This window comes from Pezoporus flaviventris, unplaced genomic scaffold, assembly GCF_033815535.1.
Source record: "Pezoporus flaviventris isolate CSIRO_AGI_PZ_B2104156 unplaced genomic scaffold, CSIRO_AGI_Pfla_v1 ptg000045l, whole genome shotgun sequence".
Lineage (NCBI taxonomy): Eukaryota > Metazoa > Chordata > Aves > Psittaciformes > Psittacidae > Pezoporus > Pezoporus flaviventris.
The window spans coordinates 176,225-308,880 of NW_026892593.1; the positions used below are offsets into that span (position 1 = coordinate 176,225).

The 132,656-nt window shown below is 40.1% G+C and overlaps 2 protein-coding genes across 5 annotated transcripts; both read right to left on the reverse strand.

The window, feature by feature from the left end:
* Positions 1 to 41,504: 41,504 nt before the first annotated feature.
* On the reverse strand, positions 41,505 to 77,704 carry LOC133276397 (myelin regulatory factor-like protein). Its single transcript, XM_061467110.1, has 25 exons — positions 77,415 to 77,704; positions 72,743 to 72,810; positions 72,390 to 72,648; positions 71,270 to 71,272; positions 70,836 to 70,927; positions 68,722 to 68,869; positions 65,379 to 65,574; positions 64,147 to 64,223; positions 62,789 to 62,899; positions 62,135 to 62,225; positions 59,058 to 59,258; positions 58,548 to 58,656; positions 57,978 to 58,087; positions 56,292 to 56,455; positions 55,640 to 55,703; positions 54,433 to 54,518; positions 53,574 to 53,644; positions 53,413 to 53,460; positions 53,139 to 53,303; positions 48,562 to 48,636; positions 46,199 to 46,286; positions 45,907 to 45,981; positions 43,749 to 43,857; positions 41,852 to 41,926; positions 41,505 to 41,758 (listed from the first exon to the last, which is right to left on the reverse strand). Exons 1-25 carry the CDS (start codon positions 77,600 to 77,602, stop codon positions 41,672 to 41,674), a joined length of 2,760 nt encoding a protein of 919 aa, XP_061323094.1. The 5' UTR covers positions 77,603 to 77,704; the 3' UTR covers positions 41,505 to 41,671.
* A 9,818-nt stretch (positions 77,705 to 87,522) lies between these two features.
* On the reverse strand, positions 87,523 to 121,626 carry LOC133276398 (rab-3A-interacting protein). 4 transcript variants are annotated; one of them, XM_061467111.1, is made up of 12 exons: positions 121,498 to 121,516; positions 115,158 to 115,378; positions 112,278 to 112,552; positions 111,805 to 112,066; positions 104,908 to 105,003; positions 102,294 to 102,371; positions 101,714 to 101,917; positions 96,923 to 97,051; positions 94,553 to 94,665; positions 90,992 to 91,091; positions 90,816 to 90,885; positions 87,523 to 87,888 (listed from the first exon to the last, which is right to left on the reverse strand). In XM_061467111.1, the coding sequence occupies exons 2-12, from the start codon at positions 115,197 to 115,199 to the stop codon at positions 87,806 to 87,808; spliced, it is 1,452 nt and encodes a 483-aa protein (XP_061323095.1). In that variant the 5' UTR covers positions 115,200 to 115,378; positions 121,498 to 121,516; the 3' UTR covers positions 87,523 to 87,805. The 4 variants fall into 4 exon arrangements, with proteins under 4 accessions (XP_061323095.1, XP_061323096.1, XP_061323099.1 ...); XM_061467112.1 differs by lacking the exon at positions 115,158 to 115,378 and having other exon boundaries at positions 121,498 to 121,626; XM_061467115.1 differs by lacking the exon at positions 90,816 to 90,885 and having other exon boundaries at positions 121,498 to 121,587.
* Positions 121,627 to 132,656: the final 11,030 nt, after the last annotated feature.

Below are 132,656 nucleotides of genomic sequence, written 5' to 3' on the forward strand. Positions count from 1 at the left end.
TGAGAGAGGGCATACACCTACTGTCACTGTGTCCTTGCCCAGCACTGGGTTGCTTTGCAAGGCGTTAATTCTATTTCTTTCCTGCAGAATGCATAGAATACAGGTAACATTCAAAGGGTATTTCTCATGTATACAGCACTGATCACTCCAGAGCATGTCACACATACAGTGGCCAGTGTGTCGAATTCAGCATCATTTCCATGACTGCAAATACCTTACCTCCACATGCAAAAGGCAGTGGAGAGCCCAGCTCTGCAAGGTATAAAAGCTGCATGGAAAGTTATGATTTTTGACCACTGTCAGGGACTACTAAGAAAAAGAGGGGTTGTTTTAATGTTACTAGCACTTTCTGGAAAGTGGAAGGCAGAAATGTATTATCTATGCACTAATCTCAGGATTGCTACTGCAACCCAGTGACCAGGATAACACCAATAAGCTTTGTGCACAGAGCAAACCAAATTCAGAGAGACCATCCCATAGGACAGATAACAGACTAGATGGAGTGACAGCCCTGTCACCTCTTGGTACCTTGCATACAGCCTGTGGCCTTTCAGGGGTTAGTTTTCAACTTTGCTCTCCAAAATGCTGGCAGAGAATTCGGGCTTCCTAACAGTGTTCCTGGTTTTGTTCTCAGTTGTCCTCCATGGACCTGTCAGACACCACCTCCAAGCACCACTTGATCACGGTCTGAGAGCTACTGCTCAAAAGCACCAGTGAGAAGATTTCACCAGAAACAAGCACTCAGGTGAGCAGGGAGCAGGAAGGTTGTTCCTCACTAAGACTTTCATTTCCGTCCCCCACCCTCTCAGCAGGATTAACCACATGTTAACAGTTTAATTCCTAGAACCAGATACACAATCACGGATTTTGAATTCTGGGAAAAAAAAAAAATAAAAGAGGGAATCACACAGACAAATTATCAGGAGAAAGGTAATCTATTTTTCTCAGCTGACAGTGGGAATTTGCCTTCTCTCCCTGCTTATAGGCACTGCTGTGGGTCACAAGACAAGCCACTTTACTGAGAGGTGCCTCCGTAGGTGCTGCTGTTAAGTTCCTACTCACAGCTCCCATACACAAGTAAAACTAACATCAATTCCAGCTTCTACAAAGAAGAAAGGCTGTTGGTAAAGGTAATCACATAATTTATTCCTAGAGTTCAGTTTTCAACATCAGTGCATTTGTTATAATCCACCATATGGATTTGCCTTGGATTTAATACTTAGAAAGAAGTTTTTTTAAGTTTGGAAAGATTGCTTAGGAAATCCAGGACTTCAGCAACCAGACACGAGATGAGATGATTTGCAATCTGTGCAGGATATATCTATTGCTTTGAACCTGGCTTTCATTTCAGAAATGGGTATTAACATGGAAAAGGCTCAGTATCACCTCCTTTTCTTTAAAGAGGAAACAGTTCTGTTCCTGCTTTAAATTGTTCCTGGACGTTCTTGGCTTTCACATCAGCTCTGCTGTTGTCATACCGGATTCGGGTGCACAGCTGGAGTGACCCTGCAGGAGCTAGGGGCTTTGCCCCAACTTTCCACCAGTGTTAAGGAAATCAAAAGCTGGGCCTTGGAGTTTTTCTTTGCTCCAAGTAAGGACAGAGGCAACTGAATGAGAGAGGGGAGATGCAATTTCTGAGGCAGAAGTTAATTCTAGTCAGTAATTGTTATTTCCACCTCTCAACAATGCTTTGATCTTTCTGACAGTGCTCAGCATGTAGAAATAAGTCTTGGCACAGCTCCAGGCTCAGCAGGAGCCAGGATATTTTGTCTTGTGTAGCTCCTTGCAGGGCCAAAGTTCCAGCCTCAGGGAAAGCAGCAGGGAGTCATTCCTGCCTCTCGTGAGCTGGGAGGTCCCAGGGCATTGGAACACCCACTGAAGCTGGGGAGGAAGAAGATGAGCTTCTCTCTTTGTGCTCTCCCACTCTAGGGGGGAGCCAGACCCTCCTGTTCCTGCCAGAAGCAAAGTATCAAGGCCATCCTGCCAGGGGAGAGGCAGTAACTCCTAAACCAGTGTGCTCCAAACTGCCTGAGGAAACCAAGCAGGGCACATGTTCTCACTGAATGCATCATCCCAAATGCAACACATGACCCCAGACCTGACAGTGTATTTGTTTTCTTGATTTAAAATAAAGCAGGATTACACTCCACCACATCCAGCCTAACCTGGAGCACTGAATCCCATTCCATTGAATGCTACTCCGTTCATACAGGTGCCAGATTCTTACAGAAGTCAGTTACAGAAGTTGCCTTTTGCAAGGGATGTTGTAATGAGGCAAAACATGACTAAAAGGAACTGATCCCATCTGGTCTGCAAAGTGACCAAAGATGGTTGATTAACGCTTAGGACAGGAAGAAAACTCCATTATCTGGATGACATTTTCTGGAGACAATCTGCCTTTTTAGGACACACTTGTGACGTTTGCTTAGCTTTGGACTTGCTGAGAATTTGCAAGAGGATGCTAAAATACCATGGCCATATGCTGGCTGTTCATGCCACGCAATACAGGACAACAAATGAAAAGCAGCAAAGCAGCAATCAGAAACAAAAGGGTGTCTGGCCCACCATATCCAAGCCTTTGTGCAACCCACTGCTCTTTGTGAACATCCTCAAAATAAGGAGAGAATCCATTCATATATCAGACGTTAGTGTGAAATGGCATTCCAAGAGTTACACAAAAATAACCTCCTTCTATAGAGCTCAAATCAAAATGGGTTGCACTTTTCACCTAGAATTAGTACTTTCATGTTTGCCAGCAAGACCCCAGCAGCACAGGTTCCTAAATATTCCTTTATGTTGAGTTTTTATATTAAAAACTCAATATAAAATCCTAACAAACAGCCCAGTAAAACTGTTATGTTTGCTGGTTTTCATCTCCAGCTTGGACGCATCAGAGGTTGTTGTATCAGTCTGCACTGAGGCAGCATGCTGTTGCAACATGAAAAGCATAAAAACAGCATCAAATGTTTCACTCAAAGGTAATGTCATGGTTTAACCCCAGCCAGCAACTAAGCACCGCACAGCCACTCGCTCACTCTCACCCCAGAGGGATGGACGAGAGAATCAGAAAAGAAAAAGTGAGAAAACTCATGGTTTGAGATAAAGACAGTTTAATAGCACAGAAAAGGAAGATAAAAACAGTAACAGTAATAACAACAATAATAGAATTAGGATTTACAAAACAAGTGATACACAGTGCAATTGCTCATCACTTGCCAAGCAACGGCCAGCCCACTCTCAAACAGCAGCCCGCAGCCAGCTTTCCCCCAGTTTATATACTGAGATGACATCATATGGTATGGAGTATCCCTCTGGCCAGTTGGGATCAGCTGTCTTGGCTGTGTCCTTTCCCAGCTTCTTGTGCACCCACAGCCTGCTCACTCGCAGGACTTGAGAACCTGTAAAGTCTTTGACTTAGTATAAACACTGCTTAGCAACAACTAAAAACATCAGTGTGTTATCAACGTTATTCTCATCCTAAATCCAAAATACAGTGCTGTTCCAGCTACTAAGAAGAAATTTAACTGTATCCCAGCCAAAACCAGGACAGGCAGCCATTTATGCTTTTCTCCTAGAGACAGACAGTTATTTCCTCATTATTTGATAGGACCTAAACCCTGTAAGAGAAGCTGCAAGTTAATGGTCTCCTTATGTCTCTACAAAGAAGGTTTCCCTACTGCTGGCAGTAAACCAACTCTTATTTGACAGATGCGCTATAATTACATCTAGGTCAGAAGACATAAACTGACAAATGTTATATGGAAACAATAATTGGGAAAAGAAGCAATAACCAAGCAGAGCTAATAATTTGGGATCCAGTTTTCCTTCCTGGAAAGGCTTTTCACAGGTTCTTATTGGCATAGGAATGAACATAAAATGCATACCCTGAAAACTATAGAAGAGAAAGCATGCTAAAAGAATTAGGCATACCCTGAAAATTGTGTAATGAGCTCTGCACTCTCAGCTGAACACTCCAGAGTAGGGAAGGGAAGCAGTAGCCCAAGAGCTCCTGTAACAGGGATTTGGACAGTCTGGTTGGAAGACAAAGTTCCCTTTTCCACACCTCTGGGAGACAAGACACCAACTTGGTCATCCATTTTTTTGCTGCGTTCAGTGCTGATTTCTGAACTCTTGCTAATTACATTGACTGAATGATTATACCTTTAAAGTAGTCTATCACAAAGTGCCCAAGCACTGGTTAGGATACCCTAGACCAAAAGACACTTGTGGAAGGCAATTTTTCTTCCATTTTGGAGCTTCTGATAGTTCAAGCAGATTCCTGACTGAATGAGATCATCAGTGACTGAGCTGAGGAGAGAACATGTACAGAAAACAGAGACTGGTTAGCTTCAGATGTGTTTTGAGAAAGTTTCCTTTAGGTGGAGGGGACCTGTAATACCCGCATAAGATCTTCTCCCTGCTGTGTCAGGGAAGTAGACATGACATCAGGAGAACATGAAAGAAGTGGTTGCTGTGTCTCACTTTGCTGTGGATGCAAGACAATGTAGTTGTGACTCTGAGATGCAGAGATGAGTAGCAGCTGCATGCCTGTGCTGGCTCCTAGCCTGGAGAGAGGTCAAGCACAATCACAACAGTGAATCAGCAAGGAGCAGAAGAGACTTTTCTCCCCTATGCTTTCACAAGCCCAAGAATCAGGCTCATCTTGGGTAGATGCTGTCTGGGAAAAGGATAACAGGAGAGAGGGACTAGGGTACAGTGGAGAGGAGGTGAACTTGTCTAAGGATGGAGGAGAAGCCCTATATGTATAAAATGTGTAAGGTCATAGAAAGGAAAGGGAAAAGTAGAAAAAGTCCAGGCAAGGGTGGTTTTGGAGAAGTCAGTCAGGGAGGAGTATTTAAGAGCATGGAATAAGTTTTAATCCTAGCACAGACAATTAAGGTACATTTTCTTTAACGGGTTCTAGGTTAAGAAAGGTACCTAAAGCACATGGAGCACATTGCCTCAATTGAGCAAACTTCTCTGATACTCCATCAAGGGTTTAATGTCTAGCATTTGGCCTTGTTACCTACACCTCCCCATGAGAAGATCCTCAGCCTATTCAGCCTAAAACCTGCCTGAAGAGTGAAAGAAACTTCTGATGGTCACCAGTGTGAGGTCAGGTCCTGGTATGTTGCAGCCTCTTTCACTCTTCCCAGTGTTCTTTCCAAAATACTGATATCACTTTGCTCCTAGAAAATATCAAAAGATCAACACAGAAATGTGGCAACAAACAATGCTTGCTGTTCCCACACAGTTCTTCCCCTCAAGGCTACAGATCAGTTAATGGGAGAATTGGTTATTTCACAATGAACTGTTCATTACGGTATTTTCATTGACAGCTCAGTGAAACTGTCAGCTCTTCTCTCTCTAATTGCTTTTGATCAACAAAAGAAGAACAGGCACCCTCAAAAGAAAATTATTTTGACACAGCCAGAATGGCTTCCTGTTTAAAGAGACTGACGTGTAAAAGAGCAAGCAGCAGACAATGATCAGAAGAGAAAGAAAGGGGAAAAAAGTCTAACACATTTTCCCCCAAAACAATCACTTGTTCTTTCTGTATTTCTGCAGACAAATGCAGTTACTCCAGAGAAAAACTTCCATGTCCTTCAGCAACTTCTGCCAGATGAAGAATTTATTTGGATCAGCTCCTCCCAGAACTCAAGAAAAAGACAATTCTCAAGTACTTCTAGGGGAGCAAGTTGTGGCTTGGGTTGCATGAGTCAGATTTCTCACTGGTGCCATTCAATCAAAGTACAGAGATTAACTTGGCTATACAGTCCAGAAAAACCAGCCATGGAATACCCATAATTGAATTTGGGCTACAACTGTATTCATAACACAAGTAGCAGATGTGTAATCCTAAACTCTAGTGGGAAGTGTGATCTGTCAGCGCTTGGGTTTTAACTGATTTCTGTAAAACACCTTGCATAAAAAACCTGTGGTCCCTCATTGCTTGTCCTTGGTAATTCACTGAGCATTATTTCACACTGAAAACTGACTAATACCATAGTTCTTTAAAAACTAAATAGAAATTTGTGTTCATTTTCATCCCGCTTCTTTTCCACAAAACCTGAAATATGAACAAAAGAAAATATAAATCTCGAATCCCAGTTAGATTTTGGGATCAGAATAAAAGACCTTGCACATTCAGAAAAAGCACAGGAATACTCCCAGACATTGGAAAGCTGTCAGCTCATTCCTTCATGGGACACTGGAGTAGTCAAGGCTCTGTTCCCTCACAGGGTACCCCCTGCATGAGGCAGGATGGGTCTTTGAGGCTGGATCTTGACCCTCCTGCTCAGCTGCAGCATTTGCTGCCTGAATGTTGGCAACCCTTCCCTTCTCCCCTCCTGGTGCTGCAGACCCCATTGTTCAGAGCAGAAATGTGTGGGACCCTGTGTCAGCCACCAACCCCATCCTCCTTCTTGGCTCAAGGCTCCCCTTCTAGGACTGGGAGCATCAGGCTTTGACTCCAGGAAAAGCCCCTGCTGGAGAGCTAGAGGGACCCAAAAGGGTGATGCTGATGAGAGTTACCATTAGGTTCCTAGCCAGAAAAGTTGGATCTGATATATGAGCTTAGGAAAAATAAAGCCTCAAGACCAATCACTGAGAATATTTGGTTGAGGCAACAGTGTGCTCTCTGGGAAGAATGTGGCTGCGCACCAGGCAGGTTACTCATTGTTATGCTCCTTTCTCCTGACAAGGGCCTTGATTACTGAACATTTAAAATAAGAATTTATTTGGTCTGGTTTTAAAAAACCTTTATATATAGTGTACATTACCTGCTAGCCAAAGTGGTCACCCTTGGGATTTCAGCAGAATATGTGAACACTCAGCTCTTACAGGAAATGAGTAGCTCAGATTTATGTACCTGATTATGGATTTAAAATCTTTGCTTCTAATACGTTGGTTTGAAAACCTCCACCTCCTTCCTGGTTATACACAGTAGTTGTGAAAAAATAAAAGTGACAAGTCAATGTCTCTTAGCCTGAAAGAGCTTGTTTTGGCATCTGGAAGTGTGTCCCGGGAGTGCATGGAGGATATCTCTGCTTAAAAAAAGAGAGATGAACTGACCAGATGTGAGACAGGGAGGATGGGAACATACCTTGATTTGTCACATCAAATCCAACCATTGTGTGAAAATCCACTCCCAATTTAATCCACTAGTTCAAATAGCTGTACTCAGGCACAACAAAGACTTTGAAGTTGAACTGCCGACTCCAGAATAGCAAAGGGAAAGCAGGAGCTTTCCTGACACCTCCCTGACAGCCTCTGTCATCTCCATCTACCCATTTTCCCAATACATGTCTTCCTTCTGGAGAAACAGTGCAGTATAGAAAATCACACTGGGCTTCATGCGATCGTATTTTCCACATGGTCTTGAAGAAGACAAAATGAATACCCAGGTGTTACGCCATACCTTTGCAGCACCGCTCTGCCCAGCCTATAAATGATCAAGCCAGGGGACATTTAGATTGGATATTAAGAAAAAATTTCTTCACTTTAAAGGGTTGTCAAGCAGTGGAACAGGCTGCCCAGGGAACTGGTTGGGTCACTGTCCCTGGAGGTATTTAGAAGATGTATAGATGTAATATACAGATGTATAGAAAATGTGTAGATGCACTGGGAACATGGTTTAGTGGTGGACTTGGCAGTGCTAGGCTAGTGGCTGGACTCAGTGATCTTAAAGGTATTTTACAACCTAAATGATTGCATAATTCTGTAAGTGTAAGAGCTGCAGGAACCTGCAGAGCCCACATGCTGTATCTAATCCTGCAGCAATAGCAAACTTCTTCACTTTCTGATGGTTTAATTTTTTTAACTCCTTGCTCTGTAACTCCCCAAGAAGCCTCCCAGTCAGATTTCTCCGAATTTTGCCTTTTTTCTCTATCAGACATTGGTTATTTTTACTTCTGCATTCCTAATGTAGCTTGAAATTAACGCAGCCTTTGTATTTATGTATCAGTCTCCTCAATGGTGTATGCACAGTTTGAGGAGAGAAATAATTACAGGCTGTTGTGGAAGAGCACAACAGGCTGGTGTCATTACATCCCAGGCAAACTCCAGCTTTGTTTGGAATTTGCGGCATATGGGACTTTTATTTTTTTTAAAGAAAGATGTTTGATCTGAATGTTGTTTCCCTAGACAACATTTTAATTTGAATCAGAGCAGGATGCAGGCGGTTTCCCACCGTTCATAAGCAGCTGTCTTGTGCACCATCAGAAATCAGAGAGAAAAAGGGCTAAGAAGACTGGACAGGGCAGTCCCTCATCTGGGGATTTTTGAAAGCAAATAACAAATATGACTGCTTTGACTAATACTTTAAATAAAAGCACTCCAGATAAATGTATCTAAAACCAAGTGGTGAAGATACAAAGTTCAGGTGAAAAACCTAAGTCCCCTTTGCAATGACACTTTGCAAATGCAAAAGTGATCTTAGATCACTCTTGGATCTGTGATGTGTTATTAAGCTATGGACAACACGCTTCTTGCCAGAAAAAAGAATGTAAACCTTGCACTGCTATTTGAGAGAAGAGGTTCGACTGTGACCCACTAGGCCCAGCTGTGGCTGTGGATTCCATATGGTGAGGGCTACAAATGAGAAAAACAAGGGACGTTTCATCTGGAAGCTCTGACCTGAGGCAGCTGCTACGTAAGAATAAAAAGAGAAAAAAGAGAAAAAGATTAATTTTCAAAACATATAAAGCCTACTTTTGACACAAAATAGAGCCCCATCCAGAGATGCTATGTATGTTTGCTTTACAACAGGGATTTTAATATACTTCTTGACGCAACTGAGGTTTAGCCTTTTGATTTACCATTTCTATTCATTTTCCCTTGAAGAATATTTGTTGAATCTTCTTAATTTGTCCATTGTACAAATGGCATATATAATAGAAATAAAGACAGGAAATAAAGAAAATGAGACAGTCAAATTCAATTTAAATACTATGACACTTATTTTTATTTAAATAAGGCAGCACTTTTTGTTTAACACTCTTTTTTTTTTTTCCCCTAAAATAAATTTTACGTTATGGTCCAGGAAGCAAACCAAGACTATTCTGAGCATTCTAAGTGTACAGTCTGGACAGTGGGATATTGCACAACCTTGTGGTCAGAAGACTTTGTGTTTAAGTTGACTTAAGGCACATGTCTTACCTAAGTGTAGGCTAGATTAGTCTTATCTAATCATGTAGATTTCCTCCTCTGGCAAAAAGGAAAAAGAACATCTCCAAATGGCAGTTCATCTCCTTAAGTGTTTAAGATTTGCACGTAAGATAGCCTTCTGTAGGTGCCTCTCGCCTCTCTCCCTGATCTGAACACGGAGGAGGAAGTAGGAGAGTACTTTTGGCAACTACACTTACTATTAGATGAATAAGAATGAAGATGAATTTATTCTTTAATAAACTGATGAAATTAAAGCCAGGAATTTAATTTATTTGCTTTGGCATGAACTGTTGCACTAATTACTAGGAAAAACAGGTGCCATATTTCAGGAAAAAAACAACCAAACAAACATGGAAATAGTAGAACATGCAACACTTCAAAAATGACTGTTCCAGGTACAGAGTTCTATGTAAAATGGTAGATCAGAAACCAATTTAAAAAGACAGGGAAAAAATTTATCTCTGTAGTCTGTACAATTTCACTGTGATAAGAAGCCACCTTAAAGCTGCCTTTGGTTTGTTTCTACTCTATAAAGTACATAAAAGCATCTCAGAAGGAAATCTCATTACACTACAACAAAAACAATCAAAACACTTTTAGGCTGACCAGCAGAACAATTATAGAGAAATGCCTATGAAAGTACTTAGCAGAAAAAAGTGGATGGATTTTTCTTACTTTTACACAAAAACTCACCTAGGGAAACCTAGGTGAGCCTCAGCTCAGCAGACCTCTCCATTTAGCAGGAGGTGGGATCTGTGCTGCACTGTGTGCTCTACCACATATTCATCAGTCATGTAGCAAAACCAAAGAAGATTAGAGATGGGCTTTACTTAATGGCACTGAGAAGCACTGGAATCCACATGATAACTTAGGGGACACATAATAACATGCCTAAGACAAAAAACAAGGGGCAAGGAACCAGTGATTTGACGTGTTCTCCTGACGACGCCACAGTAAACGCTCCTCAAGTCTGGAGCAAGACTTAGTCCCTCCCTATGACTGCAAAGATCAGAATGACTTCTCCTGTGGATATCAAGAAGAAATAGCTACTACTTATCAGCCACAGAAATATAAGTGCTGTATTCCTACCCCAGAGCATTGCCTGGGCAGATCAGAGGTGTGCCCCGCTGCAGCTCACACAAAGCCCCTTTGTTTCTTGAGAGGTGAGTGTTGGATTTCATCTGCATCTCAACCTGAAATCTCTCTGCTATCTTTTATTTCTTTTCACTTACCAGGAAAAAAAAATCTGCATGCTCAGCCCAAGCTAGCTATCAAACAAATGCCCAGTTATATATTTGAAAAGGAGATGGTGAACATTAAGCTTATTCTGACTGTAAAACCACCCTACTCTTGACAGGAACCAGTATACATCACGAGAAAAAAAGCTGTATTTCAATGTAGTATTTTGTAAGAAAGATGGTAATACTATGATGGCCTTGTGATTACTGCAAAGGTTGCATAATTGAATGATTTAGGATACACAGGGCTTTTGAAATACACTGGTTTTGATCCTTTCAGTAAGACTACTAGCACTTTCTTTTAAGTTGCTCATTTTACATTAATGCATTCATTTTACAAAATCCCCTCTTACTCTAGTACTAGAAGGAAGTTCAGTTGGGCCAATTTCCTTTCTCTGTACCACTTATTATTGTACATCCTTCCACCATGTCTCTGCATTCATCTCTTCTCTAGCTGAGAAAAACTATTTTCTTTTTCCCAGAGATCTTTTCCTGCTCTCATTAATTTTTATTGCCCAGTTCAGAGCACTCTCTGCTCTGCTAAACAACAGGCAAATAGAACAGGAGCCACATTTCTGGTTAGGTGGACAGCAAATTCCTTGAAAGAATAATTGTTTGGGGTTTTTTTTCTAGTCTGTCCCTTACACAATCTGGCACTTGGGTTATTATTTTTAAATCACTAAGTATATCAGCTAGAGGTTTTCTGTGATCTGCCAAGAGTCACATCTAGCTTTTTCCCTCCATCCTGCCTGCGAATTAATCCAGCATCCCCAGGGGTAAATCCATAGTTCAGTTCATTCCTGTCAGCAGCTCATGAAGGACTTGGCCGGCTCACCAGCACAAGCATTGATTCCAGACCTTGTCACCTCAGTGGGAACACAGCTGCTTCGTGCCATGCCAAGCTTGGTCCTGTTCCTCAGCAAGGGTCAGGGCACCCCGTGGCACAAAGCCACTGTAAATTTTGTCTCTCAGCAGGAGACATGGTCAGGGCTTGCTCTCATTCGTCATCCAGGATCAACAGAAGTACTTTTTGCCTCCACCGCATGCTCTAACCCTCTCACACACCAAAACACAAGACTGTTAGTTAATTGCTCTTCCCAATCTGCCTGTTCTAAGGGGAAATAGCTACTGCCAAGGAATAATAAATTGTAAATTTGCGTATCTTCTTTTCTCATCCTAACTTACAGATTTGATGTAATTTGCAAACTATGAATCTAATTTTTTTTCTAGCCTTTTTTAGGGTTATTAATACATCGAAGAAATAACTCCATGGCTCACCTACAGAAAGTGGAAGTGCTGGTCTGCTGAACAGTGACAGTTTCAAAATGAATTATTTTTTTTCCTTCTTGATTAAGAGAAAAAGATCACAAAAGGCTGTTTGCTTTGCCTACTGTCTAACTCCTTTATTTGAGCTAAGGTATTTTCACAAGACATTCAAGGCATCAGGGCTACTTTGATGGAGAGCTGGAGAGCCTTCCCTCCAAGCTCATGGAAAGGACACCACCACAGCTCCTGAGAAGCAATTCCTCTTGGGAAAGCTGAGATGGGCCAACCACCAAAGGGTAGAGATCGGATTTGCTTCAAGCCCTGAGGCACTGACTTTGGGCAACACAGCCTCAGCAAGGTGAAGGAACATCCTCATGAGGAAAGCAAATCCTGCCTGGCCAGCTGAGTGCAAAACCTAATGGAAACAATGCCTTGATCAATATATTATTTTAACCTGAACACCACTGAGGTGGAGCTCAATTAAACAACATATAGGCTTGGGCTCACATAGCTGTGGTAGAACAAGAAAAAATAACTTCACTGGTATTTTTAGGTTATAGGAGCTATTTCAGTGCTTTTACAAGATTGCAAGATACTCCCACACCACAAGCGACAACTACTCTTCCTTGCAGGGCTTACAATTTGTTTTCTTCTCCCTTAAAAAGCTTCTTAAAGGATAATATCTAAAAGTAATTAATTTTCTAGTTTATCTGCAGAGAGATTGAGTAGAGATAATTGGTTTATGGTGCTTCAGTAATCCAGAAAGCAGTTCAATGTCATCTTTTCTGCTGAGAGGATCCAAGCTTGCAGATTAAATATCAGTAAACATACTGAAGATGCATAACTCTCGGTAAAAGCTAAAGCTTGTTATGTTGTGTGATTTTGATGATGACTATTTTGCCACTAATTCCAGCCACCTGTCATAGTGTTTGAAGTAAGCAAACTGCTGAATTGACGATGCTGGGAGCTGTACTTCTTCGATCAAAGATGTCTTAACAAGACAAGTGCAGCATCAGCACCTGCAAACTGCTTGTCTCTGACTTTCCATGTCTATCTGGAAAAGCTGTGGCTTTCACAGCATGAAAAAATTCCTCCTTTGCTTGTTCCCATTCTCTCTGCCAAAACAGGAGATAGCAGCATGCTTCTGAAGTACCAGCTTTTGCAAGGAGTTCCCTTGGCTGGTAGTTGAATAACACACAGAATAATGTCCATGACCCCACATCCCATGATTGGAACAGCTATGGGTGAAAACTTCAAGGGGCAGAAACCTTTGCCTCCAACCCATCCATGGGAAGGTCCATTCGCTGTCATCTGACAGAGGGTAGATTTAGATTAGATATAAGGAAAAAGTTCTTCACTATGAGAGTGGTGAGGCACTGGCACAGGTTGCCCAGAGAAGCTGTGGCTGCCCCATCTCTGGCAGGGTCCAAGGCCAGGCTGGACAGGCCTTGGAGCAACCTGGTCTAGCAGAAGGTGTCCCTGCCCATGGCAGAGGAGTTGGAACTGGATGAGCTTTAAGGTCCCTTGCAACCCAAACCATTCTAGGATTCTATGATCTCATGCTCTGCCTCTCCAAAATCTTGCTGCTAGGACATTCCTGTATCACCTGGTACTTTCCTTACTGATATAACTCATTTATCTATTCCTGTTTGTAATGTATCAGACACTGTGTGCCTTCCATACTCTTTTTGTAATAGACCCATGAGAAGAAAACCTAAAAGTTAACCATTAACTTGCCTAAGACATGTCAAAACATATGTACCAGAGCCAGTGTGGCACAGCACCAGCTTCCACTGCTTTTCCATAGGCACAAGTCAGCCCTGAGTTTGCCATGCTCCTCACTGCCAAAGCATGTCCTCATCATGGCGACTGAAGGAATGCAAGGTGCCACAGCAGGGTGGGCACTGGCAGGGTCCCCATCTCATGCTCGCACCCTGAGCATCTGGGGCAGCACTGATGGAGCTGCACATGCCCTCGGCTACCAGCCAGGAGCAGGTTTTACCACACACGCCAGGGAGGTATTCCAGAGTTAGAATCATAGAATAGTTAGGGTTGGAAAGGACCTTAAGATCATCTAGTTCCAGCCCCCCTACCATGGGCAGGGACACCTCACACCATGTCACCCAAGGCTCTATCCAACCCAGCCTTGAACACTGCCAGGGATGGAGCATTCACAACTTCTCTGGGCAACCCATTCCAGTGCCTCACCACCCTAACAGGAAAGAACTTATACACCCTTATATCCAACTTAAACTCCCCCGTTTAAGTTTTAGCCCATTTCCCCTTGTCCTATCACTACAGTCCCTAAAGAAGAGTCCATCCCCAGCATCCTTATAGCCCCCTTTCAGATATTGGAAGGCTGCTATGAGGTCTCCATGCAGTCTTTTCTTCTCCAGGCTGAACAGCCCCAACTTCCTCAGCCTGTCTTCATACAGGAGGTGCTCCGGTCCCCTGATCATCCTCATGGCCCTCCTCTGGACTTGTTCCAACAGTTCCATGTCCTTTTTATGTTGAGGACACCAGAACTGCACACAATACTCCAGGTGAGGTCTCACGAGACCAGAGTAGAGGGGCAGGATCACCTCCTTCGACCTGCTGGTCACGTTCCTTTTGATGCAGCCCAGGATACGGTTGGCTTTCTGGGCTGTGAGCGCACACTGAAGCCGGCTCATGTTCATTTTCTCATCAATCAGCACCCCCAAGTCCTTCTCCACAGGGCTGCTCTGAATCTCTTCTCTGCCCAACCTGTAGCTGTGCCGGGGATTGCTCCGACCCAGGTGTAGGACCTTGCACTTGGCATGGTTAAACCTCATGAGGTTGGCATCAGCCCACCTCACAAGCGTGTCAAGGTCCCTCTGGATGCCATTCCTTCCCTCCAGCGTATCAACCGAACCACACAGCTTGGTGTCATCGGCAAACTTGCTGAGGGCGCACTCAATCCCACTGTCCATGTCAGCAACGAAGATGTTAAACAAGGCCGGTCCCAACACCAATCCCTGAGGGACACCACTCGTTACTGGTCTCCAGCCGGACATTGAGCCATTGACCACAACTCTTTGCGTGCGGCCATCCAGCCAGTTCTTTATCCACCGAGTGGTCCATCCATCAAATTGATGTCTCTCCAATTTAGAGACAAGGATGTCGTGTGGGACAGTGTCGAACACTTTGCACAAGTCCAGGTAGATGACATCAACTGCTCTACCCCTGTCCATCAGTTCTGTAGCCCCATCATAGAAGGCCACCAAATTGGTCAGGCAGGATTTCCCCTTAGTGAAGCCATGCTGGCTGTCACCAAGCACCTTGTTGTTTTTCATGTGCCTTAGCATGCCTTCCAGGAGAATCTGCTCCAAGATTTTGCCAGGCACAGAGGTGAGACTGACTGGTCTGTAATTCCCCGGGTCATCCATTTTCCCCTTCTTGAAAATGGGGGCTATATTTCCCTTTTTCCAGTTGTTGGGAACTTCACCTGACTGCCATGATTTTTCAAATATGATGGGCAGTGGCTTAGCAACTTCAGGACCTGCAGATGGATTTCATCATGTCCCGTGGACTTGTGCAAGTTCAGGTTCTTAAGATGGTCTTGAACCAGATCCTCTCGTACAGTGGGCTCAAATTCTTAATTCTCACAGTCCCTGCATCTGCTTTCCAAGACTTGGGTGGCGTGGTCAGAGCCTTTGCCAGTGAAGACCGAGACAAAGAAATCATTAAGAACCTCAGCCTTCTCCAAATTCAGGGTAGCCAGTCCTCCTGAGAGCTTCTGGAGGTGGCCTATGTTGTCCTTAGTCTGTCTTTTATTCACTATGTACCTATAGATTCCCTTCCTGTTATCCTTAACATCTTTAGGCAAGTTTAATTCTAACTGGGACTTAGCTTTCCTAACCTGGTCCCTAGCTTCCCGGACAACATCCCTGGATTCTTCTCAGGCCGCCTGCCCTCTTTTTTGCTTCAAATTTTCCTCAGGAGCTCCTTATCCATCCAAGGAGGTCTCCTGACCCTCCTGCTGCACTTCCTTCTAGTTGGGATGCAACACTCTGAGCTTGTAGCAGGTGATCCTTGAATATCAACCAACAGTCTTGGGCCCCCCTGCCCTCTAGGGCTATATCCCATGGAACCTTACTAAGCAGGTTCCTGAAGAGGCCAAAGTCTGCTCTCTTGAAGTCCAGGGCACTGAGCTTGCTGCACGCTCTTCTCACTGTCCTGAGGATCTCGAATTTGACCATCTTACAATCGCTGCAACCAAGGCTGCCCTGGAGCATCACATTTCCAACCAGCCCTTCCCTGTTGGTGAGCACGAGGTCAAGCATGGCACCTCTCCTTGTCAGCTCCTCTATTACTTGCAGAAGGAAGTTGTCTTCCACACAATCGAGGAACCTCCTGGATTGCTTGTGCCGGGCCATACCGTCCCTCCAACAGACATCAGGGTGGTTGAAGTTCCCCATGAGAACAAGGGCCTGCGAGCGTGAGGCTTTTCCTATTTGTCTGTAGAGTGCTTCAACCACAGGTTCTCCTTGATCAGGCGGTCTGTAAGAGATGCCCACCGTAATGTCTCCCATCGCTGTCCTCCCTTTAACCCTGACCCACAAACTCTCTGTTGACTGCTCACCTGTCCCCAGAAGGAGTTCCATACTCTCCAGCCTATCCCTAACATAAAGGGCAACTCCCCCTCCCCGCCTGCCAGGCCTGTCCTTCCTAAAGAGCCTGTAACCTTCCATTCCAACACTCCAGTCATAGGAGCCATCCCACCATGTTTCTGTGATGCCTATTATATCATACCTCCGTAGACGTGCACGCATCTCTAATTCCTCTTGTTTGTTCCCCATGATACAGGCGTTTGTATAGAGGCATCTGAGCCAAGCTCCAAATGAATCCGGCTCATTGGCTGGAGCGGCTGGAATATCTACATTGCTCCGAGCATTTATTATAGGTGCTTGCAACTGACTGGGAGTGTTGGGATGGAATGATGTCCCCCTCCCCCAACACATCTAGTTTAAAGCCTCCTTGACCAGTCTGGCAAGCCTCCTACCAAAACTGCTCTTTCCCTTAGACCAGCTCCACCAGCCCCCAGTAGACCTGGCCTACAAACCTGGGTCCTGTGTTCAAGACACCCAAACCCCTGACTATGACACCACCATTCTAACCATTTATTAACCTGTTCAATCCCCCTGGCCTTTTTGGGCACTTCCCCTGTATCCCGGAGAATTGACAAAAAGACTATCTAAGCTCCAGAGCCCCTAATCACCTCTCCCAGGGGTCTGTATTCCTTCTTTATGTTCTCCAGGCTACTGCTATCTGTATCACTGGCACCCACATGGACCACTAGAAGTGGGTAATAGTCAGTGGGACTTACTAGAGCAGGCAGCCTCTCTGCAACTTCCATGATTCGTGCCCCTGGTAGGCAACACACCTCCCTTGAGACAGGGTCAGGCCAACAGATGGGTGCCCCTGTTCCTTTCAAAGTAGAGTCCCCTACCACTATGACCCACCGCTTTTTCCTGGCAGCACCAGTAGCAATCTTCTTTATCAGTGCATCAGCCGGTTATTTCTGGCGCAAGTGTGTTTCTCCATTAGCCCCCTGCAGGACAGCAAAGAGGTTCTGGGTGGGGACAACAGATTTAAGAGGAAGCCCCTTGCTTTTAATTGTCCTCTTCCTCTTTTTTTTTGTTTTGTTTTTTTTTTTGTTTCCATCATTCACGTGACCAACGCTAATTTACTGCTTAATTACATCTCAGTGAGAAATGGTCTTTCTCCTGACAGAAAATATTACTGCCAGCACTGTTAGGGGTGCAGGGCGGGCAGCAGAAACCTGTACTTCGCTTAAGACAATATCAGAGCAGATTGTTTCCCCCTCTTCTATTTTAAGTAATCAATCATTATTTAATTAGAATTCAGCAATCGCAATACGTGTTTAAATACAATGCAACAACTGTAGATTAATTAAAGGCTACTTGATTAAAAACATTTGAAGGTTGATAACTCTGCAACTAATCTTACGTTTCATAATTCCTGTTCTCCAATATTGTTCGCAAAAATCGATTGGCATTTAATTAACCTTATACCTTTGCCCCATTCAATCAAAACTAAAAGAACTTTCAACATAAGATGCCATTTGTTAACACCCTTGTTAAAGAAAATAGCCAAAGCCCCAACAATATTTTCATCATTAAATTTCTGTCCCCAACTTCTTGTAAAATAAGAATGAGTAGGAAGAAGTAATTTTTATCCTGTGGGACCCTTTGCTCACCTAGTCAGAAACTGCCATTGACCCACTAATGGAGAACACTGGGAGTGCTGAGGACCATGTACTAAGCAATAAGTCTAGTAACAGATGTATGTGGACATCAGCTATTCAAAGCACTACCGGATGGAAAGTCTTTCTCAATGAAATGTTGTTTGTCAGCCACAGTCAATTAGAATTACAGCTGAAACATCTTTATAAATATGTCATATTTCTATAGCTCACAGAAAATTGGAGACATTAGAGAGCATTAAAGAGTCCTCAGGACACTTTCTCTAAAATGCAGCCTGCAAAAAAGTTCTTATTTTCCTCAACACACTGGAGAAGGTAACAGTTTTATTGCTACTCTGGCATCACAGATAAGGTTAAGGGGAATGCAGTAGCAACATATTATGGAGCTTATGGGCAGTTTTCCCAGTGACTTTGGCTGGTATTGAACATAGGACACTGACCTAGGTGTGGACCAGGGGTTATCCTGGAAGGCAGTTCCTACATCCATAAAACAGTGATGAGAATCCATTACCAAGAAGCCTTCACAGATGTTTGTTAATTATTTTCTGACACAGAACAGGAGAGAACAAAGACTAGGGAAAGCACTTCCCCATCAGTGATTTATGGCCCCATATAACCCCACCTAGGCACTTGCATGCAGAGAGACAGCCACTTCGCACTGATAACAACCACACCTTCAGGCAACCAGGCTTCAGGACAGCTGTAAGCTAAAATGTAGTTCAACTTCTCTAGCTTTCAAAGGTGCTGAAATTTGAGATGTTCTTTCTTGGTTTCACTTTCTGCCTAGGAGAAAAATTACACATTTTTTCAGGGTGGACCTGGCTCCTCATTCACACCACAAAAATCCACTAAAATGAAAAAGATTTGGAACCACTTCAGTCCGTGATACTGCAGGATGGCAGGTGAAGAGGAGTGCTTATAGCATTTTCTAACCTTCTCTGGCTTTGGTTAATTAACAGAAAAAATAATTGTGCTAGTGACACTGAGTACTGCATGGACGTTTTACACTCTTATAGCCAGCAATGTCTGGAGCAATATATGAGGTGTATTTGGAGGTGCCATAGAGAAGTGCTTCAAGCTTGGCATGCCACACTGCATGAGAGTCCCATGACACTTTCAGGCACCAGCAGCTTTTGACAGAGACTCAAGACTTTGAATCTGGGGTGCTCTGGTGGTACTGTCTTCAAGAAGTTAAAGTCAAATGGTGAATTGCTTCCTCTCTTGCCAGAACGATGTCTAAAGCATAGGCAGAAGTCCGTTTGCAGAAGGTGAGTCTATGCCTTGGAGGTGCAAAAGCCTGAAATACAAGCTTGGTTCTGATGGCTGATCTTAAAACACACAGAGAGAAGAGAGAAGAGCACTGCTAGGACCTCTGCTGAAGAGCACTGAATTAAGAGAATTAGTAGGACTAAATATGAAAATGCAAATCACTACTCTGCTCTGCCACTTAACTGGAAGGTAACTCCAAGAGGCCAGTTCATACATAAAGGTACTGAGCCTAGGGCCTTGGACATTAAAGGTCAGCCTGTCCAAAAAGCCATGCTACCAACTTCAAGAGAAAAGACTTTGGAAGGGTTTATTCTTTTTTGTCTGCTTCGTGGGTTTACACAGTGGGATTCGTCTTTAAAGGAAGAATTACAAGCTTTTAATAGATCTTCCTTTTTGTTTACAAATTCAGTTGTGTAGGCTAAGGAAGGGCATTAGAGGCAACTTCTCACTGGCAGATCATGAGAAACTGAAAAGCCCTTAACTTAGGGTAAGTGCTACTTATAAACAATTAACATATTGGTGTGTTACCAGCATTGTTCTCAGACTAATTCAAAAACACAGCACTGTACCAGGTACTTGGAAGAAAATTAACTATATCCCAGGTAAAACCTGGATAACCACGCAGTGACACAGTAGTGGAGCTACTGACACCCAACATAGGGAGGAGTTGGGAGCATCGGGATGAAAAGGGCAGACCCAGACTTTCTGAGGAAGCCCACTCCTACATCTGCTTAAGCACATCAAGGTAGACTCAGGCAATATTGGAGATGTTTATACTGAGACTTTGGATGTAAAGGAGAACCTCTCTACCATTCTCCACACTGAAACAAGCAACCTACCAAATGCGACCTTATTGCTTTTGCTATGAAAACTCAGTGTTGCATGAGCTTTAAACATTAAAGAAATACCAGAAGAAGGTTCACTAAGGACAAGCACCACACAAGTGTGGTTGGCTGAGAGTTAAATGCATTGGCTGCCAGCAACTTTACTGCGTGTCTATGTATACATATTTTCATGCTTTTCTGCATAAAGTATGTGAGGGTACCTGGAGGCAGTAATTTAAGGGGCGGGCACAAAACACACTCAAAAGCCAGACCTGTAAATAGGGTTTAATTGTGTTTCTCAATTTGATTATCCCAGCACCAGAGGTTGAGATTGGGATAGGTTTGAATCAGCTGACTAAACTTTTTTTTCAGTGCAGTTCTGGATTTTAAGGTAGAACCATCATTAGCTAAAGTTTAAGAAGTAGACATGATCTAATACTTTACTGAGCTTAATACACCTTAAATATCACTGATTAAGATGTCCTTTCCAAGCCTTGTTTTCTCTCACCCACAAAATGAGTTAGAAACACATACATGTCTGTCTCATCTCTTGGAGAAGATGCACTTTAGTATTTCTCGCATGATTTTACTTTTTGGACAATGTCTAGGTCACTAGTTATATTATTTTTTTCCCATCTGAATCTTTCTTACTGTTTCAGAGGTATCCTGCTTTGCCTTGGTGCGTGTTTGGTAGTCTCTCTTTTCAAGGGTGTACAGATGATTATAAGTTTATTTCCGCAAAATATATGGAGTGGTTATCTCCTAAGAACCCGAACGGTATTCTATCAGGAGAATTAAGCTTATGAAAGAGATGTTAAGCCAATGTCAAAGATCTTTTAGGAAGACAGAACTTCAATGCAATAACAACATGGTTGGATTAACTTTACAACAAAAGGAAATTAGACTGGATTTCTATAGAGTCAGTTTTGTTATTCTAGCTAACAATATGATTAACATTGAATGAATGGTAAAGGCCTCATTCATGCTTCACTTAGCCCAAATTAATGTAACTGATTACCCAGGCTCTCTGTTCTGGCATAAATTCCCGTGCCTTCTAGGCTCATTTATCCAGGGAGTATCACTTTTAAGGAGGTTGACCCCAGGCAGAAAGAAGCAGTAGCTGAAGCTTTAGAAGCTTTTGCACTTCATTGCCCTTTCCTCTGGACAACCAGCTCCAACTTCATGTTTAAGAGGGTAAAAGTCTACAGCCCCAGCTACTGTGGGAGATGCAGCTGAGCTCCCTAGTGGGCATGCAGGTGTTTGACATATGATTGCAGTAACTTCAGGAATCACTCCTTCCTCAGGGTGGTCCAGTTTATTCTGAAATTATTCCCATGATCCACATTGCCAATAACCAGACCATGCTAGACAGAGGCTAGTGTTAGTTTTGGGATTAGCTGCTCACCCTCCTTGAGGAGCATCCCTGACTCCCCAAGGAGCTGTGAATTAAGCTGCTGATGAATAACCCCTTTCTGCCAAGCACCTGAGGAACCTAAGACCATATGGGCTGTGAAAATGACAATATGCACATCAAGTGCTGTTTGTGTTTGCTGTGAGAAAACAAGTCGGCTCAGGCTGACATCAATGTCAGCATGATGAAGGCTGCAGAAAAATAAATGCAAGCTGTAGATTTATCCTAAAAGGCAAGAAATCAGCCAGGAGCAGGTAACTCCTGTCCCTCCTTTCTCCCTCTGCCCTATCCCATCAGTAATGCCCTCTCACTGGAGCAACCCACTGCCAAAACATAATCTGCATGAAAAGCCTTGACTTTTCCTTCTCTTCACCCTTAGCTAGGTACAATACAGATAAAATTACAGGCAATGGAAACAGTCCACATACACATGCAGAAGGAGGCAGGCAGTTTTCCATGGCATTCACCTCTGGAGTAGGCAGGTGTCTTTCCATACAACCAAGACAACCATCTTTCTACCGCTTACAGCAACTGTTGTGGTGCTACAGAAAAAGGTGACCCTTTACCACTGATGCTCCTCACCAGGAGCTCACATACTCCATATGCTATCCCCCAAAACACTTTCCATGTTCAGTTGGAGGAGCCCACCTTTCATAAGTGCACGGGAGGCACCTGCAAGGCTGAGTGCCTTTGGTGGTTTCAAAATCTGGTAATGCTTGAATCCGACACACAACCCTCACCAAAAACATCTCCAGCTGGATTTCTGGAACTGGAATTTCTGGTAAACTGAGTCTGACTTCATCTGTACACATTCATGGTTGACTCAAAGGGAATCCACTAAGGAAGTAGCTATGCTGCACTGCCAGGATACTCACCAGGGTATTGGCACTGACCAGCAAGGATCTTATTGATCACCCTTCAACTTCTATCTTTCAACCACCAGAAAAATTACCATGCTTTCTTAAATGGCACTTATTTTCCAGCTGGACCAAGTGCAAGTCAGCCCCGGGCTCCACTACTATGAGCACTTTGTGCTTATGTATTTAAATGAATGCCAGTGTGTAAATACTGGGAAGACCAACAGTGCTGTGTTAGGGGCAAAGCAAGGGAGGCAGCTGACCCAAGCACAGCCTGGAAGGCACAGAATAGGAGCAAATGCACTGAGTAGCTTAATAAGCTACCTATAACTTATTTGACTTCTGGTGTTGAAAGGAGGGCAATGGAGATAGATAGCTCTCGGGAGCCAGAGGAAGCCAGGGGGACACAGAAGGAGGAGACCTGAAGAAGGCTCTGTTGGTCTGTGGGTGGGAAAGGAAGAGAGCAAGCCACTCAGATATCCAGAGTGAACATCAAACACAGCTAGGGAAGTCCTAATATTCATAGAGTTATAGAATGGTTTGGGTTGGAAAGGACCTTAAGATCATCTAGATCCAACCCCCCTGCCATGAGCAGGAACGCCTCAGTCTAGAACATGTTATGCTATTACTTCCATTTTTAAAGCACACAATGAAGTTAAACACCCTACACAGTACAGCAAGGTTTATCCAAGCTATAAAAAAGGATCCTAGCTCTGGAAAAGTGAAGGCAGCATGTCCATTTGTTGTGGACTTTGCCCATGAAGAGTGGCTGAAGGAAACAGTTCAGATATTAGTCATTAGGCAAATTACTTCTATTACAATTCTTAATACTACAAGCTAGGCAAATCTTAACTGCTATGTTAATTCAGATGGACAAAATCCAAAACCAATCTTGTAGCAAAGCTTGACATAAAACTAATTACTGCTGACTGTGAAACATATGCATATCTTGGAGGCCTTTGATCTTTCAGAATAGGTGACAGAATTTTCTCCTTGCAGCACACTTTATACTGAAGTGATCTGGCAGTGGTGTCATGACTCTGAATGCTGACACAGCCAATTTGACTCAAAAAACAAAAGCTTTATTCCTTCACACCAGTCACTGGTTTGAGCAGTGGAAACCGCTGTTTCGGTCAGTTTTCACAAACTCCTGTCAGAAGCACAAAAGGAATCAGTGAATGTCTTCTCTAAATTGCATGCAGTCATCAGTACCAGTAACTCCTGAATGTCAGTGTTTGAGTCTCCCAAAGGCTTATTTGGCATCTGCAACGCACATGTCGGTGCCAACCCCATTCCAATAGATTGTATTGTCATAGTTTGTCCTCAGCTGAAAGCAAATCCGTGATTAATTTTAAAGATCTGGCACTGGGACAAATATATGTAGCAGTCCAAGCAAGAAACAGGGAAGGCAATTGGATTTTGTTACATGGTGTGTCGTTTGTTCTTTTCATGGTAGTTAATTAATCTATAAACCTAACTACTTGTACAAAAGGTTTTGTAGAGCTCAAAGGCTATGCTTCTGAAGTCTATCCTTTTGCATAAAAAAAGGCATCCTGAAACTGTCAGTACCGCAGATCATTGTTTCGATGACGGTGATGGCTTTGAAAACCAGTGAGATAGCTATCCACCTTCCTGAAAAAGCACCTTGCTTTTAGGAGCATTTCTAGAAACAAAATAACAATAGAAATACGGCACTGCAGCACCAAAAGGGTGGATATATAAGAACAATAAATTTTCTGACAGAATAACATTAAAGGATTTGGGGAGAACAAATAAATGACTCAGCTCCTGACAAGACAAACATGATCTCAGAATCCAGGACAGGATACATATGGGATTCATTTCACAACAGGACAAACATCTACAGTCATTGATATTTGTGAAATACTATATATACAAGTACACATTAAACATCTGCACACTGCATTATGTACTGTCCTTTTTCTAAATCGTGCAAGTTTCCCTGCTCCATCACACACATAGAGCTTTCCAGGCTGGCTGTTACAAGGACAGAGCCCATTTACCCAAGGTGACTCTGACAGCAAACCCCTCAGGATGGATGAGAAGCTGGAGCTCTCCAGGGCCTCCTGCCCAGAGCTCTTTGATCTCAGCTGCAGGGAGTACGGCACATGACGGCTCTGCGCCAGCCACACTGTTCGTCCGTGGCTCTTGGCAGGGAAAGCGTGTCATTCCTGGGGAGGAAAACCTCCTCTGGATGCCAGGGAACAAAACGAAATGACTCCTGGCAGGACGCAGAGCAGGGGGTTTTCGTGTACAGCGCGTTTAGTATTGGTTTGCAGAGTCAGAGATTGAACAGCTGACAAGGCAAATGCAACTGGGAAGAGGAACAGGGACAGACAGACACTGAGACATCTCCCTCCTTGCGAACAAAATGTGATTAAGATTTAATTACTAGGTAAGAGCAATCTTAGAATCCCCAAGGGAAAATCTTGCATTGTTCATGGCAGGAATAAAACACCAAATAATTTTTTTGTCAGCATATATACAATTCAGACTGACAGAATTCCTGGTAGAGCAAAGCTTTGTCCTCTCCTGACAGGGATCCAATGCCCATGAACACACTCACTTGAGGTATCACAAACCAGTAGGATTTCTGGTAAAATAAACATACGGAATAAGTTTTACAGAGCTCATTTCATAAACCAGACCAGGCAGTAAACTTGGAAAGGCTGCCAGTGAACCCAGCTTTACATCTTCACTCTAAGATGGACAGGAGGACAAGTTGAATTCCAAGTGGGAACATTTGGCTGCCATTCTCTCCCCACAGCCTCAATTTCTCCTCCATAGTATGTTTTCCATGTTTTCACAGAGGACAGAACAACAGAGTAAATCAAGTTTGCCAGCTGAACATCTGCTTGGATAACATCACCCAGCAATCGCTGCATGCTCAATAAGCCCTGGGGTGCAATCACTGAGCTTAGGTCAAGTGCTACCATCAGCTGGTTTCAAGCGCAGCACTGGTTTTAATACCGAGCTGAGTGACTAGTCAGACATCCATTGTAACATCCTGGGTTGATTTCCAAGCAGCACATAGCTAAACACATCAAACACAGTAGACTGAGTGGCAGGAAGACAATCACATCCTCCTTTAAACCTGTTGGCTTTATTCCCAATGTCCACTCTTCTTCTGCAAAACCAGAAAGAAATGCCAGCTTACAGACTGATTATAAGAAATAGGGATGCTTCCACAAAATACTCAAGAACAGCCAAAAAACTAGCGGAAACTTTCCCTGAAGCCCAGTTAAAATACTATTCTGAATATCAGTTGTCAATGTTATCACATTTTCTCAACATATGGGGTGGAGGTCCGGTTTTTAATGCCTTTATTTCCCTTATCAAGAGAAAGTTAAGTCAGTATAATAGTAGTAAGCTCATTACTTTGGTGAAAACCAAAGGATCCAAAGGAACTAGTATCTAGTTAGAGGCTGGGAAATTGATTGCAGCAAATTTCCATTATGCAGTTAGGGAAGAGGGTGTTTAAGAATCCCGGAAACCTAAGAAATTAAAGCTAGTTAAAATAACTCCTCTGAAAAATGTTTTCTTCAGTAATAGCACAATAAGCTTTGTTGGTCTTCATGTTGGCAGCAAATTTCTCATGAAGTCTTAAGACATTTATTAATTATTTTATTCACAAGCAAGCTTCTAGTCCTTCGCTGCAGGCAAGTTTTAAGGGCAAGCCAGCTGGTAGAGAGGATCAAGGGAAATAAAGCATTCACTCGAAGTTTGAGAACTGGGTGTTTCTTGTTGGTCTCAGGAGACATCATGAAGAAAGCTGTAGGCAGCAGCTAGAAGTGTTCAGAGATCTCAGTTCTTCCATTAGTGAAATGGACTCCCAGTCAGGACTCCACATTATGTCCTTGACAAAATAGCAAATAAAATGGTAAGTATTAGAAAGAAGAATATGAAAGGCTTCCTCTACCAAGCTGCTATCCTCAGCTGATGGTAATGGCAGTTGGTTCAATCCAAAAACATCCAATGCTCTTAAAAGGCAGATGGACTCCCAGTTGAATTCCATGTGCCTTCCAAACTCATGCAAATGGGGATAAAAAAAAGACAGTGGCTTGATATTTCAGCAGAACCTTGCCACAGGCTCTGACCATTGTTGGTTGAAAAAACATTTCCTACTGAGTCTGTGATAAAATTCATAAAATTATTAAAACCCCCCACAGACCGTGTTGTGGTTTAAACCAGGTTGCTCAAAGCCCCATCCAACCTGACCCTGAATGTTTCCAGGGATGAGGCATCCACAACTTCTCTGGGTGACCTGTGCCAGTGCCTGACCACCCTGACAACAAGGAATTTCTTTCTAATATCCTAAGTCTACCTTCTTTCAGCTTAAAGCCATTTACGCTTGTTTTATCCCTACATACCCTTGTAAAAAGCCTGTCCCCATCTTTCTTACAAGCCTCTTTTAAGTAGTGAAAGGCTGCAGTAAGGGTTCCCTGAAGCCTTCATTTCTCCAAGCCAAACAAGCCAACCGTTCAGCCTGTTTTCACAGGAGAGGTGCTCCAGGCTCTGATCATCTTCGTGGCTTCCTCCAGACTTGTTCTAACAGGTCTACATCCTTCTCATGCTGGGGCCCTAGAGCTGCACACAGTACTGCAGGTGGGGTCTCACCAAGGCAGAGTAGAGGATCACCTCCCTTGACCTGCTGGTCACGCTCCTTTTGATGTTGCCTGGGACACAATTGTCTTTCTGGGCTGTGAGCACACATTGTTGTCTCATGACCAGCTTTTCATCCACAAGTACCCTCAAGCCCTTCCCCCAGCCTGTATTGGTACTGGGGTAATCATGGCAGTCAAATAAATTGAAGCAGCAAAGTACAGAGACATTTTATAAGATGATGCACACAGACACATGCAGGGTTCCAAGAAACTGGGAAGACCTCATAGTACAAAACTATAAATATTTCATCAGCTGATGCAAGTGAAGCTGCACAATTTTGGGTTGCTTAAGAGCAAAACTGGCTGTTACTGCCTCAGGTCTGAAAAAGCCTTGTGGGTACAAACCCACATTTGTTAGATCTGTTCATACAGCTGGAAAACACAGATGATACCTGTATTAGACTCCAAGCCTCACCTTGCTCTTTTTCACAGTGACCAGGACCAATGCAACTCTGAGAACTGGGGATGCACACCTGCTGGAACTCCCAGGGGTGCCATGAGCCCTGGCAGTCCACTCACCCCACAGCCCTGTGCCACAGATACTCCATTCCAGAGCCAAAAGGGCCATGTCCACCTGAAGGCAGCTCTGGACCAAAGCACTGTAGCTATTTCTGAGGACCAGGCTCGAATGGTGTGCATTGGTGCACCATTCCCCAGGCACGCACCAGGCTGCCCAGCAGCAGCTTGGCTACCTCAAGCCTGCCGTCTACACCCTGTGCACATAAATAAGCCCTCTGCAGTTGTGCAACTCCTCTGGATGTTTCACTGACCTATATTCCCACATGTGCAGCTCGCAGAGCAGCACACACCATTTCTTTTGCTCTCTGCAGCAGTTTTCCACTGTGCTCCCTGATTGCATTGCACACTGTGAAAAGGATCACTTCCAGCACATCCTCAAGCCTCAGATGAAAGCACAGATCTTTGGCTGAGTAGTCTGGTGTCACCCCAGCTCTGATACACTCACCAAGGAGGTGCAGGAGATGGAGCAGTGGATGTACATTGGATCACTAGGTATACAACTGTGTCTGAACAGCAGCAGGAACTCACTAAACAGGCCTATTAGCCAGGGAACTAGAGCACTCTGCCAATTCAATTATTAACCTCCAGGCATATATAAGTGCATTGAACATATTTACCTTTTCCAGTTTTACTCCTTTTGCTACACTCAGTAACATATATGTGTCACAGCACTGCTCATTTCTAAAGAGTAAGGTGCTTTATGCTGCTAGGGAAACATCTTTATATCATTTTGTAAGAAGAAAAGTAGAGGCTAAGTCTGCAAAAGATCATACAGCAAGTCAAGGGAAGAGCCAGAAGGTACAGCTCCTGACTCACTATCCAGATCTCTATCCACCACAACACATTTCAGTGTAGGGACATTACTGCATTAGCCATGTGCTAATAAAGTTGTATGAGTTGAAACAAAGATGCCAAGTGCACAGGCTAAAGCACATGGGATTTTTGCCTAAGTAAGTGAACAGTCTCTTGCAGTTCAACTTCTTACATGGATGAAGTTATATGCACCTTAAAGTCTTTGTAGGCCACATTTTTATAAGTGCAAAGATCTTGCATTTAAAAATCTTTAAGTATAAAAATAAATTTTAAAAAAAGAATTGTTCAATAGAGCAGGGCCATCTGTATTAATTAGTTCAATATAAGAATATCAGAGTGGTTTCCATAAGTTAACATATTTGACAGGGCATTTTGGGAGGCTTGGGGAAGTAGAAAATACTTTCACACAGTCAGAGCAAAAGCAGCAGGCAAAACCAAGTGTTAAAAAGACTCTAGCACTGAAGAGTTTCCCTTATTATAGCTTCTTTTGACCATTGTGTTGTAGTTTCACACAGCTGCTAGGTGAACATCATTTTACTCATATGCTCTAGCACCATCTAGCTTGCGCCTAAGGTAACTAAGTTCCATTACTTTCTCCTGAAGTAAGCAGATCCTTAACCGTGTAATTTCCTGTAAGTATGACTGTCTGTATTTGTCTATAGTTTGGTTTTTTTAGTTACTTTGACATTATAATCCAAATGAAGGTAAATATAGTGAGTGCAAATCAGCCTCATAGGTTAAAGAGGCTCATTCATGGAGCAATTTCTTCTACTGCATCCTTCTCCATCTGTTGATTTCTCTGTTCCCTCTTTTCTGTGTTTGAATTCTGCCAAGGATGCATATGTTTAAATATTTCTGAAGTTTACATTTCAAATTTTGTTTGCTTAAATGAGGTTCCTTAGAGGAACTCATTAAGAAAAACAACAAATAACACAATACCAATTCTTGTTCCAAAGGAAAAAGCATGAAACCATGAAAACCAGATAAGAGCTACTGCTTATCACAGGCATGGCTAATGGTCAGTATTGGGAGCGGGTTTGCTCATGGAGGATTGAGGTGGGACCCAGTGGCCTTCTTGGCCCACAGAAGCCACCTTGCTGCACCCTCTGGCTCTCCATCTCGCAGCCACAACCAGCAGCCAGAGATCAGACATGAGCAAGGCAGGTGAGAAGAAAAGCTTCCAGTGAACAGTTATGTGGGAGCCGATGTTTAATCTGGATCACTCAGCATATTATACATTGTGAATCCATTCAATACTTCAGCTGACATAAACTCCCCTGCCCAGCTTCCAGAGTGAAATTCATAGTCAGGACAAGGAGCTGCAGTTATGCAAACTGTGATAAGGACCACCATTACCCTGTGACAAATGTCAGAAGTCATCGCCTGAGGAGTCAAGAGGTTTGCTCCTCTTTCCCTCATACACATAAAGATGCCAGAAGAGCTTTTGGAAGTTGTGAGGACTCTCTAGTCATGCCTCTGCAGGGCTCATCAGCAATACTTGTGATGACCTCACATTTTGGGGTGGGCTTCTAGCTGGCTTGCCCCCTTCTACCTAAAAAGTGTCATGTAGATGAACCCTCACTCACGTGGCTTACACTGTAGCACTGAGAGCAGAGAAAGCCAAGTTAATAAGTCAAATTCTCCTCTTCTTGGTCACTAACAAAACCAGACAAATGACAGCACCTCGGTCTCAAGTGCCCATTGCAAGAACCGTACCACCTGCTCACAACAACTACAGCTCATTTCTCACACATGGAACAGACACAGGCTTTCTGTTTGAGTGGCTTAGTTAGGTTCACTGAAACAACTAAAGAAGGAATTAAAACAAGGCCTCCAGGATAAAGCGGAGCGCAGAGTTTTTTTTTGCAATGCTATGCACCAGCTTGGTTACACAGTTTCCTGTTCAGACATGCGGCACACTCCCTGCAAATGCAAGCATAGAAAGAGGAGAACGTTTGCTCCAGAGACATACTAAGGTGGATGCCTGACCCCCCAGCTGGACCAGAGCAGCTTAGCATGATGAAGCATGTAGATTCAGTAGAAGCAAATTCACACGTACTTGCCCCAAACTGGTTATTTTCCTGCATTTGTTGTTAAACACAGGCTTATCTATTGAAAAGAAAGGACTAATATTCCAGGATATGTTGAACGAGACGTTTTAAAAACAAAATCCAACAAGGCTATACTGAAGCAGAGCAGTGCACTGACCATGTGTCCTGGGAGCCTGCAGGGCCTGGGGAGGGAGCTCCGTTTGCACTGCTAAAATAGATGTGGAAAATGTGCTTTTCATCACATTTTGAAATGTAAAATCTTCCCAGAGGGGAGGCAGTAATTGAGAAGAGAACTGCACAGGAGCTTCTGGAGGCATTATCAACATCCAGCTGGGCATATACCTGGAGAAGAAAATCCACACAAGTCTGAATAAAACCTGTAGAAGAAGGAGCAAAGACAAGACACACAAGTGTCAGGATCTTATAACTCCACAGTCCACAGAAATGCTGTAAGTCTAAGGCGAATTGTAAGGGAAGTGACCTTGGCTCCCTCTTCCCATTCTGTGCAGAGCTTGTGCTCCCAGGTAGCCCATGCAACAGCGGCCACTTTTCCTTCCTCCCCAGAATAAGAGCCAACAACTCCAAACAGCAAAGGGACAACTTCATTTCTTCTGAGATAAGCATATTTTTGTACTAGCATTTTTGGAGAAACATCAATTTGATCCCACAGTCAGTGAGATTTCACCCACATTGAACTCTCTGTTACACCATCAGCACTATGCCAGCTGTTGGAGAAACATTATCGGACTACAGAACTCCTTGTGAGCCTACGTGAGCTGGCTCCTTGCCATTTACTGAAAGGCAGACACACAGCAAAGTTCAGGAAGAGGGGTTAGGAGACATCTGTGAAAAGGCAAAGCCTTGGAGGCTGTTTTGCAGTTTGGAAGATGCAGTTTCTGCTTCTTGCTCTGCTAGGGCCCTCCTGGATAACCCCAGGTATAGTAACCTCACCTCTGCTGTACCTAGCTCAGCTTGACAATTTATCACCTTGTCCCTATTTCATGCACATCTGAGTTGCCTGTCAGTCTAAGTGGAATTGTTGTACTGACATTTTAAGGTATACCACCACCACTACTGGTTTGCCCTAGACATTATTCTGTTCAGGGGTGAGCCACCTTCATATTCTTGGTATGAAGAATACATACTTCTTCACAACTACAGTGAGTGAAAGCTTGCAATTGCCCCAAAAGCATAAATAACTACAAGTTACAATGTCTTTCTGTTAAGCAAAGATTATACTGCTTTCCCCTTTCCTGTGATGCATAGGTGAAGGTGCACAACCCATTTGTTTCAGATTCGATGTTGAGGCAAGAGCTCGAATACAATACCACAATTTGCGATCTAACACTTAATTTTAAAGCTGCATTTTAAGATTCCACAAATGTCCTTGGCCTTCACAAGGGAATCAAGCCCAGAAAATCACTTCTGGAAATTGCCCATGCTGGGAAAATGTGCAACCTAGGTTACACACAGCTGAAATGAATGAACTCATAAGCAGCAGTAACTGAGCGAATCTCCTGTTTTCTAAGGATGTTGCCAAAACCCTAAACATTATATAGTTTATTGATGGCAACAGTGCTTCTTACAAGTTGCTTGAACTACATTTGTAAACCAGGCCATCACCAAAAAAGCATCAGGTAGCACCAAGGCAATGACACCACCACTTCAGGAGAGCTTTAAAACACCAGAGACAGGACATCAGAGCTTCTTCTCCTCTGCTAGTGCAGTGGGAACAGCCCTCTTCTGTATGCGAGGCAGAGGATGAGGCTTGCAGATCAGCTGTGTGTAATGTCACTGGGGTGTTGTGGTTTAAGCCCAGGCCATAAGTCAGCCACGCAGCCCTCTTTCTTTCGCTCACCCCACTCTTTCTTGGCCCCCTCCCCCCCCGAGGGATGGGGAGGAGAATGGAAAGAATGTAACTCCCAAGGGTTGAGATAAGAACAGTTTAGTAACTAAGGTATAACACAAATCACTGCTGCTACCACCGATAATAATAATGATAAGGGAAATAACAAGGGAAGAGAATACAACACCACCCTTCGATACCCAGCCTGACCGAGCAGTGAACCAGCCCTTCCAGGTAACTCCTGGGTATGACATGCTATGGTATGGAATACCTCTTTGGTCAGTTTGGGTCAGGTGTCCTGCCTCTGCTTCCTCCCGGCTTCCCCTCCTCCCTGTCAGAGCATGAGGCTCACAAAGTCCTTGGTCAGACTAAACATTAGTGAGCAACAACTAAAAACATCGGTGTTATCAGCGCTGTTCCCAAGCTGAAAGTCAAAAACACAGTGCTGCACCAGCTACTAAGAAGGAGAAAAAATGACTGCTACTGCTGAACCCAGAACATGGGGTAAGTCGCATCGAAATGGCATTCATGTTGTCTCCTTCCTGATTGCAAGCACACAGGCCCTAAGGCCACAGTGTCTGCAGCGCTGGCTCTGGCAGCCCTGGGAAACAGCCTCAGCTCAGCTCAGTTCCGCCACCACAAAGGACTTTGGCAAAAGGGAGAAGGTTTTGATGGGGGGGATCATTCCCATTTTTGCTGTGCTGAAGCTTTAGGGAGGAACTCAATTGGTTTGTTTTCTTGTCAACAACTTCAGCACTAAATTAGCTCGCGAGTTATGAAGTGGTGATGCCAAACACACAGCAACATAGGGAGCTTGGTCACAAGCAGGTGTATCTAGAAGCAAGCAAAACTTATCCTTCTGTCTAAGATGCAAGTATGCATCTTTATAGCAAAAGCCCTTAAGGCTGTCAGTAAGGGGCTTTCAAATTTATTTTGCAAACATGGTAAGTCTCCAAGACTCGAGTCTTTTCTATACAAGGTGATGTAAAACACAGGAACCTGGCTGAGCAGGAACAGTGCCTGTCAGAGCCATTCAGAGATCTCAGGCTCAGTGCTATACCCAGGCAAATCACTATTAAGACCTGCATTTTCCTGCCTGCAGGTTACAATATGCTCACAGAGGCACAAAGCTCATTGCAGACCCTCATTGAGAGCTCATCCTTCCTGACTCGATGTCTGCACATGCCCTGGGGGTGGGCATATCCCTCAGAGCACCCCTGGGCAGGGAGCTCACGGGGTGTGCAGCCAGAGCACGTGCACGGTGACAGACAGCTCATATTCCTGCGGTGTTTGGCAACGCGGCATGATTTCACAGAGGACGCTCCATCTGTCACTGTGTTCTGTGGCACAGCCTGACCTTGCTAGCACTAAGGAAGCCCCAGCAGATTAACATTTAATGATGCTTTCAGTTTCAGCCCTTGTAATTTTTCATCTTTCAGAGCACAGACATAGAAGAGGAAGGGAGTCGTGTATTACCTACAGCATAAGGTCGTCATTTTTCAACCATCTCCTTTAATATGCTTGACTTTGACAGGTTCAGATTTTTTTCTGCTTTCTGCATTGAAAAAACTTCTCTACGTATATTTTACTCCAGAAACAGAACATCAGCTGCTTCTTGTATACACAGTTTCTCGTTTGGCTTGTGTAACCATCATACCTGATGCAGTTTAAATAAGTAAACATGGAGGGGGGGCGGGGGGAAACAGCTTTTGCTAGCTGTCTGAACAGAAGCAAGGAAACTAAACCACTCCAACATGGATATAGACTGAGTGAGATTCTTCAGTTCGCTCTTTGCTGTCTGGAAAAATAAATTTAACCACATAATGCAAAAAGAAATTCTTAAGGGACAGTAAGTGAACCAGAAATGCAGAGTTTGCACTCTTTTTGTTAAGCAAGTCTGTTCATTTTTGTATTTTGTGCTTGTGAAGGGCTCAGCTCGTGTCCCATGCTGAGAAGCACATGCGGACAAAGCAAACACAGACCTGTTATCTGTACCCAGAGGACCACCAGTGCTACATGGAGCACCAGCTCAAGTCAGTAAGACTATCCCAAGCACAGAAGACATTGAAGAAACAACGCTACAATATGAAAGCTCCTGAGATACTCATTTAGTGCATGGCTAAATCTGTGACAATTCAGGTTAGAATTTGTAGGAAATAGTGATGTGGAAGAGGGATTTACATTAGAAAGCACAGGGGCAAAAAGGGGAAGAACATAAAACCCAGTAGAGAGATGCTAAATATTTCTGGAAGACAAGGGCACGAAGTTTGAATTGGGATGATATTTACCAAGAGATGAAGCTATAGACAGATCCTTAAAGCAAGTAGATCACGAAGGAAAGTGATACTGCCAAGAGGATAATTTGATCTGCTTCAGCCATGATGCTGCAGGGGAAAGCTAGATGGGAAAGCAGGGGGTTACAGGGGAAGAGCATCAACTGGATGCAACTACTTCTGCATACAGAGCCCAGCTGCTACAGGGCGTATGTTAAAGGAAATGTGTGAGATAGCAAAAGTCCACTGAAATTAAGAGCTGTCCAGTCATGAAGAGGAAAAAGAAGACAATTCATCTGCCCCACCCAATAGCCTTTTGGGTTTGTTTTTTTTAAGTAGTGCCCATGAGCCTTCAGCAGCCAGCCAAGCAATGCTTATCAGCACTCTATAAGCAATGAGGTTACCACAGCAAGCTGCTAGTGCAAGTTTTTAAGTCTGCAGAAATCAGAGCTTCAAAAACCATTATCAGCGCCTGGAAAACTGGCAAAAATAAACTGGGGAGAGGGGAAGTCAGAACTGACATTTTTGCAGCCAAGACCCTCCAAATTAAGAAAAAAGTAATTGCTTTTTGAAGACTCCAAACCAGCCTAGAAACTGAGAAACATGATTTTAGGGAAAGGGCACCTTACAAAGGCTAAAGACACCTGCAAGAAGATAAAGAACAGCTCCATTCACAAAAGACTAATTCCCAAATAATCACAACCTGTGTTCAACAGCTCAGGTCGTAGCAGTGCTGGCTCACAGGAAGCTTCCTTCTTCTTAGTGTCATTCAAGGCCATGGGTTTAACACTGCAAGTACTTCACATCTTCACGGACCAAATCTGCCCTACTCTGCTGTAGGACAGATACCCCTGCAATGGCGAGAGGCACACTGAGCTGAAGCATATAATTCCTCAGAGTGAGAGAAAAGTTTTTAGAAGCTTTTGGGGCCCTGAATCTTCAACCTGCAAACCTTATAGCCCCTTGCTAAAGCCCAAAGTGGATAGCAATGGCATAGAATTTGAAAGGCAAGTTATTTGGAATAGTAAAAATGGGTGTTTGTAGTTAATAGGAACAAAAGAGTAAAGCCTAAGACCAAACCAGACTCCCTGTAGCAAAATTTTGAGGCATTAATATGTGTTATTTATAAGCATCCATCACCACTTTGTGCTCTCTCTGCGCCAAATGTATGCACTCACTGACACAGTCCTCAGCAGCCACTGATACAGTAGGGAAGGGTGCACCTGTAGGCAGATCTGTCTACCTATGTAATGTTTTCATTGAGTAGCATCCTTAAATGTAGGATCTTGGCCTAAGTATAGGTGACATAACCACTTTAACCATGCCTAGATGCAAAGATATCCAGACCCCTCAGTAAGAATATCCACAGTCTTAATTAACCTTGTGAGAAGTCAGGAAAAGATAGATTATGCTTTTAGTTACTGCCTCATTTTGTTAACGAGAGATAATTGAAAAAACACACGCTAAAGCAATTGCCTAATCATCGCATCAAATCAGTTTTAAAAAACATCAATTCATCAGGATCAAATAGCTGTTTACAAAAAAGCAACAACACACAGAGAGCATTACTTGTTTGGGGTGAATCGCATCCACTCCGGACAAATGGTCTTTGTGCAAGGAGCTTTGCAGAGCAAAGATCAAGGCTGTGCCCCAGTAGCCTTTGCGCTGATTTTGGGAATCAGAGCCGCCTTTCCAGTGTTCCATCACTTCCCATTTGAAGAACATTTCCTAACCTTCTGCTGTGCATCCAGAGGAACCTCTGATCAGTGCTCCCCCTTGCAGCAATAACCCAACCGCATGCGTTTTCCCTTTAGCGTCAAGGTAAAGGCAATGAGGGGCCACATGAAGAGCTCACACAACTCTACATTGACAAAAGGCAGGACTAGGCCTATTGACGAAAAATCTTTCTGCCACTCCTACCCCCTAATGACATTCTCTTAATCTAGGTTTTCAGTGAGGAAATGCGTCAGCCAAACACATAATGAATTATTTGTAAGTAATTTAACCTGAAGAGTTTTGTTCCAAACTCATACAAAGCTCTGCAGATGTAACAAAGCCTTCAAGATACAACTTATTTTGGGAATCAGCAATATGCTTGAGGCAGAAATCTTGATTTGTAAATATTGCATTCTGGCCCAGCAGATTTCCTTCCTGATAGACCATGACCAGTTCATAATTCTAGGGCAAAACCATGAAGATTAATAAAAAACAGAAAGAGGATTTTAATCAACACAGCCAGCTGGTCTGTGGTTTAGATTATGTTGTGGAAGGGAAAGTGTAACATTAAGACTGAATGAAAAATGCAAAGCACTGATTACCCCACAGGATATCTTTACCAGCTAAATTAACACTAAACTTGAATTTGCAAATCCTGTGCTTATACTACTGCATGTAGGCAATTGTGATATATTTAACATCGACTAGAAATTAAAACATCTGCCCTTAAAATAATGAGTTTTGTTTTAAATCCTGTTCATAGATGTCACTTTTCTTTCTATGTGTAACTAAGATGACCTGTTTTAAATCTCATCCTTTAAAAGTATTGTAATGAGTTCCTTTTTTGGAGGGAGTAAAGCAGGACACAGGACGGCTGGAAAACAACTAGTGAGGGAAGAGGAAAGGGATCCTACTCCAACCCAGGAGCAGGAAGATGAAGGCTTTTCCAGTACAGGAGCATGCAGTCAAAGGATGGGAACTACGGTCTGCACAAGAATAGCTTTGTGCGCCAGGCAGAAGGTGGCTCCTCCAGGAGATTGACCTAGAGAGGCAGCAGAGGCTGCAGCCTGGCTCCTGTTCCTGGCCAGCAGATACGGGCTGCTGCCGGCTGCTGCAGGGTGGAGCAGGAAGGGGGGAAACAAGCTGGCTGGACCCAGGCCAAGGAGCAACAAAAGGCTTGTGTGCCATGGCCACATCGCCCTGCCTAGCCAAGTGCCCAGCCTGCAGAGCACCATAGCAACCAGGGTTAAAACTGGGTCATGAAACCTGAAAATGCTCATTCATGTGCCGTTTTGACAGAAAGCACGCTATTTGGGAAGCTGGAGGGAGGAGAGGAGGCTATATTTATGAGGATATCAGGGCCCAAAGTGCTGTACATGCATGAATTTTTTTCCTTTTTCCAACCTACTCTGGAACTGGGCAAGGCACACTAGGACCGGCTAAAGTGCTTTAACACGTCTTGAACCTCACTGCTGCTCTGGTTGTGTTCAGTAAGTCTCCACATCCCGACTCTCTCTGGATAACACAGGGCCAGGCAGGTATCTGAGCCCATCCCCTCCAGGCAGCACCCACAGTCCTGACCATCACTCAGCACTCCCCAAAGCTTAACAGGAGGGGAAGCAAGTCAAGGGACAAAACACATGGAACCAAGGACTGGAACATGCTTATGCCTTGGCCTTTCCTTAGAAAGCACTGTTCTTTCAGCCAAATGATACTGAGAGCACAGGACATAGACAGAAGCTGCCACTCCAGGCATTAATCAAAATTACTCATTCCACAGTGAGCAAATGCATCCATATATTAGAAAAAATTAACAAATACTATGCATGCTTAAGAGCAAGGGAGAGGTGTGGAAATGTGACAGTGAAACCGGTTCTTCCAATTGTCCAGAAAAAAAAAATGTGCTTGCTTTTTCTGGAGAAATATTTCGATAACCTAACTTTGAGTTAACATGCCAAGATCAAAGCATTCAAACTGAAAAGCTAAAGTTAAAGCTATATGCTCCCCAGTGGGCCTGACTTTTCAAAAGTGCTGAGCACACTGTTTTACTAAAAGAGGTTCTGCTTGATGAGTCCCAAACATACATAATCCTGACACGAGAATCTATGTATTAATACATTTAGCCTTACAACAATGCCCTACTTCCAGTTAGTCTTCCCCTTCAAGAAGGGAAAATACTATAAGCAAAGTTTTATTAGTGAGCAATGAAAGCATGAAGGCTTCATAGTGGCCCCAGGTCTACAGAGGAGTGAGACTGAATCCCAACCTCCTTGTGTCAAAAGACATTATCCAAAGCTCTGGATCAACAATCTAAAACTTCCCCAAAAAGCACCATCTTCCCTAAGAAACCTGAGAACCATCACTGAGGATCATTTTGTCTGGAATTAATCAAATGGTGGCTTTAAAAAGAACATCAGATTTCCAAGCTGATATAATCAACCTCCCTGCTCTGCTTAGTAATAACCTTTAATGTGTTGACCAATTACAATCAAATTCGATAGAGGCTTGGCCATGTCTTGTTTCTACAGGATTCAAGAAAACATGAAGCCAAGAAGAGAAAAAGACCCAAACTGGTGCCCACGCAAAGAAACAGACAGGAACAATTTAGTATTTACAAAGGCAGGTAGGAATTCTTCATGTGACAGAGCAGCCAGCTTTTCCCTCAGCTCAAATCAGAGCCAGTCCTGCCTCTTGCCTCATCCAGCAGGTAGGGAATGTGGGAGGAAGCAAATGTTGTGTGGAAGAGCAATCCATGGAAGCCAGCAGAGCAGCTGGGATTTTCACAGTCACAGACTGCCAGCAATACCCAACACAAATCTGCAGGACATTTTTGCTCTGTAGCACAGTTTAGCTGGGACATTAAAGAGAATTATTCCAAGATGAAGTAAGATCATTAAATGACTCCTATAATGAGTTTCCATCAGTTGTGTTCAATGCTTTTAAGTGTACTATAATGTCATATATAAAAGCCTTGTCTTCATAGAAAGCAACATATCATGCAAAAGTCTTAAAGCACTACAACTAGATTATAAATTATGAATAATTTTCTGTGTATCTTGAAACTAGTTTCTCTACCTGCTGATGCATTTCAAACATACTATAGCACTCAGATCAACAGAAAGAGTAAAACTGATGTAGATCAGGTTTTCATTTTGCAGCTGGACTGACTCAGGTTCTATGCAATGGACTCATGATTTAAGAAGTCAGTGACTCCTGAGTGAGCAACTACTCACACTCTGAGCAGAATTTAACCCACTAACAATTCTTAATGCAAGTATTTTTCTGATCCTAGAAAGCAAGCTATGATCCATCTGATCCCCAGTGAAGATGGTCAGAACACTACTGTTAATATGTCATCCCATTTTAAAAAGTCTTTCAGCTCACTGTCATTCACAGATTTCAGGAGCCTGAAAACTGTTCAGCACAGCTTTTCAATGCCAAGTATTTAATTTCTCCTGGTTCCTTCCCAGCTTTTGCCAAGGTTGATTTTTGTCACCTCGGACATGTTAGAACACAGTTTTTGTACAGCAACTTGGCATCTTAAAAATCTGAATAAAATCTTCAAGAATGAAAAATATAGCACGAGTACAGAACTAGCTGAAAATTCTTGAATAGGCAAAGTAATGTGTTATAAAATTACAACAAACTTTTTCACAAAGAAAATAGTGGCCATAGTGCATCCCACATGCATCTACACCAGACTCAGATCACAGAAAGTTTTTTGATAACAGGAGACACTGGGAGATTATATTCTCCTACTGCAGTGCTCTGTGCCACTGGGAAGAGTATTTCAACCCAGAACAGTGTGATGAAAACCAGGTGGATCTAGAAAAGTGCAATTTTTGTTTAAAAAGTGCATTATTACCCATGACCAGGTGACACTTCTTGGGTATTACCCTGAAGAACAGACCATTAAAAAACCTAAAGGCACAAACTTCTGATGCTTTTGGATGCAGAGTTCCAAGTCCATTTAGTCCCTGCCATATTACAGGACGTGTGGTCTGCACCATAAATATTTCCCAAGGGGCAAAAGAAATTAAAAAGGGACAATACAAACACATGTTTAAGGTCAAAGTAGTGAGTCATTTAAGGCAAAACAAAACTCCAAACCCACAGACATTGCAGTTAATCCCAACTGAAGCACATACTTCTAAAAAAAACCCAGTGAGAAGGTAAATCCTTAAAGGAAATCCCAAAACAGTAGCAAAAGAAATGCCAAATGAAGGCATAGAAACAAATTAAACTCTCCCATTGCATCAGCAGGCAATAAATATAGAATTAAGACACACTGGTGTTTAAAAACACCCTGGTCAGCTCTTTTTTAGAGATTAATTTTTCTTCCCAATGTTTCTCTTTCATTGCTAAATAAAGAATTTCATTCAGAGTAAGGTTGTTCAAATGTAACTTTTACATTATAAATCTTTAAAAGCCTACAGCCTCTTCATTAAATTAGCTTTCTTTTCTCTACAGAAAATGAATGATTGTTCCAAACATATACAACAACACTATTTATATTGTGTTTGGTTATTACATCTGTTTTCCTTCCGTCTGAGCAAATAATGTGAACTTCCATTCAAATAGCTTTACCTTAAAAAAGCATTTCCTAAATGTAAACAGAAAGATTTCTCCCATGCAAGAGTGTATCCATATGGATCTTAGAAAGCTGTGCAGGCAAGACAATCTTCTTCCTAAACATTTCTATCCTTTTGTCACACAGCACAAATCACAAACTCCAAGAGAAAATAAATAACCTGCATTTAGGAGTAAATCGTTCATTCTTGCTGTAGAGTTTACGAAAACAAAAGAGAGAGCTGAAAGATACCTCATGCAAACAGCAGCAGCATCCTTAAATCACACAACTGTAACTGTAATGATGATACAGCTTCTGAAATGTATATACACAAACTGTGGAATTGCCCTGTTGTACTCTAACTTATAGCACTTACTTTAGAGGGTATTTGCACAGTACTATGTTTCCCTCCCAAAGTTTGGGCTGGTTTGGGGTTTGTTAGCAGAAAAAAAAAAAAGTAATAAAAGAAAATAAATAGATTTATACGTAAATAAAGGGCAGAAGATATTAACAGAAGGTATATGCTTGTAGGACAGAAGCATGTCCTGACTGCAAGTATCATTTTATCATCTTACCATTTTCTCAGGATTGGAGTGTATCCCAACTCAGCAGAATTCAAACCCATTTGTTTTTGTTTGCTGTAAGTACAATATTATATAACTCCGCTATGATTAATGGAATTATTTTATTTACACATCAGATACTCCGTTGCTTCACATCCTTTTAGAAACAGTTCCTGGAAATGCAGAGCTATGGTTGTTGTCAAACACTTTATTTTTCTCCTTTATTGTTTTAAAAGTGAAACAAACAAGAGAATGCCATACAGCTCAGCAAAAGTTTTAGAAAAATATGCAGGTCCATTCACAAGTCTTGTCATTCCTTGTCTTTTCCCCAAAGAACAGAATGATCAACAACATTTTAGCTACACTGCCGATAAAAATAGAAGTAGTAATCAGTAAAAAATATTCCAGCAAAATAAGGATCTGTCAAGCAACTTGCAAAACCCTGCAGAAGAAAAATAAAGGGGATTCATATAGGATCTTCTCTCAGTTCAAATGCTATTTGTCTTTTGCTATGTTGCCATTTGCAAAGGCTTACCGGTACAGCTACACGGAAATAGTACGCGCTGTCATAGAATTTAGCTACAGGGAGAGTCCAAATATGCTGACGTCCCTAGATGATAAATGAGAGAGAGAGATTAGATAACCTTATTTCACATTAAACTGGAAAGAAGGATAGGCTCTGGAAACATTTCATTGACAAATGCAGTGCAAAGTAATTATGATAACACGACTTGATAGCTATAGTCAGAATATTTAAAGACAGAAAGTGCTGATTTAAAACCCTGCAAATGTGGGCTTGCTCTGATCAGCTCTGTGCAGGAGCTGACAGACATCTGGCTCCTACTGACATGCAGCTGGCTCTGAATAACTGAGCTCCCTCTCTAGTTATCCAAGCTAATCCCACAACAAATAGGGATTGTTCCTGATGTGCCAGGTGGCCCAAGAGCTTCAAGGTAATAGCAGCAAATGGCAATTCTGCTGATTTGGTAGTCCTCAGAAGGCAGTGAAAGTTCCTGTATATTTTCTAAAGATATGGGTAACATCTTCACTCAGTATTTCAGAAACAGATGAAGGTAAGATTTCATGCTGGCTTTAACAGTCATGTACAAATAAAATAATACATTCTCTATCTGAAATGTTTATGCTACATTGAATAGCACAAAATTCAGTCCTCACCTCTTTTTAACCTAATGATCCATGGTAACTTTTATTTCATCTTTCACTCCTCTGTTCACTTCCTGACATATTTTCTCTGTTGGAGATATGTTCACATGATACAATAGTTTTTTGATGTGGATTTCAGGTTGATACAGGAAATCTCTTTTACCAGTTTTGGCAGTAAGCTTCAAGAATACTTTTACATTGTGAAACTGTCTGGATCCAACTTAATTTCAATTGTGTTGGAAATACAGCAGACAGGTCAAAATTTGGACAATTTTGGTTTTGAAGGCTTTGCAGCAATTGCAGAGAAGCCTGTAACTTCACAAAGACATCTGAAAAGTTGATCAGAAAGTCAGTTTAAGGCTGGGGGTATCTCAACTGCTCTAATTTGACAAAGTACCAAAAAAAAATAAATTATAATCAATGAAGAACATATAAGGTGTGGTACCATAGACCAGAAATGTAAAGAAGACTGTGAAATTATTTCCAACTTCAGGGAAGTTTTTCCTACAATGTGTTCAGAAATGCTACTATCCTTGCTTCTGCCTTTCCTACAGCTATAGCCAGAATAAGCATTTCCAAGCAACATGGACATATCCAGGCCTTGAAAGTCTTACATTTCCAGAGAATTTGAAGGGAACTTAAGGCCTTCATCTAGTCATTGGAGATATTCAGAAGTTTTGCAAGATCTGGTCTCTAAGTAGTGTTTTTACTGGGAAAAGCTAACGTTTTAAAAGCTTTTATTCCTACTGATGCAATCCAGAGAATGACATGAAAAAACCTCCTGTTTTTACAATTAAGAATATTCCCTAGAGACACTTATTGGTAAACTCCTGTTCACGCAGAAATAAAGGGGAACACTACCGTTGTTTCCAGTGAATTCAAGACTTAAAAACTGGAATTCATTAGCCATAAAACAATTATGGAAACAGTAGAGTAGAGTAGATGAGAGTTTAGAGCCCTGGGTGATAAGTACTCCCATTTCTTAAGTATCCCTGCAGATACAGTGAGTTATAGTGGTGAGTTAGGCTGAAGTAGATTCAAAACTGTCCTTGCAGAGTGTCACTAGATAGATCTTTATAAAAAAACAGGAGAATATTGACTCCTACAAAAAGGCTACATCTCATTACGATCATGTCAAAACTAGCTATGACTGGCAGATTCAAAGTACCATTTGGATTTTTACTACCTTAATCAAGATCAGAATTTGGCAGCCATTCATTATATACAAATGATCCCCACAAGGCAGAGTATTGCTGCAAAAATCTTACCTGTGTGGTTTCTAGGAACTTCTTCTTACTGGTTTTGCTTGAAGAATAATGGGAGCAATAATTTCCAATAGTGACTTCGCAGAGAAATACAATTAATGGCTCTGTGGTGCTTCAAGAAACAGAGAAAAATAATGATCCTTCCCATAATTGTTCTCAAATTAGAAGAATCATACATATAAATACAATATACATATAGGGGAAGAAATCCAAAGAACTGAATTGTAGAGGAATAAAGCAGAGGAGCTTACTTCACCGGTTGATATGAAAGAGATAAACCTAAGCCACCAACCTCTAATCTGGTTCTAATCCCTCCCACAAATGGAGGATGTTTTGCATTTGTAAACCTGGGTGATCTTCACAGTTGTTAAGACAAATCCAGAAATGTACACTAAACTTCCTCAAACTTTAAGCATATCCATACCAGAAGTTATGGTATATGACTTTTTACTAAATGGACATGGCATGCTTGAGTCACATGGCTTACATCATGCACAGGCATAACATACCTGTGCCAGCGGGTACCCGGGTATCTAAACACAACATCAATTTTATGGACAACAGACCCATAAGGGACCTACATAAATAACTCTTATTTGCCACTGTACTCATGCAAATATGACATTAAAAAGAAGTAAATATGTATTAGACATTGTCTGGCAAAGCAGTGGTAAATGGAATTTCATTCAGAATTCTTCAAAAGCAATGACTTCATGGTCAGATCTTCTCCAAGCTATCCCTAGGGGGAGTTTCTAGCACTTCCTAGGTTACCAGATGGCTTTTCTGAGAAGAGTATAGACAGATAAAAATGCCTTGGAGATCTAAAGGAACTCAGATATGGCAATGTCAAGCAGAAAAAATGAAAGCAAATGATGGGGAAAAGTTGACACGAATATTTACAGTTTATACTGTAACAATGAATCACCCCCCAACTAAGTGGGTTTTCACAACATTAACAAGATATTATAAGAAACATCCATTTTAAAGCGTATAATTCATGTATGGCAGATTGTCTGTCCTAGTGGGCTCGTTAGTTGTGTGTATTGTTTTCATTCAATTTTATTCAGCAGGCATAGAGGTTTTTCAAATTTTTAAATTATTTACTTATCTTGCAGTATTTAGACATGGCAGTAACACAAATAAGTTTGGTCTTTGTGAAGTGTTTTGGGTTTTTAAATTTTGTGGCTTTGTTTAGTGAAAGCATATAGAAAAGGTATATACTGAAAATCCCCCTCCCCCAAACACCTCAAACCAATATCCAAAATAAATTCAGTAACTGCTCCAGTAAACTCCAAGCATGACATATTAATCCCTATATGGGAGGGCTGTATTATTAGATTATAATGGCATACACTTAGAAGACAAATTTTCAGTGGCTGTAGAAAACAAGCAGGCACTTCATGGGGTATTTTTATGTTTCCTCTTATCTGGAAAAGGCAGATGTTTACAAAGATAACATCAAAAGACTTGACCTAAAGACAATCCACAACTTCACAGGGCCCTTTCTTTGGAGAGACTGAAGTCATGCAGTGTCATCAAGCAGTGTTTGGCAGCTGTTATAGCTGTCGACGGCCTTTCTCAAAGAAGAGCCCAAAAGAAAGGACTTTTACTTCTGGGAGAATACAGGGGAGCTAGCCTGTTATTTGAGAAGAAAATATCTGCTGACAGGAATAATACTGCTGTTTATTCCTGCTGTAAGTCACAATTTTATGCCTTACCAGAGATTCCTGCTCAAAAGTCCCCTTTACAGGGCTTGGAACAAGTAGTGAAACAGAAAGGCGTTCTCTGGAGTTTATATATGTTTATAATGTTCCTAGTAATATTTCTCTAGGAAAAAAAAAAAATCAAAATAAATCAAATCTTTAGGCCAAAGGCCACAATCCTCCTAATGTATGTGTACCTGTCCACTCAAACGATCATTAGACCTTAACACTACTGGATTTTAATATCTGCATGAATAGGGGAAGTTGTGATTGGGCTGAGAGCAGTATTGGGCCTATGCTACTGCAAAGGACCTACCTTAGGAACTTTGTTGTGCATAGATTTGACCTACTTCTCTTAATATGAGCAAATTCATGCCACAACAGAAGTCGGATAAGAATTACTATCCAAAATATTAATTACTGTCTTATTATGAGGTATTAGCTTTAGTTGTACTTACTTTATTTCCAGTGATATTTCTACATCCATGGGCATGTATTTGCTAACAGGAATAACATAACTGTAATTTCCAGACCTGGAAAAGGTAGCATTAATGCACATAGGCTTTTGAGATAGACAGTATCTTTGCAAAAATGTAGAAATTGAACTTAAAGAGTTAAAAATGTGAAAAGGTATGCTGGAGGAAACAACCATGAGAAGGAGCCAGCAACTCTGAGAAAGAGCCAACCAAGCAACCGTGCCATGTTAATGGTATTTTATTTCACCATAATAAAGCAAAATAATTTACCTACCTGCACTGTAGATTCTTACTACAATAGCTGTTGTCAATGCTTTGCTGAGTTTCCAAAATCTGTATGGAACTGATTGTTGTATCAATCCCTAAACATATTAAGAATAATATTTTATCTTTTATTATTTCAGAAATATTACATAAGAATATAATAAAACTGCAGTCAATACAGGGCCATCTACACTCTTGCTTGCCACTACAGGAGTTGCTGCAGGTCTAAATTAGAGCTTGGTAAAAAGCCTCTGGTTGATTACCTTCATTCTGCCATCAGAATGATGGCATCTTACTTCAGGTAAGATCTTGAGGGAGATCTTACTTCAGGTAAGATCTTGAGGGAGATCTTACCTCAAGGTAAGATCCTTGGTCAGTTTACAAGGACAGGTATGCTGGGCACCTAATATTGTAACATTTTCTTTTGGGCAGGCATTGAAGGCTATTTTGATGTCAGTCCAAGTAGAATACAAATGTGTCAATGTTCATTTTAATGTACTAGAAGCCATGCTCATGCAAGTAACCATTAACTTGAAAAACATTACCTTTGCTCAGAGAAATAATTTGGAATGCAACAAAAGTTGTTCCTAGTCCTATGTGCAGGAGAGCTACCTAACTCTTTATGAATATTATAATTTCTCCATAAAATGTTGCCTTGAACTTTGAAGAACTTAAAGAGTTTTGCAGCATCCTACATATGCAGTGAAGGGTATAGTCACGATGGTGTGGCTCTCCTCTGAGGCAGATTAGCCCTGTGGAGAGTTGAGCAGCAAGAACCAGTGTGCTAACACAGCAGCACAGCTTCTGCTTTCACAGCTGGCCTAGGAATCACTGCACTGAACTGCATCCTGAAAAGCTTATTCCTTCTGGATACATCTACAGCATCCGATCAGTGCAGGTCCATAGTTAAGACCTGCAGCATCTCAGACCCGTAAACCAGCCAAATTCAGTCTGAACTGTGGAGAGCCCTCAAGTGGATGGAGTTGAACAGGTTTAATCCCCTTTCATGGACCTAGGCCCATATTGCCAGTGATTTGGGGAAGGCAACTGGGGAAGGCCCAGATGTGGAGGGAGTGTATGGGGCATCAGCAGAGGGCCAGATTGCAGCTGTTGACTACAGCATCAAGCTGCTGATATTTTAAGTCTTGCAGTTTGGTGCAGAAAGCACAAAGAGGACCTGGTTCAGCAGGCCCAAGCCTGCTCTTCACATCTCACTTTGAACACTGCTTTTGTGTTTCTGTTCCTCTGTTCTACAGCAACAGTTCCCTGCTTTGCAGAGAAACTTGATGATTATAAGCTGACCTGTGCTCTGATTACAAAACATCTGTGTGATAGTATATACTTAACTTTCAGCATGCAAATATCCACAAGTATGCTTAATTGACAGAAAGCAATTGAGCACATTAATCTCAAAGAACTAGCACAGGAGAACATTTCCCTGTGACACAGCATCTCATCACAACACATATCACAGTAAAGCCACAAAGGACCTTTTCTGAGATACGTAGACATGTAAAAATATCAAAAGAGGAATTATTTTTCCCATATTACCTGCTTTTAGTGCATACCAATGTATAGACTCTTTTACCATCCAAATACTGCCTGATCATTAATCAAATACTCCAAAACCCCAAACCTTAAAACAGAGCATCCACATAAACAGAAAAGACAAGGCATACTCCTGCTTATACTGAATAAATGCCAGAGCATGCTGTTCTAACATATGTAATCAGCAGATACTGATCTTCATGGAAATGAATCAATATTTTCAGCCCAGACTGGCTCTGACAGCAGTGCACAGTCACTAAAACAGGAGCCTGACATCAAGCCAGAAGTCTTGTGCCAACAAACTTCATACCAGCTCCACCGAGGTAGGAAGTGTCAGGATCCTAAGGTAAGGATGGCCCCTTTCAAGCAGCTGATGCTTTAATCCATTAGGCCAACTGATACAAACCCCAAACACTGTGTTTATATTCCATCATGTTTTTCCTGCACACAAATACTACACTTATATACTTAAGCATTTTGCTGTATAAGGGTTAGCAGTGTTAAGCACCTTACAAGATTTCAGTCCCTATCAAGCAAAATATCACTTGTCATTTTATTGCATCTGAAGACAAGTCAAGAGTCTCTAGAGAGGGCAGCCAGAATGTCTATAAAAATCTAATAAAGATGTAAGAATAAATTGGAATGACAAGAAAATTACAGTGAATCACAGGTCTTCAATAGATTCCTAAGTGCTAATTCTCTATAATGCTCAGTTATAAATGAAACTTCTCTAATTACAGCAGCAGAATTCCAACCCTAAAGGTAGCTCTTCAGAGTTATACAATTATATATTTCAACAGTTTTTTTATAAAATACGGGACTTACAGTCACTTCCAAGGTCAGGTTTTCCATTATATTTTTTGACTGGCTCTTGCTCAGGCAACACATTACTTCTGTTTCCTGTGAAAGGATGTATGTAGAAACGTGCCAAGTTAGCCTTGCACAGTTGTAACAGCAAAATATAAATACAGGAGATGTTTCGTTACTTATCTCTTAAAGGTATTCATAACCATAAGAGAAACCTTTAAAATAAAAAGCACCTATATTCAGAAGAAGATACATACAGTCAAAAGAATTTGTAGATAACAAGAAACAAGCTTTTAAAATGCTACAGGATATATAAAACATTTTAAAAAAATAGTCTAATAGAATAAATTTCATCTCACACACAGAATATCACCAATTGTTATAACACAGAGACAAAGTGAAAGTCAACATCCAGTAAGGCACTTCAGCACAAATCTGATCATGAAGCCACATCTTTCTTAGTGAGAGTAAGGAAACATCATTATTAATAATAGGCACCTGAAATGCAAACATAGGCCAGGGGAATATATTAGCTTTTTGAGTGCAAGATGCAAGACATCAATACTGACCCAAGTGAGACACAGCACTTCAGAAACAGAAAGATGAATCACCAAATTAAAGGAACTAATACACAGCTCTAACAAACATGATCACCATGTTCAGTGATGTCACCTCTGTAATTTGGAATATTGAACTAGAGTGGGAAACATAAGCTCATTATTTTTATTGTTATTATTCTATTAATTTTCTCAGCACTTCTGTAGAAAAGTGAACTTTAAAAGCTCTTTTGAATAATCATCACATAGTACAACCTGAGGAAGGCAAACGGCCCTTCAAGCCCATGGGAAATGGTTTCAAGCTATTCTTGTGCTTTTACACTGACAGCCAGTAATCTGTCCAGAGACGTACTAGCAATAAACTGGCATCAAGAAATGTTGATCTTGCCTAAACTAACATGATTCATCAAACTCCATTTCATCAAGGGGTGGGGAAGGAAGGAATAATGTATTTGTAGAATATCAAAATGCTCAGTTCCCACATTTTCCAAGGGAAACTTTCTGGTTTCAAAATGGCTGTTTAGAACAGAAGTCACTGTTTCATTATATAAAAATTATCTTACAAAGGAAGAATCAAAATTAATTACTTCACTGAAACAAGATAGCTGGATTGACCTTACTGTTTTCTTAGTCCAGATTTTGGTTTTCATTTCAGCATTGGGAAAGAAGAAAATCCAGATATTTCCATGCTATTAGGTGACTGAGAGCACAGAACAACATTAACAACTGGAATATGAGAGCCCAGAAACAATGTAGCACAAAATTATCTTTGGAATTGCTATAATTTTTGCGCTTTGTTATGAATTTGTGATATTGCTGCTAATTACTCCTTGAATTCATTTTCTATTTACCTGCTTGTCGTACAGTTCTACCAGTTATGCCAACTTAGGTGGTAACTTTTGCATTTAGTAATTATCTGCTGTACCGTTTCTTTGTGCTGTTCCACACACCGAGACAAAAGGCTACTGAACATGTGCAATCAGTTATACATGTACAGTAGGTCTTCAGACAGACCAAAAAGAAAAGCCAATCAGTTCTCTCACTCTTCCTTTTAACTTACAAACTAGTTGTCACATCTTCCTTCATCACTTTCCTCTGTTTTCTCTTAATAGCCTAGGTGCATTAGCAATGCATTTAACGTTCCCTGACATTTTGCATTTTCATTAACAGAGAACTATTCCGCAGGAAAACCTGTGTCCCCTGGTAAAGGTAAAAGATTGCTCACTGAAAGAAAGATGTTCCCCCTGTAGATAAAATACTTCAGCTGCACGTGCTGGCAGGAATATTTATTGAGTATCCTGAATTACTAAACATTTAACACTGTGATTCTTTCACAGATGATGGAGGTAAGTATGAAGTGGAAATGAGAATTTTGTATAAAAACCAGGATGAAGACAGATTTACTTCCGTAAGATCTCAACTGTTTTAATGTAACCAGCATAGAAATTTATTTTTACTTTTTTTTTTACTCATCATAAAATTACCATTTCATTGTCCTTTAAGCTGATGCAGTCCAAACGAAATGTAGAAACCTGGCCCCTGATGCTATTTTTATTTGGAGCTCAAGTTAACAATTGAGAACACCAGGAACCACCAAAAACCACTTTAGCAGTCTTCAATAAATCGTAAACATCCACTCTGTCACATACAGTAACTCTGAGGGCTTTTTCAAGGCCCATGTGGGGTGTGAAGATCCAATTCAATAACAAATATTGAAGTATTACCATGACCAGAATGTAATGAGGAAAACCATTATCTTCAGATTAGATTCAGATAAACTCAGCCAATTTTTTATTTTTTTTTGCTTCAAGCACTTTCTGGTTTTAATTCAAATGAGTTGTTATATGCTATAAGCATTATGGAAAAAAAACCTGCTGGTGATTTCTTGTGGTGGTTGTAGCTTGCTATGAATCCATTAACTGCCATCTAAAAGCAATAAATGCAAATGCTTGAAGTTGACCAAATCCCAGCAGGAGCCCTCACCAAGCTTTTATTGTAAGGGAGAGACACCAGGGAGAAACAACAGTGAAAGAAAGTAAGGACAGCCCCTGGTTACCAGAGACACTTAACATGAAGGGGCAAGCAATAAGCACTAATGGCATGGAAGCAGAGTACAGAAAAGGCCCAGATGCTGAAGGGTATTCACGCTGCTCATCTCCACTGAAATCAATAAGAGTTTGAAAGTCTAAATCCTTTGAGAAACCAGATCTTAATAACAAATAAAGTATGAGGGAGAAAGGCCACATTAAGCTAGATTACATAAAGATGTGCTGAATTTTTGTTAATAAATTCTGTCTTGCGTATGAATGCTTTTGTTTCTACTTGAACACTTCTAATAGCCTTCTACTCAACAAATCTGAGATGCAAGGGATTAGTAGCTACCATGGATGTACTCAGTAATTGCCTACACCCACTGAATTCAGGTATCGCATAGCAGAACATGTCTGTTGAATTTAATTCAACTGTAATTTCAAATAGTTTCATATTTCCATGAATCAGAATAATTGGCTGATTCTAAAATATCCACTGTTTATCTTGATTATTGCCCATATTTCATTCTCAGCTTTTTGTTCTGATGAAATTTTCTTTTTCGTTTATCTTGGCTACAGCAACATTAAGCAGCTTGTTGGTTTTCCTTCTGTTTGGGTTTCATATTGACATTGTTACCTTCCATCTGGGGATGCATTCAGCTTCATTAACCTTGTACAGATCTGAAATCTTTCTGTAGCTTGTGTACTGTGCTGATTTTTCACTCTTGGCTCCACGCTTAATGCTATTTGGAGCATATGACCTTAAGAAGGTAATGCTCTGTGTTTACTCTTTCCACCTAATATCAAAAGCAGCCAGTTGGGGATAGGCGCCTTTCAAATTTCATTTTCATCTGTCTACATTTCTCTAATTTGTAAATTAGATTAATATATTTTTAATTAGTCAACACTCAGACTGTAGAGCAATACAAATCACTTAGGTATAACCTCTTGAAAGCACTGTACCGAGCTGTATCTGCCACAGGGTTTACTGCAGCACTAAGAATCATAAGGACATTTGCATGCAGCTTGTCTGCAGACAACGCTTTGCAGTATAAAGAATGGCCAGTGGGTGAATACCACTGAAACAGTTTATGTGGTTAAGAGTGTCCAGCAATTGGCAATGGCTGCCCTGGCAGACATTTGTACTGCAGAGGCTGAACTGCATCTGTCCCCATTTTCACCTCAACTTGTTAGCCAGTTTCACCTCAACTTGTTAGCTGTAGTTGGTGCAAGAATTGTTCCCAAGGCCAAGAAAGGAAGAGTATAAATGCTAGGTTTAGTAATATTAACACTTGCTTCCAGACATTGACAATGTTAAGGTCTGGGAAAGAGGAATACAGCTTCCAACAACTTGTACATCCCTTTATGCATAAACTCTTTCTTATAAAAATTATAGAAGTTCTAAACAGTACACTTACTCATCTATTACACACATAACATCAGGCAAACAGTATCTGAAAGAGAATTAGTTCCAGTAAAAGTAGTTTATTTCATAGGGCTCTGCCTTCAAATAACTTCTGTCTACTCAAAAATCCTGCCTGAATAAGCAGAGTTTTAGTTCTAAGCTTTCTGTTTTCTGCCAGTTGAATTTCTGTTTCTGCCCACAAAAAAAAAGGTGTATTATTGTCCCACTGTGATACCATTAAGTCTTTAGGGTTGTTTTTTTTTACATCTGTTACCCTCCACCACCTCCAATCAACTCCTGTCCAACTGCAGCCAGAAGTTAATTAAAGGTATTAGTGACTTTCTGGTTCACATGAAATCATTTATGGTGAATGGCCAGGAAGAACAGTGACATCTGACAAAACATCTTAGGACCCAAAATTCTTGATGCTGACCAGGCCAGATTTTTCAAAAAACATATTGACTGCAGTGCTGTTTAGTTGTATCAGGATTTTTTTTAATCCCCTGGACTAAGCTCTTTTGTAGGACCTAACTACCTTCCTCTACACTCTTCATAGAGTCTTTACTCACACAGCAAATAACAGAAATTAATGCTTCAACTTACGTTTCATCCGTGCATTGGTTTCCTCATAAGTTGGAGACTGGACTTTTGGTTGATGAATTGGACAACAGTAAACCTTGTCACAAGGCAAAATGTCACAGAAATTCACCTCAGGGATCCTGCTGACAGGTTGAGTGCTCAGAGAAATTGTGCTTTCCCCATTAAATGCTAAAAGAAAGACACAATTCTCACTAGTGCTGTGTGTCTATTGGCATTTTATAGTAGCACAGAAATTGAAAGTCTATTACGCACATGTGCACCAGCAGAAATACCGTACCTGCTGTAGTAGTAGAGCGAGAGAGTAGAACAGAACTTGAGGTACTGCCAATGACAAAAAACAATTCATTAAGAAATGGGCATCAGAGCTGTGGACCAAAACAGATTGGTCCACAACCTATTACTAATTCTAATTCAGTAACACAAATTTAACTACTTGCCTGTAAACTGGATGGTTTTCGAAACGTCTGTCATGAATGCTAAGTAAATACAGGGTCGAGATTGTCAAAGCACTGTAGAAAGAGAATTACTGTGCAGATTTACATCCATCTCTTATGTAACATAATATGAATAATACTTTGACAGCACCTTGTTGAAATGTAGTAATGTACAAGTCAACTATCTGATCACTTTCCCTGCAGTGGGAAAAATTTCAACTGAATTTAACAGAGTTTAGATCAGATACTTATATAAATGTATGCATATACTTGTATTCAACACAAAATATGGTCAGTTTTTGATTGTAAATAGAATTGCAACACCAGTTCAAAGTACTCAGTTCACAAAGAGATTGTAAGACCCAGAGTTTTGGACTGGAAACAGAAAATGGCAGTCTCAGAAGTCCAGAGCATAATTTCCTTTCCACAAGTCCAATGTCCAAGTTAAGCTTTCATAGTCACAGGACTGCCCACTTGCTGAAACAAGTCCAGCTTCATTTCACAGAATAGAGTCACTGTGTACATCAGAAATTGTACTTCAGAACAGAATGATTTCATAAAACATGTAAAGTCTCGTGAGTTCAGCTTTGCATCTGTCACATGAGCCACCAAGATTCATTCAAGGTGCACCATACATTGTGACATGGACAGAGATTAGGTGTGTGTTCACCACATGAGTATCTTACTTTTCTAAAACAATTTCAACTACACAGTATTACCAGGCATAGTCACTGTTAATTTTAATACATTCCGTTATTTGAGTAGGAAGGGTGAGAAGAGCTAAAAAATCACAGTCTTCTTTCTGATAAGTAGGAAGGGGAAGGGAGAAGAACCAAGTCAACTTTTTGATAATTAATTGTTACCATAGTGCCATAATAGCAATCAAAGCTATTACAGTCACCCGGAAAACCTTCATGGAGCAAGACCCTTTTGTCTTTGACAAGCAAACCTAGAAAAAAAAAAAGATGCTTGGTTAATTTAAGTGACACGTGACTAAGCTGGTACTAGTAGATTAGGGAATACTACACTAGTCTGACTTTAGGTTAACCTTGTTTCTTTCAGAGGAACCATACAAGCCATCCTTATACAAGGGCCACGTCTAAAGAGAAAAGCTTTAGTAATGAAAAGCTCCCTAAAATTGTGAATGCAATGTGCATTGTTGATAGTCTGGGGACACAAGCATTACAAAGGAAGAAAGGATGGGTAAAAATAACAGCTCCTTCTCTTCCTGCCATTTTTCATACTCTTGGAGTATTTAAAAAGGAAATTATGAAATCAGCGGTGGCCAGAACTAAGAGATGAGCAGCTTTCAGTATATGCTCAGACCAAGTTAAACCAGGGCCAGTGTAAATACAGAAGACACTATCCATACAAGTAGGATGATTTAGATGATGAAACGTTTAATCGTCATTATGGAATAAAGGACATTTGACCTGTTATTTTCCTTTGCTCTTTGACACTGGCGAAAGCAAGGTAGACAAAAGAGCATTGATTCATTTAAAAAAACAGGACTTGGCAGCCTAGAGAAGACTGTCTTGGAAAAGGTCAACTCATTCAATCTCTCTGAAAAATGATCTCCTCTTTATATATCAAGATATGGGCAGTCAGCAATAGCAATGACATCCTATCCAAGTCTTAATCACCTGAAGGACAGCATTAGCCAGTATAAATCAGGAGATACTAACTACAAACCACAGTGAAAGGCTCCTCCAAGGAAGAAAGCTGAGGAAGAATGTGCAGACTTCCAAACTGAAATGAGCATTTCTGTGCAAGGCTGCACTACACCATGTGAACACACCTACATGCTCAACAGCTCTGTCCTGTTGGTCTTCTCCTTCACACCATTACACAGTGTGGATCTAGTCTCACACACTACTCTCTATACAATGTATAGGCAAGAAACAGAAGTGTCTCATACATATTTTCCATCTCATTACAGTTATTTTTTAAGTTTCTAGCATGACAGTAATTATTTTATTCTATATTTAGAAACACAAAAGCTTTCACCAGTATTTCAGCACTTACAAAACCTTTTTCATAAGCATATTTCATACATTCAATTTCACTCACCTTGCTGGATTTTAGTGGGACTGATTTTTTTGACGGCAAAAGACTAGTAGCTCGACTATACCTGCTGTAAGAAACAAGACCTTTTTAATATTCAAATGCTTCAGCAACTAATAAATGAAAAAGAGACGTTTTCAATAGGGTGTTAGTCACTTGCTTTTGCAACTTCAACATTTAAGAAGAGAAAGGCAGAAGTGTCGTCAGATTTGTTTTAAAGAACAAAGGCCTCCAGTTAATTCATGCAGGTGAATGTTATTAAATGCTACATTTGGTTTCAAAGAAAATTTGGGGAAATGATTTAGAAATAGGAAGCACTTGTCATTTCCACTGAAGAACTAATGAGGATTTCTCCTTGCAGAAGCAGCTCTGCCGATTTCTCTTTGCAATTTCTACACTCCAGGGCTGTAACTGGACATAATCTACACTTGCTTCACGCAACTGAAGCAATTACAAAACCTACTGCAATTTAACAGCTATTCCAAATATTAATTTTGTCAGTGAGTTAAGAAATATGAGAAATTGGCATTTTTTGCACTGCTTCAATGCTGGAAATGAGCTGAGCTCCACTGTCAAGCAGAATTAGTTTTCATTTCCACCACCGAGAGCACTTTACCAATCTCTGTGACAACCATCAGCAGACATCCCAGATAGGTACCTGACTTTGCTCTCTTCACTGAAAGTTGACTTTAAACTGTTCATTCGTTTCAGCCTGGCCAGTTTCCTATTCCACTGTTCCAATTCTTCTATTCTGACTTCAAGATTGTTGGTTAGTTTACAAAGCTGCTTTACAGCACCAACATTTTCCATAAAGATCTGATCCTGAGAAGAAAACAATGACAGTATATTCATCAGTCATATATAACAAGTAGTAAAAAATATAGAATTCACTTATGTAAGGATACATTGAATATTTAAAATGCAAACACAAGGTACCTCACTGTAAACGGGACATGCTTATGACTATAAAACCTTTTTTGCTAGATTGTAGAAATTGTTTATGTTCTCTTCATGGTAAATTGAAAATGAGGACTTGCAGAAGAGCTTGAAGAAGCTTTGTAAACCGAGAATTAGAACTATATTTTATCTGCATACTGTGTTGAATTTTAAACTTTAACACTGTGACAACAGGCATCTACTATGTGATTCGTAGTGCTGCCTTAGTGTCACAATCTAACACCATTGCTCTTCCGTGACCACCTAGAAATCAGCTACAGTTTGGAATCCTGGTCAAATACAGCAAATTTTACAGAAGTCTCCTTTTCAACAGCATCTCTAGAAAGTGCTCTCCCCACAACTTTAATCAAGGTTTCTAATTCATGCTTCCCTTATATGGAATATAGCATAGCAAATTTAACCTATGAATTTCAATTGCTTGTAGCCTATCAAAAGAAAACAAGCAAAATGCAATATTTTGAATAGATATTTTCTCCAAGTTCAGTGATGTAAACTTGTGTTTCCTATAGAATAATGAAAGAATGCATTATTATAATTAATACAGGATCATGTTCATGACATCATCCATACAAGATGCGGTTACCAATCTGTAAAACCTCCCCTTTCCCATTATCAGCTGTAAGCAGAAAAAGGCTAGGAAGTGGTCTTTTGACCTGCAGTGAACTGCACATAACAGAGAGGTCTCTCTGAGCAATGTTCTGGACAACCACTGTCTGCAGTCATATATAACTGGACTCTGCAACTGACAGTCCCTTGCAGCCCTATTTCTACAGGAAAAGGAGGGGAAGAGAGCACAGGACAACAGACTAAGCTATTGTTTCCAACCTGTGAGCATGGTAATTACTTTGTGCACCATAAACATTTTTCAGTATAAGATCTGGAAGCTACAGTAAGGATTTCAGATGGCTAAAAAAACTACCTTCCCACAGATCACACAGAGCTAGCATTTGTATTTGATATGAAGTGATTACACCAGGGTTAGAGTAAGGAAGTTTTTATTTGACAAATAGAATTCTGTCATTATTTAATTCACTTCTGGAACACTTAATTCATTTCAACACTTAAACACAAAAGAATGTTTTGGAGTCCCACTTGTTGGACCAATGCTATGAAATCACTATTGCAGAGATGTTTTTTTTCCTTTTCTCTTTCATTGTATGTTTATTTATTATTGTAATGAGATTTTAATGTAAATATGCGATTATAAGATTCAGCCATTTACTAACATTTGGTTGCTCATTTTTTTCTCAGGGACTTGTCAAACACAATTTTTATAAATATATGTGGAGGAATACGGCTTTGTATAAATCATAGCGTGTGTTTATAGCTTCATATACAAAAAGAACGGTCTAAATACACACCTCCAAGTGCTCTCTCAAGACCATACCTTGTCAACCATGAGAAAGTTTTCTATTTTTTCTCCATCATTACAAGCAACATCTCCAACTTCTCTAACAGCTTGAGGTAAAAGCTCCTTCACTTCTTGAGCTATTATTCCTGTTCACAAGATAACATAAAGTCAGGAAACACAGCAGCATACTACTGACCATGGTTGCGTGCTTTGAGTTGACCATCCTGTAAGCCACAGGTAGGGCCAAACATGATCTAGAATTTGTCTGTGGTAGGAAAATCCAGGATATCACTTCTTTTTTTCCATTCCACAGAAAACAAAAAGAAACCTTTAGAATTCCTGTTACTCTGCAATAAAAAAAATTGTTTGTGATTAATTAAACTTCTGTGAAAATACACTCCTATCTTTAAAAATTGGTACAGAAGTTCAAAAATTATCCGAATTGCTTATTCTTGGCATTTTTGTATCATTAGAAATACACAGCAAAGTATGCAATTGTAGTATTCTAAGAAATGAGGATGAAATAGAACGGGTGTTAAAAGATACTGTGATACAATGAAAAACAGTGGAAGTTAATGAAAAATGGGAACAGAGCTGACTGAATACCTGTTTCATGGGTGGTTTTTATTCCCATAACAGATGCAAATTCAGGCTTGTAGTCATACTCCACCAACCTCATTTGTGTTATTCTTCTCAGCTGCTCATTTGTGTCAACCTGGTTGGACAAATACCAGGATTCACATGTTGAAACACCAAGAATGTCATGGCATCTAGGACACCACTGAGCTAGAACAAGCCTGACATGGCGACTTGGCCAAGCTTCACATCGAAAAATATGGACAATCTTCCCATTCCCCATTATCAGAGTGCTATTTGTACTGCCAGTAACCCCTCAGTCTGACAACTCCCGCTTACACAGATATCCCAAGTTTCTATAGACAGCCTCTTCCCATGTCCAGAGGCGATGGCTCTGCAGAGCACAGTGGTACATCTGATTTCTTTAGGCCAGCATTTTAGCACACCCCAGATAAAGAACCTGCTTCACATGTCAGAACAATGATCCACATGTGTGCTGTGGTGCAAACATAAATGGCCTAAATACTCCACAGCCCTCACCTCCCGGATATTCTGCTTTGCTCTGCTGTCAGATGGATGCATGACTCTGCCCATAACTTTGGCATTTCCACAGACAACCAGTGCTTCATCTGGTGCATCTGTGTTAATTCCTACTCGACCATGATAGACTATTGTCTCTGGAACATGTCCTCGTTGCCACAGTACATCACTGTCATTCTCAAACTGCCCTGGGTTAGATGCCTGGAAGAAAAAAAAGATGTTTAAAGATATAGTATAGTATAGATGTACTATTGCTTATTCAATTCAGGGAAAATTAAATGCTAAGTCTCTAATATTTAAATTGCATTCAAGAGCTTTTTTAACACACCAACAGAAAAAAAAACAGTGGAGTCACTTCTAAGTGTCTCTGCTCACACAACATTGGCCTTACTGCTTTTTCCCTTGAATTCTGCTTTATTATCACTTTATGCTAATCTGTCAATGTCCAAAGCTTACCAAATTTTAACTTTGACATTATGGCACCTAACCATTCTTTATTTACCAGCAAATTTTAGCTGAGGCTGGAAATCACAAAAGAGCAAACAAGGAAGAGATTAAACACATGTGGTTCACCAAATAATCTGTAATGTTTTAAATTAACTCCAATTTCATGTCAAGGAAACAGAGCTTTTCAAGAACAAAGCAGTGTGTATAATTAGAAAACCCACTTGATTTCAATACTTGATTTTGTTATTAAAAACAAACAAACCTTTGAGTACAGGCTTTAAAATTTTACTCTGGAGAAAAACATGCTCATGATAAAAAGTTCACACTCATTTAAAGAAGCCAGGCTTTCACAAGGCTTTGCCATCTACAAGCCACGGTGCTGTGCACTTACCACTGTTTGTCACAATTAGAGCATGATCTGATATGCCTGATAACCACTACTCAGCTGGTAGTTTCATTATGTTTGAGTGTATAAAGGGCCGGAACATGAGTTGCTTTCTCCCACAGTGTGTTTGCATAGCTTTGCCACTTTAAGTTAAGCAGTGCCTGGCTTACTGTACCCTGCCACTGAAGCCCTGTCAGACATCTGGAAAACTACTTTTGTTTTTTTCCCCTTTCCATCTGTCCTGTTGATTTTTTCACCACTTCAGATCACACCCTCTTTACCCTTCTGCTTTTCTGCCTTCTTTTTAGTTTGTCTGGAATAGTGGCCAGGTTTGCAAAATCTCATTCCTGGACTCCTACTAAGAAACTGTCTCGCTCACACAGAAGTAGCTCTCTTCATTGACATTTCAGAAGAATCTAACATTAAACATGATAGAAAAATCTTGCACAAAAATATATATAAGGTAACAATAATCCCAAGGATGACTCAAATGTAAACTTCTCCCATTTAGTAAAGAGTTGATATTTGTAACACTGTTAGATGTAGAAAGAGAAATTCAGATGAAAGCAGTATTGTGGAAATTATGGACAAAAATGTGGACAAAAAAAAGAACTAAATATGCAGGAATGATACAAACACAATGACCAGTGTCCTGAAATAAAAGAACCCACCGCAAGAGCCAGGATGAAACTTCTCATCAGGGCAGAAAACTCCTGAACTCCAAACACTGCTTTCAAAGCCTTTTCACAGCTCCACCCAGAAAGGAGCTCTCTGCCATACTGCCATCCAAAACCCAACCCTAGCTGCAGGAAGGTTTATGGCATAAGAGAACACAAAGTTATGGGCTAGACAAAAAAGCAGCCACAAGTGAAACCAGCTGGAAGCCCTCATCTCCCATTGGAAACCTCTGTGCAACACCACACATCCTGGGGATTTGCACTTTAACTCTCTCCAAACCTTAATGCTAAACCAGGCTGTAATCGCAAGTCTAGGCAGACAAAAAGGACCCAAGCAATGGCCTGCAAAAAAGATGCTAGGACCAAAGCTTTTGACAGCCCTCGCTTTTCCTTAGAAACCCCTTTCCAGCCCCACTTTTAGTACAGTAGAGCTCCCAGTCTTACTTGAGTCAGGAAGGACAGGCAGCGGATATGAGGAGAGGATGTCACCCTCTATGTTAATGACCAGCTGGAGTGCACAGAGCTCTGCCTGGGAATGAATGAGGAGCCAACTGAGAGCTTAGTTAGAACTAGATGATATTTAAAGTCCCTTCCAACCCAAACCATTCTATGACTCTAAACCAAAATGCTAAGCCTGCTCCTCACCATAAGACAAGGACTAGAAAGACACTGTGCAAATAAGAAGCAGCTTCTTGACTGGCCCACACAAAAAAGTTCACTGGACTGCAGTCTTCCAGAGGCCCTCATCCCTCTCAGCCCCACTACATGGCACCTATGGATTTTTCATCTTTCTATGCCATAAACATAAATAACCATAACCTTATGCTATGCCCAGCTCAAATGTTAACCAGGTATTGGTCACACAAAAAAGGGCCAGTACTGCAAGCTTTTGGCAGCCCTCACCTTCCTCTTGCAACCCCACTCATGTTGGGGCTGACCCTAATCCTCCATAGCTCCTGTTACAACAGAGGTCTGGGTTTTTTCTCTCTTGCAAGTCTAACTGTAACCGTAAACTAAAGTCAAGTACTAAAAGGAAAGCTTTATGTGGATCAGGAGACTGAAAGATAATGGTCATGAGGAAGAGAGACAATGCTTCCTTTTCCTGTTCTGAAACCAAGATTACAACCACCAAATTAAGAGCCAGGACACACTAGCTCTGGGATCACACTAGAAAGGGGCTGCTTGACCACCTTTCTTTGCATTTCTTTTTCATTCTTATCCTCCTTTTAAAATGAATCATCTACCCAATGAAAGCATTTACCAAATTCCTGGCAAGTGCAGGAAATTGTTCCACCTTGAAGAAAAAACAATCTGGAAAAATCAAGGTATTTTGTATTGGAATTCACAACAGGTTTTCTTTCTAAATTCTCTACTTTTATCAGTTTAAAGTCCTGATAATTAAAAGATAACAACACACTCATACAATATGCGGCTGTAATTTTTTCCTCAATCGTTTTGAGTCAGTGGCATGTGCCCAAGAATCACACACATGCACACACCCATAGTGTCCCGTGAATATCAAAATAGTAAATACTTTTCACATGAAAGCAATATAAATTTCTACCTACCCTCACAATGATCTTTTCAGAGACATTCGCAGACAGAAGATAGAATTGGTCCTGAGAGACAGCATACAGTCCAACTACCAGCATGAAGTATCTATTTTGAAATTGATTTAGTCAAGACAATAATTGAAGTAATGTCTTCTCACAGAAAACAGGAAAATGTTTTAAATGCAACCACTATTACCAATACGCAAAAAGATGAAATGTTTTAAAAAATGTATTTATGTTCCAATATGAAAGAAAAAGTATTTTCTTTTCTCTCAAGTAATATGCTCTTTCAATCCCCACTATCACTGCAAATGAACAAAGATTACAATAATTGTGACAAATTTAAGTAAAGAAGACTCAAGAGACAAAGACCCTTCCTTCCTCAGAAGAAAATGCTCATTATTTGGTTTGTTGGCTTCTTGATTTCTTCAGCCATCCTTATGGCAATGATTTCCCAAAATGATCTCTAACCATTAGAATGAGGTATTTTTTATTTTTTCTCAAATCAGTCTATGACTCTGAAGAGAGGCCTTTAAGCAGATGCCAAGTGCCACAGAATTAAAATCACAGATTCAGCAGTGCTGATATTTTTCATAAGCATTAACTCCACTCTAAAGCAGACCCTCTTTGTTTCCACTTCACACACAGGCCAAATAGCTACAGCAATACCTCTGGTCAGGGTTTGGTTTTCCCTTTTTTCTCATGTTATTTGCTGTTGTTTCACTGAAATGCAACCTTCCCAATGTTACTTTAGTTATCTGGTCCCCTGGCAGATCAACTCTAAAATAGAAAAGGAAACAAGATCAGAAATAAGCATTTGGAGATCTACCTGGCTCAAGCCAGATTTCCTCGAACTCCTTAGAACAGTTCTGAGAAAAAAACTGACAGATGAAAAAGAAAGAAGAACCCCAGTAAAAATGCTGCAACCATGGTTTATAAAAATGAAGTAAAAACACAGATTATGTCAAGAAGATAAACAGGATAAAGCACCAGCAGTGAGAAATTGCTCTTAGTAATAGGAACCTTGTGTTCCTTGGTCTGTTTGTTCACAGCCTTGAGCATAACAAAACCATATGTGTTCCATATGATGAGTATTTGTTGCTTGCCACGGTTAACATTGTTTATTATTGGATCTGAATTTCCACACTAAAATAAATAAATTTTACTGTTTGTCCTTTTTTACCCCTGCCTCTAATTTGTATGTCTGGAATCATAACATACACACCTATGTCTCAAACACATAGTGGCACTGTTCCTGGAAGTAATAAATAATATGAATAAAGAGTTTGAGTGGAGAAAACCATCGTCCACTGAAAAGTCGCCCATGAAACAGCTTACATGCACTCAGAATCTATTTGTCAGCATGCAAAAGGAAGAAAAATGCCTTAATAGAGGTAATTTAGTGAACATTGAGCTCTTCTCCCAAGCTCAAAGTTATTTTTTCCAGATTACGTACTGCAGGCTTTATCCTGTCAAATCTGACACTGTCTCATCTTTTTCTGGTTCAAGGCTTATTTAACTATAAAGAACAGAACACCTCCAACAGAAGACACTCAATGCCTGGAGAGCAAACACTGATTCTGATGGTAACTTAAGAAGCAGAAGAATGGCAGAGCATTCCTAGGAGAAGCTGCATGTATGTTTCTAGCAGAAGCACTCCCTCTTAAAAGCACTGCAACTATGTCTCATGCCCATGTAGAACCGGAACATTACTGACATTTGTAAGATGGGAAATGCACCTGACATATAACTCTGAACACCATACAACAGTGTTGCTAGCTGAGTATAAATATTTTGGATAGGCACACTTAACACATTTGTAAAGCTGCTGAAAATATTCCTTAATGAAGGGAGACCAAGTATATATTACTACTGTGACTCTATGTGCACACCCAGAATGGAATTGGGGTAAAGATCAGAAAACTGGCAAAAAGCTACTGTAAGTTTCCAAGAAACAAACAACTATTTCACATGTTAGACCAAGCATGTATTGAAATTAAGTGGAATAATTTTCTCAAAATTCTTACTTAACTGGATGGAAAGTTTTTTTGCTTCGATCTGACTGAGACTGTTCAATAGCAATTGTTTGATTTGGAGCTTCCACCTATAAGGCAAAAATAATTTTCAAAAATAACAAGAATATGAAATTTTCAACTATATAAAATTTTAAAAAGAAATTAATAAGAAAATTGTGTCTGAAACAGTGTAATCTCATTTCTCATGGAACTACACAGAAATTAACATGGGAACTGATCCACTGACACCCAGCAGCAAGTCTGAAGACCCAAATCTTTCTGTGGATGTAATTTGAAAGAAGGAAAAAAAGGGAAAGAAGGGAAAGGAAAAATGGAAAAGGGAAACTGTAAAGAAAAGAAAGGGAAAAGGGAAGAGGGAAAAGGGAAAAGAGAAAAGAGGAAAAGGGAAAAAGGAGACAGAGAGAGGGAGAAGGAGAGAGGGAGAGGAAGAAGAAGAAGAGGGAGAGGGAGAAGGAGAAGAAGGAGAAGGAGGTTTCTGGAATGGTACCAAGAATCATTTTGCTTCAGATGGGAACAGATGCCAGTAATATTCATAAATTTCTTCTGCATTCGGATGCATGAAGCAAAACTGCAGTAACTGCCTTGTAAAACATGGATATTTTTAAATCATTGAATTTTGTAATTTTTAAATCACTAAATTTCACTCACTGAAAAAGTAAGTGAAAAACCTGGAAAAACTTCCAGAAATATTAAAATGTCTGACTACTTCTGTATATGCAGTTTGTGGACCCATATTGGCTGGAAGAATTTGATTCTTAAAATGAAAATTGAAAGCATGACAAGCAGAAATGGGGAAAATTTGTTGGTTTTCTACACATGAACTGTTCAGGAAAAAAAGATTTTATTATTTTTCTTTGCTTTATGAACTGTTTGGGGTTTTTTAACGCATCTTTTTGACCAACAGGTAGACTTGCCACCTGCACACCAGCTGATGCCCCTGAACTGCCCACTGAGGGAATAGAATTTTAACCAAAGAGAGGGAAGTCAGTGAGACCATGGCAAACATGACAACTTTTCATATATATCAGCACAAGCATCCATAAAACCTCACTTTTCTTGCAAAAGAGTCCCACACAGAAGTCACTAGCAACTTGAAAGAGTCCTCTTTTGTCAGTTCTTGGTCAAAAATTACTAAGAAAAGAGTTCATTTTCATTATTGACTTCATCCTATGGATAATCACATGCTAACTTCTTCAATGCAATACTCACGGAGAAATACTTGCCTTTATTCCAAAAGCCTTCAAGCAAAACTTTTCTATTGGTTTCCCCCCCAGCTGAGTTTTGACATATTTTGGATGTCCAGCAATTCTAATATGGACTGTGATTTGGAAATGATTCTTCTTCTGGCACACAAAGGCATCGTCTGTTATTGAAAAATTAAATCCTTTATCTGTGACAATGTGATACCCTACAGCAGGTCTACAAAAACAAGAAGAAAGAAAAGCAACTTTAAGGACAGGCATATTTGAGTGACATCTTGAACGTAATATAAAACATAATGTGGTCTGAAAATCCGTCTAATTTTTACTGACAAAATGGGAGCCAAATTACATCTTTGCAATCACCAGATCTATCAGTATTATTTTCTTAGCCTCTAGAGGTGTAAAAATGAAAATGCATACAAAGTGTTCTCTGATTCTAGTCTGACACATAAAAAGTTTGGAAACCAGAGGTGGAGAAGTTTACATAATCCTCATTTACTAATCTGGTATAAAGGAAGCCTGTGCACCTAAACCCACAAGCAAACCTTTTAGTTTATTCAAGCATTCATTACAACAGTGCTATAAACAACAGAGCTGAGCTAGTGCTGCAGACAACAATGTGCTAATGAGCCAGCAAGACTCCCTGTTTTTTCATTCTTGAATTCCCACACCAAATGCTTCTACAGAAGCTACTGGAGTTCAAACAAGGCTTTACTCAAGCTGAAGGAAAAGCTATCAACACTAACCCTCTGGCAAAATTACTATAAAACTCCCCTTTATCCATCCAGCTCAGGAAACCCTATTCTATTTATTCAAAGGTCTAATTTGTTGCCCAAAAAGAAAGTGTATTCTGTCTTTATGATTCACAACAAACAAGGAAAGTTATCAAAAGGTATCTTTCTAAAAGTGCCAGTGAACTCACCACCCCATCAATGTTTCCACTCCTCAAGTTTAAGTGATGGATAATTCTGAAATAATAGGACTACATGGCAAGGTTCTCTTATATGGGCATTGGCTTTTCTTGCTAATGGAAGTGTGATAATGATGATCTCATCTGATGCCACTGAGAACCTCTCATTAATGCAATTACTGAAGATGGTTTTTCAGAACTCATTTGTTTACACATTATTAGTTGGAAAAAATCAAAGTGTACAGACTTTACAAGAAATGTACTAACTTTATTATCTTTTTATAAATTATGAACAAAAGGCCCTTTTCAAACCACCATTGGTTATTCTGTAACTGCTTCAAAACTATGAAGTCATATGTTAATTCATTTTAAATTATAATTGTCTAATAGTTCTTAAAACCACCATTATTAAAGAAGAAAAACCTCTTCCTTTTTTTTTCTACAACTGGTAATTCTTTTTATTTATATAGGGAATATGTGTATTTCATAGCAAGGAAAGGAGTAATTTTTCAGATTTAGGTATGAAGCAAGTTTGTTACCTGATAGCCTTAAAACAAAGTCAGAATATATGCTTCCACGCAGGCAAGCAGATTGAGAGGCAACAAGTACAAATTTCCATTGCTCCAAGTTGAATTGTTTGAAACAACAGCTCCCAAAGAGGAATTTCATGTTTATCATTTTCTGAGTACACCATTTAAGAGCAAATACATTTTGATCTGATCACACAAAGACTGGTCAGTCTTAACAAGGTGTACAGTAAAATTTGGAACACCGTTCAGGTGCAAGCGATATCGCTGTCACACAAGTGTCTTTACCAGAAAACACTTCAAATTCCTCTTTCTATTCAGAATTTGAGTCTTCAGACAAAGAAACAGACTTCAGAGGGTTTCTGAGACAAAATCTTTGGAACAGAGCCTCACCAGTCACAACAGTAATGGGGCAAGGGGCTAAGAAAGTACCAACCAAACACAATGCAGGGCACAATTAATGGTAGAGTAACCTATTCTAATGAATCTGCCTCAGCTAACAGCATTTTGTTGGGAAAATTAAATAATCAAAAGGTTAAAATACTGGATGAATACAATGGAAAACTTCAGAAATGCCTTTAAAGTGCACACAGCAATTTCCAGGTGCAGGACCAACCCATCTACACTGAGCAGTGATAAACATGTGACTCTTTTGAGGCTAATAGAGCACAGGATCACTACTCAGAAAATCTGTGCACTGTACCATAGTTGCAGTGCATCTTGGAACAAAGACACTGCTATTGACATAGCTTAAAAGTAACCCTGGCTTCCTCTGCAAATAGTATCTCAAACCCCTTTCACAGCAATGGCAGCATTTATTTGGATGCTTTAATGCTCAGCATCATATCCTCTTTGTTGACACAAGCCATCAAGATCTGTGAGTCTGGAATTTCAATTTTAAGCATACAGGAACCAACGTCAGCTCACAGCTCTCATGTACTTATTCACTGAAAACATAGCAGGAGTTGGAATCCACTTCCATTTAGAGTGACGATTCACATCACAAACACAGCTGAAGGTTTCTTGGCCCAACCAGCTCCCAACAAGTAGAAAGGTGCAGGTACTGAACTGTCCACTCTCTTGTCATGTCAGTACCCTGGGAGAAGGGTTGTATGGGACACAGCAAGATGAATGTTGCCCTTATCATGCTGTTCACAAACAGAGAACATCAGTGTTCAGCAATGACACTGATACACTCCAGACTCTAGCAGTTTGAGCTAGAGGAGCACGAAAATTTACTGTGCTATTCAAGTTCCATGGAGACAGTGATGAATTGTTTGTACCAGCCCTGGAGAAATGATCAAACACTGATGAAGGGTTTTGTTAAAAGGGATCATTCACTAAATACTAGAATGGAGAAAACCAGGCATGTAAAGTGAACCTGGAATGACCCTTTCCCAGATCATGTGGCTAAATTCAACATTTATAGTTCTGATTTATACAGGAAAGCTCTACATCTTTGACTACATGTCATCCATATATGTCTATATTTGTAGGATTTAGGTTATACGAGCCTAAAGTAATACAGGTATCTTCGATTTCCATTTTTCTTTAGTATTTTAGGTAACTAGAAGAAAAGCTGCTATTGCTCAGTAATTACTTGCCCCAGTATATATGCTCTGCAAAATAAACAAAAATTAACAGGTATTAAAGTTAAACTCATTTTCCATTTGCCCCCAGATCCCTGAAGGAAAATCAGAAAACCTGACAGGAATTCCAACCAGTGTTTAAAGTTCTGATTATCTGACACATCCACAAGCTCATATTTCATCATGCCTGTTATTCCTCCTTCTCCAGTCTTATTTGCAGTAAAAACAAGGGATACCAAACGTATAATTTGTTCCTACAGAACTACAATACCAGAAACCAAAACAAAGCAAAACCACAGAGGAAGCCACTTTCTCCAAGTGCAGATGTCAGTGCTTACAGTTTTTCATAATTAGAGTTCAGTAAGCTGTTCCACTGAGAAGTTTGATATGGTTGCCATGTTAGAGCTTGACAGCATTTTTCCAGAGCTGCATTCTGTCCATCACTGTCATATTCTTGCACTTCAGCAGCACAGTCCTTAACAGTTGCTGCAGGGAGATAGTGACAATTCAGTTATTACGTTTGTGACTAGCCAAAAATCCTGCATAAACATTTTTACAAATATATTCACATATACATAAATCATAAATATATTGCATATATATTTATATCTGATTGCCCTTTGCAGTTATTCCAAAAGGTTGTGTTATATTCCCATGCCCTAGAAAATAAAATTTACAGCTTTTACTGATTTACAAAATATTACACATGTAGCACTTCCTATTTTTATTCTCCCCAAAAGGAAGGATAGTTTCCTTTAGGAGGGAGGAAAAAAGAAAAAGGAAAGCTAAGCATTTTGCTGTAAATCTGCAACACCACAAGAAACAATAAACAAAACAATTACATATGTTTCCTTTTATCTCTACTACAGGTTTAAATTGAATATACTCCAACTCGCTGCAACTGGTACTTTGTCCCAGAGCAGGAGGCACAGCTTTCCAATAGCAAGCGCATTCACCACTACGTTTGATTGAGTGGTTAATGCTTTCCGAGCATTCTGAGATAGACAAGGTCAACCATAATTCTCTCAGATATTATACATTTTATGAAGACAGAGTAAAATGTGGTAAGAGGGAGAGATAAATGGAGTGCAGTAATGACAGGAGAAAATATATCATTGAGCATATAAACTAAGATCCGTTCACAGCCAGTGGCAGCACAGTAAGACAGAGACTAAAGAACCATTTCAGGCCCGAGCTTCATTTGCAATTCCCTGCTTTGGACATAGAGCAGAGAGAAAATATGTTAAAAGAAAACCAAAAATCCCACAGAGTAAAGAAATTCACATCTCATTTCTAAATTATCCCCATACCATTTTTATCAAGGCCTGTGCTCTTTTTCCAATAGCACGTGTGTCAGTGAGGTTTTATTAATAGTGACTCCCAAGGAAAGCATATTTCAAAGCTGTGTCTATAAGTATTAAAACCACCAAGAGAAATTTTAGACACAGACATATCTGTTTGTCTTCTCTTTCCAGCAAGGGTAGATTTAAGAGGACTAGTCACAATCAAGAAACACTGATCAAATAAAAGATACCAAGGAAATGTAACCTACTAAATCCAGTTGTTACTCATTAAAATTGTTCTAAAAGACTGCTTTAATGCTGCAAAATTCTTACTCTGAAGAAATAATCAGCTCTCAGATTTTCCACTAACAGACAAGCATGGAATTCCTCAAATGAACTGTTCATTCGCAGAGAGCCTCACGCTTCACAGAAGCCGATCCGTTTCTGTACTTGCCTGATAAGCTTTTTTGTATCAATTGGTATAAGCTTAACATTTTCATCTTGATAAAACAATGAACTGAATTAATTTGGGGAAGGGGAAGAACACACAGCTTTTACCAAGTTTGTGCATTGATACACTTAGTAGCAAAAAACTGGAGTTGAGGTGATAAAGGGAAACTGCAATCTGTTTACTCATCCACTGCATTAATTCCCTGTTAAGCTGACCCAAGATGATTTCTTTGCCCAGTCAATTTAGTGCCAAGTAAAGTCAGCAGAGTATGGTATCATCTGCATGTGGTAGGCTCACACATGGAGAAGGGCAGAATATTTTGCCCAGAGAGTCCTCAGGAAACATCAGCCTCTAATGGCTCTCTTTGCCCAATATAGAATCACAGAATCATAGAATAGTTAGGGTTGGAAAGGACCGTAAGATCATCTAGTTCCAACCCCCATGCCATGGGCAGGGACACCTCACGCTAAACCATGTCACCCAAGGTTCTGTCCAGCCCAGCCCTGAACACTGCCAGCTGTTCAAGTTATATAAATAGGTATATAAATAGGTCCTGGTTTTCAAAAATCCTAAAAAGGTAGATTCCTCCAAACCTGGCAGTGGAGTACACACTGTTAATGCCACGCTACATTTTCAGAGCTAGCAGGAGCTGTGCTCTTAAAATATTTACTTATATATGACATGAGCCATTACGTTTCATCTTCACACAGTTGCTTACCTTGTCTGAAGTCCTGAGCCTGGACTGGAGAATCAGTGGCATCTCCCAGTAACTGTGAGAGCTTCCTTTTTCTGCCGGATGCTGCAGAAATACTTTTTTAAAAGCACATGTTGCATTACTCATTTATGAGTTTAAATACAGATATGACAGAATCATAACAGCAGAACAGAACACCCAGGTATCTCATTCTAACTGTACTGTCGTCCAAATTCTCGTTTGTCAGGGGAGGAGATCATTGTTGGCTTTTTAAAACTGAAATATGCAATTTTTTCCTTCCAAAACACAAATTTGGTTTGATTTTTTTTTTAATTGAATATAAATAGAGAAGCTCATCCTTTTTAAAAACTTAGTGCATGAACAGCAGAGGGTTACTGTTTCCTGACATTTGCATTAAAATCACAGCTTTTCTTGAATAATTGTAGTGCACGAGGTACGAACTCACTTTCCTTCTTATACAGAAAATGCTTGTAGCAGTTAAACTAATCCCTTAATAAAAAGATCTCGAGGGGCAACTGCTGGGTAACAGTCCCCCATTTCTCAGGAAGTGAGATTTTATAAAATGCTCCCATATGCAAAGGGAAAAAAAATATTCCACAGTTTTTATATCATAACATTATAGGATATCCTGACAGATGGTCACTCCTTCTGGGTGGGAGAATAAAAAGCCAAACTCCAGGCCTCGGTCATACCCAGCAGGTATTCAAATTCAGGTTTCTCCACAAAGAGAAGAAAAGCCTGCCCACCACATTAATTTTGATTGGTTTTCTGGGCTTGTTCCAAAGGTCCACATTTGGTAAAGAAGAGTTTTGTGCCTGAATAACCAATGCGTTCCCTCAAAAAAGAACAGAATTTTGACTAACTGGCATCTTCTACTAGAAAACAAAGACCACAGAGAGCTCCACTGAGAAACCCACGCCCAGCTTCTTTCCCCACATCACATGTAACATGTAATTGAGCTCTGCACATGACACAGAGCATCTGCAAGCCCAGGACTAACACTGATGAATTCACATTTCTCCCCCCTTAACCAGGGGGAGCCCCCTCTGGCATGCATCAGTTAATTCATTCTTACTAGGTATCATGGTTGGATGCTTGCAGCAGTCGGTGTATTTTAAATAATTAAGCATCCACAACACGCTGGTGTGTGAATATGGCAGATGATATTTGAATACCATTTCACTTGCTTACATAGATATGATACCGGGTTTTCTATATTTCTTAGGTCACTTGTCAAAACACAAGATCCTTACGGACAAATCCCTACAACAGGTATTGCAAAATGGCTGAATACTTTAGTACTCCAGTTATGAAACACCTGTTGATCCTTCCTTGGCCTCCTAATGTTTTAAGAATGGAAATCCATTTCTACTTCCAATCTGAACGTCAAGATAAAGAAACCCCAACCAAAAGTGTCTCAAAAATGCCTAAACACTGCCATCCTGTGGAAAACCCTACACCCACAGGGATTTTTACCAGTCTTAAACCATGTGTTCTAACCAGGTCTTTTTTTGCTGTATCTGCCTCATCCGTTGCATTAAAAGCTTTATCATTTACCCAGAAATCTGAGATGCATTTGGCTGAAAGTATGAATAATTAAAACCCAAACAGCTGGAGGATGTAGCGTGATTCCAAGGAGTCGCAGCATTTCCTGTCTTCAGGCAGTAGCCCTGGGGGATGGTGCAAGGATGCCCACTGGCACTGAGGTCAGAGTGAGTCTCCATGAACCTGCAGGGAAGCCTGTTGGGTGTCACAGCAGATGGGCATGGGAATGGAGGCTGCAACCCACTGGGCCACATACTGTCGTACCATGGGGCTGCAAGAAGTAAACAGACAAGAAAGTAAGGATGAGGAACAGGAGCTGAAGATCTTCCTATGAGCTTGGGAGAGGCTGAATTTATGTAACCTACTCGGGCGCTGTGGTGGAGAACACGGTTCCGATCCAGAGTCTGGTGGAGAGTCTGGCAACTGGCTTTGCCTAGGGATGAAAAAGATTTTCATTTCTACTGGCAGAAGACACAGAGGATGACCACAAAGCAGCACGGAAAGCAGCCGGAGGAGAACCACCAGACTACTGACAAGGGTCTTCAGAAAGCATTGCTCACTGCGGTTGCTGTTTTTCTCAGGGGAGCAATGTCACTTACACTTCATCAGACTATCTCCCATGGCCCTCCACCTCTCTCCCAGGCAGGGACGCCTCAGCCCTTCCAGCTCCTGCCCAAACTCCCCTCCACAACCCACTGGCTTCACTCCTCCTTGCTTCCCATGAGCAGTTCTTCATTTACCTCCGGGCGCACCAGCAACTGTGAATACACAGAGTTCACAAGGGCTTTAAACCCATTCTCTGCAGGCTACAGGCTAAGGACCTACAGCATCTTCATCCACCGCTGGGCTTCTTCAGACTTTAGTTTTGCCAAAGCACTCCGTCTCTGTCAGATAGATGGTAGCAGGTCCCATCTTAGAGGTGCAGCCCAGATGCAGAAGGAAGCAGGGGCTGCTGCACAATCGAGGAGCGCGCCTCCCCGTTTGGAAGCAAGAGCTCTTACAAGCTCCCCAGAAAATACAGCAGCTTAATGAGGGGTTTCTACAGGTGACAAGCAACCTTCCCCCTGTTCAGTCCCAGGCCCTCGTCCTGCCCCGGGGAGATGCCCCGAGGGGACCGAGGGCTGTGAGCAACCCACGCCGGACTAGAGTAAGGACCGAGAGGAAACCGCCATGCAGCGCACTGCCTTCACCGGCTGCAGTGGAAGGGGCCGAGTGTGAGGAGCGGCGGCCGCACGGGAGGAAGGAGCAGCGCTGTGCCTGCAGAGCCTCCAGCAGGCTGCGGGGACGAAGGGTGTTTTCCTGACTGTGTTTTCTCTGTACGCGAGTCAGTGATCAGGAGTTCGTGTTAATGGGTAACAGCCAAAATCTGACCCTCGGGCTCGCTATCCGTGCGGCACCCCATGCAGTACTGTCGTTCGACAGCTTCCACGCCTCCTGCCATGAAAACACCTGCCGAGGGACACCGAGTGCTGTGCCAGATTCAAACAGAGCTGAGCTGCTTTTCTCTGCGTAAGGTTACACAACAAGAGGCTCATCTGCCACTTTACATCCTATGAACTGGAGAGCAGGGCCACCTCCACGGCACCTCGGGGCTGTTGGCAGTGAGAACTGCGCAGAAGGAACGCTCCGAACTCTGTATGAGGCAATTTCCCCTAGTGGCACAGCACCTTCAAACGGCCGGTGGGAGCACTACAGGGACGAGGTGCCGAGGCAAGGGGTGGGAAGGCAGCTACACTCTGACGGTCATTATGAGAGCTGGGGACTGGAGGCATGACTGGCTGTGAACCAAGAAATTCTTTGTGATCCACAGCCACGTCCTTGCCAAACCCCATAGCCAAGCAGCAGAGATTTAAATTTTAACACTTCTGCTTGGAAAGGTCATTGTGGAAGGCCAAACAACTTAAGTGTGCTCTGTGGTTTTTAGCACTCACACACTGAGTTCTGTTACTCAAACAGGTAGCTCTCTGAAAACACACCCTCTCCTGATTCCTTTCTAAAGAACAAGTACACTGCTCTGTACAAGAACAGGCCAGCCCGTATTTTACTGTGCAGCTTTCTTCTGATTTTCAGGTAGGAATTGAGTGTTTCCTTGTGTGCAGCTGACACCAAGAGATTTGCTCTCAACATGTCTCTAACAGATAGCCCCTTCAGATGTATGAGGGTTTGAAAAAAGGTTCTTGATTATTTAATGTTTGGTACCTAGCTTGATTATATTGTATCATATCTCCCTGTGATGCTTTCACATTTACAGTCTTTCTCCTATTAGACATTGTGTGAAGGATTACTCTCTTACAGTGAGACCTGGAATTACACCACAGTTTGAACTAGGCCAAGCCCTTCATCAAGCTCACCACAACACACAGATGTTCCCACACCACATAGCAAAACCACTGAATTCCTTCTGCACTGAAAATAGGAACATCCTAAGTCAATACCAGACCGGTACAGAGAGACAATGCTTCTGTCTCCAGTCAGTTGACAGCACAGGTCTCTCACAACTACTTTAAGCTCTCCAGCCCATGATGGTGCTTTCAAAGCAGTTTAGGAAGAGAAAATCCTAATCTCTGCCATTTAAAGAAACTACGGAGGGTTACTCTGTTACAGTAGGAATAGATGGATGTTCAAGAAATGGACTTTTAACCCTTTCAGGTATTCCTATGAATTGTAGGCTCAAACACTACTCTGTAGCACTACCTGAAAAACAATGGTTTAAGTTTAGTATGTTAGGCTAAAAATGCTGGGGCAGAGAAAGAATGACAGACATGTAGTGGGGCACACCTCCTTTACTAAGGGCCAGTGTTTTGGCAGAAGTTGAATAAAATAAAACTGCTTATAGGGGCATCCATCATATTCAGAAAGCAGATGTGTTCCCACATACACAGCAGATATTTTAAGCATCAAAGGAAAATGTCCATCACCTGATTTTCATTCTAGTGTTTCTACTTCCGGTTTTGTATTGCTGAGTTTGGATGCAATGTGAGAACAGTCTCATTTTTGCTCACAGTCTGTTACTCTTGACACGTCTTTATGTATTTCATAACGGTATCACTACTGGTTTTCTAACAAGTGCCATCCACAACCCTGCATTTTGGATTAGCTTCAGGTACACGATTACTCCTAAAAATAGGTTTAAAAATTCTATGTTAGAATAATCTTTAATTTCCTTCAAAGCAAATTTTATGATGCTTTTAAATGCCTACTGTGTCTACTGCTCTAAACATTGTTTGCAACTTTGAATAAAGTAGGAAGTTAGTAAACATTTTTATTACTATTTATTTATTTATTCATTTTCCTGTGGGATACTTGATCTGCAGCTACTGATTCCAAATGCGCTTTGTAAAATTTAAAAAGATACATCCATCAAAGTTTAAAACTTCCCTTCTGCACGTTCAGTTCACGTTCCTGGTTTCAAACACTGCCTTCGGTACTCAATTTGTGCTTGAGGTTAGAGTAATTTAGTAGAATACAGAGACAGGCACTTTCTAGGAGAAAGATAGTATTCAGAAGTACAGAGGTAGTAGGGATATGTGTCCAGGTTAGAACTTTACTGAAACTGGCATTGTGCTTTTTGAGGTAAAAATATTCTGCAGTTTAAATGAGTCCCCATTACAGACATAGCGTAACAATCAAATACCTCCTTAGGAAAGGCCACGGCCACCCTTTTTCTCCCTTCAACACTCAAGATTAAACTATAGCAGTAGGAACAGATGAGGAAATCTGATGAGAAACAGATGAGGTGCTATAGAGAGAGAGAATATGGTGAGAGAGATATATATATGGAAGCTTTTAATATTTTTCTCCTTTGACACGTTTTGGCAAGTTCCTTTGTGAGATTGTATTCTCTCTATGCACAAAGTCTGCAATACAGACAAATGCTTCATAGTTTTACTTTTATAGATCTAATGATTCAGTAAATGTTCTTCTAAATGCCATAATTAATGAAGAGTAACTGCGGCATCAGTTTAAAGCCTTCAAACCCGTACCAGCGGCACAGATGTTCTTGCATGTAAATACTTTGTAGCACTGCAACTGTAACAGCAAACATAGTTAGGCTACATAGTAGCATATATATAGACCTTTTATATATCTGCTGTTTCATGCATGGAAGTGAAAAAATAAGATTTTAAAGCTGTCATACAGGAATTCAGTAATCTGTTTAACCTGAAATAAATTTAGTCACCAAAAATAAAGGTTATGTCTATTTATATACAACAACCTCTCCATTTTCCTTTACTTTTATAGCGTGGGCAGAGGGAGAATCAACTCATTCATGATTTAGAGCATGTAAAAGCCTACTTAGCCCACTATGAGTAAATACGTGTGCTGCTGAGTGTGCCTGGAATCAAAAATCCCCTGTTCCATTATTTTTAAAACATCACCTCTTGCTCTGCTTCTTGGCAAGTGCAAGTGTCACCCTGTTAATATTTTGCATCAAACAAGAGTCATCTGACAGTTGCCTAGGTGAAAGATTTGGGGCTGAAGCCTTTGACAGATCTGTGCTGCATGACTTCCCACCCTTGGCTAAAAGACCCTTTGCATTATGTATCCTTTGTACCTCTTAAAGTCAGCCTCAGAAGAGAGTAACGGGTAGTTTCTCTGTTCTAAATGGAGCATTAGGATGAAAACAGTAGCCTGCTCCCCTCAAACGGGGAGGTTTCTGTCATTCTCTCAATTTATTATACATTAGTCTCACATCACTTATTCTGTACATAAACGCTTAAAGGAATGTTAACATAACAACTCTGCATTTACTGTCATAATTAGTGTAATGGTTGTGAATTATCTCAGATTTCATTATCATTCATTCTGTTGAACAAGATGACCGTATTTCCATCACTGTCTGTAATTCAGTTTTCCAAGTCTTCTTACACAGCTTCAAGTGACAATATCAAGAGAGCCACAGACCACTTGAAACTCAGATTTCAGGTCTGTTGTGTTCAGATTTTAGGTCTGTTGTGTTCAGATTTTATCATGGCACTAATGAAAACAGTTTAGGAGATGTCACTAAGGAGAAGTAGCTCTTGCTGTAATACTTACGAAGTTCCAAACTCTACGTCACTACCGATGAATTCTTCCAGCATACTTGTATCCACCATGGGATTCTCCAAGGCTCCATGGACATCTTGTCCTAAAATTAAAAGCATCAAAAAGAAATTATGAGAAAGGAATTCAGGGGGATTAAGCTGCCCACTCTTCGACACAAATGAAAACCAAATCCATCCCATCTTGTGTACAACACATGGGTTTATTTATTCTAGGAGAAGGGATATTGGGAAATGAAGAGTAAATGAGGGTGTGCAGGGGAAGCTGAAGATGACAGAGCAGCACCAGGCAAACACTCGTTCATGCATGGCTTTAAGGCTTCAGGGAATTCCCGCAGCAAGAGCCTGCCACTGGAAAAGGTGGGTTTGAATCTCACATCATCCCGTTACACTGGGCTCAGAGCAGGTGACTGAGGCAAATCCCAGGCATTGTCGCACACTTCCTGCATTAGTACTACGAGTGAGGTGCTGAAATAGTTTAAAAATCCACCATCCTGCTCTTGAAGAAAGCACAAACAAAGCCTTAGAAACATTTGATTGGTGGCTTCCTTTTATTCTCCCAGAAAGAACAGCCCACTGATGTGTTAAAGGTATTAATGAATAGAAAGGTTCCGTACTTTGCCCTTTGTTGCTTGGTAACCCAAGGCTATAAACAGATTTATGATTATAAAGTCTCTGGAATTCATGATAACTTCTGCAGAAAGTCAGCCGGAACTCTCTGAAACACCAAACCAGACAGAACTGCTTTGCAGGCTCCCACCCCTCTCACCAGCCTGCCATAAACAAGGGAGCGAACAGCCAGAAACCAAACCAGATAAGGACCAAGAAGTTCCTGCTCTCCCTGGAAGGCACCAGCACTGCAGGCGGCACTGTCCTGCAGCTGCAAAAGATGAAATGGACTGGCCTGGGCATTCAGAGTGGCAGAGCTGGGCCCAAAGTGTCTGACAACAACAGAGCAGGGCAGGAGAACACAAAAGGTTAATCACCATCACCCTGCACAGGAGCTGAAACTGCCCTTGGTGATTTTTCTAGTGTCAGATGTGTGCATGGTAGGAAGTCATACCATAAAATTTCTTCTGTTCTTCTCCTGATGTCTCTACCTGACATGGCTCCTCCTTGATTCGGTGTAGACATGACTTAACTGCAAGCAGCATCTAAAGATCTATTTCCACCACCTTGCACAGGAATTTCCTTGTGTGCCAATACATAAATTCATGTTGCTAATAGACATCTCCTGAATTGCTGTGTGATCACAGACTAATCTGAGCATCATTTGTTTATTGCTGCTACAGACTTAGTTTCAGCTGCCTTTCACTGTGAGATAGCAACTAATAGTTGTGTTACCAGATATGCTACTGCACACCCTGACATCCTAATACACTGGCGCTGTATGCAAACATGTCCTCTGCATACCAGATTTAATAGGTGCAGTATATTTACTTGCCTCAGCAAAATTGTAACAGGGAAGTCTTGAAGCAGTAGCAAAGCACTTTCAAGATGATTTTGCAGAGGACAAAGACGGCTGGCTTTCCTTAGCAGCCTTCCTCAAACTTGTTGGAATCAAATCTTTTTATTCTTCATGTCTGAATTTAGGATATTCTCCCTTGAACCTCAAACATTTCTCCTTTTGCTAAGGTAGTACACAGGAAAATTATTCGACACCTTATTTTACCCACCTGTTCCTCCTGCTCAAAGTGCCCAGCCCTCACACAGGATGATATAATTGTTACTAACATGAGGTCAGAGGTCAGATACAAAGTGGTTTTCCTGTACCACAAACCCCAAGAATTCCTTATTTTGATCAAAGTCAGACACAAGCAAATCAAACAAGGGCAGGGCCTTTAAATACGGGCATCCCACAGTCCAGAGGTTAGTACATCAACATGTACCATTCCCTCTGCATCTCTCCACTTCACATAAACAGTTAAATGGGTAGGAAAGAATGAGTAATCTTGCGCTGGGAGAGGAAGGAAACAAACCAACAAGAAGACAGGCTACCGCTGATAAAAGTTTAGGATACAGAGCCAGCATATTTGGGTGCCGTGTAGAACTTTCTTTTCTTTCTCAAAAATAAAGGTCAGTGGCACCATGTGCTTGCATTGACACCTATTTCAGTGGAGGAGGAGCTGTTGGATCACATGCACATTTATTTAAAATGGTAGCATCCATTTCACAGGCATTTGATAACAGTGAGTACTTCATAGATATGGGTGGTCACAAGGCAGTCTATTACCTGGGTATCAGGTGGCTGCAAGAGCAGAGACCTGTATGTACAAGCCCTGCTGAGAGGCCACTGTGATCACACAGCTTCCTGCTCAGACTGGCTAAGAGCTGCCGGAGCACATGCAGAGTCAGCAGCCTTTGTTATCAGCTTGCACCCAGGGACCTCTACTCCCAGTCCACACTTCACACTACAACGTGCCCAGACATCTCTGGGAAGTCTGCACTGGATGACATGAGCACCTTCAGTGTCACTGAACAGAGGATTGCAGCCACCCGAGAAACTGATGAAGATGAAAGGCCATGACAGTGCTGCGGCTGGAGTTTCATCCACAGTTGTTTGCAAAATGGAGCCTGCAGTCACAGGCAGTGTTTAATTGTATTTTCCCCATTTCTTCATAAGCTTGATATTCCATTGTTCAGCCCCTTCAATCTTAAGTCTAAAACCTGTTAGTTCTACCACTGTTTTTTCTTTCCACTGTCCATTCAATTGCCTGTCCCTATTCCCAGCCCCAGGTGCCCAGGAGTAGTGAGAACTCCAGGCTCCCCATCTGGCAGTTGCTTGCTTCATGTATTGCTCTTTGGCACACATCCCCTCCTTTCCTGTGGCCATGAGGCTCTCATCACCTGGCTCTTGAGCTTCACTCCCCAGTCCTACAGCCAACAGCCTCTATCCCAGAAGAGCCTGCCTTGCTTAATTCTCCCAAAAGCTTCCATGTAATGCCTTACATATGTCTGCATTTAAATCAGTCACCTCCTTGTCAGTAATACCCGATACGAAGTGAAGGATGGAGAACAGAGAACCAGTAATTTCTTGTAGTAAGTTTTGTATCTTTAATTGAGCAGCTATTTCAGAGATGGTCATTGTGAATTTGGCTTGAATGACAGCCATTACTCTCCACCAAGGATTGCCCAAATAACCAGGCTAAAGGGGTCCTCTCTCTGCAAAAGTAAATTCAGCCCACAGCCAATAAACTATTCTGTTAAACTTCTGGTATTGACTAAAACTCAATACTAAACTGATCATTTCTTGATATTAAAATAGGATGTCAGGTAATTCCCAGCCTAGCCCAACTACGTAGCAAGATCAGTGTCAAACACCAGCTACTCTGTATGGGGAAAAATCCTTAAATACAGCTTGAGGAGTAAAACTGGCACATAGAACATGGTCAGTGCTCAGTAATGCCTATGTGCTGAAATTAAAATCTCATGTTTGCTACAAGCACTTGCAACTCAAGGGAAATGTTTCTACTTGAGAACTATTAACTGATTTTCATCTGAGGATACTTTACCACTGAAATAGGCCTCAGCACTTTAGGAGTTCCACCATATAAACTCAGTGGAAACTCCAGCTGAACCTCACTGACTTACACCAAGGTAAGTGTTACTCATGAGGTTTATAGTTCCACAACCTCTTTCACGCTGAAGAACACTGGTCACTATTTAAATTTTTGAAGACTGCCCAGTACATTTTGACTGGAGAAGACCTGGGGTCACTGATAAAAGCTGCAAAGCCAGCAGAGCTGTGGACATGGACCTCAGGCACGCGGCAGCCACAAACAGGAAGGGATTAAGGACAGAACAGCTGTAGCTGGCAGAGCCACAGCCAGCCAGATGTACCACAGCCTAGGTTACTCAACATCAGGAAGACCTGTCACTCCCAGCTGTAAGGAATGAGCTTGCATTTGGCTTTTTCCCAAAGTAACACTTGCCAGAGAAACAAGTAATGCCATTTATATTTTAAATTTCTCATTTCATCTTTTATTGCTGTTCCAATCTCTATCCTTAAAATGGAATGAGACACCTTTGGGTTTTAAGTGTTTTGTGTTTAAGAGCACGTTTGTTCTTGCTTTATTTACCAAGAGCTCTAAACTATATTCCGTATTGTCCATGCAGGAGCAGAAGTATAGAGAAAGGTGGTGATTCCACACAGACTTCTTCAGAACACAGAGAGCACCAAGACCAAATACACACATTCCTCAATGTACCTTCCAACGACAATAGAAAAGAGAAGGCTGAGTTTAACAGTGTCACAAAATCAGCCTTCATCCAGGTTTCTCAACCCACTGATAATGTCAGCAAGAATAGATTGCTTTGCTACACACAGGCACAAGAGCTAACCAGCTCTGACCTTCCCTTGACAAACAGGAAGTTACTGATTCTAAAAGACAAATGTTTAATTAAAACTACTAATTTCAATAGAAATCACAGAAAAAACTTGCAAAGATGAAATCTCTAGTGCGGGACTGAAATGAGACAGAAAAAAAAGACAAGAACTTCCTGGAACAGCCATTTACTTGAATGACAAAAAAGCCAAGGTCAAATCCCAGCCAGACTCATATCTAATCTAAGAGGTCTATTAACTATTGAAATAAGTGATTGTCAGGAAAACAAACATTATCTTCCTTGGAAAAAAAAAAACTTTTTCAGACTGTCCCCTCTCAATAATGCAAATGTGACTTTATCTTACTACTGAGTGTCAAGACAAATATGCATTGTAAGGAACTAAACCTTTTCACATAATCTCACAAAACAGATCCATAAATATGCGCGACTGCCAGTTTATGTATTTGGAAGCCAAAACTAAACCACTGACCAAGCAGGGAGCCTTCCTCAGTGGCAGCATTCTCCACTTGGTATTGCAGGACTCAGCTCTTTTGCAGCCTTGAAACACCACATCCAAATGCTGCAGTGACTAATCTCAGAGGCCACCAAGTCAGCACTAGCAGCTTGTTGCTCTTGCCTTATGAGGTGGCCTTATAAATCCAACCCATGAGCCATAGCGCTAAGCTGGAGAGAGGCCATCAGTTAAAGCTGGCCCTACATTTAGTAAAGTTAACCCTTGCTTGAAGACTGCAAACCCTGCTGTAAATCAGCTCTTTCCCTTTTCATATTTACCTATGGTTTAACAGCAAGAGGAGCCTAGCTAATCCCTGCTGAATGAAAGAATGATTAGCTCTTGTAGCCTTCACACATACCTAATCTGCGAACAGATAATGAAATTCAGCCACCTAACGGCATCCCTGCATGCTGCATGGCATTAGGAATCCTCTTGTCATGTTCCAGCACTACACAGCAAAACCACACAACATTCCCAAAGGAACATAACCTCCCAAGATGTTTCATTTTTCCTGCAGCTAAATGGAATTGACAGTCCTCCTTCTCCTCATGCTGGCCCAGACAAAAGTTCTACCAAACTGCCTTCTAAAAAGAGTTGAATTAATAATTCTAGCATTACAATTTGTAATTCTAGTTAAGAGCTCACACAGGTGAAATCTGAGATACCTTCTACCATCCAAATATCATTGTTATAAAAGCCAACAGAACCTAATAAACGCTCCACAGAAAGTCCTGTTTTCCAAATCAGTTTTTAAAAAACACTCTGATTCTGAGATACTTTAATTCATGTCAAACACTATTTTGAGTATTTAACAGCTATGCAATGCAGTACTTAAACAAATAGCTTGATAAAAGCAAACATGTTGCTGAAAGCAAAGCCAAGAAAGTTTGCTAGCTTTTGATCTCCATGACTTAAAAGTGAATTTAAGAAACACGGTATTGATTTCCTAACATTTACAAACACCACATTTGCTGGCTAGCAGCCCTAGATTGTGGTCCACTGATTTAAATTTCTTGGCCTAAATATCAGTGCTAGAGAACCTTTCACTTTCTAGTTTGAGATTACAACTTCAGAGTTAGAGTTGCCACCTCTCACCAAGGCCAAGCACAGTGCTGGGGGGAGAAGGAAAAAGAAGGAAAAAATGACTTATTTAGCACAATTGGAATTAAACTCAGGGAAACAAAAATTGTCCACATTATCCAAAACAGAAAAGGCAGCTTTCCAAGTGAATGTGAGATCAGTATCACACGAACAATTGCACAAGTAATAGAAAGAAAACAAATATGGGAAGAGAAGCTTGGAATAAAAAGGTTACTATTAAAAAAAAAAAAAAGTGTAAACTGGAAAAAGGGAAAAAAGATTCAGCAAACATTTAAAAAAACGCATAAGCCTTTGAACAGCCATTTTGAATCATGTTATTACAACAGGGCCTGAGCAATGCCATTTTATTATGGAATCTATTAGAAAGTAAATTGTGTGGCAAGAGAAAAACAGGAAATTAATGGAACCTGCTTGAATATAACGTATCTTTAGGAAAAAGGCAGGAGGACAGATCCCAGCCAAAAGACCACAATAATCTGAGTTTAACTTCTCAGAAGGATCCAAGTATAGCACCACAATGACCACTTTACCAATTATGATACTAGGGAGAGAAAACCCTCTGTAACCTGGCATGATAGAGCAGGGAGGAGCGCTCTAACCTCATGAAGCTCACTAAGATTTCCGAAGTGATAAATTGCAAGAAGATGTCAGCCACTTCCCAGTTTTGCTTCCTGGCAGTTACACAGTGGTGCTGTGGGCTCTGCTGGGCTCACCTTCCCTTTGGTCTTCTGGCCAAAGCACAAAGAAAAAGGCACTGCAGCACATCAGTACCATTTACACTGTTTCATTCTGGTAGTGCCTTACCTGATAGCTTTGTGTAAAAAGATCTTAGGGTTTCAGGGCTCTTTTTCTTCCTCTTTTCTCCTTCAATTAGCCCCAAACAATTACTGTATTTTCACTGCCACTGAAAAGTGTTACAGCTCCCTCTTAAAACTAGACTCTTACCTTCAAAGAACTGCTGCAAGGCCTCATTTTCCCCCACCACATCCATAAAAAGCCAGTAGAAGTGTTTTGCTTTTCTGCTGCTTGAAGAGTTTCACTGAGGAAAATGCACCGTCTCTCTTCCAAGCGGTTATGAACAAGCTAAGGAACACATCGTGGTTTTGTCTGAGGTTTCAATGACTTTGTCCCAGCAGATTCCACTCCTTGAGCCAGGGCTATACTTAAACTCTCCTGTATGTGAAGGAGAATCTGACAAGGCTCCTGAGGCAAGATGAAGGTGATGTACGTTCTTCGTTCAGTATGTCTAACGTTCTTGTTTTAAGACCTTTGGTCCCAGTACTAACTATAATTACACATGCGCAAAATATACAGCAATAAAAGTTACTTGTCTCTGTACTTTCACACAGGTGATGTAATTAATGTTACTGATGAAAGCAACAGCGATCAAAATTGCACGAGCAAAGCCAGCATCAGTTTCACCATGTGTACTATATCCCATTTAAGCAGGTGAGCATCAAACTATCCAACTGCCCTAAAAAAATTTGTTTCTCACGGTAGTTTGATTACAGGGAAGTAGAATTTCTACATCATTATTATTAACAAAACTAAGTTACAGATTAACCTGTTTGTCTAAGGTAACACTGAAAAACATACGGAAAAGCTGAAATTTTAACAAAGGTCTTTTGCAGTAAGTAGCAAACCCCATTTCACTTCCGTTAAATTGATCTTCGTACACTGAAAATTGCCTGTTCTGTCACCCCTAAGTAAACAGGAGGAAAATATTTAGACATTTTGAGTGGACATCTTTAAAGAGAGGCATTTGACTATGAACAAAACCTTCACTGAAGTCAAGAAGTCTCAAATCATAGTTCTAACCAACCTGCCACAAGGGGACTTCCAACAAAGCCATTTCTGAAGCCATTTCTAAAGTAATTTTCTGAAGTAGTTATAGTCCCAGACAAGTAACAGCTATGCATTTTTTCCAAGCCCCAGGCACTCACAGTGACAGAGGTTCTCATGATAGGCAGCTTTATATTAAAAATATACAAAGTAATTTCGGGGAAGGGACTTAAGACAGTCATTACCACTGAGATACATTGGGTATATCTTTGTAGTACAAGAAAATCACCTCAGCATAATAAACTTCAGATACCATTTATGTCTTGACACTATCATGTCTAGAAAGGATCCTTCTCTGCTTGAAGGAACAACGCTTGTAATGTATTATTAAGAAGAACAATAGCTACCAGCTAGCATTCACCTGCAGTTAAGCTAATCTTGGAAACAGTTCAATCTTATTACATAAATAGATTAACAATCATTTAGAAAGCATTTGAGCCTAATGCAAGACATAATACCAACAAATACATTTGTTTTTTAAGTCTGCAAAACCAGGCATTACTGAAAGAATAAACCACACTTTCACAGTTTAAGGTAGGTTTCTACAACAGGAAGTAGCACCCAGTGATAGGAAACTGATAGAAGTATTTCAGGAGTACTGAAGTAGCCCAGGCTGGACATACTCCTTTATTAGTAAAATACTTCAGTTCAGTTGTTTGCAAAATGTTTTCAGGCACATACACATACAAGCAACACAAGGATGGTATTAAATCTCACCGCTCATTCTGTGTACTTCTGTCAAACAGAGAACACACCAGTAAGACAGTGATGAGTAGTGTTGGTTTTGTTCAGCATCAAACAAAAAAAATCTGCATCAAGATGCTTCTTGTTAGAAGAACCAGCTACATAAACTTGCCTTTATTTCTCCTGTTTGTCAGGTTACCTGCCAATACTTTAATCTTACCTGTAATTGATAAATGTCATGATCAAGACCTTGTTTTTTTTTCCCAAAAGGGCTTTTACACAGCATAACTAGCCCATGCCCACAACCACCTTTTTTGTAATAGGGTCAACTGTTTGCTTTCAGCTTAGAAAATGCCGAGGGAAAATGGACCCCTTGAACATCAGGCGCCAAAGTAGCACTTCAGCAGAAAAAGCATCTTCCTTAAGAAGATATGATCGCTTTTTTATTCTCTTCATAGCAAAGTGTGTGTGTTTGTGAAGCAACTGGTAACATTCTATGGAAATCGTCATCAACATGTTAAAGAAATCACATAATTGATCTTTTCCAGTGTCAAGAACAGCTGTGGGATTTGACATATAAACCACTGGCAACTGAATAGCCAAATAAAGCAGGAGGGATAAAAAAAAAACCAAAACAAAAAGTAATTTAAAGGAATGAAAAAACTCCAATGAAAGAAAGTTAGAGGTGACGAGACAGTTTTCAAAAGTCAGAGCAGGACAAGACAGATATCTAAACAAAGAATGAGCAAGGTAATTTTATTGTTTCTTAATGTTTGAAAAGCACACTGCTTCAGAAAGAAGATACCCAATTTATTGTGCTGTTGAGTCTTCACTATGTCTGTTTCTTTTTTTTACACTGTTTTAAAATTGAAATTCACAGGAGGTGATCCTGCCTCTCTGCTCTGCTCTCATGAGAGCCCACTTAGTCAACAGTTCTGGTGCCCTCAGCATAAGGACATGGAGCTGTTGGAGCAAGTCCAGAGGGCCACAGGGATAAGGGAGCTCAAGCACCTCCCATATAAAGACAAAAAATTGGGTCTGTTCAGCCTGGATGGTAACCTCATAGCAGCCTTTCAATATCTGATATCCAATACAAGGATATCAGAGAGACTCTTCATCAGGGACTGTAGTGATAGAAGGGGTAATGGGTTTAAACTTAAATGGGGGAAGCTTAGGTTAGGTTAGGCTAGATACAAGTAAGAAGTTCTTTACTGTGAGGGTGGTGAGGCACTGGAACAGGTTGCCCAAAGAAGTGGTGAATGCTCCATCCCTGGCAGTGTTCAAGGCCAGGTTGGACAGAGCCTTGGGTGACATGGTCTAGTGTGAGATGTCCCTGCCCATGGGAGGGGGGTTGGAACTAGATGATCTTAAGGTCCTCTCCATCCCTAACCATTCTATGATTCTATGAAAAATACAGGAAAACAGCACTTCAAAGAATTCCAGATTCTCCTAATTGTCTGTTAACTGTACTGACATACAAGCATAGAGAGACATACATGTATTTAAACATTACAGTAAACAAAATGTCAGGTATTTATTCCTTCTTCACAAAATCATCTCAGTTTCACACTTTGGAATGACATATGAGGGAGGTTCCCATCATTCTGCATCACAAAGAACAGAAGACATACACTGCTTCAGACTAACACTTTAATCAGAAGTTCTGTTTTTAAATGTAAATTACAATCACTAATACACCTGCAAGTGCTTACCACATTTGTTCAACTAAGTATTATATGTATGCATATACAGCATAAGTCAGTTTAAAACAATCAAAGTACTTCTTAGTGCCATCTGCAAAAGGATAAAGATCTTGGACCCACTTTGTGGAAATAAATATCAAGTGACAAAAAGAAAGATTCAGCAATTTTAGTTATATATATTCAATGAAGTTCATGCATGCGCAAGAGTAAAAAGATTTAGAGCTCTTCCTTGTAATAGCCAAGTTTTGCTAGTGACATCTCTCTTCTCAGCTGCATAACTTCCCAGAACATCTGATCCACTAAAAAAAGACAGAAATATCATTAAATATACTGAATTCATGTTTCATCTCAACTGACACATACAGCTGCCTTACTGTACATTAGTTCAGGGGAACTTCAGAAGCAGCAAACATCTAGTAAAAGCAGAACCAATACATGAGGGCTCTTTGTGCTTCATTCTGACAAAACTGGCTGAAGTGTTCACTTTAAAAATTCTAAATGATAGTCCTACAAGGAATTCCCCAAAATTTAGATTATTTCTTTTCAAACTGGGGAACAAAAATACATCAGTACTTTTTGTCAGCTGCAATTCACTGCAGTTTCTTATTTTAATTGCCCTGCCCCTGCTCATTTTCTGAAAAACTAAAAGACTACAGGAAGAAAAAGGTAGAACTCCTTGGAGAATAACTGTTTCATCACAAAATCTGTAATTTTATTATAATCTTTCCATTTGTAATCTTTCTTCCTCCCTCTTTTTTCTACCAGTAATCTGCCAGCAACAATAAACTGGGGAACAAACAGACTTTTTTTTAATTTCATCTGTTTTTTGCTAAACTTGATGAGCCTGGTACATACTGTAAGCTTCTAGACACCTCAGGAACACCAATCAATACTGTTGAGTATAGAATTATTGAAGACAAAAATAATTCCACACCATCAAGACCATGATGTAGAATGACTAAAGATTATTAACATGAGCAACACGTATACAAGGTCTTCGTTATTGTATTTCAAAATATGGATAGAAATACAAGTAATGCATTATGCTGACAACTATCCCGAGTACCTACATTCTTGTAAAAGTATTGCTGAAATACTTATATCAAGCTACAACTGCCAATTCTGTTTTTAATGGTAAAGGTGACAACTGAGCTGAAACACCAAACTCAGGGTTTTTCCCAGAAGTTCTGAAGAATAAATAATTATGATAATGCTGAAAATATTTCATTATTTAATGGAAAAATATTAGTTTTCTTTATCTCAATAGCAAAGTAAATTTTTAGTTGAAACTACAAAGGTCCTTTTGGTCAAAGTAAAAGCCTTTTTAACTATAAACTGAATTTAAGCTTAAATAACATTTTCAAGATCTTCTGCAATGCTAGTAATGTAGAAAAAGTTACCAACATCTGAAGGTTTTATTAGACATAATTTAGTGTATGAGACAGGTGAATTCCTGGTGGATTCCACAAATACTATTCCCTTTGACAAGGAAAGTTAGCAGCATTATTTTGTGCAAAGAACAGTCTATCTATCACCTCAGGAGTACTTCACATTAGAAACGGAAACAAAAGATCTGGGTGTAGTTAAAATAGTGAGCTCTTGAAATCAAGAAACATCAGAAGAGATGACTACAGATGAGGTAAACCAAAGGGGAGCTAATTCTAGCAAAATTCTGGATGAAGCAAATCAGCACAGACTTGACGGCTAAAGAATGAAAAGCCCAGACACGCATAATCATTAAAGTGTTGTTTTACTCTGCTTTCAAAAATGAAACTGAACTAAAAAAAAAGAAAAAAAAATGTTAAATCCATTTTTAAAGTAACTATTGGCACAGGCCTAATGGCACTTTTTCCCCTATCTGTGTTTAGCAAATTCAGGAGTCTTAAGAGGTATGGTCTGTTTCAAAAAAAAAAAAAAAAAAAAAACAAACAAACAAAACTGGACTGAAGGCTTTTGGGCAATATTCTTTCCCATGGACAGGAAATACAATTACATCAGTTATGTACAGTTTAAACAATGAAATCAACATAATTTTCTTTTACAGGAATAAACAGGTAAAATGTGAATACAGACCAGCAACTACCTAAAGAGGCCTACAAGAAATCCAGAGGGACTTTTTACAAAGGTGCATAGTGATAGGACAAGGGGAATAGTTTTAAACTGAAAGTGGGGAGATTTGGATTAGACATTAGGAAGAAACTCTTTACAGCGAGTGGTAACCTGGAACAGGTTGCCATGAGAAGCTGTAGCTGCCCCATCCCTGGCAGTGTTCAAGGCCAGGTTGTACGAGGCTTCAAGCAATCTGGTCTAATGGAAAGTGCCCCTGCCCATGGCAGGGGGCTGGAACTAGCTGATCTTTAAAAGTCCCTTCCAAACCAAACCACTCCGTGATTCTGTGATATGGACATATGAAACTGAATAGCACAGCTAAGCAAGTTTCTGAATTACTGTGCAGGCAGAGTTTAAATAGGCAGTTGTTGGATATGCTACTGACAGAAACAATGCAACCTGGTAACAATGGTGGGGGTAAAAGAAACACAGCTTGAAGCAATGGCAGTAAAAATACCACATTTCCCTTTGGGGTGGAGGATAATCAAGCTTTACATTTATAACCAGAGCCCTAATCAAGAGAGTTTGCCATGCCACAGCAATGACCAAGACCTCATTTCTCAGCTGCACTGAGACAACAGTTACTGTACGGTTTTCTGTTCATTTTTTACAACTGAGCCCAAAATATTGTCATAATTGCCAGTCCTCCCTCATACTCTGACACAAACAGCTGTCCAAATTCTCAATGCATGAAAAAACGATGCACCAAGCAGGAAGAAAAAAAGGCACAGACCAAACCAAAATGAAGTTTTTTTCAATTTAAAATATGTCCACATTCTGTGAGAGAAACTTGATTTTTGAATGCTGTGTGGCAAAATTGTAACTGCTCTCATTATTGAATTTTTTGTAGTATTTTCTACTGAATGTCATTAGATGGACTAAAAGTCACTACTTTTGATTTTGTTGTTGTTAAAAAAGTAACTTTATTGGAGTTTATTACCAAATTCTCAAAATTACAGCAGACTACTACAGATAGCTTTCCTGAAATGTCAGGTCACTAGTATTGTGCACAGGACAGCAAGTTTTAAGCACATACACTACGTAAATTTCTATTTATATATGCACATGCACTACGTAAATTTCTATTTATATATGCCAAATACAACTTCATACTCACCATCTTGCTGCTTCAACAGCCCTTGCTGGATGTATCGAATGTATGTGAAGAAGTTACACACAGAAGTGATCTGAACCCATATAAAATAATGATGGTTAATACAATTTTCTATAATAGTATGGAAAAAATAACTAAATAACTGCTACTGAAAATGAAATCGCAGTAAATCTACTTACCCTGTAACGACAGAAAGGAGAAATGTAGTAATAACTGCTTGAATCTCCTAATTTGATTCGATGCTTACATGACTTACTTTGTCCACTGAGAGCACATTTTCTACAAAATACAAAGGTTGCATTATTTAATAAACCAATCTGACATCAATGTCTAAGCATCTGCATGTGTTTAAGGAGTTAATGTAATTGTTTCATATTGGAGCGGGTCCTCAAGTCTCTGCCTTCATTTTACAAGCTGCAATTATTACATTATATTGTCAATTATTTTAGCTCCACAAGCAGTGATTTTGTTTCAACAAAGGTGCACCATGATGCATTCTGATTTTGAGAACTTTCTTCGGCTCTGGTCATATACTTCACTAATTCAGGTTGGCTTGGAATACTGGGATTTCTTTCATTAACTCTTCATATCTGAAACAAACACTGTTTACATTACCAGTTGATGCCAACATTTACACAGTCTTTTAAAAACATCTGCTTGGTGTTGCAGTTCATCATAAAATATCAGCCTTACAGAATAGCAGCCAATTCCCCGAAGCCTCCAGCCTGCCACAGATGTGTTCTAAGACCATCCCCGCTTTTATGCCCAAATTGAACTCATATTTTATATTTAGAATATAAAATCATTTGGGACAAAGGAAAACAGGCTGCCTGGCAATAATTCTTTTCACTGCCGTTACAAAAGTGATGGTAAAAAAAACAAATTTACTTCTGCTGGTGTATTGCAAGTATGTCATATTCAGGAACAAGGAAAGGTAAGCCTTCACCATGAATTCTTCTCAAAAAAAGAAACAAAACAAACAAAAAACACAGGAAAAAGCAAAGAAAATTTCCTCTAACATTTTTACAAAAGATTTGAATCTCCTGAAGAAACTGCTATTAAGACAATCTTAATAAATACAAATAAACCAGGAATTTTATTTACTTGGGATATCTATCTTGCAGCATCTCAGATGAACAGGGTTGTCATGGCATCCACTGTTCCACTGATTTTAAAAGCTGCTGGCTCTTCTCCCTTCCATTTCTACCTCATGAAATTAGGAAGCCTAAGAACAAGCAGCCTTTCAAAAGTGAAACAAAAATTACTAAGCTTCTGTGGTTCTAAACAGTGGCTCAGAAGCCCTTTTAAATAGCCAGCAGCTGGTCCACACAACCACATGAGACAGGAGAAAATTGAAGAGTCTATATGACTTTCCATAGCAATTTATGAGGACTGACAGCAGTCCATTGATCCAAAAAATCCTATAGTAGCTGAAGCAAGCTGATCACAGTTTCAGTCAAGCTTTTGTGAGAAGACAGACAGACTTTCAATGCGAGGAAAATAAAGCCTTTTTTTTCCTTCTGGCTACAGAATTACCTTCTATATGTTATCTTCCATCACACCGGGTTAAATGCTGGCATGTCAGCTACTACTAATGACTCTGTTCTGCGTTGTACGGCACACATGCAGCTTAGAGCTTTGTTCCCCATGGGGACAATTATTTGAATCCTGTGGGGAAACCCAGCTGTCTTTTGTTAAGGCAGCACTTACTACACACCATCAAGGCACCATTCAGTAACTTCTATATATAAAAAACCTTTCTTCATTATTATCACAGTTCTCCATCCTCGGCTATTTTGCCGTGGGTTATTACCTGCTGTTTTACGCATCTGTTCCCCCATCTCCCAGGCTTTACTGTACAGTAAAATAAATTCCTTTAAAAACATTACTCTAGTTTTTGTTATTATTTGAAGTTTGTGTATATTATGTTACCTATTTCAGTAAGTGTTTTCAAAATAGTGCTTTGCAGTGTATAAAAATAAAGAATGCTAAACTGCCTCTCTGATTCAGAGAAAACTGGAATGCCTGTTTTCCCTTCAGTGCCAGTAATCATCTATAAGGCAAAGCACATTTGTTGTCAAATTATACTTAAATATTGTATATTCCTTACCTATTACTTATCTACAAGCAACACCACAAAAGTTTTTGTTGCTACATAACAATGGGAAAAGGCAGAAACGAGTACACCTGGCTTTCAATACACCTAAAGTAACTAAGCTACAATTTGTGTATTGTCATCTCAAAATGTTAATCTATACCTAGCCAACTATTTAAGTATTACATAAGTTCTAATTAAAAAATTATCTGACACTGGAGAAAGCAGATTTAAAATCTCATGAGACTTCTGAATGATGCAATTGAATCTCCTGGTTTTGAGTAAGTATTTCATCATGTCAAGATGTAGGGAAGCTGCTTGAACCACAATGATTTAAAATCAATTTGCCAATTGCTCATTAATGACACATGACTTGTTTCAGTAGCTTCTGGCTGTCCAGATTCTTTACTACATTCATGGAACACAGCTCAGAGTGATATATCTTGGACTTGAAATCACCGCCCCTTGTGTAGCCCCATTGTTGGTGGTGGGATCTTACAATGAGGAGTTGTTACAGCTCAAAGAGCACATTTTCAGGTGACAAGAGTAAGCTCAATATATGAATGCCTGAATTTTGCAGGCTAGAAAGGATCAAAGATTAAGTCATAACACACAATTTTGTTTTTATACAGATTCATTAATGAAAGAATAAAAAATTCTGAAATCTGATTAAATGTATTTTATCTTCCACCCAGAACCAGAGGAAAAAGAAACAGGAACTAAAAGCCAACAGCAAAGAAAAAAAAATCTTAAAGAGACAGATGAAAACATTTTGATGTAAGTTTTCCATCAGAAAACTGAGCTCTGTCAAAACACATATTACAGAAAGAACTGTCAACTCGTCTAAAAGATCTCAATCAGAAAAATCAAGGCTTTCTCAAGATTTGGAAGGCTCCAGGTTAACACTGACCTTGCTTGCTTAACCTGACACATCCCTTCCTTCTCCTCCACACCCACCAAAGCCCTAGTGCCTTGGGCATGGCCCTTCCACCTCACTCACTTTAATGTCTGTATCAGCACCTGACAACAAATCTTGCTTCACATTATTCCAGGAACATTCCAAAACTTCTAAAATTACCTTCCTGTCATTCAAGCATACCTCCTGCTTTAGGTTCAAACTCAGGTTCACTCCCACCTTCATTACATTCCTCCTACTCAAATTCAGAGGATTTACTTTCTTTATCGCCTCTCAAATCCTATAGCTACCTTTGTCCATGTGCTACGTAGGTCCCAAATTCCTTATGCCACAAACACTGCAGATGTCCAGTATGCAGCCTATGCTACTTTGATACCTATTTCTTTCATAACTTTTTCCAGGTAATAACCCCTAGTTCAAATACATCTGTTTTAAGTATCAGGATGGTCTTCTCCAAGGAAGCAAATGTTACTTTTGTGGTCAATGCTTAAAGTTAAATAAACAGCTCTCCCCAAAAGGGGATTTGTCTTAAAGGTTTGTTCTACATTAGTCTTTTTTAAAGTTTAATGTATTAATTGCTTACTTTCCTCATAAAATTTTATAACAGCAATAATGAAGTCTTAGATGTTTAGGAAATAAAGTTTAAGTTACACAAACTGGACTGAGGTGATCAGTAGGTAGCAGCTTTCTCAAATGAGTCAAGATTCACGCTCTGTTAGCTTAACATACTTTGGTCCGCCACATTCAACTGCAGAAGCTTTCACAAATCGAACAGGTTGCAAGCCAACAGGTTCAATGCTCAGAGTGTTGTTTTCAACAGCTTCCAGAACAGCTGAAGCCAACTGCAAGAGAAATTTAGAAAGCAGTTAAAAACAGCTCTGTGTTATCCATTGCCTCAAAGCAGTGACATATTTCTTCTTCTGTAAAGTAAGGAACACTGAAAAAACTCAACTCAAACACAAATTCAATTACAAATGAGATTCTGCTTTCATCATAAAAAAGAGGACCGATTTCCAGACCTCTGAAATGCTGCCCTCCAAATAACCCTGCCCTCCCTGAGGCAAGATAACTGGCTTTACATCCAGAAATCTAGTCAAGCATGTTTAAAATGCTGTCTTTTCAGTTATCCCTCATAAGACCAATAGCACATACATTTGTACATGTGACATTCTTATCAGGACTGGACATGGCATAAACTTTATTTTTAAGAACTGCTCTGATTTTATTGTGTTCTATGGAAACACAAAATGATGCAACATGCCTCCTTATCTTGCAAAAGCACAAGTAAACATGCTTTTCAGCAACAGACAGCTTTAGAAATATGTTCAAACAAGTAGAACAATATACAGAAAAGACAACATCATATATATAAAAGCCAGTTGCAACTTTCAAACCCTAGCCTAGTTTAAAAATCATCTTCATCAAAGTACCACTTTATTCAGGCTTTTTATGTTAATTCTTTATAGATACACAATCACAAGACACTAGAAATACACTCATTTTGCTTGTTTGAACTAAACACTTGCCCAGGACTACTGTTTAAGTATGGACAAGTAATAGCTATTACCTGATTTAAAAGAAGGTGTAAGTTGTGTTATTAGTGAAATAGTTCTGTGCCAAGGTTCCTTCCTACTGAGTAAAGATATTTTTCTATTATACTTGGAATATTTTGAAAACCGAATGTTACATTATAGTAATTCATATGAAATATTCTTTCTCTGCCATCTCCCAAAAACAAAACACCACTCACATACACAAGAGTCTACTGAGAATTAATGTAACACTGCAGCCATTCAGAGAACTGCATTTCCAACTATTCAGAAACAATACTTGTGCAGTTTATTGTTTGGTTTAACTACACATTAGTTTATCAATATTCAAATAAAACAAAAGTTGGTTACTATGTGCAATATCTAGAAATAATAACTGATTTAACTGACCAAAGTGCTGGAAGCTTCATTTTTTCCTTGTAAGAAAATACAAATCCACAGTAATTTTATCATCACTGAAGAAGGAAAAAACAAAATGAAGTTGCTGGGAAAGACAACAGGATGGCCTACTTACATATACTGCAGCAGCAATTTAATTCCCATAGTAACCAAGTAAACTTTTTAGTGAGAGGTTCACAAGATACTGTATACCAACCATAATGAACCGGTCTACAATTAACTAAGAGATCATGAATGCTTATGGCCAGCAAGTAACAACAGATGAAAAGCATAAGAAAAGAACATTAACACCACATGAAAACAACAGATAAGCATTATGAAGAAAATACAGCTTTTCCCATGTGAGGTGTGGGCTTTAAAACCGGTTCTTATTTTAATAAAGATCTAAGAACATGATCCTTTTGCCTTAGAAACTGATATCACAGCTACAGCCTGTAAATGCTGCTTAAGAACAAAAACTAAGAAAAGCAGTTGGAGCTGGAAATGGTCCCAAATTATTACCAGGATAGCTAAAACACCTGTCCTTCCTCTTTATGGGAGACTGTATAGGAATAACACGAGCTAAAAAAAAAACCAAACACAAAAAACAAATGCCAAACCCAAACCTCATTTTTTGTTTCATCTAAAACCACATTCCTTAACCGTCCCCTGTAGAACCATATAAAATTCCAAAGTCTAATTCTTGTAACTCAAGCCTCCCTTCAAGAAAACAAAGCAAAAGCCAAGAAAAGACTGTGCTTGCAGCTTGCTCTGATTGATACGAGAGAAAACTGGGTCCACAAAATTCAATATATTGGTCTCTACTGCCCCCTATATAAACAAGAAACAGTGACAGGATACTATTTCTACAAAACAGTATCTTCAAATATCAGGAAAAATACCACCATCCATTTCTACAAACATCTGATTCTGCTGGAAAGGAGCAACATGTGAAAGAGTAGACCTAAAAAGGCAATATCTGCAATAGCATCTGTGAAGCAAAAAAAGGATCAGTACAATACTCCAGACTAAACTTCACTGTAATCTGTCACACTCTAGTGAAACAAAAATGGTTAAACTTCAGATGAAAACATTTTTAATAGCCTATTGGCTTCATGAAACATATTTAAGGGAAAAGCATCGGTGACCACATTTAGACTGTTTCCATTACCTCACTTTTTGAGAAGGTTAAACATGGAAAAATATCTTCCCGATAAATTTTGTCCAAGAAAGGACATGTTCTGTCCATAGTAGGCTCATCCTTCCAAGATCTGAATTCATTGTACAAAGACAGGTCAGCCTAGAATACACACAAAAATTCATGTTAGTACTGCAATTATCACACTACTACAATATTTGCAAATAGCCACAGGGAAATAATAAGCATTAGAACTAAATGCTTTCCATTGCACTGTAAAGGGATACTATCATGCCCTAGCTACGAACACTTTCTTAAATCCACCTTCCTAAGACTGTAAATATAAGCAAATCAAAACATACAATTTTCAAGACACAGAGGTAATCCATTCACTGCTCACCACTAAACCAGGGACAAGCTCATTACCTCTTCCCCATTCAGTAAGCTTCCAGGGTAGCTTTGAAAAACATAATTGATGGTTCAACAGAAAAAAAGAAAATTATTCTTCACTACAGTATTTTAGTCCCATCTCCATTTCTGTGAGTTACAGAAAAGCATAGGAATCTTAAGAAAACAACTGCAATCCTAGAAGTTTTATCCATTCACCCTACACCTGAATATAACACACCGCTATCTGAATGCCTTCAGAAAGTAGATATTTAACACACTAAATATACTAACACAGGAAAACAGGACGTCAATATACAAATCAATTAAAACTATTAAAACTTCATTTTTCATCTTTATGCCCAAACTCTCTCTATGCCATGCTACAGCAGGACAGCAAGAATATTCAGTGGGCATGACTTATGAGCCTGCTCCCCCATAGCTCCTCTAGTCAATAGAGAAATAATCAACCCATTAAATCATGCTATAAGCAAGCAAGCATGCTCTGTGTTAGGAAGAAATGGGTTTATCTGCATTGAAAACACCTTGGGTATTTATCTCCATGTTGAGACTGATTTAGCAGTGGGAATGCACCTATTCAGTCTGGGGCTCAGAGAACAGCACTAGGTCCCTATGAAAATCCACGTCTGGATTAACGGAACAGCTTGTCACATGGGCTGGCCACCCACTAACTGCAGCACAGTGAGGTACTCCCAGTGTACATCATCTGGTTTAGGGTTACCTGAGAAGGGAGGATCCTGTTCACAGCCACCAACACTGCTCCAAGACACGAGCCAAGCAGAGTGGGGATGAGTGCTTACTTACAATACTTACTCCTAATCCAATGAAAAAGACTAATGCCAGTCCCCAACGGGATATGCAACACCATCCTCAGATTGGTTTTAACATTCTGCTGACACAGACTTCAGCACCTTTCCCCTCCAACTGGTTGTTAAATCCCTTTCTTGTACTATAGCAGACCTATACTCCTAAAACCCAAACCTAAAGCTATAGGGAGCAATGTATGCTGCAGGCCCAAAGATAAGTCAGGATCTGATTTAAAAATTTTGTAATATTAAAAACAAATAATGTAGGTGAGATAATGAAAGAGGAAAAAACATACAGTAAAAAATAAAATCTTCTTTTAACCCTATTAAAAAGATCATTACAGTTCTTTGCACCAAACTCTTTCAGTCTTTTGCTCTTTCCCCATGCATTACCTCTCCTCTGAGCTCCCAGCTTGTCATTCTTTTACATATACATTTGGGGGAGTTCATTTGTCATTTTTGTGGGTTTTTTCCTTCGAAAAGAACCTATAAAAATTAAGACTGGCAAATTTGCTTTCCATTAGAGCTACTTGCCTTACGCTGAGGTACAATCAGGAACAACCATCTTAATTAAGATAGTCCATAAATGCTCTGGTTGCTAAGCCACCAACCTCATTCTACAAATGAAATTCAATAGGTGTAACTTGCTCCCTAAAGGAACATTTCCCATACCTTAAATCCCATCTCAGGTCCAGCTTTAAAATAAACACAGTCAAGAGGTATCAGCAGGAAAAATAAGAAGGCATTTTGATTTGTACTATAGTATTCTAAAAATTAATGTGCATTTCTTATTAACGTGGCTATGCTCAGTGGATATAGGCTGATGCTCTTCCTTTCCAAACTACACTGGATGCCACATGTCTCCTCACTGCCTTTACTTGCTCTTTCATTAGATCAAAGTTTTGATTACCTGCAATTGATTAGACAGCCAATGGAAATAATAATTTTAGTGAAATGTTTAATGCTTTAATTTTTTTTAAAATACAACATCAGAAAAATGCTTCAACTCTTTGAACAACACTGATGCATCTATCAGCATTTACACTGAGTGGATGCTACCTGCCTGCCTAAGATCCAGGCAGCTATTCAGCTTGCCTAAATCCTGATAGTATCTGAATTAATTAGACATGTATACTTATCCTAGAGGCTACTCCCACTTGCTAGGAAGCCTTTCTCTGGGATGCTGGCATGTTTCTGGCTCCACTGCAGTTTAGGGTAGACAGCCAGCCACTGCCTACATTCCACAAAGAAACCTGACAGCTGACACGTATTTACATGCAGCTCCATCCAACATGTTGAAACGCAAAGCTCGGAGTGGTAGATTCTCCATAAGCATCCAAAGTTATATTCCCCCTACTACCAGGCCATTACATACCCCTGAGCAAGGGTACTCTTAGTTCCTCTTTTGAAGAAAAACATGCAAAGGGTAACCTAACTCAGTGGCAAGAACATTTAGCAAGAAGAAGGCAGAACTAGGGTTTCAGACCCAGCTCCCAGAAATGCAAAAACATTTACCTTAGGCCAACAATAAACAAAAGCAGTAAACAAAACCACAAACCACTGGATAATGGTAGCAGTAGAGAAGGCATATCTTTCTGCTTAGAACGATGTCCTAATCACCGTGCAGTCTTGTTTTTTCACCCCATGTTGGACTCCTATCAAACACTGCTCAGAGGACAGATAGACAGAATCACACCACAGTGAGTGGAAAATCCATGTGTTTCTTACTAATTCCCTAGGCTGTCACTGGAAGAAGGTCACCTGTTTTGAGCATCCTCGATCAAACTTTAAGTGCCTCCTTATGCAACTAACAAAAAGGAGACTGAACTAAAGAAAAATGTCAGGCAGACTGGACCTTCTGCAGCACAGCCTTCACATTCACCACTTTCTCTCCACAAGAAAATGAAGCAAAACAGATTTCCCCCCCTCTCTCACTCCTGCCCAACAATAAAAAATTTCACTGAGTCACAACCTCAGTGTGATGTTTGCAAAGTAACTGGATTCCATTCCATCTCTCTTCTTTTCTGAAGTGCAACAAGGATTCAATTTTAATAAGGAAAACCTCCTGGATACCACCGAAAGTGGGCAGGCAGGATGTAAAGCTTCTCTTTTTTTTGGAAGCCCAAGTATGAAACAAACTGGAAAATGCCTTTATCTTCTAGATTTGTAGTAAAAAGATGTACAGCATAAATGATGAGTGGCAAACTGAAGTATAAAAATGGCCACTGTGAATCACATTAAAGACCCAGTTACCCTGTTACCCCTCTGACAATGGCCTGCTATCACAGCACTGGCTGCACAGCAACACGAGGGGAAAGACAGTGATGTGTCTTCATTTCACAGCCTCCCAACTTGTAGCCATTTGTAGTTAAAGAAGCTTCCTAAGCCAAATGCCATACCTACCTTCTACATAACTTGACAAGTTTTTCTTTTGTCACTTTGCATGGCTACATTTTGAACACATTTATATTTTTAGTCATGCTACCTAGTGACAATGAGTTGTAAAGTTTTATTCATTATGTACTGACTGAAAATGATTTTCCTTCTAGCTTCCAGAGTTTTTTTATTACAGGAAAACATTCATATTTGTTTGCCATTAATCTTCCCTGTGTCACCTGTGATTGCACAGATTTTTCTTCTACCTCAGGCCTCTCTCTCTACACAGAAGGTTTGACCATCTATGTCACACTTCCTCATATTTTCATTATGTCTTTTCTGAGACGAAGACATCAAAGCTACTGACATAGACACACATATTTACTATACATTTATACAGGAGTATGCTTTTTCTATCTATTCCTTTCCTAACAACTCCTAAAGCTCTGTGGGTCTTTAACCATTACTGAGTTTTGGGGTTTAAAGAGTGTTCACAAGGACACTACTTTTAATTCCCACCCCCCCTGCACAATACAGCTATTTCTAAGTCCACAACTGCTGTGTGGAGAGTTGAGGGGGTTTTCCCAGATGTCTAATTTCTCATTTAGCATTTGAATTTCATCTTGCTATTATATTAATCACTCAGTACCATAAGAGCCTACTGAACTCTTTGGTCACTTTTTGCTAATACCATTCCAAGGACTTGAGCACTAACCTGTCACCTCATTATTTCCCCATTTTCAGTTACAGTAGATTAAAAAAAGTCACAGACCACTCTGCAACTCCAGTGGTAACTCTCCTGTTTCCTAACAAACCCTTGACTCTCATCTTTTCCCAGGCCTCTTTCACCCATTATCGATCTATAAAATTACTCTTCCTCTTTTCTATGGCAGTTTATGAAATGTTTGTGAAAGTTCATGAACTTTCAGTCGTGGGCTTTGTAAAAAGCCACCAGGACTTATCATTCAGTTATATTTGTGTGTTAGGTTTTCTTAAAAATCCCATCTTTAAATTATTCATTTCAATATTTCAAATATTATCCCAGCTTCCCTTAATGATATAAAGCTTGGAAAAATCACCACCTATTGGCATGTATGACAAATTTTCTTTCATTAATGAAATAATTTCTAATATAGTATTACATGAAGATTTAATATATACTATATTTACTGTAAATAAAACAAAACAATAAGTCAGCTTATCAGCAAAAAGAGGACAATCCTTGTACTGTTACCTCCTTACAGTCTTTTACAATTGGCTGCATCACGGTAAGGTCCTGATGACTGCCACCCATAGCACTGCTTGTACTCTTGTTTCTTGCATGGCCTTTCTTAAAAGGAGCTTTTCCACTAGACTGAAACTCTTTAGTTGGAGATGTTGGTGAAGTAGACAGTACTAGTGTTTTCAGTGCTGCTACTTCGGCCTGGAGGACATCAATCTTGGGTGGGAGATAAAAATGAAGTCATTAACAAACAAAAATACTGTAGTAGGCTATGAATATGTTAAATTATTTAACATAATTTCCATTTATCTTTAGTTCAATTCAAGACTTTTATCTTGCAACAGTACTAAGAGGCAGATGCCTATGCAATTGTCTACAGCAGTAACACTGGCTTCCTATGCACTTTGCTAGCTACCTGATGCTGAAACACCAGTTATGTCTACAGGCTTTAGCTAAGAATATGTCAAGGCAACACAAAACATCTTTATGTTTTAACAATGTACACAGGTTATGGACTATTCACATCTTAATGATTCACACTTTAGATTTGTAACCATATGAAAAGACAAAGCAAGCTAGAAAAAACACTTACCTTTCCTTGTGCTTCTTTTAACTGTTTTTCTGCTGCAGCTTGTTTGACATTAGCTTCTTTAACCATTTTGTGTGCTTCCTATAAAAAATATTTAGCTAGTGTAAATGCTTTACACAAATCTACAAGATCCAGTAAAAAAAAAAAAAAAACAAACAAAAAAAACACAACCAAACCCAAAAAAAAACCCAAACCCAAACTAAGGACACACACTTTTGCTTCACAGAGACTACTTGTAAATAGTAAGTTGTGGAACAATCTTGATGATAATTACATACCAAAAAATACCTACAGGTATATCATTTTTATCATTTGGATTCATCACTGGCCCACAAAGTTTCTTCTCCTTGATCCTGAGCCCAGATTCAGAAATTCAGCAACTCCACCCATCCCCCTCCAGTAGGAACAATACCTGTCATGAATGCCAGGCTCCATTCATGTTTCAGTGGCTGACAAGTCAAGTACCTTGACCCCCAAGACTCAACCAATAGCAACAAAAGCAACATGGGCACAGTTGCACATTGAAAAGAACTTCTCCCTTCTTCTATCCAGAATAACCAGTTTTAATCAACTATGAATTTCTACATGAAGGAACCAGTCAAACAACTATGATGCCTGAATTCTTACCATCAATAAAACAGACAAAGCAACACCTTAAAAATAGTTTGTGGGTTAATAAACATTTCTTAAGTAGAACAGAAAATGCACTAAAGCCCAGTCCAAGAAACAAGGCTAAGCTAATCATGAAGCAAGCATAAAAGGACTGGGGATTTTTTAAACACCCTTTTACCTCATACCGCTAAAATTTTTGGCTGCATAAAGTATTTATTTAGGCTCTGATCCATCAGTTTGCGCCTGTGATCGAATTACTGCTCTTACTCAGTACTTAATGAAGGCAACAAAGACTGAAAGATCAGAACCATCAACTAAATTATTTGGGATAAGATCCTTCTCATATCTGTAAAGCGCCTAGCACATATCTGGACGCTATATAAATAAAAGTTCATACATCATCACACCAGAAGATTTGGCTCCCAGTGGCATACAACACAGCTGTATAATATGGGTTTGTAAAATTCTCTTAAGTAACAACAGACACATGCAGGAATGGGAACATACACATTTATACAAGGTGTACAAATACATTTAACACTGAGCATGCAGTTTCTGCATAGTGATGCACCTTGAAAAGCAAAGCATGTTACAGTGCTATTACAGTGTAATAATGAAATATATACATCCAGCTGTGCAAAACAAGTCTCAATCCTCCACTGAGATGCATTAATATAAACTGTAGCATATCCACTTATACGGTCATTGAAAGTAGTGGAATTCAGAGCAGAACGTGAATTCAAGAGCTATAGGTCCCAGTGCAAAAATCGAGAAGCCTTAACACTGTTGTCAGCGCCTCTTAGTGAAATCAAGCCACAAAAGAAAATTCAAGTGACATGCTCACAACAGTTCTAAATAATTAAAACTCAACACTGTATTTCAAACATAGCTTTCACAAATTGATACATTGTTCTAAGTTATGAAGTGTCATTAATATAAAACTTCACTGATATTTTTATGCCTCTACAGTTAAACTACCTGCCCAACATCTTCCTCTCCTCCCAACATACACAAGCATTTATGCTAAAAAGTATCTTTTCAGTCTCCCATTTATTTTCTACACACAGGAACTGCTTCATATTTTAAGTAACTCTGCCCTACCAGGATGATGAAATAAAATGCATTGCCAACCCACAGAGCAGTTTGTAATTTGGTTTTTGAGCGTCAGTACTTTCAAGGTTTTTAATAGCACTTTTATACCAATACAACATCATGTTTAAATACTGCTTTTAAAACATACTTCATGTTTTATCTTTATGCATATGCTGAAAATGGTAGGCTTATAAATCATGTTTGGATTATGAAATTTATTCTGACAGTTATAGGTATCACAATTTAGCCTCTAGGCATTTCTAAATATTCCTGTGATAAAATGAGAACTGATCCTGCTACAAGTGTAGATATAAGATGGGCTTTTTTGGTGTACTACAAGCTCACAATCTTTGCTGGCATTTCTCAAATGTAAAGGTCCCACTTAAGGTTCAGACTTCTCACTTGGTAACCAGATTTCACCCCAGTGCATTACTCAGTATCAATGCTTCTTATCAACTCTGTGGGAGTAGCATGCTGCCAGACCCAAAATTCAAAAGCTAAGCATGGTTATGTATACTTGGTACCTCCATTGATATGGAACTACGTTATTTTATTTAGTCACCATGGCAACCCCAAATTTAGCTCTTATCCAGATAGCCTTGTTGTCAGACAGAGAAGCTGTCTCAAAATAGTTATGCCAAAAAAACAAGCCTAAATAGTTTTAAGCTTTATATTTTCATTATTTTCTTAATTTTGCATCTAGGCAGATTGACAGGCTCAACAAGGTCTCTTGCATCTAAGTGGAAAGTCTATTGTTTGCTCTTAAGTCTCTGCTTCAACACACCCAGGTCTTCAGGACACAAATCCTTTTATGAGCTTATTGAAATAAAATTCAGCTTACAATATACTGATTCTACATAAAACAACTGTCTCGGCTTCCTTTAAGTATATCACATGGAAGACTCCAACAAACCTCAAACAGACTAGCTGTAAGTTCTTCCAATTCCTGTCCAAGTTGATCTCGCACTTTAGAAAGCCTTTCACATTCTTCATCTTTTAACTTCAGCTCCTATGGAAAATTGAAAGTTATTTATTCTGACTTAGAGTAATAATTTGGCCTTTTAAAGCTAATACCACAGAGAGGAGGGAGAAAACGGAAAAATAAGAACATAAAACCTTTGCTAAACAAAGCCTTTCAACATATTCATCTTAACACTAGAAGCAATTAATGCTGCACATAAATAGCTATTCCTGCTACATGGAAACATACCAGACCAATCTAAATTATCTCTAAGCTAGACAAAAGCATTTCCAAAATACTCTAAAGTAAAAAAAGCTTTTTTTCCTGGAAAAACAGAAGACTAAAGTAACTTAAATTATAGAACAAATTAATTACTGGGACAGACAGAATAACTGTTCTGTGTACCCACTCCTCAACAGACACTTAAAGAAAGTAATCCTTTAAAAAGTAAATAAATAAATAAATAAATAGAAAAGCTCTGTCTCAAGACAATACCCACTTCTAAAAGAATCTTAAAACACATTGTACTATATAGTCTCCTGTGTATCTGCCTGCAACCAATAAAATTTCAGTCATACTGTAATCATATCCTTGCTCTTATTTATGCAGATGTATAAATCAAAACAACAAAATTAAAAATGTTATTTGCCTATACCACTAAAATTTGAGTGAAGGCCTGACCAAACCACTTTTAAAGTAAGATTTTAACAAAGATTTGGCAGTATAAGGGTTACACAGACCCAATCTCATTTTCTACTGTCCCAAGCCTGAGGGGAAAGTGGGGTAACTTGCTGAGAAGTACAAAAGTTCAACAAGAAATTTTAAAGGTTTTCTCTCTCCTCCCCCAGCCATTAAGACCTGGAATATCTTGGAAGAAAGAGAAGGATGGAAAGAAAAAGGGAAAGAAAAGAAGCAGACAGCCAATTCTGACCTTGCAAGCATTTTTTTCTTTTTTTTTTTTGGCCATAACTCCCCTCCCATCCCTTCTGTTTCTTCCTCATCCTCTTTTCCCCTTGCCAAGCTAGCTATTACACTACCATTACTCCTGAAATGCAGGACCCAAGCCTGTCATTGACATGTTAAAGACGCCAAATACAGTCTAACAATGATTTGGTTTGAAAATCTCCAGAAACAAGTAAAGAAAACAGCTGCCTTCCGAAAACCCTGGGAGGCCAGCCACTACAGTGTCAAAAGGAAGCCCACATGGCAGCTTCCCTTCCTGGGAGATGGTCAGTTTTTCTCCCAAATTCCTCATGGTGAGTAATGTTGTACACAGCAATGCAGGAAACCACATCTTGCCTCGCAGCATGCTGGTATTTCTGCTGGTACTCAATTTCTGCAGTGAGACTGGCAATAGATTTCCTCACAGATGAAGGATTCTGTTTAACTTCAACTCCTAAATTTGTGTTTAAAGACTGCTCCAGACACATTTAGTATCAAAGGCATTATTTGTCCCTTCCTCTATCTGGTTTTAACTTTGGGCACTTTGATTTTTAGTCTAGTTTGCCTTTTTTTTCTTTCCATAGGCAAACTTTTAACTACTTTGAAAGTACCACTTCTTTTTTTCCAAAACCATTTTGTTTTTTTCAAACATGGTACTTCTCAAAGAGTACTCAACTCTTACTTATTAGCTACTGTTCTGCACACAGTGACCTACCTTAAAAAAGAATTAAGAGGCAGCAAAATAGCAGCAATGGAGGGAAGAGAAGAAAAAAAGGAATACAAAATGCCAAAGGAAAAAAAAATTGGAAAAAAGAAAAGGAAAAAAATAATAGGGAAACAAAATTTAATTAAGTAATACTGTGTTGGTTTAAAGTATTTCCCACATAAAGTATGTGGTTTAATAAGAACATAAAAGATCCTGATGCAAAATGTTTAAAGCTCAAGTTTCATGTGCTCCTATAAATGCAGAGAATACAGCCAATACATTTCCTTTGTTTTCCTTCACTTGTAAGAAAAATGCTACATACACACCAATACATCTTAAAAGGAGATTATACTACTATTCAGCTCAAGAGTTATCAACTTCACAACAAAGACAGAACTACCCCAGGTTCACTTTTGGGCAATCACTACCAATACAGTATTTTAAGTGAAACTGTTACAGTTTTGCCTTCAACTGGAAAGATTTGGGGAGCTCAAATTAAAATTTATGCAGACAAGTAAAGCTGCTTAATGAAAACAGGAGACACCACCAGTCAGTCTACTACACATAGCTGCTTAGCTAGATTTGTCAAAGCCTGGGCAAGTTTCCATGGCATGATTCAGGAGGAGCATACATAACATTTTGCCAAGCAAGTTTAATAGCTTGGGTTTTCTTAAGCAGGGCAGAAATAAAGAGTGCCCAAAGTAAAAAGCTTAGCAGTTATTATTAAAAACATTACTACTGCCTGTGTCTTAAAGGCATTACTGGAGACTTCCTAGCCATACAAAATACAGAGGCAGAAAAGACAACTGAATGTGCTAGACTCATCATCCATGCTGCAGTCCTTCCCATATTACTGTTCTGAAAAAGTAACTACATGAAGATGATTGGCACAACACACAGTTACCAAAACAGGTAATAAAAAAATTTAACTTGCATGAAAAAAAAAAAATCCTATATCAAAGAGTCATATTATTATTGCTTATTTCACTTTGATCTTCACAGATTACAAAGTGGGTCTTTAGAAAGAACCAGTGAGAGAAAGAATGCAGATTACTGCTTCAAAACAATTTCTATTTGAAATTCTAGTAAGGAAATCAGCCTGAATGAAGATCAACAAATTAAGTAAGTCAGACCTAAATGCAGAAGACCATGGAAAGAACAAAGATTCTCAACAGATATGACCTACAATCAGAATTGTAGGACACTGCTAAATTCTGAAGTTGCTGATAAAGTTTGTATTTATATTAGAATGCATTTCTATTTAACTGGTCTTCACTCGGCACTCAAGTCAAACAAGATGCAGAAAAACTAGTCCATTGCAACCACATTTACAATGTTATCTGATGTGACAGAAGGTCCAGGATAATGGAAGAAAAAAAGAAAAATCTGCTTCAAACCCTGTATCAACACACAAGATCTGAAGACAAGAGATCAAATTGTATCACTCTGTTTCCGAGATGAAGAATGCATACAGAAATTGAAACCTTTGAAAGAAAAACCTAGATCTGAGGATCAGGTTCTTCAACTACGTTGAAATTTACAATACATGAGAATCACTGTATCAGTGTGGAAAAAAACTCTCAATTTCACCCTAGTAGGCAAATACTAGTAATTTAGATTTCTACTACAAAAAGTCAAACATAGTTTTCACTTGTTACCAATAAGCCTACAGATCTTACTCTGAAGAGTGCGAGAGCATAGAATTCATTCTCAAACCAAATACGGTATTTGCAACCAACATCCCTAGGAGACTGGTCTTTCCTCATCAGAGGAGGGGACTAACCATCAGTGACAGCTGATAATCTCAACACTCCAACAGAAAACACATCAACACAGAAACCAAAGGTTCTCTCTGCAGTCATGGATGACATCATTACATTGACAGTCTGATCCATGAGGAAATAACTTCAGGGCCACATCACACAAAAAAAAATCAAGGAAAACATGACTGAATGGCCATAGCTCAGAAACTACAAGCAAGCTATCCAAAATACATGCAATGTGCTGGTTATTCAAGATGAAAAGCAATCAAAAGGCATTCCTTCAGGACTCCACTAAAATTGCACATCAAGAAACACCATGTATCATAATATCATTATTCTCTCAGATGTTAGCTACATGTGGTTGATTCACCTTCAGTAACCACGGTGACACAGCTCAATTCAGGTATGGAATAAAAATTGCAAATGCATAGAGATACCAGGAGCTAAGGCTGCAGGCACTGAATCACCAAGCCTTTTAACACCTTCTCAATTTTCCTGATGCTGCTTTAAAAGGATAGTAGCAAAACAAAGAGAAAGGTTCCAATGACCTAAAGCAAGGGCTTTTCAGCTCCACTTCACAGAATATAGCCAGAAATTGAGTCTTCAAGTAGGGAAAAAAGAAAAAGAGGGAGCGGGAGGGAGCAGCCAAACTTTAACTGCATGGTCTCAACAAAGAGTGAAAAACTATGTCATTTTAATTAAGGAAGCACTTTAAGGCAAAAGTCCAATCTTACATGCTCCATCAGTACAGAATGCTGCCTTGCTGTTACCTCTGACCCAGCCTTTCTCCCAGTCTTACGACATGATTTGGTGCTGCAACTGACATAGACTGAAGTAAAAAGTGTACTTCCTGCCATAGGGAAACACATTTTTTACAGACTTTTTTTAAACAATTTTGCCAACAGCGCTGTTCATGAAGAAGTGAAGTCTGTACTCTTAAACATAAGGCATACATATAAAGGAGAAGGAAAAAAGAATAAACCTTTAGTCTATTCCTGACTACTTTCTTCAAGAACCATACTTAAACATCTACACATCATACCTATATTTTCCAATATAAAAAACTGACAGCATATTAATAAAAGTCACATTCCAAGCAGAGACATGGAAAAAAAATTAGGAGTTCTGAAACTTAGGGATCCACTATTTACTTTCTATTTCCCTTTCTGATTGCAACAGCGACAAATTCAAATCAATCCTTAATGCATAATACAATAGCATACAGTTTGGGTATAAGAAATTTGGAGCAAATGAAAAATGCAAGATAGCAAATTTGTCATTACTTTGGTCACTCCTGGGAAGTCTAGTCTGTAAGGTTTCCAGGCTCAATGAGCCCAGAAAATTCAAGAGCAAACTGTAATTCTCATTTTTCGCATCATTCCTAACAAGCAGCACAGAGACTTACAGAGAATTTAAAACCAGCATGCAAAAAACAACCAGCTATACAAACAACCTATTAATTATATCTCTACAGATTTTTAAAAATCAATAAAAGTGAAAAGACTTGGAAACCATAGAACCAAAGAATGGTTTTGGTTGGAAAGGACCTGAAAAGATCATCTAGTTCCAATTCCCCTGCCATGGGCAAGGACACCTTTCACTAGAACAGGTTTCTCAAAGCCTCATCCAAACTGGCCTTGAATGCTGCCAGGGATAGGGCAGCCACAGCTTCTCTGGGCAACCTGTTCTAGTGTCTCACTACCCTCTCAGTAAAGAATTTCTCCACAATATCTAATCTAAATCTACCCTCTTTCCATTTAAAACCATTCCCCCATTGTCCTATCACTACATGCCCTTGTAAAAAGTTCCAAGTTTAAAAACTGCGTATTACACAGTGGGCAAAGCCTTATGTGAATACCCATGACTTTCAGAAGAAAGCAATCAGAGATGAATTAGGGATAGAAAAAATTAGTCCTCATACAGACAGTGGAACAAAGTAGACATTACAGAAGAATAGGGTTTATTGTACTATCTGTAAAGAGTCCTGCTACAACTCCTGTGTTACTCACCAATTCTGAAACAGTACACATTTAGAAAGATAAGCAGACAAAAGCTATCCATCAAGTAACACTGGTATGAATCAACCTGATGGGTTGAGAATTAGCAAGACCTTTGACATCAGCAGTCTCAAGTTAGTGCTGAATTGCTTTTGTTAAGAGCCAAATGGTTTGAAAATATGTGACATGCAGTTAATATGTCCTAGCAGCCTTAATGGCATTTCCTTAAAAAACAACCTTAAATTTCAGTGTGAAATAGTAAACACTGTGATATACACAGTGAGATAGCGATATATACTGGAGTAAGATTTTCAGATAAATCCAAGGTAGCAGTAGCAAATCTGAGTTTTTGAGTACATACACTCCAGTACAGTCAGGAGACAGAAGAGTTTTTCTGACGTTTAAACTTTAATTTGCTCTTACTTTCTAAGGTTCCAAGTTTAACTGCTAGGATTATATATTCACATGCGAGGTCCTAAAACTTAACTCAGGTTGATGTTTCCTTTCAGTGGTCAAACACTAAGCAAACAAACACACTAGCAAAGTAAGCAACTACTCAGCAATAAAACAATCAACAGAATAATTGATGTCAGAATCCATATTTAACACTAACAAGTGCAAATGCAACTATGACAGAAATGATGACTACATTCAACAAGATGAGCTAACAAACAGAAGAAAACAAGTTCAAACACAAGATAGGATGAGCTTAAATCTAAACAAGAATGGGATCATGTAGAGGAGAGGAAAGGGCACAGACACAAATAGCACAAAATCTACTCAAACATTGAAGCACTGTGATGTTAAGATTATAAATAATGGCTTTGCATTTATATAGCACCATCCATCCAAACAAGACAAAGCGCTTTACAAATATTAATGAATTGAGCCACAGTGTCTTCAAAGGTATCCGTATTCAATTTGAAGTGTGGCGTAACAGTGAACTAAAGAACACCAGTGACATCTTTATTGCTTCTTTCCTAGGCAGGCATTTCCCTATGAAACATCACAAGTACCACTCTTCTAAAGCATTTCTATATTCCATGAAACATGCTACACTTTCACACTCTGTGAGAAAAACGACTCAGTGTCTATAAATACTTATACAGTAACAATGCAATGACAGAAAATTATTCCTATTCTCAGCTGGCAGAATGAAGGAATGGTCTACATTTCAAAGAAAAAACATGTTTAACCAGATATTGCAGCAAAAGCTTTCCATGGTTAAGTAACAGCAGCACTACAAAAATACATTATCAAGCAATAATTCTAAAACATTAGCACAGCACACATTCAGAAAACTTTACATAAAATAATTGCATCCTAATAATTCTAACAGAAATTAGTGGACTTGACTGCACCTTCTGGCTCATCTAGCATTCTGCAGTATTAGAATCACTTTGAAGAGAGAAAAAGCAGGAGACAAGACAAAAAGCCTTACCCTCTGAGCTTTTGCAAGTTCTTCTTTCAACCGTTCATAGCCCTTTTCTCTTACTTCCAGTACAGATGGGCTCCGTAAGTGAGATAAACTGTCTGTACTCAACCCAAAAATATCTTCATTTCCTTCAGCAACATCTGCTACTGTAGCACCCTGCAAAAACTCTCTCTCTACGTTATTGCTCTCCTTTCTGGAATTATTGTGATTGAATGACCCACTCTGGGGTCCAGAGGTAGAACAAAGTACTGTGTCAGTAACACTGATGCTGTAAAGAGAGAGATAAATTCTTTTTATTTATAGAATACATTAAGAAGAAATATTTTAGAAATAGCAGTAGCAGTGTTGAATATACCATTATGGACACAATTTAATATTACAACATTTTAAGTAGACTTACAATTATATCTTTAGTAAAGCAAATAATTTACATGCAGCAAACATCAGCAATTTAAATAAAAAACCCACACAGAACTTACCTGACACCTGATACTTCCCCACAATTCAGTTGTCTGGGAGATGAATAAACAGGCTGTGTGGGAAGATCAGAAACATTTAATGCATTGGGTTGGATTGGTGTGGAGGACACAACAGAAGGATGTGGTCGGTAGATAACACTGGGTGAGGTAGTTTGTTCCTGAGTCCCTGGCTCATTTACTCCAAGAAGATCTGGTGTAGTAGGCGAAGCGAGGTTCACTTCATGAAAGCCTTCCAAGGGATCACTGGCCATAATAAAAGCCTCATCATACGAAACCTTGAATTAAATAATCATATTATCAGAATGCAAAAAAGAAATACTACATTATATCTGAAAACTATATGAATCAAATTAAAAACCACTTAGACAAATATGTTTAAAATACTTCATGATTTAATAGAAACTCTGGACTAATCTTGCAAAACTATTAACTTCAACCACCAAGAATGTTTTTTTTTCACACATTACACTGTTGAGCCCAGAAGATCTAATACTGGACCCCACATCTAAGTGGGATGATGACATCAAGAACACGCTCTATCATAAGACAAAGCCATCTTCCATATAGCCTAAAGCTCTTTTGAATCAAAACACAATACTACATTAATGAAAGAGAGGCAGACCTGGGAAACAGTAAGAAAAAAACAAAAATAGTAATCTTAAAACCTAAAGCTTCCACTTTTAATCTCAACAAAGCAAATAATCTGGAGACAGAAATCAGTGAAACTTCAAGTAAATTGCAGTCCATAGTGATTTTGGTAAAATTACACTTCTGATATGGTAACAGTTCATAGAAATGACTGAACTAGCCAAAATATTTATTGAAAGAGGGATCTCATCTATTTCCTGGCTTCAGTGGATACATTCATAAACTTAAGAACTATGTCTCTTTTCAAAAACATGAGATACAACTTGACAATTACTTTACAAGTGGAAGGAGGGAAGACCCTGCAACTTTCAGAAATACATAAATTATTGTAAAATATTAATTTGTTGAAAACCTATTTGTGTATTTTCTAGAATATTAACAAAGCAAGCGTATACCTATTTAGTAAGCAGCAGAACCTGAAAAATTCTGTTTTGAAGTTCTGTGGTGTAAAAACCTGTTACTCCCTTTGAATAGAAGACTTAATGGGTCTTTCTAACGAAGAAACAGCTAAACTCACTTGGAGTATTGCTTACAGTTCTGGTGTCCACAATATAAAAAGGACATGGAACCCTGGGAACAAGTCCAGAGGAGGGCCACAAGGGGATGATCAGGGACTGCAGCACCTCCCGTATGAAGATAGGCTGAGAAAGCTGGGGCTGTTCAGCCTGGAAAAGAGAAGGCTGCGTGGAGACCTCATAGCAGCCTTCCAGTATCTGAATGCTTATAAGGATGCTGGGGAGGGACTATCCATTAGGGACTGTAGTGGTAGGACAAGGGGTAAGGGGTTCAAACTTAAACAGGGGAAGTTTAGATTGGATATAAGGAAGAAATTCTTTACTGTGACGGTGGTAAGGCACTGGAATGGGCTGCCCAAGGAAGTTGTGAATGCTCCATCCCTGGTGGTGTTCAAGGCTGGGCTGGACAGAGCCTTGGGTGACATGGTTTAGTGTGAGGTGTCCCTGCCCATGGCAGGGGGGTTGGAACTAGATGATCTTTTCAGGTCCTTTCCAACCCTAACTATTCTATAATTCTATGAGGATGTGTATTTAATAGATCACATGATTAACTGCCATCATGGTATCATACCAAAAATATATTACAGGTAAAAAGAATACTAAGAATTGGCAATTTAACTGACAGTATCTTTTAAAAAAAAAAAAATCTGTATCTTTTTTATAAGATCAACAGAAAACAAGTACAACACACAAATTTTACTGTTTTACAACCATTTATCAGAGATCACAAAAATCTTTGCATGATTCAAAATTATGAATTGGAAGTAGTATGGAGAAATTTCCAAAGGAATTACTTAGCAGAGATTATTTACTGCAAAAAACAAAAACCACACATTTTCCATGTTATATAAATAAATGAGAAAATTAAGGCTTTACAAAAAAAATACAAAAAAAAGAATTGTAGCATCCAACTGAAATAAGAAATTGCATTTTACAGAGAAATCTGCTTGGATCTTAAAACTGAAATCACAAGGCAGAGAGAAGACAGAGAAACATGATGGTCAGAACCATGAAGACATAATGCTGTCAACTTACATGTACATACAGTTAATCAGCCACTTCATAAAACACATAGACAACGCCAAGAATGGAATCCCCAAATTAGCATATGCAATCATGTTTTAGTTACAGCAATACTTTTTGATCATCTTAAACTCAAAGAACACTTCAAAACTGATTTGCACTATATCTATATATACCTATGTCTATATACCTATGCTAAACAAGTTGCTTTACCACATTATCAGGTACACATGGAAGATACTCATTTGCTCAGACAGCAAGAATGCCATTAATTTTTCTCTGGCCCTGCTAATTGCTCCCACACAAAGAAGAAAACCACACATGATTTACAGAGAAAAACGCGGTCAGTTTGTGCTTTGAAGCTTTTCTACGTAACACAGAAATTAACAGCTCATGTTTAAGTCTAAAAAACATTATTGTTTTCCCTATACTTCTCAACTATTATAAGCATTATAACTAAAGCTGTATGTAATGATAAAGCCTTGTTAGTTTGTCGAGTCAATAAATTAAAATGGTAGCACTGCTGGAGCTATAGGACACTTCTTCAAAGTCAAATTTCAATAATGTTTTCAGCCCTACAGTGCAACTATTACATGTGGTATACATTTAGAAAGCTAAAATACTGACATCTTCAAAACACAAAGCTGCAGAAACAGTTCTTTAAAGTTCATTAGCCCGGTTGAAAAATACCCACCTTGACAGTCTCAAAGTAAGGCTCACATCTACACAAATACATTTGCTTTCATTGTTCCCACCAGCAAGTAAGCCATACCTAATACTATTCTACTGGCAACACCACCAAGATGTTCCAGTTCTTTGGATTCCAGTCTTCACAATTAACAGAAGATGCAGGCTTCTGAATAGGGATGTCGAAAGGCTACCTGGATGCTTTGGCCTTTTCTATGCCTACAGCACCTAGGAAAGTGCACCAAAACCCACCCAACAGAAGCAGAGATTGAGAATACAGCTGAAAGCAAAACACGAACAACTCTTCTGACACATCTTCCCCTCTGTTGACCAGTTTTCATGTCAAGTTTGAAATACACATTCCTAATACCACTGAAAACTCACAATCTGACTTGATGCTCAATTATGGTACCTTAGTATTTTGCACCACCAGTATCACTGGTTGTTTTCAGTTGCATACCCCCTTGCGCTGAAATTTTCTAGGAAGTCTTTTTGAAAAAAAATGGATTTGGGGAAAAAAAACACTATTTAGCAATTTCCAAGAAAAAAAAAGGCTCAGGAAAATTTATTTGTCAATTTTTAATGTACCTTACACAACAGCCCTACTCAAACCTTAGGGCTGTTTGTAGGAAATGCTTTCAGTACATCAAATAAATTATAAGATCAAAGATCTACCATTCTGTATCTTTACGATAATTTACACAAATTCAGTTATGTTATGAAATGCACAAAGTCATGCTGGCTCACACAGAGATATACGATTAGAAGCCTGCTTATCTTCCAAATGCTCAAGTGCATTTCTAGCTCCCCCTCCAGACCACCATATCAATCTGATAAGTGATGTAGTTACGTCTGTAAAAATAACTAAACAAATCTATCTCATCTACATGCTCCTACTCCTATGAAAAATGTTCCACTTAACTCCTTTCCTACAGCTTTTCCACCTAACCTGCCTATATCCTGCAGTGTTTTCAATAGTTAAAAAAAAAGATTATGGCATTTTATTTACAAGACTATCACCCTGCTAATACATTACATATCAATCTCAGCCTAAACAGACAACTGAGATTTATGAGTAGGTAAATCTGCATAACTTCACGGTTATCAAAAAACAAGCTCTTTCTGCTACACTAAGTAAAGAAAGTTATACAAGTTATTCCTGGCAGAGCTGAAAATAAAGTCCCTCAGCTAAACTTTTCCCATAGCCTGTCAAATGGGCACTCAATAAGCATACCATCTGTGTAAAACACTTTCCATTCACAACTTTCTTCCTTCCTAGCGTTACTTCTCACTTAGCAGGGAGCAGGCAGAAGCTGGGTACACCATCCATACAAGACAAAGAAGCCCATATTGAACATCTCAGTTTCAAGACCCACCATCACCATTAGCTTGTTACCCAGACATCACCTGAACACACATTATGCACTAATGAAACCAAACATTAATGCAAAAAGCTAGGCAGTCTGAAAAATACAAGCTCTCTTTTGGGAAAGAACTCTTCAAAGTAATGGTAAATAAAAGGAGGGAGGGGGAAGTACATTAAATTTCAGTGTCATTGAAGGTTATGGGCTTGGTTAAGGCTTAGAGTGGGGGGTTCATATTATTGACTAAGGCAGCAGTGAACAAGCCTTGCTGTGAAGGAACATGAAGCACATGGTATGGAGAGAGCTTTTACTATTAGCCAAGCCGACAGTGTATAAAAAAAAACAGTGTTGGCACAGCACTCTACAGTAGTACTTCTGCTACTGTGAACAAAAGCTGATATTCTGACATTTCAGGGCATCACACTTATTAAACAAAATTGTGAATTTTCTTAATACTTTTTCCAACACATTAATACATGCTGAAAGTTTCGAACAGCATTCGTGCCTGCTAAATACATGATTATGTTTCTCTTAGTTGAGAGCATGCAATTTGGATGACGTACAAAATTCAAGTAGTGTAATAAATCAGGATGAACCACCAAAATAATTTCCTTATACTTTCATCTGGAAATAATGCAAATTTGGTGGAAGCTGTCAAAATGTTGCAACTTTTTACTCTCCATTGCCACATTTGCACTTGCCGACTACCCACATAACTGCATGAGGAAACTATGCCCAAATTGTTATTTTTATCTAAACAAAAACGTAATACAAAGAAAACAGTTTAACAACAGCCAGTTTAACACATTTCTACAGCTTCTAATAGGAATCAAGAACAGCAAACATTTTCAACAGCAGTCAAATCAAACTGTTTAATCTAATTTTCCTGTTATTACTCTAAGAGGGGTCCAGCTACTTGCCTGAATCAAAGCAGTCAACAGTAAACATTTAAAAGCTCCCTGAAAAGCTGTAATTTGTGATGGCTTTTGGTAAGGATGGGGAAAAAAAAAAAAAGTATTGTTGAAAAATGCCTGCTACAAACTCTGGAGTTCATCTTTCACAGATTGCTTTTAAATACAAAACAGGCTGAAGATGACAAGTTTGAACAATCTCCTGTTATAGCCTGTTTAAAAGCAATGCCAATGCCAAACATTTCATGCATTAAAAAAAAAAAAAAAATCTCATTTTTCGCCTTAATAGTAAAGAGCACCATAACAGAATGGTTACCTGCTAAGGGGGGGGGAGGGGGGAAGGAAATCACATAAGGAAAAAGAAGTTACTATTTCTAAGCATTGTGATGAAAAGTAAATTCTAGTTAGCATTTACTAAAAAAAGGTGATTATTGGCTATAGTGTTTTAATCTTCACACAGCAGGCCTTCCAAAATGTAATGAAGTCTCAAGGACTTCCCGTATTAGACTCCAATATTTGCTTTAGTTAATTTGGGAGGTGGGGGGAAAGTGTATTTTTCTGTAGCAGTTCCTCAAAAGGACTGGCATTAGCCCACCATTGGGCCTGCATTATCCTCAGTGGGTTAAAAAAAACAAATATAATTCAAAATATTTGGCATTTTACAGTCGGGAGTGTAATGTTTTAAGCACTAAAAGAACTCCATCAGGAATTAGAGGACTAATAAATACATTTTAAAGAATCAGTTCAATTAAGTACTGCTATGCCATACCTATAACTATGAGATGCAAGCAAACAGCCTAAGAAGTAAAACTGTTGTAAGGCATATATGCACATTAATTTAAAATTCAAAACCAATTCACTTACAGCTATCCAGTATGAGATATTCATCAGATGTTGGCACAGGACAAAGTTTGGTGGATTTTTTTTTTTTTATAAACTGTTTTATATTTAAGCTGGGCCACAGAATCCAAGTTTAAATAGAGAAGTTCAGAATGCTAGTTCATTGTACAAACACAAGTCAAGATTTGGCATAGGAATTCCCTTAAGGAGAGCAAAAAACAATTCCCGCCTTTACAATTTTGCAATTATGTAGCCCAAACTCGCAACTTTTTTTTTTTTTAACTGGTAAGATGCACGAGAAAAGAAAGCACTGACCTACTCCAGTCTTTGCATTCTACTTGTAATCTGCAGGTGACCTTACACTACATTTTTACCAACAGATAGTAAATTGGGCAAGATGGTAAACAGGAGGTGAACTGTAAGCTAGGCAAGTCTACAGAATTTAAGAGCTAGTGAAACCACATTTGGTTCAACAGGAGAATATTTTTCTATTGCATTCCCACGAGTGTTGTCATATAATGCTATGATGCGGGTCTTTTTCTGTTCTTTAATCTCACATTAGACATCTAAAACACTATTTCACACCATTTTAAAAGCAGCATGTAGTCTATGTGATAACAAGACTTTATAGAAGATTTTTTGTTACGCTGAACTGATGATTAAAAAGAAAAAACTTTAAAACTTTATTACAAGCATATCTTCAACTAGGAAAAGTAAAGTGCGGGCAGCAAGTGTCTCACAGAAACAAGCAGCACACAAGATTCTACAACCTATATTTATGAAGTGCTTGTGAAATCTATAAATAAACATGGTTTAGAGTCTGGCACATAGTACACCTCTTACTACAGAAAAATCAGTGGTTTGCAAGGTAGGATACTTCAAACTTTTATTGTAAACAAGCATTCAAATAATGCTGTTCAGTTCACAACTACCTAAATCAAGCTAATTTAACTGCAAATATGATTCTCTTTGCAGACACTGTTCTTTTTTAAGATAGAGCACTGTTCTGCCTTATCTTGGAAACAACTTCAGAATCCCATCTCAAGTTTAAGCCTGTCCACAGTGACTGTGACTGCAGCGTCATTCTTGCCAAGACTTGAACCTAAAGACCCTCTCGTTTTCAGTCAGCACCAAACACAATTAATTAAGTAAAAATGGTCACAATTTTCATGATATGCAAAGCTTTCTAAATGCATCTCCAAGTGCATTTAAAGAAACATTTTCTTAATTTCTGAAAAACATGGTTAGCCTATTATTGAAGCGTCTAATGTAAGTTATAGTCAAGCTACAGTAAGACAATATTTTAAATGCCATATTAAAAAGGGTCTTAAAAATAAAAATCCAAAGTACACATTTCCTTTTTGGGAAAATCCATAAACATTAAGTGGAACAAACAGTGAGACCAGCTCATCTGGTATTTTACATGAATTTTACATCAAGTCAATAAAAGCTACAAAGATAGCTGCAATCTATAATCAAAAGGCTTATTGTGACTGTTTCCCTACAGAAAAGAAAAAAATCACCTTTTAAATATAGTGTAACAAGATGGATATTTCAGGCACAGCTGTGAGGTCCACTCCCATTTGTTATTTATTAAAAGCATAATGAGAACAGTAAATTATTTATCCTTCTTTGCTCACTAGGTAACATTAACCAAGCACAGCAGATGAATGACTGCCAAGACACAAATATAGAAGGCCCAACTTTAACCCTTCCCAGAACTCATTAAAAAGATTTGTAACAAAAACAACAATAAAAACATTAAAGCAGCAAGACCTTAGGTTTTGCCCTACATTTTACCAAGGCATACAAATATTTGAACAGATGGTAGGTGCCAATACATGCTTCTAGACTGAATAACCGAATAACCTTGCATCTGCTTCAAAAGAGAAGATGGTAATTTCACAGTTATGGCAAGTCTGTGGAAGATTAATTATTTTTGCTATCTAGATGACCGTTTTTGATATTTCTAATATTTTTGATATTAAGAACATGCTTACAAATGAACACAGCCGTCAAAACAACCAATATAAAGCTTGTTACACTATCTGCAAACAGAACAGACAACGCTCTCAAACCGATGATACCACTGTTGCTTTTTGTCAGCAAGACGAGCATCGAGGGTATCATTAAGGCTTTGGCCATTCGGTGTTCTCCTGCTTCCAGAGCCCTGCGACTCTCGGGGAACTAGTGGAGCATCAGCACTCAGGCAGCACAAATTTCTGCACCGCTCATCACTTGCAATCAACTCATAACCAGAATTTCCTTTCCGAGAGTCACTCTGTCACATTACGAAATTCAGGGTAACTGAAACCCCCGCTGCTTAACTACTATAGCTTACAAGACTACGTACCGGCGACCAGGTATTATCCTCAATATTGCTCTAAGATCTTAACGCAACCAGTAACGCTACCGGCGAGCACAGCTCCACAGTCCCACGAAACAAAACTCCCCTCCGACCCCCAACCCGCTGCCTTCGGCACCCGTCGACACCGCCGCCCCGGGCCTAGACGGAGTGGGGCGAAGTTCGTGGACCTACCGAGTGGCCCTGCCTTGCCCTGCCGCTCCCCCGCGCCTCCCTCCCCACCGGCCGAGAGATCTGTAGCACCGGCTTAGCTTCCTCTCCGCACTTCAGCCACTCCTGCCCGGCCGCCCCTCCCCACGGGCCCCAAACCGCCTCCCGCCCGCCACCGCCGCGCAGGCAGCTCTGAGAGAAGGACGGCTGCTCCGAGCCACCGGCCCCGGCGTGCAACTACAGCTCTTTGTCCAACGCTGCCGGGAGCTCTCCCGGGGCAGGTGCGCCTGACACCATCCAGGGTGACCCCGAGAACTACTGCGCAGCTCTGCCTTCGACGGCGGCTGGCTCTGGGTCCAAGCGCACCCGCGCCGCCGGCTGCCCCCGCCGCAGGCACGCAAGCCCCGACGGAGCCCGTGCCAGCGGCTTCTTCCCGCCGGGGACGGCCACAGCGGCACAGCCCGGGCCGCCCGCTGACCCCGCGCTCTTCCGAGGGGCACCCCCAGCCCCCACAGGAGACGTGCGACGGGGAAGCCCGGCCATCGCACCACGGCAAGCGGCAGCCCTCCCAGGCGTCGCTGACTCCTCCCGCCCGGGCACAGACTCCCGGCAGCGCGGCGCCAGGCAGGTGCAGCAGCGCCAGCGGGGACCCGCAGCCCGGCCGGCCGCCCCCGTCCCGCCCGGCGGGCTCTGCCGCTCAGCCCCGCCGCCACATACCTGCCGTGCCCCGGGAGAGCGGCCGCCGCCGCACCGCGTCCCCTCACACAACCTGGGGGGGCGGGGCTGGGCGCCAGCAGCCGCGCATGCGCACCATCCGCAGCGGGGTGCGGGGGCAGGTGTGTGCGACCCCGCAACCGCCACTGCCCCCTAGCGGGGTGGGGGGTAACTGACCCCGCGGTACGCCGTCCTAGCCCTGGAGCCGGGGCAAAGCTGGTCAGAGCAGCGTCCCTGCATGCCCTCCTCCACCCGTGACACAGAGCACTGGGGAGGGAGATGTTCGGGAAGGCTTTTCCTCCACGCTCCTCAGAGTCATCAGGCGGTCGGCGTTTCAGGAGCCAGGAGGTCTGGCCAGAGACTGAGGAAAAGCAAGAACGTTGCACGGCCAGGATGGATCGGGGCAGCCTCCATCCCTTCTCTGCCGGTGGTGCCAGAGCAGCCCACAGCAAACGCTGTCCATGAAATCCTGTCAGATCAACTAAACTAAATACTGATAATTCAATGCTGTTTCCTTAGGGCCTGGCTGGAAAGGTACCAGAGTCACAGGTGACACAGAAGAGGGCACAAGTGCAATCAGGCACTACGTTTCACAAGAAAGGAGGGAGCAAATGGACAGCCTGCAAACACGTCATGACATCAGGAGACATCGGCTAAAATTTCTGTGCCTCCACTGAAAGAGTGTTAGCTAAAACACCGCTTCTGTTCAAGGGCGGGCAAGGACAGAGCTGTTAAAATTGAACATTTTGTTGCTGTGATAAACACAAGGATGTTAATAATTCTGTATTTAATGGCACACGGTAACAAAGGCACAGGCTTACACGATTAAAAATGAGAAAATGCAATATATGACAGTTCATTATCCACTGATTTTCATTCACAGGGCACACAGTGCTCCAAATCAGGTTCTAAGCCTGCCTAATGTATGTAATAATTAAAGACTGAACTGTAATTTATATACAGGAGACTTGTGAAATAAGGCCACATAAAGTGCAAAAATAGAGCTCACCTGCTAAAAAGATGTGGGCTTCCAGCTCTACTAGTTTGTCTGATAGACATTACTACTACCTCTCATCTTGGCTTGCCTATGCCCTTAAACTGTCATTATTGCCACCCTGACACAAGCCGGGTAGCTGGGACAATCTTCCTCCCTTTCAGAGGTTAACAACGAGCCTTTATTTTTTTTTTCCATTAGAAGTCTGGTCTTTACTGTTCAGTGTTTCCTGTGTTTTTAAAAACAGTAGGCAAAATGTTGGAAAGCTGCTATAAACAGGTCTACATTTTACCACTGCTGATTATTGTGGCAAAAAAATATGCTTCCAATGACAGCTGTATTGGTTGGACGATGTACTTGCCTTGCTAGTTTCAGCTGAAGTGAGCCACGAACTGCAGTGGTAAGGAGCTTTAGCAAAAAAAAAAGAAAACTGATGTAAACAAGATCTCCTACCATTCAACAGTCAAGGAATCTAGGCCACATTCCAGTCAATAATGGAAACGTTAATTATCTTGACAGGTTTCCACTGAATGTGAACGAATCCCGTTTGGCCAGTAATACAGGACATAGCCATAGACAAATAAAGTTCACTGTGGCACATTCACACAGCATTCGCTAAGCAAGAAGTTCACTGGGGGAAAAATAATACAACAAAGAGATGTCAAAAGGCAAATGTATCAATGCCATTCATCATTAAGTAAATATATTAACTGTAAATACTAAGACCTTCTAAATTCCTTTTGAGTATGTAAAACTACACTCGACTACAAGAGGGCTCAGTGATTCGGAGAAAACTCCGGGCACAAACTCGCCAACAGAGTTTCAAGTTGACAAGCAGGTATTCTTTATTGCGGCGCCGGGAGACGCGGGGGATAGCTCCTCCTAACGTGCGTCCCCGAATTGCTATACAGGTCATCCTTATATGGTCACTGAGCATATTTTATCATTTTCCAAAAAGTTTCCGGCATGCATACAGAAATGTGGTGGTCTTTAAGGGTCGTTTACTTTTCCCAACAAGCTTAATTAACATTACAGACATAGCAATCATCCCGGCCTTCTACTTATCAGTTCGTTTAACCGCTCTCATCCTGGACATCTGCTAGTCCGGGATACTTCCTAGTAGATGCTTACACCAGCTTAATGGGTTTATTAACACCTCAAGCATAGCAATCATCCTGTCCTTTTACTTATGAGTTAGTTTATCTGTGCCCACCCTGGACATCTGCTAGTCCCAGATACTCCCCATCCCCAGGTCCTGTCCTTCTATTCTGCTTTTCTCACACCTTTTGTACTGAGGTCCTGAGGGCCTGAAACTATGTCAACTACCTTCAAGCACCGCAGTTATTTTCCATTAAAAAGCCATCAAACTTAACATTACTTAGAACTGATTACATTTTGTACTTTTGTGCCTCCTTGTCTCAAATCCCCCCTTTTTCTGTCCTTTTGGAAATTCTTTTGCAACATTTTATATACATATTACCATGCCTCCTTGTCTCATCAGGCAGCAAAAAATGGCTACAGAAAATCACCATCTACAGCTTTTCTGAAAACAGTTTGAAAACCTTTGAAATTATTTAATTTGCTAATACTGATATGCACTAGAACCCAAGCAGTGCTCTCAGAACACAGGTTTGCCAAATTAAAAGGTTCATCAGAAAGGTCGTTAAAAACATGATTGCAAAAGAGACATGCCAAGTGGAGTCAGAAGTTGAAAACAATGCGTTAAAACATAGTAAACTGATAAAAGTCTATAATTAGGATCTGTAATCCTATAGGTCTTAATCCTGTACAATGACTGTATTTAGCATGAGTCTGCTGTCTTAACCAGATTAAACATCTTGCATTTCAAGAAATAAAAGCTACAGAGTTCAAATACATTTGATTATGCTAAAATTAATCACCAACAGATTTATTTTGTCAAAGTACTCCTGTATTTTGTTGTACGTAATACTTTAAAAAGTCAGGCAGTAACAAACCACAAAAAATATAATTTACACGCTTAAAGTTAAAAATTGAAACAATCTGGATTAAATTTGGAGACAAATGAAAAGCATTTTTTTTTTCATTAATCTGTTTTAAAGGAGTACTTTTACCCATCCTTTGGTTCCTTCCTGAGCTGCACACGAGTGTCAAAGCAGGGCTGTTCCTCCAGGCATCACCAGCTGGAAGCCTAGGATAATCCCATCAGTGAGGGCACAGTCAAGAGCAGGGCTAAGGTGGTGATAGTAACAGACTTAGTCATATACCTAGTGACCATCACACAAGGTGACATGTCAAATCAAGTCCAGGATCCACCCAGGAAGCCTTACCAGGAAGTCTTTTACCAGGAAGAGTAAGAGACAGAACTAGACAGCTATATGTAGAGCTACACCTATAATGTAGGCCTGAGGCTCCTCCAAGGAAGGAGCAAACAAGACAGACTTATCCAAGATAAAGCACAGCCAAAACCTGGTGGCCTGGGCCTGAGCTTAAATGGAGGCCTGGAGTCCCTGCCCACAATGGGAAGATGCTGGCTGAGTAGGGGCTCCAGATGAGGCTAATCAGGATGATTAAGGCCTTTTAGTGCCCTCAGGTCCGTGGCAACCAGGAAAACTGGAAGTCCTTTTAGAAATATAACCATGAATCACTGTTGTTCTAAGTGAAACACTGTTGCCAGTGGAAAATGCTATGCAATTTGCAGCTTTGGTGGAATAATATACGCCATGGGTGTTGTCTCTGGTTACATAGATGTAATCTGAAAGAAGCATTCAACGAAACAGCACAATGTACAAAATCTGGAGTATGGACTTTGCTGAAACCACATTTTTTTCTAATGGACATTAGTATTTGCTGCTCTCATCAAATCTATTCACTCAGTTGGTTCAATCAGTTTATCTGTTCCTTTTGAACTCCTTGGTGTGGTTAAATGCCCCAGATCAGAAATTCCCATTCTGTAGCTAGTTAGAAAGGCGGACGGGTACCTTGGCACAGACTTGGTTCCAGTAATCTGTGTACTAACAACTGGTAGTCTCACTCGCGTAGCTTCTCTCCAGTCATACTTGTGCAAAATGTGGTAAACACCATTGCGAATAGTTCCTGCACTGCACAGAGTCCCTCTGAACTGCATCTCTCTTGGCCCAGGTCTTCTGTTGCATTTGAGCCACCCAAGAGAAAGTCTTCTAGTGAGGCTGCTAATAGTTACAATCCACTGGACCTAGGAATACTGCTTCAGGGAGTATAAAGCACAACAGACAAGTGTTTTGGAGAAGGTAGCCCCAGACTATTAGTAGGCTTCTCTGTTGAAGGCAAGAATGGCTGCAGGACTTGAAAGAAACTAAGTACATCATTTTTCTTTGATCTGAATTTAACTAAAGTTTCTTATCTATATACAAACACAAATGCCAACAGCTAATCAAATTTTTCCTCCTACAGGTTGAGAGAAATAAAAGAATGAGATAGTTGTTCTCTTTATAGTAGACACTCAAACGTGTGGTGGGGGAGGATATCTCAACAATTTCATGGGCAAATAAAGCAGGCAAATGTTGAATTCTTATTTTCTACTTCCCTATGATACTTCCTACAAGTTTCTTTCATTGTGGGTTTTTTTTTCCTTTTTAATACTGGGTAAGCTGTAATTATTAAATCTACCCTCTAAAATAAACACAAAATAATAACAAATAGGCAGGATCGATGTTAACTGATCTTGAAACTCTTTCTCAAAACTTCCAGTGATGGAAGACAGCACAGCCTCCCTTACTGGTGCATTCCAGTGCCAAACTAACCTTGGAGTCAGAAATGCTTTCCAAAGTCTAACCTTATCTCCTTTGTTGCAGTGGAGGACAAGAGGTAATGAGCTTATCTCAGTGGATGCAGGAAGCAGCAATTTTCAGGGTGTTTGATGGCATCATCTATGCCCTCAATTTTGCCAAAGAATAAACACAGTTATTTTAATCTTTCCTCACAGGTGATGGGTTTTAAACCCCCAGTTGTTTTTTATTATTCTCTCTGAGCTTCCTCCTTCGGGTCCTCATCTCCTCATTGTAGGAGAACAATGCTCAAGTCCAGGCACAGCACTCCAGCTACGGTCTGAACAGCACTGCCTTTAACATATCACACACCTGCTTATACACCCCAGCAAAGATCCCTTGCTTTTTTTTCTTATGGCAGCAGAATGCTGCTTAAGCAGTCTTTCCCCAACTTGTGTATGACTTTACTTGTGAACTTTCTATTATGTCCATTGGTTTGTATTGAACTCTAATCTTGTAGAATCATAGAATAGTTAGGGTTGGAAAAGACCTTAAGATCATCTAGTTCCAAGCCCCCTACCACGGGCAGGGACACCTCACACTAAACCATGCTACCCAAGGCTCTGTCCAACCTGGCCTTGAACACTGTCAGGGATGGAGCATTCACAGCTTCCCTGGGCAACGCATTCCAGTGCCTCACCACCCTAACAGGAAAGAATTTCTCCCTCATAACCAATTTAAACTTCCCCTGTTTAAGTTTTAACTTGTTACCCCTTGTCCTATCACTACAGTCCCTAATGAAGAGTCCCTCCTCAGCATCTTTATAGGCCCCCTTCAGATACTGGAAGGTGCTATGAGGTCTCCACGCAGGCTTCCCTTCTCCAGACTGAACAGCCCCAACTTTCTCAGCCTATCTTCACACAGGAGGTGCTCCAGTCCCCTGTCCCCACATCCTCGTGGCCCTCCTCTGGACTTGTTCCAACAGTTCCATGTCCTTTTTATGTTGAGGACACCAGAACTGCACACAATACTCCAAGTGAGGTCTCACGAGAGCAGAGTAGAGGGGCAGGATCACTTCCTGAGACCTGCTGGTCACGCTCCTTTTGATGCAGCCTAGGATACGGTTGGCTTTCTGGGCTGTGAGCACACACTGAAGCTGGCTCATGTTCATTTTCTCATCAATCAGCACCCCCAGGTCCTTCTCCACAGAGCTGCTCTGAATCTCTTCTCTGCCCAACCTGTAGCTGTGCCTGGGATTGCTCCGACCCAGGTGTAGGACCTTGCACTTGGCATGGTTAAACCTCATGAGGTTGGCATCAGCCCACCTCACAACCGTGTCAAGGTCCCTCTGGATGCCATTCCTTCCTTCCAGCGTATCAACCGAACCACACAGCTTGGTGTCATCTGCAAACTTGCTGAGGGCGCACTCAATCCCACTGTCCATGTCAGTGGCAAAGATGGTGAACAAGACCGGTCCCAACACCGATCCCTGAGGGACACCACTCGTTACTGGTCTCCAGCCGGACATTGAGCCATTGACCACAACTCTCTGTGTGCGGCCATGCAGCCAGTTCTTTATCCACCGAGTGCTCCATCCATCAAATTGATGTCTCTCCAATTTAGAGACAACAAGGATGTCGTGTGGGACAGTGTCGAACACTTTACACAAGTCCAGGTAGATGACATCAGCTGCTCTACCCCTGTCCATCAGTTCTGTAGCCCCATCATAGAAGGCCACCAAATTGGTCAGGCAGGATTTCCCCTTAGTGAAGCCATGCTGGCTGTCACCAAGCACCTTGTTGTTTTTATGTGCCTTAGCATGCCTTCCAGGAGAATCTGCTCCAAGATTTTGCCAGGCACAGAGGTGAGACTGACTGGTCTGTAATTCCCTGGGTCATCCATTTTCCCCTTCTTGAAAATGGGGGTTATATTTCCCTCTTTCCAGTCATCGGGAACTTCACCTGACTGCCATGATTTTTCAAATATGATGGACACTGGCTTAGCACCTTCATTTGCAGCTATATCCTGCTCTTTTTTTTTAAAAAAAAAGGCCATTAATATTTTACATATTTGATAAATGCATTGTCAAATAGATCAGCCAAGTCATTAAGTAAAGTATTTCACTTTATGAGAACTAGAATCATAGAATCATAGAATATCAGGTTCCAAGGGACCTTAATGATCATGTTTTCCAGCCTTTCTTGGAAAAGCACAATCTAGAAAAGATGGCCCAGCACCCTGTCCACCTGAGAATGGTTCTTTGAGATGAGATGATATACTTTAACAACTATCCATCCAAAACCATAGTATGAGCCTGGTTTTTATATCAGTCTTGTATCGTCTTTGCAGTAGTTTATGCTAGACAGTGTGTCCCTCTTTTTCTATGGGATGTCATAGAAAGGTATTTCAAAAGCCTTACCAACCTCTATCTATATCATATATATTGATTCTTTCACATTTGTCTTGGAATGACTCAGATGATGTCCTTAAATAATATGTTGCAGCATCAAAACCTCAAACCACTTTCATAATTCTCTCCTCTGTTAGACTTGTCAACATGCTATATCAGCATCAGAAAAAGAAGCTTAAAATTATGTCTAAAATGTAGATGCTCATTAAAACCCTGTATTCCTTAATCAGAAGTCAAGACTTGAATACAAAATAATTATAAATTTGGGGAATAAATTCCTTTTATACACAGCATATATCATCTATATACAACCTGCAGAATTCATTGGTGCAAGATAATAAGAATGGCAAATTTTTTCCTGTGTTAAAAAAAACCCAACCTTTGTAGGACTACACAGAACACAGACTAACCAGGGACGATCCAAATGAATAAAGAATATAAATTCTCTATTAGCTATTAAATGACAAGGATTAAAAAGAAATTTCCCCTTCAAGCATGTTAGTTTACAGTTTTCCACTTTGGCCGTAAGATTGATTCTACGAATAAGCTGCCCATGTGGGCAGATTCTGCTGTTGCATAAGAAATAAATAATGCTTCTAGGCTTTCTGAAGGTTCTTATAAATGTAACTTAGTACTAAGCAGAAGAAACAAACAAACAAAAAAGAGAATATGAAATAGCCTTACCAACTTATGTAAGGACTGACATGTGGTTTCGTTTATCTTTAGAAGCAAGCCAGGGACGGATCCAGAATGCGATTAAAAATAGTACAACATGTTCATCTCTAGTTGGAAGACAGCAGCAACGCCAAACCTGTACTTAGAAATCAGAAAATAAAAATACAAAATACATTTTCACCCAAAAGTTAACCCCCCAAAAGCCGAACAAACTTTGTAGATCTGAAAAAAACTATAGTTAAAGCTCAAGAATCGTTTTACCTGAAAATAACTCCACCAAGTACTCTGAATAATAACAACGAAAAGCATAGGTCGAGGATTCTGGAATCCTATGTTTTATTCACAAATCTACTTTGGACCTGGCTACCCTTCCTGTGCCTTAATTTATTCATCTCTAAACTGAAATTCATGATATTTCTTCCTCCTTCCCCAAAACATCTGTCACGTGATAAAGTTTAAATAATTATTTTTATAATGGCCTTCATTCTTTCAGACCAAAGTTGCTATAAAATTGAAGATGTGGCTTCAATGGGCTTCAGTTTTTCTTTATTTTTCACAATGACCCAGAGATTCAAGAGCAGACATCAACCAAGGCTGCCAGTTATTGCTACGGTCTGCTCTGTGAGGTGAGCTGGTCTTACGGGAAAATTTTTGCAGGTACCAGTCATTTCCCTGTGTGATAGAAATACTGTTTTATTAATCTTCTGTCCAGCATGACCTAGTTCGTATGGACATCACTCCAGTGGGCATAGGAATACCTCCCAGTTTAGGGTGGCCTTTTCTTCTACTTGAATCTTTCTGCCTTCTCCATCTCAGCACACTCATGATGGCAGTGCTCTGCAAGTTCAATGCAGCAGAGGCATTTCTGAAAAATTATTGGAATCCTTTACTCTGTTGAGTAGATGGTAAAAAATAACTAAATAGTATTGAAACCAGAACAGTTCAGTTCCACAAAAGAGAAGGATTACTCTGTTGCACCTTCCAAAGTGACCTTAAAAGCCAGGCCCCCCAGGAATCTTGTTTCCACTAGCATTTATATCTGTGTTATTTACCTTGACTGGAAATGTGTGCACACCCACCATGGCAGGAAAAGTTTTCCATCACCTCAGTAAAACAGTCAAAGCATGGATCTATTCAGAGGAGTCTGAAGACTAAATTCCTTGCATAGGACCGTTTGATGCCTGTCTGTGTTCTGGGCCATGTACCGGCTCAGCAGTGACATGACAAGTCTAGGGCTTGTTTCACCTGCTCTAGGCTCAGAGACTAAACCTCATGTCTGAGGAAGCAATGAGACTTTCGATTTTGAACTAAGGTGAACAAACACAGCTTAGTGCATATTTTGCAAAAGCTACCCAGGCTGCTTGGGCATTTTTTAAGTGAAAAGTTGCATAAAGCAGAGAATGAGAGGGTTTGTGGCAGGTGAGGTAGAAATGGTTTGCTGTCCATAGAAGAAAGAAAGGCTCGTTATTTATCTCTGTTGGTTCACTAAACTCACTGTTCTTTTTCTTGGATGCTACTTTCTCTTTTTTTACTCTTTTTTTTTTTCTTTTTTCCTTCTTATTCAATATTTGCAAGTGAACAAAGAAAGTTCTGAGGGAAAGGTTTAGCACTGAAGTATGCAAGGGAGGAAAGCCAAAGCTAGCTTTCATACAGGATTGGCAGGACCACCTGAATCACAGAGAAAAGCCCTCAGTTTTATCCTTTTCACGTGTATATCAGGCTCCAGTTTTAATAGCAATAAATATTATTAGGTTTTGTTGTTTTGTTTTGTTTTGTTTTTTAACTAGAACTAGCTAAATAAGATAAAGAACTTATGTGAATTGTTCACTTTACAAAAACAAATGGATGGTGGACAGCAATCCTGATGTAATCCTTTTTTATGCGCAATTACCAATAATCCTATTCTCACAAACACAGCAGTACTGTTCCCAGTCCATTCCAGACAATACCTAACTAAAAAGAACTTGCCTTTTCTAAACACTTTTCCTTGCAAATGCTTTTCTGCCTGTTCTTAGCTTCTATGTCATTCTTTGAATCTCTTCCGTGTCATCTTTGCATTTCATACAAGTAGATAATTTCACAAATCTCCCTGCCCAAGACATAGCTCATGAAAATCCTCCATCTTTACAGTTCTGGTTGCATTCATGGCTCTACATTTTGGTTTGAAGGTCCCTTTAATTTGATTACAGATAATGAAGGGTATAGTTTCTCCAGTCAGATGCATCATGGTTTAATGGTATATCTAACAGTGTTGTATATTGTAAATTGCACCAGTTTGCATCAGTCATTGCTGCAGTGTTTTTCTCAAAGTCATGCATTAATCTGGATTGTCATTCTTACAGGTGGTTTTTAATTTACACAAATCAAAATACATCTGCACAGAGAATTTCTTCGAAGAATAAGCAAAGCTGTCCTCATTAACTATTAAATGGGAGAAACAGAATGGTTCAGTTGTACTGTTATGTGTATTGTCCATTGTTATGTATTGCTGTTGTTGTTGTTATTATTTTTATTATTATTATTATTACTGTATTTCCATACAGGTAACAGGAGTTATCATTTGCTACTCTCAGAGATATAATACTGCTCACTGAAAACCAAGCTCCTTAAGCCAAAAAGAACATGACCTTACGATGCTTCTAGTGATACCTCAAAAATAGTGACTGAGAGCACAAACATGCCTGTTATACAAAGATGCATTATTAACTTTAATACAAATAAACACTTTTGGTATTCTTATAAAAGAAACATTCTGATGTGAGATCCTTGTTTCTCAAATCTAACTTCCTAAGAAATGCAGGAGACATTAATATACCTTATGAAGCACAGAATATTTATCAATCATAAGTATTCTTCCATGTCCACAACAGTACAAAATTCTGTTAACATAACTTCCTCATTAAAAAAGGAAATCACAGTTTTGCAGCAACCTGTGTGTACAAAAGAAGGGTGATGCAAATAGTTATGCAATCAGCTGCCTTTTTAGGCAAACAAGGGAATTATCTAACATTAAATGTTTGACATTGTACAAGTAGTTTTGAAACCCTGGTCATCTTGTGAAGCAGAATGACATTAACTTCAGAAAAAACAGACCATAGAACAACATCAGGCACCTTTGCTTCTGTGATTGCCCTTTTGGCCATTTAGCTTTCACTTAAGCTGAAGTTACATTAGTGTGTATTAGTTAACCCACGCAACATGTTTCAGATGGACAAGGTAGGTAGCACTTCAGAGAGGCAGGTCTTAAAAGAAAGCTCCCACAGTCAATCCAGGCACTGACTTTTGAACCCAGTTCCTGGACACCTTATTCCTGGTTGCTGTGTTGACCCTGTCTTCCACCTGACAAGTCCCATGCTGT

Excerpts from the sequence above, each read along its gene's own strand:
- LOC133276397 (XM_061467110.1), bottom strand. The coding sequence starts at position 77,602 with ATGGGATGGATTTGGTTTTCATTTGTGTCGAAGAGTGGGCAGCTTAAT. Across the intron at positions 48,637-53,138 it reads AACCAATGCACGGATGAAAC|GAAACAGAAGTAATGTGTTG; the intron begins GTAAGTTGAAGC and ends ATCCTTTCACAG. Across the intron at positions 45,982-46,198 it reads AGTAAGAATCTACAGTGCAG|GTCTGGAAATTACAGTTATG; the intron begins GTAGGTAAATTA and ends TACCTTTTCCAG.
- LOC133276398 (XM_061467111.1), bottom strand. The coding sequence starts at position 115,199 with ATGTATTTGTGTAGATGTGAGCCTTACTTTGAGACTGTCAAG. Across the intron at positions 112,067-112,277 it reads GGGGAAGTATCAGGTGTCAG|CATCAGTGTTACTGACACAG; the intron begins GTAAGTTCTGTG and ends CTCTCTTTACAG. Across the intron at positions 105,004-111,804 it reads AACTTGCAAAAGCTCAGAGG|GAGCTGAAGTTAAAAGATGA; the intron begins GTAAGGCTTTTT and ends AATTTTCCATAG.